General features: G+C 43.5%; 1 protein-coding gene across 2 annotated transcripts; it reads right to left on the reverse strand.

Annotated features, from left to right (window-relative positions):
• Positions 1-3582: 3582 nt before the first annotated feature.
• PASD1 (PAS domain containing repressor 1) lies at positions 3583-105300 on the reverse strand. Of its 2 annotated transcripts, none has more exons than XM_078147804.1 (21): positions 105018-105300; positions 80004-80124; positions 76022-76076; positions 75302-75456; positions 72759-72850; positions 68572-68661; positions 62893-63013; positions 61062-61172; positions 48272-48390; positions 46472-46554; positions 38306-38412; positions 32424-32571; positions 30156-30240; positions 26914-27037; positions 23957-24108; positions 19932-20027; positions 18085-18333; positions 12042-12239; positions 11468-11664; positions 6076-6229; positions 3583-3818 (listed from the first exon to the last, which is right to left on the reverse strand). In XM_078147804.1, exons 2-21 carry the CDS (start codon positions 80098-80100, stop codon positions 3687-3689), a joined length of 2565 nt encoding a protein of 854 aa, XP_078003930.1. In that variant the 5' UTR covers positions 80101-80124; positions 105018-105300; the 3' UTR covers positions 3583-3686. The 2 variants fall into 2 exon arrangements, with proteins under 2 accessions (XP_078003930.1, XP_020830746.1); XM_020975087.2 differs by lacking the exon at positions 105018-105300 and adding an exon at positions 86171-86373.
• Positions 105301-144179: the final 38879 nt, after the last annotated feature.

The following is a 144179-nucleotide window of genomic DNA, read 5'->3' on the forward strand; positions in this document are numbered from 1 at the left end:
GCATAATACAAGCAAGTCTGCATACTGTGAGCCCAGCACTTAGCTTCCGGGCAAGCCCAATAATTGACATGGCTGTCTACTACGGCCACAACAGGGAAGCCAATACATGTACATGGACCATTTGCATATAATAGGATTTTTTTGGAAATCTCCATTTCTATTCTCTTCTAGGAGACTTTACAAAAAAAGAATGCCACCTAGCTAAGTTTCCCAAACGTCTTCAGTGCCTTAGAACTTACATTATTTCGACCCAGCTTCTTTTATTCCCTGTAAGCTAGCTGCATTTTAGTCATAGGGAGCTTAGGGTTGAGCTAGGCCCAAGCCTCACATGTTGCAAAGGAAGCAACAGACTCAGGAAGGTTGACTTCCCCAAGGTGACATGGGTGGTAAGAGGGACCTGGATTTGAACCCAAGTCACCATGAGCCACGTCACCATCTGCACTACATGTATAATGGATGCTACTTCCTGTCAAGCATACTCATCACTCCCCTGTCCCCCAACAGGGAACATGTTGGAGGCTGTATCATTCCTGGGAACGACCAATGGTTATGACAAAGCACATCAGTGCTTAGTAGCTGTTTCTTGCTCTGATCACTTTTCTTTTCTTATATGATATAATGTAGCACAGTGGCCAAGATCTCACGATTCGAAGGCAGAGGACTTGGATTCAAGTCCCAACCTATGTGACCTTGGGCAAGTCTCTTAACATTTTTGGGCCTCGGTTTCCTCATTTGTAAAATGAGGTTGTACTAGATGATCTCTAAGGTCTTCCATTTCCAGATCTGTGCTCCTAGGAATGAAGGCTGACAACAGAGCCTCTTAGAGCAAAGTGGGCTTGGGCCCAGTTGGGGTAGGAGAAATGTTCCTGTCTGTCATTGCGCTGGGGCAGTGTCAGCTAAGAAAGCAGCCAGCAGCATGATACCAACAATGGTCACATGGAGCAGTCAGAGACTGATGTTGCCAAACTCTCCAGGCTCCCATGGCCCAACCACATGGGATTGGAGGAGGTACCTTCTGTCAAGGCTGAGTTTAACCTTGAAATCAGCACATGGAGACCATTCTGAAATATGCCCCCTGCTCCTTCCCCCTTGGGATAAGCTTGATTCAATGGGAAGGGACGGAGGGAGGGCCTCCCCATCATGGAAGGCAGCCCTATGACTTCCACGATTTCTCTCTTGTGTTGATTTTCTCAAGTACTACACTGGGTTTTATCTCCTTTGTGACATAGGACCACTATGCCCTGTGGCAGTAGGTGGAGCTGAGGAGGCTGTGTATACAAATTTCTTCAGTTTGTGCTCTTCAGGGCAGGAAGGGCAGGAAGGGGGATTGCTTTGGGCCTCTTGAACCTTTTCTCAGGTTAGAGATTTCAAAGGGAGTAAGATGCCAGCAAGTGAAGCAAAGCCAACTGGGCATGATGGGTATTTCCTGAAGCACAGACTCCGCCCCCTTTTGCCCATTCCACAGGTACACGGGTGCAGCCTTTGTTGACCATGTCTGAGGTTGGCCCTCTCTGAGCTGCGCACTCCTGACCAATGCTCACAGGACAAGCCCACTCTACTACTGCATCTCATCTGATCCTACAACACCTCTGGCAAGGAGGTGCTATTATTATCCCCACTTTCCAGATTAGGAAACTGAGGCTGACTAGGCTGTACAGCTACTAAAGTGACTGAGGCAGAATTTAAATTCAGGACTTCTAGACTTCAGGGCCAGCCCTGTCCACTACATTACCCAACTGCCTCAGAACTAGATCTAGCAAAGTTCTCCAAGCACAAGGCCTGGCTGCTGACCCTGACTCTTGTCACTAACTGGCCATGCTAGAAAACTCACCACTTTCCTGAGCCTCAATTTTCTTATCTGTAAAAGGGAGCTAATTGTCCCCAGCCTGCTTACTTTGGAGCTGGAGTAAAGATCAAGGAAGACAATGACTATCCCAGGGCTCTGAAGACCACAGACCACCCTCCAGATGTCAGGTGAAAAGCGCACCGGACTTGGGAGAGAAGGAGAGATCTGGCCTCGAACTCTATGCCTCGAGGCCTTACTGGTCACATGACCCTGGGCAAGTCACCCAAGCTCTCTGAGGCTAAAAAACAAAGATGATGCATTCATTATCTGCCTCTCAGGGCTGGGATGAAAGCTACAGAAATGGGTGCTTCTCCCCTGTTCACAATCAAGGAGCAGGCCTGCTTCAGGAACCCCAGCCTTTGGCCCTTATTCCCAAAATCAGTTTCCCATTGGCCCAGTCTCTCCACTGATGCCACCACAACATTTTAGCCAAGCAGTTAAGCATCCTTTCTCTACCTCCGGCAATGGTACTGCCTTATGAATTTGGCATCAAATATAAACAATTACTTCTTTACGCAGATTTACAAACACCAGAAATATTCTTTAATAACGTGGGTTGTTTGAATAGGTTGCACACTATGCAATCACTTCAGAAAGAGAAACCCATTTCTTTTGCAAATACACTAACATTGGGAACACTGGACAAAAATACCCACCAAAGAGCAACTATTTCAATTCAAAACAATGAACATTTACAGGAAAATGTAAAACCGACTACAGTACAACTCCTGAATTGCTAAAGTCGTAGCTGGCAGGTCTTGGTGGCCTAAAGTTGCTGCCAGCTGCAGAGGTGACCGGCACCTGGCCACCAGGTGGACTTGCACATCAAAATCCAAATGCAACAGTTTTGTTGACAAGAATAAGGATTTCAGGCATGAGTGGTGTTAAATTAGCAGCGTTATCCAATGATTTGGAAAAACAATATGGGACTGAGGTATGAGAAATAAAGCAACATATATGAAGCAAGCTATAACTTACCACTCCCTGAAGAAAAAGAGTTCTCTACATAACATTTAAGTACAATCCTGTTGCTTTGTTACAGTTTGTGTTCCAGAAGCTGGTCTAAAATTCACAGTGAATTGTTATGAATCTCCAAAGCCCTAAATTCTTGCTCGCTGAACTGGCAGGTGGTTGAGCATTTCAATGCCCGGTAGGCTCCAGCAGGATCTTCCCAAAGTGATGGGTGCTTGGCTTAGGAATGAATCCAAGCCCAGGTCCCAGGAGCTTTGGTGAATGAGATGGCAGCACACCTATGGGAATCACCTTGGCCTCTGGGTCATTAAGGACTTTGAAAGATTGACTTTGAAGGGAAAGGGATTCCCAGAAGGGCTATAGCAACTCTAGCTAGTGTTGCAAAACTGCAACATGCCTAAACCCGTGTGTGTGTGGTGTGTGTGTGTGTGTGCGCGCGCGCGTGTGTGCACGCATGAGTGTGTATGTGTGCACACGTGTGTGTGTGTGTGTGTGTGTGTGTGTTTGTGTTGGGAGAGATGGATGGTAGCTACTCACAGTTTCAAGTTCTAGGTCACATCACTGAGTAGATGCCTTTTTTTATATCATTACTTAAAGAAATGTACTCTCTAGTTTTAAATACTAAGGAAATGTTACACCAGGAAAAGAAAGCAAGTCCTGGTACTGCATCCCCCAGAGCACCCCTGGCACTTTTACCCTGTGCCAGTCTTTCACCCCTGCCCCATCCCCACCCCGACCCCACCCCCTCCCATCCCAGAGTCCCCTTCTTTCTGGGCTGGTTCTTCTGCTCCAGGAGCTTCTGTTCCCCTTGACTCGCTTTTCCATGGGCTCTAGCCTCTTGTCACCACAGCCCTGGCTCTCATGGAGCCTATATGTCGGACAGCTCTGTGTTGGGCTGCTGAGGATTCAGGAAACAGCCCATGGAGGGTGACTGTAATACTTGGGGTGCCTGGCAAATCCCTGGAGACTGACTTCCCTGGACTGCCTCAGGAGTATGAATCTGCAGAAAGAAAAATGGGGCAGGATGAAGTCTTTGGCCCAATACCTTTGGCTCCTTTGGCTGATATCTGAAGAAGCACCATCTTGGATGGGGAACCCTTGACGTACTGGGGCCATTTTAGATAAGCTAGGCCTGGAGATCATCGGAGGAGAAGAGGCAGGTTCTGCTGTCACATGCTTTACTTCTCATTCTTTGGGGCTTAAAGGTCCACCTCCCCCCCCTCACTCCCACAGCCCTTCACCTGGTCACTGCCTTCTCCAAGCTCATGGAGCATGTAGCATTCCTTGGAATTGCATTCTGGCCCTGTCACTTCCTACCTGTGAGATCCTGGGCAAGTCCCTTCACCCCCTGAGCCTCCTCTGTCAAATGGGTACAATAACACCTGGGCCATCTACGTTACAGAGTTCTTCTGATGAAAGTGCTTTGCAAACCATCAAAGCATTAGATGAACAGGTATTAACAGAAGCTATAGCACATTCACTATTGAGGGAGGCCCTTTAGCTACTGTTATCCCCTTTTGAAGATGAGGAGACTGAGGCTTAACAAGATTAAGAGACTTGCCTGGGGTAACCCAGCTAGGATGCTCTGTTGTATTCTTTGCCATGTGTTCATCCTGCCTCACTAATGAGGCTGTAAGTTACATGAGAGCAGGGCTGAGCGCACAGTAGGCACTGGCAGGCCATGATGGTGGCTTATGACCATGTTGACTGGGAAGCTGAAAGTCCACAGGGACAGAATGAAATTTCCTAGTTTGCTATCAAGGACAGTGGGATTTGGCAAGCAAAGTAAGCTTGCAGGTAGACTATTAGGAGAATAAACAGCTTTCAAACAGTCCTGTGGCAATATACTCACCAACAAACAAGAATGCTAGATGAAGAATCCCTGGTTTCTCTCATTATTAAAACTGATCTGTGGAACCTGACTTGGTCCAGCCCTTTCTGTACTGCCCTTTGCTAACCAAGTTGGTGTTAGTGGGAGAGCTGTCATGCTTTAGCATGCTCTAATTCAGACATCATTAAGGCAGACTGCCCTTTTCCACCCTGTCCCCGTCCCCACCCTGGCCCGTCAATCTTGTTTAGACTTCAGTCTGACAGGGTTGGCATGTCCAGGGACAGCAAGAAACACTATTTCTAAGAGTAGACTTCAATTAGTTAAGTGTATAAAGGCTGTTAAGTGTATAAATGTTCAGTGAGAATCTGTTGTACCCATGACAGAATCTTTCTTCAGCAGGGTCTTTTTTTGGGGGGAGGAGACCTCACTCAGGCTGAAGCCACCAGTCCCTCATGGTAGCCCCTCAGGTGTAACCTGCTCAGCCAAAGCAAATGCTCTCTTGGCAAACAGTTCTGTCTCCCCCAGAATCACTGAGAGCTGCCCCTGAAGCTCACTTGCCACAGTCAGCCTGATTTCCAAGGCAAGGTCAAACCATCAAGCTTGAGGATGGAGGAAAGAAAATTGGGAGGAAATGAGACGCCACGTTTGAAGGATTGGTTGGGGGAACTGGGGATGATGAACTGGGAGAAGATCTTCCCCATGGAATAGGAACGTTTAGGCTCGGTCTTCTTGGTCCCAGAGAACAGAACCGGAGACATTGGGCAGATGATACCGAGAGGACAAATCCCTACTCAACATAAGGGAAAACTTCCTGGCCATGTGTGTCCAAAGAGGAGATGAACTGGCTTGGTAAGTCATGAGCTCCCCATTACTAGAGACCAGTGGACCACTTCTCAGAGATGGGTTGGGGGGGGCAGACTTCTGTACAGGTACGGGCTGGACTTAATGACCTCAGAGGCCTATTCTAAAGCTACAATGCTCCAAAAACACAAGGCTGATTCCTTTTGTGCCTGGGTGTTTCTGCAAAGGTTGGAGAGCTGCATCTTATTTGAAATGTAATAGCAGGGGCTCATTAGTTAAAAAAGCCCTGGGATGAAACCTTTGGTAAAGTCATAGATGTTTAGATTTCCATTCAAGGGGCATTTGCCACTTGACAACTGTGAATTATTGGCCTTTAAAAAAAGTAAGGTCCAGATTATGAAATCTGAGTAGGTGTCTTTAAAGCAGGGAGGGCCTACCTCTATGGGAACACAAAGCTACCTTGGGGACAGCAGATTTACAGCTGCACTGAGTCCTAGAGCCACATCCACTTAGCCACTGAGGGGTCCCTTCTTCACCCTAGCCTCTCCTGCCCAGACCTCACTGCTGATCAGAAAGGAGTGGGTTGAAAAGCAGAAGGCCAGTTCGCTCCTTCTGAAGATATTACCTGAAGGCAGACCTCACTCTGGGGGACCTGGGGTGGCTGCCACTGATGGACAGGGAGCTGCTGTGTGTCGAGGATGGCTAAGTCAGTGGTGGGAATGAACATGGCGGGAGTAAATGCTGAAGGAGAAGGCAGAAGCCGATCATCCTGGAGAAACCTGTAGGAGCGGAAAGGAGTATAAGTGATATGCAGGTATTAACTCAGAAATTAAACCCCGTGCTGTTATTAAAAATGTTTCCACAAACCATCTCAGATCCCTGCCAACAGATGCTATTAAAAATAGGTTTTATCAACAACCTCAGACCATCAACCATAAATGCTATTAAAAATATGTTTTATCAACAACCTCAGACCATCACCATTGAATGCTATTAAAAAGGTTTTATCAGCGGTCTCAGACCATCACCATTAAATGCTATTAAAAATATATTTTATCAACATTCTCAGACTATTGCCAATACATGCTTGAGGCACATGTAAATTTCTCTATCTCAATGAAGGCTTGCCAGTCATGTTTAAGTGAGTCTACAAGATCAAGCTGTCCTGGGACACAAGATGTCACTAATCTCCAAGCTGTGGGTCACGGTGATGATTTGGTTCTTGGGAAAGGAGGAGATGGAACAGATGTGCCCACTGACAAGTAGCAGAGTCTCGTCCTTGAGGCAGTGGGAGAAATTCACATGGACTATGATGTCAGGCTTGCCTCCCCCGTGAGCTCCCAGTGTACTCTGGGGTAGTTACTCTGACTCCCAAGGATACTGGTTCCTTTCTCTGCAAAAAAAGGATACTAATAGCTACTCTACCCACCCCATATAGGTTGGTTAGGAGAAAATGTAGAATCAGGCACTGGGAGCCACAGGGGAACTTCGAGATCATCTGAGCCAACCCTTTCTTTTCACAGATTAGATAGGAAAATTGAGGCCTGGGAGGGTCAGTAACTTAACTCCCTATGTGACTACAGTAAAGTGATAAAGTAGAAACTCATTGAATCCAGTGTTTTTTCTCCCACACCACAGTGTCTCAGACTTTTTTGTCTTTCTTTTCAAAAATTTCTGAATTCTCATACTCCACACAAAGCCTTAGAGTCTTGACTTCAAAATAGACTCTTCCATTCTCCTAAATGCACATGAGCCTTGCCCATGAATGTTTAAATCACCCGGGCAAGCCTCTACCCCAGGCCTGCGCAATGTACAACCTGTGGGCCATAAACTCTGCAGGCCTGCTCTACACCACGGACTGGAGAATCACAGGTATATTTAAATGGCCTTAACCAAACTTGTTTCTAAGTGCTTTCACAGGAAATTCAATCACTCATTCAATGAGTTCAATTAAGCACAAGGGGAGGTGCTGGGGATTCACAGACAAAAATGAAAACAGTTCCTGCCCTCAAGGAGCTTACGTGCATCTCACTGGGAGAATACAAGGCATCCACCAACAAATGGGCAGAAGCTACATGATAACAATATATGCTCATACCTAGTACTAAGGGAATGTGGGCAGGGCTTATTGTTTCCTAATGAGGGGGAAATGATCATGGGAACCAATGGAAAGAACACTGGACTGGGAGGTTGAAGGCCTGGGTTCAGGTCCTACTCTAGTACTTACTATATGAATTCACACAAGTTACTTTGCCTTTTGAAGTCTCAGTTTCCATTTGTAAAATGGGGGTATTGATACTTGCCCTTCTTATCTCGCACTGCCCTTTGGAGGAAAGCTCTTCATGTGGGCCATGTGGGCCTGGACTTGTAATTGGACTGGGGAAGCTGGGGCTGGTGGACTGCCTGAAGTCAAGAGTTTTGAGGTCCAGTAGGGCTAAGTCTGGTATCAGTGTGAGCCCCTGGGAACGGTGGTCACCAGGCCACCCCCCACCAGGAGGGACAAACCAGTCCAGGGCAGAAACAGCAGGTCAAAGCTCTCTTGCCAATCAGTAGGGAGATGAGGCCCAGGCAACTATACTTCCAGCCTGGGTAAGATAGGGAGAGCCAGAATGAAAAGAAAAAAACCCGTTTAGCAAGCTCGCAAGCACCATATGGATGTGAGTGCTAATTAGGTATCCTCCAAGGGAAGGAGCAGAAGTTATCCAGTTACTTAGGGGAAGAGCTGGGAGCCCAAACTCTGGGCACTCCTGACTTTGGCTTCCAGCCATGTTCTTTTCAGTAGACAGTACAAAGTGTCATTATCCTCAGATTTTAAGATAGGCTGAGGAAAAAGTCTAAAAGCCTTCTGGAATTGAGCCCCAGAAAGCAGGGTAAGGAGTTGACATCGCCCCATCTCTAATGCGTAACTTCGACATGGTGAAAGAAGGTGGTAGACTCCTATTCAAACTAATGGACCAATACTCCAAAGGCCCACTGGACTTCTACTGTCTGGTAGGGGGCAGAGAACCTGGCCACATTCATTGTGTCACTCTCTAGGACTCCACTCATTAGCCTGGCTGGGTCTGTTTAAGCACAGATGGCTATTCTGCTAGTGGTTTAAACCCACTCCCTCTGGCTAACTGGCAGGGGTGGGTAGAAACCATCACTTGATCTATCCTGGTCACCAGAAGTGCATCCAAGTTTGCCTGGAGAAATGGAAGACTTTGCTCCACATACTCTGTACCTTCAGCCTGGGCTGCTATGAGCCCCAGCAGAGCAGTTTGGTTGCTATATGAAGGGCCCAACTCTGTCCTTATTTGGGGACATCAACTGGATCTCTGATAATTTTTCAAAACTTCATTGACTTGGTTAATTCTACATCTTAAAAGGATACCAATTTTTGTCTAGTTACTAATCCGCCAGATATTTTCATCCTCACTTCTTCCCATTTCTTACAGGGAGATAACTTTCAATAATTTCCAAAAGATCAGAACAAAATGGGCCTTATGTTTTGATCCAACCACCAGAAAAAGGCCACGACTAAGATGCACTTGGTCAGTTGGAAGCCTGCTAGGGCTGTTCTGGGGAGACTGCCCGATCCTGGGGGCTAGGTGTACCAATCAGAGGGGAGAAGGGGCAGCTGGACATAGCTCATACTTGGAGGATGCCTCTCCAGCTCAGCCTTGTGAATGTCACATATCAGTGATCTCACTTGGCCTTTAGAGACAAAGCCTAAGAGGGTAGAAATAAGTCACACCATTTGATTTCCCTAATAGGCAGCAATATAAGGAAAGAAACCAATTAACTTCAGGGAGCCAAATTACACAAGAAATAAGATTTTTTTTAAAAGAATGATCAAATAATAACCAAATTGTAGCTATTTCTCTTCTAAAACTTTCCAAACTCAGAGCAAACATCTTTTAGGACTGCCAGAAACAAACTAACTGTGAATCTCAAAGCTGACATGCAGTGTAATCCAAATCAACATGAATTTGGGCTGAGCTGAAGTCGTTTTGTGCATCAGTTACCACTAACATGAGTGAAGGTTTCCTTCACGAAAAGCTCTTTATCCCTGCTGGGATAAGATGAGAAAGGATTTCACTCAGCTTCCCCACTATATATGGGGCAAGCACCAGAGAGGGCCTCCATGGACCACTGGCCTGGAGGGCATAGCAAAGTTTCATGATCAGTGCCTTAGGGTAAAGACAAGGCCATCCTCTTTTTTTTTTTTTTTATTAATTTATTTTGAATTATCACCAATCACTTCCATAAGCTTTTGAGTTTTAAATTTTTCTCCCCTTCCTCCTCACCACCCTCCCCAAGATGGTGTGCAATCTGATATAGGCTATACGTATACATTCCTATTAAACATATTTTCACATTAGTGATGGTGTAAGTAAGAATTAGAACTAATAGGAGGAACCAACAGAAAAAGGAAACAAAACACAACAGAAGAAAAAAATAGCAAATAGTATGCTTCAATCTAAGCCATCCTCTTTCTAGGGTGGTCAGATACCATCCTGCTACCTTTTTTCTACCTCACTTTATGCCCCACATGTGACCCTCTAGGTCCTCGGATGTGGCCTTTTAACTGAGTCCAAGTTTCCCAGAACAAATCCTTTTATTAAGGGGATTTGTTCTGTGAAGTTGGGATTCAGTCAAAGGGCCGCACTTGAGGACTAGAGGGTTACATGTGGCCTTGAGGCCGAAGGTTCCCCACCCCTGGTCTAAACAATCAAACATCATAGAACTAGCAATTCTCAGAGCTAGAAAGGACTTCGAAAAATTATTTAGTCCCAGAGCTCATCAGAAAGGTAAAAGAACTGAGGCTCAGAACAATTAAAAAAAATCAATTGACAAGTATTTACTAAGCGCCTACTATGTGCCAGGTACTGTGCTACTATCTGGGGATACAAATAAACCAGTTCCTACTTGTAATAAGGAAGGCAACCTGAACAATAGTTGCCTAAGAATATACGAAATACATAAAAAGAAAATAAATGCAAAATAGTTAAATACAATAGGGAGGGCAGAGAGCAGGAAAGACTTCACGTAGAAGGTGGTGTTTCAGCTGAGTCTTAGAGGAAAATGATTCCGGGATGTAAACAGGAAGTACATTCCAGGCACGGAGGTAGGAAAGGCAGTATAGTGAGTGAGGAACAGAGAGGAGGCCAGCTTGGCTGGGCTGCCAAGTGCAACAGGAGGAGGAATGTGCAGTGAGGCTGGAAAGAGAGGTGGGGGCAAAGTTCTGAAGGGCTTCACAAGCTAAGCAAAGGAATTTATCTTTGATTCTAGAGGCAATATATTGAGTTACATGGTCAGATCTATACTTCAGGAAAATCACTTTGGCAGCAGTATGTAGGAAGGACTGGAGTGGGGAGAGACTTGAGGCAGGGACAGCAATTAGGAGGCCATTCCAATAATTTAAAAGAGAGTTGAGGGCTGTGTGAGTAGAGAGAAGGGGCTGGCTGAGAGGGGTGGATGTAGAAATGGCAAAATTCAGCCAGCTTCTTGGCTATGTGGGGCGAGATACTGAGGTTAATGCTGATGGCACAAAGCTGGGGGTTGGAAGAATGGTGATGCCCTAGACAGAAATAGGGAAGGCTGGTAGACAGGAGCACTTGGGACAAAAAGAATGAGTTGTGTTTTAGACATGTTGAGTATGAAATCTCAAAGAGAGACATTCAGTCGGCCATGTGGATGCCATCACCTGATGATCAGGGATGAGACTAGGGGCTGGATATGCAGGACTGGGAGTCATCTGCTTAGAGATGAGAATGAAATCCATGGGATCTGATGAGGTTGCCAAGAAGGAGAGGGTAGCCAGAAAACAGTAGGGGGTCTTGAACAAGGCATGGTTGTGGGGGGAGTGATCTGGATGACTGGATGAGAGGACAGTAGAAGCAAAGGAGACTGAGAAGATGAGGTCAGAGAGACAGGAGAGTATCCCAGCAGAACTGAAGGTAAGGGAAGAGACAGAGAAATAACCCCCTGGCTTCCCACCCAGTAACACTGCCACCAGCCCACAAACGTCTTACCCAAGGGTGATGTCTTGTTCATACTCAATCGGCTGTTGAATGAAATCAATGGGCAGTTCGGCTGAAACTGTGATGGAGTATGTCTCAGAAAACAACATGGGGTCACCATAGAGAGGCATGGAGATGCTAGTGTTCTCTTGCACACATATTTCTTGTATCTCATTTTCATTTATCACATGATGCTGCTGCTGCTGTTGCTTCAGAGACAAAAGAGATTTCTAATTATTGATGAAACAGTAGGCAAAATCACATGACGAAAGCTGACATGTCATCACGGCTTCATAACGAAATGTCCCTCTCACCTTTCTATCTATGGGTGTTGGTGCCCAGCTCAGAGACTGCATGGACCCCTACACACCTGGGTAGGCTGGTCTGGCTCCCTGTCCAAGAGCCAAATGCATACGCAAGTAAGTGTGCAATCCACGGACTCCCAAAATCCGAGCTGGAAACTACTAGTAGACCAAAGGTAGAATCGTATGCCCTGAGGCCACATCCCCACAAATACAAGGTTCACAGAACTCCTGGAAAACTGGGCTCCCCCAGCTCCCAAGCTATGTGAGTGGCTTTACCTTACCTGGCTGGGAGAAATGCAAGGCTCCCCAAGGTACTGGACTGAAGGTATAGTTGAGCTTCTGTAAGGTTTGGGCTCCACGAAATTAGGCTGGGATTTTGTTGCTGTCTTGGGTACTTTAGTTCGCCGCTGGGATGCCTTTTTTGGTTTCAGGGGCTTGGGAAGCTTGAAGTTCAATGGTGCAGGTGGCTGTAACGGCATCTGGGTGGGGAGGAGAAAGGTGGGGAAAAGCCCAAGGCTGCACTTCCAAATAGCACTAACCTTGATGTGACCTGTTACCAACCAACACTGGTCCAACTTCTCAGGGAATACATTCTGGTTATCAAAATGGGTGATGACATGGGAAATGGAATGCAATGGCTGAGAAACAGAGAAAAGGCCAATCTGGCTAGACTAGAGAGTAGGGGAAAGGTGAGTGATGAATGTAATGAGCCTGAAGAGAAAGAGAGGGCGGGCTCAGGCTGTGAAGGGCTCTAAAAGCCAAACACAGGAGTTTACACCTTATCTTAGAGGCAACGGGAGCCAGTGGAGTTCATCGAGGGTATGGTAGGACTTGGTGAAGATTTTAATGGTGGGGAGTGGGGTGGGGTGCATGAATTAGGACAGACAGTTATTAAGTGCCTACTGTGACACTTGGGTAATTTCAAGCAGAAGAGAAAGAACTAGTAGAAAAGAAGTGCTTTTAGACTGGAGGATGGAGGGAGGTGATGAAAGAGGCAATCTGCTGGAGAAGATGGGGGAGGTGATGAAAGCAATCTGCTAGAGAAGATGGGGGAGGTGATGAAAGAGGCAATCTGCTGGAGAAGATGAAGGAGGTGATGAAAGCAATCTGCTGGAGAAGATGGAGGAGGTGATGAAAGAGGCAATCTGCTGGAGAAGATGGGGGAGGTGATGAAAGAGGCAATCTGCTGGAGAAGATGGGGGAGATAAGATCAAGACCACGCGTAGAAAGGGTGGCCATGGTAAAGAGAAAGGCCAAATCACTGTCAGAAAGCGGAAGAAGGGAAGAGAGAGTATGGGGAGATGTCAAGGGGACTTGAAACAAAGAGAAGGAAAGAAAAGGAAGCTCAATTTTCTCAGGAAAGAAAGGGATAAAGTCCTCAGCTAAGAGAGTGGGAGGCTTGGGGAGGAAAGAGAAGATTGGGAAAAGCTTTTGTGGGCAGTGAGATCAGAAACCGATTAGGGAGGAATAAAAGGATTGCCTCGCTGCAGTGAGAGCCCAACTGAGATTAGACAACATATTTATAGGAGACCCCATCAGCACAGTCCTGTGACTTCTTTACTGGGTTACTGGATCATTCACCATCCAAAACAAGGAACAGAAGGGAAGTTAGGTGTCGCAGTGGATAGAGCACCGGCCCTGGAGTCAGGAGGACATGAGTTCAAATCCAGCCTCAGACACATAACACTCACTAGTGTGTGACTCTGGACACGTCACTTAACCCCAATTGCCTTGCAAAAAACCAAAACAAAACAAAAAAACAAAGAATAGGAAAACTGGTTACACTTTGCATCAGTGTAACATCAAGCAATCAGCGAGTATTTATTAGGCACTGACTATGTGCCAGGCACTGTATGGAGACACAAAGAAAAGCAAAAAACAATCCCTGCTCTCAAGGAGTTCACATTCCAATTATACATGTGTGTATATATTCTACATGTGTGTAATTTTTATACACACACACACAGAGGAAATATAAAAAAACTCTAGAGGGGAAGACACTAACAGGTGGGGGTGGGGCAGGAATGACTAAGTCTTAAAGGAAATCATACATGCCAAGAAGTGGCAGTGAGGAGCAAGAGCATTCCAGGCACAGAGAGCAACCAGGACAAAGACGTAGACATGTGGAGTAATGGAGTGCCATGTGCAAGAAGCAGAAAGGAAGTCAGTGTAGCTGGGTCAGTGTGTGGAAAGGAGTATGGTGCAAGAAGACTGGAAAGGTAGGAAGGAACCAGGTTGTGAAGAGCTTTCAAATCCAAGATTTTATATTTAATCCTGAAGGTAATAAGAATTTGAGTATATCTGCTGGAGGCAGGGGAGGGTGTGCACCATAACTGGACCTGCACTTTAGGAAGATTACTTTGGTGGCTGCATGGGGGATGCATTGGAGTAGGGAGGGACTTGGGGCAGGCAGACCCACCAGCAGCTATTTCAATAAGCAAGGCATGAGGTGATGAGGAATTGCACCAGAGTAGGAGCAGTGTCAGAGGAGAGAGAGATTTGACAGATGTTATGAAGGTAGAAACTACAAGACTTGGAACAGATTGGATATATAGGGTGAGCACAAGTGAGGAGTCGGGGACGAAACCTAGGTTTGGAGCCTGGGTGACTGGAAGGATGATGAGAGGACAAGAGAGGCACAGGGAATAAACAACTCTTTCAAGGAGCTTATCAGAGAAGAGAGATCTAGCATGATAACTTGACAGAATGGGAGGTCCAAGTGAAGGTTTTCTGAACAGTGGAGATTCGAGAGTGCTTGTCAGCAACGGGAAGGAACCAGTAAATGGGGAGAGATTAGAGATTATTAGATAGAGTGGGGATGCTGGTGGGGCAATCAGCTGGAAAAGATGGGAGGATGGAGCGTACATATGAAGGGAGCATAGCTTTGGCAAGAAGAAAGGGAGGGAGTCCATTGGCAAAGAGATGTGAGGTAAAGAAGAGGGGAGGAGAAGCTTGCTGAGAATAGGGAGCAAGGGGAGGGGGCATCATAAGAGACAGGAAGAGAGAGAACCTTCAGTGAGGTGAGGGGGCCAGAAAAACAATTTGAGAGCAGTAGAAGGATTGCCTTGCTGCCCAAGGGCCAGACAGAGACTAGATACCATAAATTTGTAGCCAATTCAATAGGCAAGGTTTCCTGACTTCCTCCAGCTCCTTTCAGTAACATGTGAGTAGGAGCAAAGGAGTCAGATAATAAGAATGATCTGGGGTTCAGGTTTGGTAAGGCACGATCAGTGATAGGACATGCCTCTTTGCTTGTCTAAAACTAAGGCAGCTAGGTGGCACAGTGGACCTTTGCTGGCCTAGGAGTCAGGGAGACCGGAGTTTGAATCCTTTCTCAGATACTTATTTAGCTGTGTGACCCTGGGCAAGTCACTTAGCCTCTCAGCCTCAACTTCCTTATCTGTAAAATGGGAATAATGACAGAGTTGTTGTGACAATCAAATGAGATAATACTATTTGTAAAGAGCTTTGCAAACCTTAACACAGACATTTAATCTCTTTGAAACGTAAGCTTCAAAGACTTAATGGGAAAAAAAAACCCAACAACATCCACCCAACAAAAGCAGGCCTCCATACCTTCCCTATACTCCTGGTGACCAGCATCACCTCCACCCTTCCCCCTACTTCATCTTAAGTGGTTTCCAAATGTTAGACCAATTCCTTTGGAGTTCATCCCCAAACACCAAATGTGAAGTTGCCAAGACACAAGAAAGAAGGGCCACCTGCAGCTTGCTTGCTGGCCTCCCTACTGGGGGAAGGCAAGTGCTTGGTAAGCCTTAGGGCACTAGGGACCTGAGAGTGGAGGTGATTGTTACTGACAGGAATATTTGCATATGTGGTAGAGTCTCGTTTGGTGCTGGAAGAGATAAAGAGTTTAGAAAAGACCCCATCCCTGCCCTCATGGAGCTTGTGGTCTAGTAAAGGGATGAGGCAGAGAGAGAGAAAGAGAGAGAGATATTCCTATCAACAACTTCTATCACATGAACTCTGAGATGACCCTGGATTTTGAGCTAATAGGAAACCCAACTGGTCCAAACTCAGTCTGGTGGCTGGGTGCTGCTCACTCACTGCTCATGTCTGCTGCTTTATCATCCATCAATTGGGGGAAAAGTCCAATTGCTTGGGTTTTCTCTCCCCCAGAAGGTTTCTGGTGGACTCAGGCCCCATCTTCAGCAGACAGAGTGCCTTCAGTGCCCACCCACTCTCCTTTCTTAGGGTTCCCCATACCTAGTGTCAGCCTGAAGCTCCCGTATTGAGGCCTCCTCCTCAGGCCTCCCCAGCCTTGGCCTTTTTCCTTACTCATTTAGCCGTCCTCATCTCCCATTCCCTGCTACATGACAGCTAACTTGTTTGAGAAAATAATCCAGCATAGTTTGTGAATGTTTACATCCTAGGACACATATATGTACATCTTTAGCCAGGACTTCAGTGAGGAGACACTGAAAGCTGAGGCACTGACCCCAGTGGTGGGAATTTCAGGCACTTCCAGGACAACAGGGGAGACTTTTAGGGGCAAGTGGGACCTCACAGTCTAGAACTACTCTCCAGTGATCTTAGAGCTTTGCTGGATGCTTTGTGGTCTTGACCTGGCTTCCTGTTTGCCATAGCTACTATTCTTTGCATTTGCATAGGAGGAATGTGGCAAAGTGGAGACAGGTTGGCCATGGGAGTCAGGAAAACTTGGGTTCCAATCCTACCTCCAAAACTTTCTAGCTGTGTGCCCCTGAGCAAGTGACTTCTCTCTGGGCTGCCACTGTAGCATGAGGGAGATGGGTTCAAAGAGCTCTCAGGTCCCTGCTGGCTCTAGGGTCTAGGATCCTATGACCTTACGAACCCTGACCTGGATTCCTGGATGTTCCCTTGCCTAGTGGTCTGGTATGCCTAACCCTGGCCCACATTGGGACTTGAGGGCCAAAGGAGATAACGAACCCACCCCAGCAGCTCAGCCGAAGAGGCTCAAGAGCACACTGCCGATAATCTAGCTGGGAGGAACCCGAGTCCCCACCAGATTTGGGAGAATGGGTTCATTTTGATCAACACGGATAATCCCACAGTGTCTTTGTGCATTATGCTGGACTATTCTCTACAAGGTAGCTGGCCTGCATTACCTTGAAACTGTGTGTCAATTTGCCCCCACATGTGGAGACTGACCTCCCTCAAAATGCAGCATTTCTGAAAAACCAACACGATTTCTTTCCTCCTCATTTCTCCAAAGCCTGTTACAGCTAGAAAGGAATTTGTCTTTGGTCACTTCCTGACCCCTCCCCGATCAGAAAGCCCAGAATGCAATCAAAGAAAGTAAAAAGAAGATAATGAGGTGTTAAACTAACTAACAGATGCCCAGCCATGCCCAGCGGCTGCCTTTACCAGTGGTAAATGAGTTCCTTGATTGAATTGGAAAGGGAACTATGCCTTCAGGGGACCCTTAAAAGTCAAACAGTTTGAAAATGACTTAGTTCAGGAGAGTCCAAGCTAGGAAGAGCTTTCTGAGATGTAACCTGTGTGCCTGGACCGCAGGGCAGCAAACCAGACTGCTCTCTCCCACAAATAAGCCCTGAACTCCCTGCCTCCATGCCTTTGATCTTGGCACTCACTGGGTCCTTAGGGGACCCATTCTTTCAAGTCTAACTCAGTTGCTCCCTCCCCTCCCATATGGAATTTTTCCTCACGCCTTCCTCAGTCCTGTTGACTTGCTCTCTCCCACCTTCTGAAGCACTGGATCTGTACTTCTAATGTACTTATCATACATAAAAGCGCTCTCTCTCTCTCTCTTCTCTCTCTCTCTCTCTCCTCTCTCTCTTCTCTCTCTCTCTCTCTTTCTCTCTGCCTCATCCCTCTACTAGACCACAAGCTCCATGAGGGCAGGGATGGGGTCTTTCATAAACTCTTTATCTCTTTCAGCACCAAACAGGACTCTACCACATATGCGACCATTCCTATGATTTGTTTTGGCCAGTCCTGACTGAAAAAGCAACACAGACAGGTTTGAAGTCTAACAAATCCCTAGCAAAGTTGCTTCCCTTTCAAGGCCTCATGCTTCGTTTTGGAAGCCCACTCTATGTGCTGCTTCCAATTTGTCAACAAACCTCTCAGAATCAGCTACACCACTAAGTAGGGAGCTTCCATGTGGCAAAGAAAGGCCAGGTGGGGGCTCTGACTTTTTTTCTCCCATGTACAGACAACCCTCCTGCCACTCCAAAGAAGAATGCGTAGTGGGAGCTAAAGCAGAGAAAGGGCTTATTTCCCAATTCTTTGACCTGGGGCTAGAAATGAGAATGCACAGAACACAAGTGAATCACTGGAGGAAAATGGAACTATACACACAGGCAGTGCCAAGGAAAGAGATGTGCTCTCTTCGGGGTGCAGGCCAGATGTTGTCTTTGCTGGAAAGGAGCCGAGCGTCCCTTGACGTGTTTGGAAGTCAGGATCTTGCACAGTCTGCAGACAGTCCTTGATTGCATGGAGCTCCTGCTTCTGGGTTTCGATGTCAGCCTGTAATGCCCGAGTTTGTCCTTTCAGGTCTTCCTTGAGCTGCTGCACCACCCCAAGCTCCTCTGGAGAGGGGAGTAGAGGCTGCAAAGAGAAGCCACTGGTTGGAAAAAGCTGGGCCCAATGCTTTCCAGATGCAGGCCAGGGAAATGGGGGGTCTTTTAGGTGCTAAGAGACAGTATGATATGGTGAAAGGGCACCCATGGAGAGGCAGAGGACATAGGTTCAAATCCTGACTGTGACACTAGGCCAATCCCAATCCCTCCAGGTCTCTATTTCCTGAAGTCTGGTAAAATGAGTGTGCTGGACTAGATGACTTCTAAAGGGGCCTTTTGGCTCTAAGAACTCTAAAATGTTGGGGCTGAGAAGGACCCTACATGTCATCTGACAGATGTCATCCAATTTCTCCATTTTACAGAGGAGGAAACTGAGGCTCAGAGGAGAACACACTTGTGAGTTGATAGCAGAGCCAGCACTGAAATGGAAGTGTCCTGCCTTGCCAGGCCAGAGGTCTTTCCATTATACAATACAGCATCCAAAGAGGCAGGAAAGAAACCCACAAAGTTTTGTTCTCGGGTGGGGTCACAAACACCACTGAGGCAAATTCAGAATCTAATCTGGCTCTCTTGTTGGTAATATAAATTATAGTGTTTCAGTTAATACCTCTCCTTTTTACTCTGAAAAATCTAACGTTCATCTTGGAAAATTGCCTCTTTGCTGAGCATTTAGATGAATCATCATGAAAGTGGCATTTTGATGGCTTGGGATGGGGGGGAAGTCTCTGCTTGCCATGTGAAGGGGCAAGAATTCTATTCTCTCTGATTGCCCCCTCTCAGCAGCAGCCTTCAGAAGCGGAGGAGGCCATGGCTCACCCCTGATTCGAGCCTGCTAATCCAGCAGGTGTCTGTTGGAACATGGCTTTTTATTCTATGCATCCTTCCAAACTGTATGTCACCCCCCCCCAAGAGGGGAGGAGAGAAGCTGCAAAAAACATTTCTAAAGCACTGAAAGGTTTATGAAATGCCAGGTAGGGCAAGTATGATTATCTGGCTTTTATGGCCCCAGATCCAAAGGTTGGGAGAATTAAGGTAATTTGCCTAAGGTCACACAGCCCCTAATGTCAGATCCAGGCCTTAAACTTAGATCTCCAGATTCCAAGAATGAAGTTCGTCCTCACTCTGACTCTAGGCCTACAAGGCAGATACCATGCTAACCCTGCAGCCTAAGCTCAGCGCCACTAGAGACTCTGATGCAGCATGGTTGTTCAAAGCCTTCTTTTCCTTCTCTCCCTCCCTATCTTCTCCTCTTGGTTCATTGGCTTACATGGTGTGAACTTGGGCAAGTTACTTAATACCAGGCTGTCAACAACATTCCCTTACTCCATCCCCTTCCCCACTTCCAAACTGGGATAACACAGTCAACTCATGTCACAATTTAAAGGAGACTGTTTAAAAACAGTTTGAGTAAGAAGAATTAAAATGGGGTGTAGAGGCTAGAAACAACTGGTGTCATTAGACCGGTTCACCTGAAGTGGAAAAGCATAAAAGGCTAAGAGGCAAAAAGAAAAAAAAATGAAAAAAAGCCCCTTCTCCAAGTGTGTTATTTCACTCTGTCTTGTGCTATATCTCATGCTATGACGTGTCTCTTCATCTGGAAGGAAAATAAGGTTGAAAGAAAAATACCATAGCTTCTGGTTGAGAGGATACCATGGGCATTTTCCTTGAGGCCACAAGGTGTCTGGCAAGATGCTCAGTGAAGGTCTGAGGAAACTGCAGGCCCTGGGGAGGGACAGAGAGCAGAGACAGGAATGAATGAGAAGCTTCATACTGCTTGCCTTTACCATTGGGGTAGCCATTTCAGAGCATTCACAATGAGGGGAGGGGGTCTGATATGTGAAGAAATAGCTTTCTGATATCAAGTCAATAGGGCAAATCAACGTGGCCTGCCTGAGCTCATACAGTATACTCAGGTTCCAGGCACACCAAAGGAAAGAAGTGGAAGCCACAGCACAATACCTGCTGGGGTGGGGGGGGGGAGGTGACGTTGTTATTAGTGGTGGTAGTTGCAGTGGTGATGGTGATGTTGTTAGTGGTGGTGGTAGTTGCAGTGGTGATGGTGATGTTGTTAGTGGTGGTGGTGATGTTGTTAGTGGTGGTGGTGATGTTGTTAGTGGTGGTGGTGATGTTGTTAGTGGTGGTGGTAGTTGCGGTGGTGGTGGTAGTTGCGGTGGTGGTGGTAGTTGCGGTGGTGGTGGTAGTTGCGTGTGGTGGTAGTTGCGGTGGTGGTGGTAGTTGCGGTGGTGGTGGTAGTTGCGGTGGTGGTGGTAGTTGCGGTGGTGGTGGTGATGTCAGTGGTGGTGGTAGTTGCGGTGGTGGTGGTAGATGCGGTGGTGGTGGTAGTTGCGGTGGTGTGGTGATGTTGTTAGTGGTGGGTAGTTGCGGTGGTGGTGGTAGTTGCGGTGGTGGTGGTAGTTGCGGTGGTGGTGGTAGTTGCGGTGGTGGTGGTGATGTTGTTAGTGGTGGTGGTGATGTTGTCAGTGGTGGTGGTGATGTTGTCAGTGGTGGTGGTAGTTGCGGTGGTGGTAGTTGCGGTGTGGTGGTAGTTGCGGTGGTGGTGTAGTTGCGGTGGTGGTGATTTGCAGTGGTGGTGATGTTGGCAGTGGTGGTGGTAGTTGCGGTGGTGGTGTAGTTGCGGTGGTGGTGGTAGTTGCGGTGGTGGTGGTAGTTGCGGTGGTGTGTAGTTGCGGTGGGTTGGTGGTGATTGTCAGTGGTGGTGGTAGTTGCGGTGGTGGTGGTAGTTGCGGTGGTGGTGGTATTGCGGTGGTGGTGGTAGTTGCGGTGTGGTGATGTTGTCAGTGGGTGGCAGTTGCGGTGGTGGTGGCAGTTGCGGTGGTGGTGGTAGTTGCGGTGGTGGTGGTAGTTGCGGTGGTGGTGGTAGTTGCGGTGGTGGTGGTAGTTGCGGTGGTGGTGGTTGCGGTGGTGGTGGTGATGTTGTCAGTGGTGGTGGTAGTTGCGGTGGTGGTGGTAGTTGCGGTGGTGGTAGTTGCGGTGGTGGTAGTTGCGGTGGTGGTGGTAGCTGCGGTGGTGGTAGCTGCGGTGGTGGTGGTAGTTGCGGTGGTGGTGGTGATGTCAGTGGTGGTGGTAGTTGCGTGGTGTGGTAGTTGCGGTGGTGGTGTGATGTTGTCAGTGGTGGTGGTAGTTGCGGTGGTGGTGGTAGTTGCGGTGGTGGTGGTTGATGTTGTCAGTGGTGGTAGTTGCGGTGGTGGTGGTAGTTGCGGTGGTGGTGGTGATGTTGTCAGTGGTGGTGTAGTTGCGGTGGTGGTGGTAGTTGCGGTGGTGGTGGTAGTTGCGGTGGTGGTGGTAGTTGCGGTGGTGGTGATGTTGGCAGTGGTGGTGATGTTGGCAGTGGTGGTGGTAGTTGCGGTGGTGGTGGTAGTTGCGGTGGTGGTGGTAGTTCCGGTGGTGGTGGTAGTTGCGGTGGTGGTGGTAGTTGCGGTGGTGGTGGTGATGTTGTCAGTGGTGGTGGTAGTTGCGGTGGTGGTGGTAGTTGCGGTGGTGGTGGTAGTTGCGGTGGTGGTGGTAGTTGCGGTGGTGTGGTGATGTTGTCAGTGTGGTGGCAGTTGCGGTGGTGTGGCAGTTGCGGGTGGTGGTAGTTGCGTGGTGGTGGTAGTTGCGGTGGTGGTGGTGATGTTGTCAGTGGTGGTGGCAGTTGCGGTGGTGGTGCAGTTGCGGTGGTGTTGGCAGTTGCGGTGGTGGTGGTAGTTGCGGTGGTGGTGGTGATGATGTCAGTGGTGGTGGTAGTTGCGGTGGTGGTGGTAGTTGCGGTGGTGGTGGTGATGTTGTCAGTGGTGGTGGTAGTTGCGGTGGTGGTAGTTGCGGTGGTGGTGGTAGTTGCAGTGGTGGTGGTAGTTGCAGTGGTGGGGAGGTCAGTAATACAGATGGAAAACAGCATTAAGTTCTTGCCAAGCTCTGCATTGAGGCATTTCTACTTCACTGGGTATATATCTAATATTGTGGAAATTCACAATCTTTGAACTTCAGTAATGAAGGTGGTCTGGGAATACCTGCCAAGCTTCCCCATCTTGCCACCAACCTTCTTTCATACCTACCCCAATCCCCCATTTCTCTTTCCCACTTTCTCCCTGGGGATGGGCAGAATGAACCTCTAAGACTGATGGAAAACACTGGCCTACAACATGATAAAACAGGAAAATCATAAATGTTGGAGAAGATGTGGAAAAACTGGAACACTAATGCATTGTTGGTGGAGTTGTGAACTGATCCAACCATTTTGGAGAACAATTTGGAACTATGCCCAAAGGGCTATAAAAATGTGCATACCCTTGACCTGGCAATAGCATTTCTAGGGCTGTATCCCAAAGAGATCATAAAAATGAGAAAAGGACCCACATGTACAAAAATATTTTTATAGCAGCTCTCTTTGTGGTGGCCAAGAATTGGAAATTGAGGAGATGCCCATCAAGTGGGGAATGGCTGAACAAGCTGTGGTATATGAATGTAATGGAATACTATTGTGCTATAAGAAATGAGGAGCAGGCTGACTTCAGAAAAACCTGGAAAGACTTGTATGGTCTGATGCTGAATGAAGTAAGCAGAACTAGGAGAATGTTGTACACAGTAACAGCCACGTTGTGCAATGACTAATATTGACAGCCTTAACCCTTCTCAGCAATACAAGGATCTAAGACATTTCCAAAAGTCACACGATGGAAAATGCCATCCACATCCAAAGAAAGAACTATGGAGTTTGAATGCAGTATCAAAGCATACTATTTGCTATTTTTGCTTCTGTTTTGTTTTGTTTTCTCTTTCTTGTGGTTCTTCCAATTGGTTCTAATTCTTCCTTACAACATGACTAATATGAAAATGTTTAATAGCAATGTTATGTATAGCCTATATCAGATTGCACGCTATCTTGGGGAGGGAGATGCGAAGGGAGGGGGAGAAAAATTTAAAATTCACAAGCTTATGGAAGTGTTGTTGATAACTCAAAATAAATTAATAAAAAAAAGTGAGAAAGAAAAGAAAATAAAAAGAGAAGGATTTAAAAAACAAAACAAAACAAAACGCTATTCTAAGCAAAACTTGTTCCCTCGCTTCCCTGGGAGCAAGAGGTATCCTTAAATGTTCTGGTTTAAAAGGTCCTTCTCCTCCACCTCCTGCTTGGTTTCAGAAACCAAGTGAACAGAAATAAGGATGATATCCAAATATCCAATGGAAAGTCTCCCCAGCCTCCTAGGCCCTGCTCTGGTGCCACTGGCCCCATGAAGCCTTCACTGGTCTGCCCTGCACTCCTCCACCCAGTCAGAAGGGTCTTCTCCCTCCTCTGACCTCCCAGACTATACAAGCTCTTACATACTTAGCACATTTTATTAGGTATCCAAGTTATTTCAGACAAGCAAGGACTCTGTATTCCCCTGCCTTCTCCCTCTCCCCAACACCTAGCACAGGTAATTAATCATAGAGAAGGGACCTGAATACATTTCTGTTGAATCAAGGAATGAACACGTACATGACTTGAGCAGGGGTGATGCCAATGCCCCCAAAGGTTGTTAGTAGGGGTGGTTTGCTAGAGGATTTCAGGTCCAACAAGACGAGTTTGTTCTCCCATAATACAGAGACTGTTCCACTACTGTGGAAGGGGAATGGAGGCTCCCCCCCATCCTAAGTAGCCTGGAGGGAGGTACCTGGCTGCTGCTGCTGCTGCTGCTGCTGCTGTTGCTGCTGCTGGCTACCTCCCTGGAGAATGCCTTATCAAATGTCTTAGCTGGTTGGTCCATGGGCAGAGCCCACCTCACCGGCGCCTTGCTGGCTCTTCTGGGCGGCAGTGACAGTTTGGCTGAGATGGAGAGATTCAACAGGTAACAAACAAAATCAGAAGATCAGTATTAGAAAAGAGAACAGGGCGATTTTTTTTTCTAATCTCATGACTAAGTCCCATCCTATTTTCTTTTCCTTAGAAGGTAGGAGAGATGGGCTGATGATGCCTCTAAGCACCTGGACTCCCTCTGCACAGCATGCAAACATCTGCTAAGAACTCATTTCTAAAAAAGGCAGCCGTGGACTGGATTCCATCCACGGAGGCACGAGCGGGGCCTTGCACCTGTCTGCTTGTACCTGGAACACAAATATCTCTAGACTCATCGCCAGCTACTTTCTGTTTGCCAGTGTTGTAAAAATGATCAACTCTCCCTTCCTACAACTCTACGGTGGCCGAATCACTGAGCTGGGGGCATGAGGCAGAGAAAAGGGTTGTTTTGAGACTTTCTGCTCTTGGAAAAAAAAAGATATCATATGATCCTCAAAAAGAGAACACTAAATCCACTTACAATCCACCTCCAGATGGCAAAGTTGCACTGTATTACCTATAATTTTAAATAAAAAGGACTCTGCCAAGTGGTTCAGGGAAGTAGGCCATAGTAGAAAAGCACGTTGGCCTCAGAATCTAAAGACCTAGGGTCCAGTCCTAGTTCTGCTGCTAAATTGCTATGGGACGCTGGGGAAATCAGTTGGCTTTTCTGGGCCTCAGTTTCTTCATCTGTAAAATGAGGGCCCTGCCCCCCTCACAAAGTTGTGAAGTTCAGATGATCTAATGCATGTGAACTCAAAGGTCCTGCAGACATGGAAGGGCAATATTACACCTTTTCATTAGCCCTCTGAAACCTAACTGTCCATGCTATTCTGCTAATACCATTCTTGGCACTTTAAATCACAGGGAAAGGGAAATCTCAGCCCTTAACAATTTAACCTGAACTGAAAACCTTAGCAGACTTGCCAACCCCTTCACCTGGAACTTGGTCCATTTCTAACTCAGCTACCTTCAGAATATTCTATTCAGTTATTATGGAGGCCCACCACCACTTTTAGAAAGCTCCACAGTTAAAGAGATCACTTCAAGGGGCTGAGTTTCTCTCTCTGCCTCCCACCAGAGCGCTTCTACTCTTACATTCATTTGGGTTTGTGAAATGTATAGCTCCTGGTCCTTTTTCCACCTTTAAAAATAACAGCACTGCAAATGTTGTAGCCCACCCACCCCTTTTTACCTCAAGCATCCTATTATGTTATCTTCAAGGACATCCTGCATGCCCCCCCCCCATTCTTTGTGCCCTGCATTGGTAAGATATAATGAAAACCTACCACAATAGTGTTGGAAAAGCCCGGGGTTCAAGTCCTGACTCTGACATGTACTAGTTGAGTGATCTTCATCTCTCTAAAACTCAGTTTCGACATCCACAAAAAGGAGACATAAATTTACCCTCCCTACCCCAAGAGGTCATAGGATTTAAAGCTGAAAGGGCCTATAAAAGCCAGACTGTATTATGTAAAGCACTTTGCAAACTTGTAAAGCAGTTCAGGAATGGGATCCCTTTGCTAGGACAGAGGTGGAGACCTGTGGCCTTTTAGGTCCTCAGGTGTGGCCTTTGGACTGAGTCCCAGTTTTACAGAACAAATCTTTTTAAGGGGATTTGTTCTGTGAAGTTTGGTTCAGTCAGAGAGCCACACTTGAGGGCCTAGAGGGCCACATGTGGCCTTGAGGCCAAAGGTTCCCCACCCCTGATCTAGGCTATCCCTTGCACCTGGGCCATGGTCTCTCCTTCCCACCACTGCCAAAAAGCCCCTGGTGGAAGGCCCAACTTCACATCTTCCTCTCCTTTTTCCCCAGTCTCAAACCTACCTGGCTCTCTTACTGACATGTATCAAAGCTCCATGTGACAAAAGAATCTCCATATTAGTCTTGTCCCATTTGGAACCAGTCCACCCTGCTTTTCTACTGCTGTCACTTCCTGGCACCTACTCACTAGGGCTCCATGACAGCAGAGTCAAGGTCCCCTGGTAGCCACGTCTGGCCTCACTGTCCCAGTAGCTGAGCCTGGCTGCCCTCTAAACATGTAGCCACTAGAGATGGAACAGTCCCAGGAGCAGAGGCATATGTGATTACCATTTCTTTTCTCATTCCTCCCTAAAAGAGGTCACATACTCCTTCTCCTACACAACTATATTTAAGACTAGTAAATTCTGAGAGTTCATTGGTTATAGAACCCCAGAAGAAAAAACAGAACCAACTTGTTCAAAGGCATCAGTGCCCAGGAAGTTACACCTGCCCAGAAGAACCTTGTGATGCCCCACTGGAATTGCACAGGATTAGGCACAATGATTTCCCCTACATTTCTACTATTTCTGAAGCAGATGAATAAACGCCCCCAGGTTCCCCAATGCTCCTCAAATGCCATTTCTTGAAAAACAAATAAAAAACAAAGAAACAAAGAAAGCAACATGCCATCAACAATTAATAACAAAACCTACAACTGGACTATGTCAACGTGTGCAACTGAGAAAACTGAAGAAACTCACACTATTCCTCCAGAGAAGTGTGAGAAATACTATAAATCCTTATCAGACACAAGTGAAAGGGGCAGCTGATAAAATATTACATTTGCTAACATTTTAACCACTGATAAAACAATTTTCGGTGTGGCTCTGGCTCCCCAGCAACAACTCTCGAAACCCAAAGATTAGGGAAATTCATAAGAGCTTTGATGGTCAAATAGAGGAGCGTTTACAGGAGCATTTTCCTTGTGACGGCTCTTACTTTGTAAATTCTGATTTCTTGGGCAACACTGTGTCAACCTTGCAGAATACATACAGGCTGAATTGGACAGGACCGAGAGGGATGGCCTACAGGAACCATGGGATGACCCAGATGCTCTCTCTCTACTCACGTCCAGGCTGTTTCCACACTGAGAGATATCCGTGAAATTGTCAGAGCTCTATTTTTTCATTTGTTTAGGAGAAAAAGAAAACAATATAAAACAACATTTCACTTCAAAGGAAAAAAATAACCTCCAAACTCAACAGACCAGTCTACCCAAAGCGGAGCTCTTTCACACATATCACATTTACCCAATCTTGGAAATTGCTGTTAACAATTTAGTGCCTACCATGGAACCACTCCTTCTTGTGTGGCACCCAAAAATGATTGAATGGGACAAAGGGCAGAGATCATGGGAATTATAAGCTATGCATTCTCAAAACAAGCTCAAACAAGGATAGCAACACAGAGCCTTTGACAACATCACAATAAACAAATTGGTTAAAGTCCAAAGGCCGAACAAAGCAAATTCTTTGCAACGGGATCTGAGTGGGATAAGCCAGCAGTAGCAAAGAATGGCAATGAGTTCTCTTTATACTGGTAGCTACATCCTAAATCCCACAGGTTTAGGGGAGAGGATGAGAAAGAGGTCTACCAAAGGGCTCCCTTTACTAGGATCACTCACATATGCTCACGCTCCCTGGCCAGAGTAAGAAGGTGGGAATTAGCACTTGGTGGTTTTAGACATACTAGCATGGTATTCTGCGCAGAGTAGGTGCTTAAGAAATGTTTGTTAAATTGAATAAATGCATATGTAATGCAGAATCATAGTGCAAGGCTTTTCCAAATTCATCTAGTCCAGGAGTTCTTAACCTGGAGTCTTGTAATGCAGTTGGTTTTTTATTTGTTCATAATACTTTGATAACAGTATGGCAACATAACTGGTTTCCTTTGAAATCATCTATATTTTATATATCTAAAAACATGTTCCCGAGGAGGTGGACATAGGCTTTTCCAGACTGTCCAAGGGGTCTACGATGCAAATGAGGTGAAGGAGCTCTAACTAAGGGAAATTGTAGCCAGGGAAGCAATCACATGCTCTTTCAACATTTCTCTCTTAATAGATCAAACCCAGCTAAGAAGGGAGCCACTAATCCCTACAGAAAGATCCCCGCAGGCCAGGCACATATTGACTTGGTTTTAAAATGTAAAGTTATCTATGGTTTACTGGATTTTTATTTATTTTGTTAAATATTTCCCAATTACATTGTAATCTAGTTCAGGCCTCACTGGGTTGTGGATGCCTGTTTGACACCTCTGTTTTAGCTCACCCTGACTTTGTAAAAGTCATCTGGAACAGGGCAAAAATGAAGTTTGCACAGAATGTCTAAAATTAGGGTTGAGTTTTCTCATCCTAAAGGCATTTGGATGGGCGTGGCCTAAGGCAAGGAGGCCTCCGTGGGGCCCCAGATTAAATGGAAGGTCTATGGACCTCAAGAGGCAGAGAGAGGCCTACGCAAATATGTAGAACTGTCACCAAGCCCCTCTCCTCAAGAGATTCTGTATAAGCTCCCTGAGGCCTGGAACCTCATCTTATTCAAATATTCTACTTCCAAAGGTAATGAATGTATATTTCCCCCATATAGAAGATTCTTAATAAATGTTTGTTGTCTTTCAGTCCCAAAGAATTTATGACAAAAAATGCTATCCGCCTCCTGAGAAAGAACTACCGGAGCCTGAATGCAGATTGAAGCAGACTTTTTTTACTTTCTTTATTATTCTTGGGTTGGTTTTTTTTTTGTCTATGTTTTGTTTTGCAACATATTTTGCAATATGGTTTTCATGACTACACATGTTAGTCTATATCAAATTGTCTGCCTTCTCAAGTATAGAGGAGAAGAGGGATGCAAATAATTTGGAATTCAAAATTTTTTAAAACGTTAACATTTTTTTGTTCATATGTAATTGAGAAAAACAAAAATAAATAAATTGAGGGAAAATAGCTGTCCTTACTAGGAGACCCAAGGCATCTGGCCCTAGTCACCTCGTAGCCAGACCAGACCTGCCCTGAGGGCAGGTAAAGATTCTATATTTTCTCAAAAGGAGAATATTAGCCAACAAATTCCATCCTGTAGCACTTTACATTTGAAATAAAGGACCTAGTTCTACTGATTTTTACTATATAGCTCAAGAAATTTCATGAACCCATATGGACCAAAGCAGCAAGTAAAAGAAATTAATATATGAGGAAGAAAGCCTTAAACAGAAATGCTTGGACATATTCTGGCTTAATGAAGTATTAAACTGCTTAAGGTTCTATTCTGAAATAATTGGGAGTGTCTGTGCATGGACCCACTTCCCATAATGCCTGGAGTTGAGAAAGCCTTCCTAATTGGAGGAAATTCTCTTTGGATGCTACCTCTTAGAAGCCACTGTGGACACTGCAGCATGGTGATATTACCCACCCAAGGACTCTGAGTGGGTAAGCATGCTTTAAGCAAAGGGAGGCTGGAGATGTGAAGACATAAAATAGACAGAAGGAAAAAACACTCACTTTATCCAGGCTGGGCCAAAGATGTGCAGCAAAAGAGACTGCAGCACCAACAGAGGTCAGTATATTCCAACCAACAAGCATTTATTAAGCACCTGCAGTGTACTAGGCACTGTCCTGAGCGCTGGGGACACAGCTACACAAGTGAGACAGTGCCTGCCCTCAGGGAGCTTCCATCCTACTAGGGATCAACAACATGTTCACAGATAAGTAAATACAAGATAGAAACAAAATATTTTGGAGGAAGACATTAATAACTGGGGGAATGAGGAAAAATCATGGGCTTCAGTGCAGAAAGGGGTCAGTGCATATGAGACTGCTACTCTTATTGTACCAAGTAAGGCCAAAAGTGATCTCCACATTGCTCCCTAGTTGTTGTGCCTAAGAGCCATGCAACTATCTGTGGATGAACTGATATGTCCTTCTCTTGCTGTGTTGGGGACAGAGAAGGATTCAATGAGATGCCGCTAGTATTTCCAGGAGACATGCTGAAGGTGGCAGCCATTTGGGAATGGGTGCCAAGAGTGCTCGATACCCAATTCGATTCCTTGTTATTTCATGAAATGTCTTTGGTTTGGATTTCTATGTCAGCAGGCTTGGTCAGGTACAAAGAAACACACAGGTGGGGGTTTGGAGCTGGGAAATGGAATGGACAATTACCCCCAACAGTACCATGAACAGTACCACAAGAAAGGGTGTGAAACTTTAACCCAGGAAAAGTCTTTGTGGCTTTCCATCTACACACCTTGAAGGGTACAGTGGCCATTTCTGTTGCCGATGGCTCTTCAAGGCCAAGTTCTTTTCTTCTTTCAGCCTGAATCTGGGCATAACTAGACAAAAGAAGAGAGAGTAAACTTTCTTCAGTGGTACTTCAGAGCTTAATCTTATTCCCAGATACAGTCACAATGATCTGACGCTAAGACATAAGATTTATGTTATGGATTTCCATTCTCCTTTGTGCCTCATAACAACCATGGGAGAGGTACTATAGGTGTCACCTTTCCTAGTTTCCAGAGAAGGAAACCGAGGTGACTTGGTCATGGTCACCCAGCTGGTGAGCAAGCATCAAAGGCAGTGTCTGAATATGGAAAGGCACAGAAGATATTGCTAAGAACACAGCCATGTGGCAAAGAGTCACCACTGCCCAGAGCTCTTCCATTCTATGTGGTTTGGGTTATTGCACAACCCACGGCATGGCACTCCCAAGGAACACACAGGGAAAATTACTGGGGGAACTAGACTCCTCATAGCCTCGCTGCTCTACCAAGGCTGGGCCTCATCTGCCTCTCTTATAACATCATCTACTATATAGTTTAGAGACTGGCTTAGGGAACAGCAGCTCCCAGGCGCAGCCAATCTCTGCTTTTCTAAGCCACCAACAGCCAGCCTTGGACTGGGGCAGAGGCTGGTACCCTCATTAGGGCTAATGACAGCAGCTGCTGCTGTCTGCCTGCTCTCACAGCTCAGCTGTCCTGCCTCCCTGATTATGCTAACGGATGGCATGTGGGTGAACTCTCCATTACTCAGTCTTTAAAAGCCCAACTACTTCAGCCCAAATTTTATTTGGTTTTACTGTAATTCTAAAAAGTCCACCTTCTTTGGTGCATTTGCAATTCATTTTCATTGCCTGAGAAATGAGAATCCCCATGGCTGTAGTAAGACTCTAGCCTCATCTTCATGGAAGACAGTTTATTTCCACTAGTCCCAGGCTCATTCAAGCAATATTTATTGGTTTAAAGTTGTTTGGAGGGGAGTGTTGCAAGCAGAAACACAAGTTTACCAACAGAGAAGGAATCATTGCAGCAATGCATTTCCATTCTAGAGGAGTTTCTGGTGAATATCAGAGAGCAAAAATCCCCGTGGTTTCCAAGGATGAGAATCTATACTTCAGAGACTGATAGGACATACATGAAAAATAAGGTCATAAATGAGCAAGCTAGCAGTGCAATGACATATGTGAGTCCCCTGATGGAGACAGAAGCCAAGAAATGAAAAGGGCCAGGGACCTAATCATTCAAAAAGGGAAGGACAACCGAAATTTTCCATTCGATATTTTCAAGATCTCTAATCTTAATTCTATTTGGCTGAATTCATACATTTATGATTTCAGAAACGTGAAGACAGTTTGATTATACATATAGATGTACATATATTTGGGCCTTTTAAAAATAGATTATATTTTAGAAGTGATTATTTACATGGCATCAAAACATCTAGTGAATTTAATTGGGTTTTCTGGATACTCTGTTTACAAATGTCAACCAAATCAATTAGACACATTTCTTACTGACCTGAAGATCTGATTTCACATTTCAGCATCATGTAAACATGACTTTAGATGGAATTAATCCCTAATAGACCCTCTTATGTAAACCATAAGTCATGGAAATCTTAATATAGCTTGTACATAGATATCTGCACATGCAAACAGCTGTTTTTAAAAGTGAAACTGATCAGTTCTTTCACAGATTCGACCTTTTTGATTCAATCAGAAAGCTTGCACCAAATGGATCGACATAGATATATCCTCAGCCTAAAGGCTGCCTATAAATTGAAATTAATTGCCCTCTGTAAAAAAAAGAAGAAGAAGAAGAAGAAGAAGAAGAAGAAGAAGAAGAAGAAGAAGAAGAAGAAGAAGAAGAAGAAGAAGAAGAAGAAGGAGAAGAAGAAGGAGAAGAAGAAGAAGAAGGAAAATCTCCAGATCTCTCTTCAGGTAATAGAGTAGCCCTGTACCCAATATCAAAATTATTTGAGAGAAAGACACAATGGATATGATGAATGTCTACATGTGACACTGTTGTTCACACCAACGGAGCATTAACAGCTGCAGCTATGGCTGATTTGCATTCCAATGACCTGGACATTAAGAAGTGAAAGCCAAGTCTGACATGCCAGTTTTCCAAGTTCTTCCATGAATTAGTTTTACAGTTAAGACCATACAGATGGTAAAATATTTACCTTCTAACCAAAAGGGAAAAGTGAATAGACAAACACATTAAGTAAAATTTCCTACCTAACTACAGTGTGTGTGCAAACAATGAATTCAGGCTTGGAATTCCACTGGTGATAAGTGATGTAGTAGTGAGTTTGCAGCCAAATCCACTGCTGGCCTTTTGTCAGGAAGCGATAGTAACAGGACTTTCCTTTTCCAAACTGCATCACTTGATTTTAAAAAAGAAAGAGAGAGAGAGAGAGATCACAAGGTGGTACATTTGAAACAAGCCATTGAAGTCCTTAAATACTTTATACACTTCTCATCTTAGACCGGAATTTTATACATCTCCAATCCTAGCTTTTGAGCTGGAAGGAAACTTGGAGATGACCTAATGAAAACCAGTCATTCTACAAAGTAAGAAACTGAGGCCCGGAGAGGGGCTGTGACTTCCCACAAGGTTAACACATGGAGGAGATGACTAGAGGGATTCAGACCCAAGTTCTTTGAGGACTCTAAACCTACCACTTTTTTTGCCACATCATACTGTATCTTGTGCTGAGGTTTAAAATTTACTTTACTATTCATTGGCGGACTCCTCAAGAGTGTTAAATTACTTTAATGTAAGGTTGTTTTGGACTCACAAAAAACCCATTTACTTCTACTTGCTATATACAAGGAACTGTAAATATCAAAAGATGTCAATCGAGCACTGTCCTTTCCTACGTTAATAGAATACAAATTCCAGGGTGTTTCGAGCATTTACTTGTGGCAGACACTGAAGGCAGCAGAAATATAAACCAAAAAGCCTTTCCTTGCTTAACCTATAGCTGAGATGCTTACCTGGAGCAAAGACAGGTAAGAATGCTCAGTCTAGTCATGATAGTGAGTTATGGCAAAAGTCAAAGGAGAATGGCCCCAGAGAGCCCCACCTTCGACTACCCCCCTGCAAGAATGCCCAAAGTCACCTTGGATTGGGAAATTCAACTGGATTCATCAAGCTGCAGGCAGGGCCTTGCCAAATCATCTCTCCTTCCATAGATGACTGCATCTCAAAGACTTCTATAATGGCAAATCTTGGAAGGAGCTTAGAGATGGATTTCAAACTATTCATTTTACAGAGAGGCAAACTGAAACTCAAAAGGGCAAATGGCTTTCCCAAAGGCACACAATAAGTTAGCAGTCCAGTTGGTATCAGAAGCAAAGTTTCTTCTCTGCCAGCTTAGGTGCTAGGACTTTGGGAGTCATTTTCTCCAAGGGTCACCAAATCTAATTAATCAGCTTAGCAGAACTGTGTTTTCCATGAAATTCTGATCTGAAATGTCCCTTTGAATTTCTTACCCTCAAACTATGTCCTTTTTTCCTTCTAAATCCATTTCAAGCACCCCAAAAGTCTTCCTTTATTGACCTCATCTAATTTTAGTCACTCTTCTTTTTCCCACACACACACACACACACACACACACACACACACACACACATGCACACACTCACAGTTCTCACTTGACCTAAGTGGACCATTCCACAGACCTCTACTTCAAGTGATTTTCATGTAATATGAATTTGCCTGCAGACATAGGAAGGGAGGGAGGGAGGCAAGAAAGCCCCTCACCCCAGGCTGGTGCTGGCCTGAACAAGAGGAAGAAGAGGTTGGAGGCAGCCAGAGAGAGACACAGATGGGAGAGGATGGGCAACAGGCAAGGCTGGGAAAAGATATGGGGTACAGGAGCACACCAATGGAAGACAGATACTCAGGATGCTTTCCAGTGGATGGATCAGAGCAAAAGTCTCTCTCCCAGCTCAGGAGGTCTTAAGCCAAGCCTATCATCAGTCAGTGGGGCAGTCTTTCCCAGCTTCCCTTCTGCTTTCACTTGGAGATGTTTTTTTAAAAGCTGTTTTGGGGAGGGGGGAAGAGGAGGGAGAGTGGGAGGAGGAATGGAAGAGGCCCAGAATGCCAAGCCAAGCGGCAGGAGCAGAGACAGCACAGTTGGGTCAAGTTCACATAAGTGGTTTTTTTTTTTTTTGGAATGTGGATTTCTTTCAGAATTCTTTATTTAAAATAGAATTTGCATAACATGAATTTGCATAAAGCAAAAACTATCTGTATGTGTATATATATATATGCACATATATGTGAAACTATACTATTACACAGTTATTTTCCATCCCTCTCCACTGCTACCACCTTATACCAGTCTCTATTCATCACCTGCTTAGATCATAGAAGTTGCCTTCAAACAGGTTGTCCTTGCTCTTCTCTCTATCCCCACCAATCCAGAGTTTAAACTGATGGAAGACTAATCTTTTTTATACATAGATCTTCTCATGCCATTACCTCACTCAAAAGTCTTCACTAGCTCCCTACTGTCAATCACATAAAATACAAACTCTTCATCCTGGCATTCAAGGACTGCCACCCAATCTTCCAGTCCTTCCAACAGATTCTGAGCTTTCTGGCCTCTGTCCCTTGGCTCACACCATTCCCCTTGCCAGAAATACTCTTCTGCCTCCCACCACGTCCTTCAAAGTCCAATTCAAGGGCCAACTCCTCCAAAAAGCCTCCTCTGAGCTCCCAACTGGTAATGACCTTCCCTCTCAAACCTCATGTGCCATCTGGTTTCCATCTTTCTAATGTCTTATCATTATTATGATATGCATACTATAGCTTTATTCTTATCTCATCCCCTACCGTATTGTAAGTACTGGGCAATGGGGGCTCATCTAAAATTTTTTATCTCAAATAATAAGTGCTCAGTAAATATTCACTGTGCTCTGGTTAATTCCAGTAGCCATGTTGTGAAGCCATGTTTTTTTTTTTCCTTTAAGCACTTCCCCCAAAGGTAGCCAAGCGATGGGGGAGGGGGGAGAGGACATGTTAACAGAGATGCTAAATAATTATCTTTCACTGCTTCAGGATACTTTCAGACATCAAAGACCTACCTGATAAGGTCAAGGCTTCCAAACCAATCTCTGGACCAACTACCCCTGACACTTTTGCAATACAGAACATGGGAAACATGCCCTCCTTGAAGCTGGCTTAGCTAGTGCCAAGACTTTTCTAAGCCATTTAAGAGAAGTAGGAACTTTGGGACTTTCAATTTATTCAAATCCAGCTGGGCACTTCTAGATTATCCTGGTCAGACTCATATAATATGCTCTCATGTGTTTTTAACATGATAACATGTAGGGTTATGGTTCCTTTTGGAAACATATGTATAAACATGAATCTCATGGTTTTCCAGTTACCCCTTACATATCTAGAATGCCCCAAATCTCTACAGAACCAGAAGCAAAGGGAAGGCAGTTTTACCCATCATACTTGGCCATTAAAGTTCTAGTGACTGGTGAGTATCCTTCTTTGACAAGGCTACCCCAAGGTTTTTGGTACAGCCCTTTCTGGGTGAGTTACAACAGAATGGCAGCCTCCTCAATGGAGGCCGGGGAGCCTAGAACTTCAGACCAATCAGCTTGTGCCAGATGCTCCTTCCCCATCCCAAGTCCCCAGGTGACCTTTGACTGGGAAATCCTGCTGTCAGGACAATAGAATCACTAAATTGCAAAGTTGGAAAGACCCTGAGAGTCATCTGGGCCAACCTAATGGCCCTGCTTTGACAAGTCATCTTGAGGCTTTCTTGGTAAAATTTTCTGGGAAGCTTCTCATCTCATGGTGGGAAAAGGAGAAGAACAGGACTTGGGATTTCACTGTCACGAGAAATTGCTCGATGAGGAAAATTCCCTCTATTAGTCCAGATCAGCATCTTCTTAGAGAAAGGCCCAAGGCATTGAAAGGTTAAGGGACTTGCCCAGGGTCACACAGCCAGGATACATCAGGGGTGGAACATGAGTCCAGGCCTTCCTCGCTCCTCAAACATAATGCCATGCTGCTTCTCCTCTCTGTGGTGGCAACTTCTAAAATGAATTCATCTGCCTAAACCAATAAAACCCAAACACAAAACTGCAAAGCTCATAGTGTAAATAGCACAAGCAGGAAAAAATTCAAGGTTAATTTTTCCTTCATGAGCACTGAAGCCTACTGTACCTCCAGGGATCCAGTCAAGATTCACATTAAAGAAGCCTGGCCCATTTTAACTTGGCAAGATTCTGATTGAACAGAATTCTTTCAAGTCTACATTTTCCACAAACAGATGCACAAGAAATCCTGTTTGTTCCAATCTCATCATTCACAGAACAGACCTTTCCTTTGGCCTTCTAGAAAATTCCAGCTTCCCTAAATTTCCTTTTGGCCTCAACAATAAATTTTACTATTGGAAAGTCTGTGTATGCAAAATATATCATTTGATTCAGACATTTTGAGTTATGGGAATGTGACAATGGCCAGTCCCTTGCTTCTGTGGAGCCAGTGCTTTCTTGGTTTTGCTATCCAATAGTTGATACAGGCATGATTACAGGAAAGTCCTAGCAATATGGTGGGCATATTTGCCTTTGAGGACCTACCACCTCTGTAGAAATGGCCACAGGCAGAGCTGGAAGTCGAATGCTTTGGGTTAAGAATTGTCCCTTCTCCCAGTACCCTCTGAAGCACCATCATGTCTAGCCCTGCCACCATGGCCCGAAGAGGGAGGTGTGAGTCTAGGATGCTTGGGGGCTGCTAAAATGGTGGGATACATTTTTCAAGCCACCAGAACCAGTGGTAGGGAGGACAATCTATTCCTCTCCTGCCCCCCCCCATCACACCTCCAGCTGTGAGGATACATTCTGATTGCTTTTAAAACCTATCTTCCAGGAGCCCTGGCTGATATTTGTGTAACTGAATCTGCAATACAAAGAGCAGTGCAAAGGATGTTACATATTATACTGTAAACATTGACAAAAGAGAAAATGTCGAGTTTAAATGATTTTGATTCTGCGGTCCCTTTTCTCATTATCTGACAGGCAAGTGAATCTTATCACATGGCTGATAAAGAAAGCTCCATTCCCATCTGGGCTCCACGGTAACAGACTGTCATCGGCTGAAGTAGGAGAGATACTCTGATCCTTTAGTGACCCCATCTGCAGCAATGCAGCACACCCTTCAGCAATGGGGATCACGCCACCTCTTCCAAGAAAAAAAAAAAGCAAATGCAAAGAAATCCTCCAATCCCCCAAAGCGAGAATTGTGAACAAACACCAAAAAACCAACCGACCCACAAGCTGAAGAAGATGGTGCACAAAGTGAATCAATCAACAGGCATTTATTGGCACTCACTATATTTCAGGCACTGCACTAAGGCTGGGGAATAACAAGAAAAACCAAAACCGGTCCCTGCCCACAAAGAGCTTGCTTTCTAATGGTGGAGATATGTACAAACATTGGTATATGCAAGATAAATACAGAAGAGACAGAAGGCAGCTTTAGAAGGGAAAACATGCAGCTGGGAGTGGGGGGGAGCCTGGAAAGAAATGGAAAATTAGAAATGAATCATTTTGTTTCCATTTCATTAAAATTCCCTTCTCACACAGCTTCTTCCTCAAGGTACAGAGGTAGCAGACTACAAAAGGGTACAGACTGTTGCATATGTCACCAGATGTGGTCATGGTGTTGGTTTGTTTCATGTCACTTTTTTTCTTTGTTATGAGATAAGGCTACATGGAGGGTGTATATGTGTGTGTGTGTGTGTGTGTGTGTGTGTGTGTGTGTGTGTGTGTATTGGCAATTAGGACACGAACATGCTATAAACATAAAGTATCAGAAAACAGAAAACCATGACTCAATCGATCAATCAGTCAATTAAAAAATTGGGAGAAAAACAAACTAGTCCCTCCCTAAAGTACCATCTCACTCACTAAATATACCAACAAATAATGTTTAATAGTCATTCTTAACAAAGAACGATTCAACAAAGACATTCAGTGCTTTCATTTTTAGCACTATTAAGAGTTTCGCAAAAACATCACACAAGGAAAAAAGAACCTAAGGGCCCTAATTAGTACTTCATTTAAAGGCTTGGAAGATGGAAACTTACATTGTTCGTGGCACCTGGCGAGAGGCTCCAAGTCATCGGCGTGGTAATAGTCATAGCCTGACGTTCCCAGCACCTCAAAGGGTAGGTAACCTATGATGGGTGGGGCTCTAATGCCAAAGAGAAAGAAAATGAGTCAATAGAATGTAGGTTGCTATGAAATTTCAGTCTCTTCTTGGCTGATCCAAGATAAATATTTTAAGCTTCCACCTTCCCTCAAAGCCCATCATGGGCACTGGCCTCTTCCAAAGAGTTCCTTCGAATAAGGTTAGTGTTGCATGCTTTGCTCCTGAATCCAGTTGGAAGGTGAGTCCCTAATTGAGCATGTCTGGCCCACTGCCTGAGGAAGCTGCTAACACTAAAGACGTTCATTAGGCAAAATGAATTTCCAGCATGTATTTGTGTCGAATCTCTGTCACCCAGGGAGAAACTCATTCATTAGAAGCAAGAAGACACTGAAGTCAACACTGCGTGTCAAAACACACCTGGGGAGAAAAAAAAAAGTTCTGATCTGAGTCTGGCTTGTAACCATCAAAACGGGAATCTGTAACCCCATTTCATTACCAGGTCTTCTTCGGTCGGGTGTAGGGTGTAGATGATGGTTTCCTGACATCAAGAAACAGCCAGTATTTGGGGTTCCCTTTAGCCTAAACCTCCTTGGGACATCTGGGCCTTTCTGTTGTCCCTGCAGCTGAACTTTTCTTTTATGTATCTCCTTCAATTAGACTGTGAGCTTCCTGAGGGCAGAGACTGCCTCAAGCTTTCTACTTGTATAGTTCTGGGTTAGTAAGCACTTAAGAAATGCTTTCTCATTCATTTAAGATCCAGCTCTGAAAATGACTCAGGAGAGATTTTTTAAAAGCATCCAGTATCATATAAAATCTTTTACTATCAGTTTTTCTTCCAGCATTGGACGACCTATAACCTAAGTTTGTGACCTGAACTCCATCAGTCAGAGTTTTATCAAAATTGTTGCCTCCACACTTAAAACTTAAAAACACACTCTTGAAGTAAGAAAAAAACACAGGAAAATGCATATATTTCTAAATAGGGTGAACTCAAATCCTTCTGGAGGACACAATTGGGCCAAGTGGGCCAGGTTTCACTTGCCACTTCATCCTTATGCTTTGTTGATTCAAGTCAGTGCTGGTTGACCCTTTTAAAAGAAGCCTCTCTAGAAGTACCTGCAGCCTGCCCTCCAGGAGCTTACATTCTAGCAGGAGAAGACAGCATATATTAAAGGAACAGGCCAGCTGAGTCACTGTATATGTGAAAAAAGGGGAAAAAAATCTGTTCACATTCTCAAGCTAATCTTTGCCTGAGCAAACTCAAAGAATGACTGGGAAATAATGAGACTGACTCCAATGTGTTACTTCCGACTTCATAATCCTGAGAGTTTACAGAGCCAGCCATGTGACTGCATTTGGAAGAACTGGGAGAGGACCACAGTGTAATCGAATGGAGAGAGAGCCGGATGGGGAGAAAGAGGACTCCGATTTAAAGCCCTTCAGTTTCCTCATCTGTCAAATCAGGGGTGGGACCAAGATGACCTTCTGGGTCAAACATGTCAGAAGCCTCAGTGTGAGCTGAAGTCCTTTCTGTACACACATTTAGTTGTAGAGAAGAACATTAACATGTATGAGGCAGACAGATGGGGCAGTGCACAGAATGCCTGACCTGAAGTCTGAAGACCCAAGTTCAAATCTGGCCTCGGACACTTATTAGCTGTTAGACCCTGCGCAAGCCACTTCACCTCTCTTTGCCTCAGCTTCCTCATCTGTAAAATGAAGATATTAATAACACCTATTGTGTTATTGTGAGGAACAAATGCACTTAGCATTTGTTAAAAAAAATCCTAGCTGTTATTACTATTATCATTGTTGGGAACATTTTACTGCCTAGTGTACGCATATATAGGTAATATATTTGGCTATATAGATTTCTAGGAATCAAGATATACTCCCTTATACCACTGCTGTTGTTCAGTCCTTTAGCTGGTGTGTGACTCTTCATGATCCCCTCTGGGGTTTTCTGGACAAAGGCACTGGAGTGGTTTCCCATTTCCTTCTCCGGTGGATCAAGGCAAACAGAGGTCAAGTGACTTGCTCAGGGTCACACAGCTAATTTGAACTCAGGTCTTCCTGACTCCAGGCCAGACAATTCTATACACTGTGCCATCTTGCTGCCTCATACATGTTAATGTTCTTCTCCCTTATCTGATTCAAATCTCCTGCCTCCCACATAGGTCCATTCATGATGCAATTTTTGACCTTGAGAAAAAAAAAACACTTCCCCCTCTTGGTGTCTGTAAACTTGAACCTGGGGTAACTGCCATCATTTGGAGCACCTCAGATGAGGAGGCATCATGGGACTCAAGGTAGGCTGTGTGCTTATCACGTGTGATATCCCACCTGGGCAAGTTGGGAGTATTTTAAAGGTTGCTCAGAAAAAGTAAATCAAAAGATCCAATCAAGCAAATGATATTGGCTACCCTAACGCTGCTGAAAACCAGTCACACTTCAAAATCTTACAGGGCTATGCAGGGCACATAGTAGGTATTCCAGAAATGCTGACCAAGCAAGTGACTTTTACTGGGGCAAGAACATACAAACGGGAGTCAGCATGAGGCCTAGAATGTTATTTCTGGGTCCAAAGCACTTTCCACAAAAAAAGGAGGCTCTGGGGGCTAACAAAGACTGTGAGCACACAGATGCCAGCTGGTACAACTTCTCACTTTACAAATGAGGAGACAGAGGCACCATGAGTGCAAGAGACTTGTCTGAAGTCACCCAGGCAGTAAGTAGCAGAGCTGGGCCCTTTGGTTCCAAAGCCAGGGTGCTTTCCACTAGAATGAAATCTCCCAAATGCTGCTCCTTACTTGACTTGACTGTATTAGTGATACCAACAAATCTTTGCCACTTGCTTCTCCCTTTTTTCCCTTAATAGTATTTTTCCCAATTACATGTAAAGATAGTTTTCAGCATTCATTTTTGTATAATTTTGAGTTCCAAATTTTTCTCCCTCCCTCCCTTCCCTTCCCCCTCCCCAAGACAGCAAGCAATCACCATTAGCTTCTTCCAAAGCTGTGAGTATTAGCTGGGCAACATTCATAAAGCATCTTAGGATGAAAAGGGATTCTAGAAAAAGAATAAAAAACGATTTTCTCAAAGACAGCTGAAGCGTGCACTAGCTTCTGGAAACAACATGTATGTGGCCAGGCATCCTTATTGTAGGATAAAAACTGAAGGACAATACTAATAAGAATAGCTAACATTTATATAATAGCACCTACTACGTGCCAGGCACTGTGCTAAGGGCTTTACTATTATTATCTCATTTCAGCCTCACAGCAAACCTGGGAGGGAGGTGCTTTTATTATCATCTCCATTTCACAGTTGAGGAAACTGAGGCAGATCATGGTGAAGTGACTTGCCCAGGGTCACACAGCTAGCAAGTAATTGAGGCTGGATTTCAACTGTGATCTTCCTGACTGCAGGCCTGGAGCTCTGTCCACTCTGCCACTTGGCTGCCCCCATAAGATGAGATAAAAATGTTAAACTTCTAGGCAGTGAAACCAGTTGCAAAACAAGTTTACCTTCATTGGTATGGAACTAGCTTCTCTGCTATCCCCAGAACACCGATATGCCATCCCCCACTTCCATGCCTTGTGCCTCATGTGTGAAATGCTCTCCCTCCTTCCCTTGGTTTCCTTGATGGCACTTCTACCAGGAAGCCTTTCCTGACTGCCTACCCCCATCCCCATATTGTTTTAGTGGTCGCTCCTTTCTGAAATGAAATTGCTGTCTATACCCCCCCCCCAAGAGAAAGTAAGCTCCTTGAAGGCAGGGCCTGTTTTGGCCTTTCTTTGCATTCTCCCTGGCCCCAGCTTAGCACAATGCCTGCTCCACAGCCTGCTTGCTGACCACAGGGCCGAAGAGGGTGCCCCATATACAACAGATGCCTCGTGAGTGCCTGTCGAATTGACTCGTTTTCCTTCCGGCCCAGATTTCTGGGAACCAGGACAATTATTAGATTCTCTTTCATTATCTCCTAATACTCAGTCTCAGTCACTTCAATATTCATTTTCAGGGGGTCTTAGTGCAAACCTTTGAACACAGCCTCTTGGAGATAATTTTTCACCTGGCTGTTGGTTTTTTAAACAAGTAATATTTTCTGATCAAATTTCACATTTCATAGAAACACTCACTGATCTGATGCATTTTCATTTAATCAAAGTGTTTGCAGTGTAACTAAAGATGGCCCGGAGTGCTGGCTAGCTGGCTGCCAGTCCTGTGAGCACACAGCAAGCATGAAAGAGAGATTAGCCCAAGTCTGGCTGCACAAACCAAGGAGCGAAGGATTCCTTGGTCAGACTTGGCTGACCTTAGGGTCTATAGGAAGGGTGGGTGTCAGCAGCAAAGGCCAAACCAAGCTAAAGGCAAACATTAGCCTTGAAAAGGACTGTCACTGATGCATAGCAGGGACTTCATTTGGAATTTGCTTTTCTGATATCTCCATATTATTTTATAGGCAAAACCAAGTACACGAGCTTAGGAAAATCGATGAACTTCTCTTCATGTGCCCAGAGGACAAAAGCTAAAAGTGATGGGCCAAGAGAAGTAGGGCTTTAGATTGGGAATCCGAGGACGTGTGTTCCAATACCAGCTCTGCTCTCTCCTCCTTGTGTGATCTCAGACAAATTGCTTCTACCCTTTGGGCCCCAGTTTCCTCTGCTCTAAGAGGTGGGGGTTGGACTAGATGACCGCAAAAATCCCCCCACCCCTTCCAGCTCTGAATCTATAATCCTAAAATAGAGAGAGGCAGGTTTCAGCTTCAATACGAGGAGGAATTTTCTAACACTTAGAGCAATACAAACATGGAATTATATCCTAGGCTGGGTAGTGAGTTTCCCAGCAGTGGCTGGACCTATAAAGGAATAGGGTAGAAGGGATTTCAGTTGAAATATACTAAATAAGTCCCTTCTGGCTCTGAGATCCTTGAATCTTTCAAAGAGGACATCTGGGGCCTTTAGGAACTCTTTGGATGAATATGGGCCATCAGAGGAAATGACTGAAATATGAGTATGATACGATCACACTGTCTTTCTTCCTCGAAGTTATTACTGTTAATGTCATGCTCTCCCAAGAAAAGCTATATGACAGAGATAGCATCTCCTTCAGCAGCATCCTAGCTCACAAACTTACAGTTTTGTCATCTGCAATGCACTTTCCTCACAACCATCTTGTGGGAGGGGATGGTGAAGGAGTGAGGGTCTCAGTTTTACAGATGGGGAAACCAAGGACCAGAGAGAGATCAAGTGATACTCCCAAGCCCATCTCTCTCTCCAACATACCACACTGCCTCAAATGTTTTTCATAAAACAAAACATCATTCAAATACTATTACTAGAAGCAATTCCTTATGCTAGGAATGGATAATTCTACCAAAATTTTTCCAATGAAAGCTGACAAGGGGAATGTAATTTAATACAGAACAAGTCATTATTGGTGAAGTTTCAAAATGGAGAATAAAATGCAGGAACTGCTGGAAAAGTCTATGTAAACAGAAAGAAAGAAAGAAAGGAAGAAAGAAAAACCAACCCAAAGCCACACTCGGTATAGGAGTAAAAGGGAAGGAAGAAAAGACCATGCATAACAGTGGGGTGGGTGGTAACAAGCCTTGAGCACAGGTTAAGTCTGACAGAAGTGATCATATGGGAAATCCAGAGAGCAGGTAAGAGTGCGAGGAACTGGTGGAGGGAGCCATCACTTTGGGCTGGGAAAATCTCCCAAGTTGGGCCTTAAGGGCTGGGGAGACATGGGGGGGGGCGGGATTCTTGCACAAAGGCAGCGGGGCTGGAGAGGGGCATAATGAGATAAGAGAATGACAACTGAGCTCTGTTTGGTGAGAATGTAGACTATGAATATGGCAGTGTTATAGGAAGTTAAGGCTGGCAAGGTAGGTGTGGACCCTGATAGCGTAGGGCCTTGAATGCCAGGTGAATGAATATGCATTTGATCCTATGGGCAAGGGGGAGCCCTGAAGGTTTCTGAACAGGGAAGTGACCCAACCAAACCTGTGCCTTATTTGTGTAGCTTGCTTAAAGATGGCCTGGAGCAAAGAGGCTCTTAACCCAGGGTCCATAGGCAGTCTGTGGTTAAATTTCAGGGGAGCCATGAACTTGGACGGAAAAAATATTTTGATAAACACAATCTTCTGTGTCTTATGTCATGCATTTAAAAACATAACTCTGAGATAGGGTCCATAAGCTTTCTCCCCAAAGAGCCAGATTTGAGTGAATCTGCCCTCCATGCCAGCACTCAGGGCCATCTTCAGAAAAGAGGCCCTGGGCTGGAAAGGGGAGAACATGGAGACAGAGTAAGCAGTTACAAATCTACTGTTGCAAAGCTATTGCAATGGTCCAAGTGAGGGGGTAGGACCTGAACCAGGCTGGTGGCTATGTGAGTGAAGAGGTGACTGAGCTACTACTAAGAGATGACTTCTCTCCAAAGCAAGTGCCGCCATCTTAGGTGGCCTGGGCACCAGGTGCCAAAGCCCTGTTACACCTGTATAGGGTGGCTTTACATATATGAGCTCACCTGAACCTATTAACAGCCCTGGGAGGAATATAACAGTAATAATTATAATCATGATGGCTAGTATGTGCCAGGTGCTGTTCAAAGTCAAGTGCTTTACAAATATTATCTCATGTGATCCTCATAACAACCCTGGGAGGCAGGAGCTATTATCCCCATTTTACAGCTGAGCAAACTCAGGCAAACCGAGGGTCAGGTGACTTGCCCAGCACTCTATCCACTGCTCCACGTAACTGCATTTACCCTATTTTACAGATGAGGAAACTGAGGCTCAGAGCAAGTAAGTGACCTGCCCAGGATCACACAGCTAGTACATAACTGAGGTGGCATTTGAACTCAGGTCTTCTTGACGCCAAGTTCAGTACTCTTTCCATTATTCCAAACTGTAATGGTGGAAGACTCTGAAAGATTCAACGTGGAATTATAAGACAATGAGGTAATATTTGCAATAGTCTACTAAACCCTCTGGTAGTATCTTAGTAATCTCAGTGTTTACTGTGTGACCAGGAAGTCAATTATATGCTAGGAGGATCTGCTTGGCTAAATGGGTTAACTTAGTATAAATAGTATTTTCCCTGAGCTTGATTGATTCATATTAAACAACCTTAATGCTTGGTGTCTGTTTTTAATGAACATTAGCAATTCATTATGAAATCATTAACTATTCTACACAAGTGCTAGAGAGAAGAGCGATTTCTTAGAGAGGTCCTCAGAGAAGAAAAAGCAATTTTACAACGACCTTAGTTAAGAAACCTTTCTTCCTCCTAATGAATAACATTTGATTTTGGAGAATTTAAATGGGATGATTTCTGACCACTGAGTTCATTTTCCTCCTGTTAAACTCAATTTATTAAAATTGAAATATCATTTAAAAGTACCCACAAAATGTTCGGAGTGTTTACTTGTCCTTTCAACTTTCTCTTTCTTTTTAATATTGCCTCAACTTTATCTTTATCAAGATCAAATAAAGAGTAAGCCAGCCCTTGCTGGGTGAAATATGTATTATTCCCTTATCTCGAATTTCATTCAATTCAGACACTTGTATTTACTTTCTTTTTTTCCTTCAGGAAAATCTAAGTCTCCCTTCTTTATTTGGTTAGAAAATGATAAATCTCATTTGCCAAAAGAGGGTCAGCCAATTCTTAACTAGTGACTTTGGACAAGTCTCTTCCCCTCTAGAGGCCTTCATTTGGGCCTTGAGGTTGGATCAAATAGGCTTTAAAATTCCTTCCGAGTTAACTCCAATGACTCTGGTTAGGATGTGGCTGGGACATGACATGTTTTTCACTGTCTTTGGTTTTTAAATAATGTCTTTTAAAAATTGATATTTTGGAGCAGCTAGATGGAACAGTGGATACAGCTCAAGCCTTGGAGTCAGGAGGACCTGAGTTCAAATCTGGCCTCAGACACTTGACACTTACTAGCTGTGTGACCTTGGGCAAGTCACTTAACCCCAACTGCCTAGTCAAAAAAAACCCAAAACACCAAATTGACATTTTTTTCTAAAAAAGAGAAGAGTCTATTTGCTTCCTAAAATGTACTCATGACAAAAAAAAAAAAACCAGCTACTCACCTATGGTCCAAGAAGAGAAACTTCCACTCCAAACTATGTCTTGAGGTAAATTCTTCACCAGGTTCTTCTACAGTGCAAACTTCCTGTAGAAAAGTCGGTATATATTGATATGCATATTATAGCAATGATTGTAATCATAATCATAAGAATATTTTACATCTATATGGTGCTTTGAAGTTTAAAAAGCACTTCACCTTCCCTTCACAGCTAGGCCTCAAGAGAGGAAGGTATAACATGGACCTGAAGGGAGAAAACCTGGGTTCAGATCCCAGCTCTGCCACTTGCTAGTTGTATGACCTTGGGAAAGTCACTTCACTTTTGTGCCTTAGAAACTGTAAAATGAGGGGATTGGATGCTCTGGCCTTCAAGGCTCTTTCTTAGGCTACTATTCTAATATGAGGGGACTGTGGCCCAGGGAAGGCCCCAAGTCACACAGCAAGTAAGTCAGTCAGCAAGTAAGGATTTTCAGCTGGGCATGACCTTTGTGTTAACTAGTCTAAGCCTGCCATTTTACAAATAAGGAAACTGAGGTCCAGAGAAAGTAAGTCAAGTGAAAACAAGGAGGAGCAGACAAGGCTCTTGATGTCAGGCTAGTCAGCGGAAAGGCACTGGGCAAGTCACCTGCCCTTTGAGAACTCACTTTCCTCTTCTGTGAAATGAGAAAGTTGAACTAGACAACTTCCCCTTCCCCTCTGAATCCTAATCTATTCATACAGACTTTGAAAAATCTCCAAACGTGGATGTTTCTCACCCAAGCATGGCCATCCACTCAACTGAATAGCGGGGAACCCAAATCAAATCTGACTTCTCGTTAGGCGTCATGCCTTTTGCCATATTCTGCTGTTAATGAGGAAAGTTCCCTTCTAGCCAATTTTGGTTTCTAATCTAGACCTCTCTGAGCCTCAGTTTCCCCACCTGTAACATGAGGGTTATGCTCCCTGCCATAGCTCATCTCACAGATCATATGGGATACCTGCAAAAGTGTCTTGAAGACTATAACAACAAAATGATCTTTTGGGGCAGCTAGGTGGCGCAGTGGATAGAGTACCTACCCTGAAATCAGGAGGACCTGAGTTCAAATCTGGCCTCAAACCAAACACTTGACACTTACTAGCTATGTGACCCTGGGCAAGTCACTTAACCCCAACTGCCTAAAAAACAACGATATGTTAATTTTTTTTCTAAAATAATGGGAGGCAACATGGTACACTGGACAGAGTCAGACTTGAAGCTGGGAAGACCTGGGTTTAGGTCCTGCCTCTGACACATCCTGGCTTCGTGACCCTGGGCAAGTCACTGAACCTCTCAATGCTTTAGGTGACTTGCTAAGATTAGAAGTTATTTAGCAGGTGCCAACCCACATTAAGGGAAGGGAATAAGTATTTATATAGTACCTACTGTGTGCCAGGCACTGGGCTAAATGCTTCACAGATTTATTTAACTGGTTAAACATTACTGCCAAGTGGCCAAACTTCTCTGTAACCATTCAACTACCTTTAAACTTTGGGGAAACCTTGCCAATGCATGCCCAGCCCAAGAGCACAGTTCAGGCAATGCTTAATCTTCCCTTCCTGTACCAGAAGCATTCCATGAGCTTCTCTCCACAGGTGTTTCACTAGATCCTTCTTCTCTACCCCCAACAGACTGTAAAGTGCTCAGGACCAGGCCTCAAAGCCTCCTACTGCTCTCCCACCTGCCTGAAATACTTGCAAAAGAGAAAGAGGTAAAGGGCTGCATGGGCTGGTCCTCACCAAAGCCTTTGAGCCTTCAGGCCAGGCTGGCCAAGGAGGGATTGCTCACCTTTAAAAGCTGGGGTGAGTTGAGGCGAACCGTTGCTACCAGACAAAGTGGATCATCCGCGGCAGACTTGAATGCCTTGGCAACCACAGACTCAAAGTCGCTGCAGGATGGTACAGGCACTAAAGGAAACAAGAGTAAGGCCCACTTGTCTAATGCAAAAGCAGATCTATCTGCCCTAACACCAAGGGCTACTTCTCATCTTTAATCTGCACAGTAGCTCAGAACCCCGGGCTCACTTTCTTCCCCTGATACCCAGTTTGGGTTTATCAGCCTTCTTTGGAAGACTTTGTGTTACTGCCTGTGTTCTTGACCTGTTGATGGATGGCAGGCAGGCCCCAGGATCAACTGTTTTCCAGGCCCTGTAAATGACATATGTCTTCCCCAGAGGCAAATGCAGCCATGTAAATGTCTAGATATCTAGGAGTGTCACGCTATGATTTTTAGAACCAAGAAAATAAGGCATTGAGTGAGATTACATTTTAATTTCCAAACCAGCACGTCAGCCAACCCCCTCTGCGGTTTTTACAATCTTTGCAGCTTTTGAGAGCCCCCCTGTAATTGTTCTCATCCCTTTCAGTTATTCTTTTTTTTCATTCTTGTAATGAAAAGTGTCTAGGCAGGCTCGGGCTCACGATGCCTGGAGGTGTACTGCACTAGAGAGTTTATTTTATTTGTACATTTTTATGCTGACCTTCAGTGGTGAAAATCTTTCCAGTCAGGTGACTGATTGCAGTACTAATGAGAGAAATGAATTTAGAAACCTGCTTCATTGTTGGGTGCTCAACATAGACTGCAAAAAATAATGTTTTTTTAAAGTGCAAGCCACTAGATTTTATTCTTCATTAATACAACCCTCAGTTTCTAAAGTCTGGCGTTCCAGATAAGACAGCCTTGTCCTGAAAGAGATACTGAAGGCACCTGGGTATGGGGGGTTGGGGGGGCCGGGCAAAAATCTGAAATTCAATTCCAGAAATACTTAGAAAGTGGCTACGGTGTGCAGACAGGCACTGTGCTTGGTGCCGAGGCTAAGCAGGTGAAAAAGAGCATGACCCCAGCACTCTAGATACACACAAAAGAAGGGGAAGCCATGTCAGGTCTGAGGATCCAAGGAGAATCCAAGGTAAAAGTGAGGAGTGTAGACAAAGTGCTCTAGGAAAACATTTCATGAGAGAATCAGAGAGAAAGAAACAGAGACAAAGAAAGATGAGGGAGACAGGAGGAGAGAGAGACAGACAGAGAGAGAAAAAAGAGTGAGCTAATTTGCAGTTGAGGGGAATAATCAGGGAAGGTTTCATGGAGGAGATGTCACCAGAGCATGGTCCTGAAAGGAAGAGAAGACCAAAAGGCTGAAGGGGTGTGGATGTTCCAGGAATAGGGGACAACCTACTCAGATCCACAAGTAGGAGAATGGAACCCACCTGAGGGAGTAGGAACTAGACTGTGGAGTGCCTTGAGTGCTGGGTTAAGGAGTTTGCATTTTGTCTTCCAAGCGATAGGAAACTGCAAGGCTTGGGGGATTTGGAGTTGGGGAATTGTCCTGTCTCTCTACTACATGTTTGACCTTGGGTCAGTTACTTAACAATTCTGGCCCTCAGTTTCTTTGCCTGTAAAATGAGGGGGCTGGAATAAGCGAGTGGAATGGGACCCTCCAGCTCTAAAATGACATTCTGTGAGTTGCTGAAAAACTCCTTAAAAGAGGGAGACATATATTAAGAAGATTACTTTAGCAGCTAGAGGAAGGCTGGATTGGAGAAGGGGAGAGACTAGAGTCTGGGTAGCCAGTTAGAAGAAAACTGTTACAAAAGTGTAGGTGAGAAGCAACAAGGGCCGTGGCCATGTGGGTGAAGGATCTGAAAGGAGTATGCCAGTGTAAGTGAAGAGGAGGGGATGGGCTGGAGCCTGGAGGTAGAAGATTTCACAACTAGGGATGTGGGGACAAGGGTAAAGAAAACTAATAGACATATTCCCAGGTTTTGAGGGTGATGGTACCATCAAGAGAAACAGAAAAGTTGGGAAGAGGGTCAGGTATTGGGGGAAAGACACTAAGTCCAATTGGGGAGGTGTTGAGTATGAGAGGCCGGTGGGATGTCTAGGTAGAGATGTCTAACAGGAAGTTGGAAATGGGGGACTGGAGCTGAGAGGAGACAGTGGGGACGGGGACACATATAGAATGTGCTTACATATATAAATACACATAAGAGATTAAGGAATTATCAGCTTAGGAGTGGCAACAAGGCATGAGAATGAAGGAAATCGGCAAGAAAAGGAGCGTATACAGAAAAGAAGAGGGCTGACGCTTTGGAGCACACTCCCATTTACGGAATCAGAAAAGGAATTATTATCCAGTAAAGGAGACTGAGGAGGAGTCGGATAGGCAGTGATATGCTGAAGAAGGTTACCATTGACTCATGAGAGCCAATTGTTAAATTGCTCAGAAGAACAGACTATTCAATTTTGAAGGTGAACATCAACACTTCAGAGTGTATGTATTGTTTGGTTGATTATTTGTTTTGTTTTGTTTTTTGGCTAGGCAATGGGGTTAAGTGACTTGCCCAGGGCCACACAGCTGGTAAGTGTCAAGCATCTGAGGCCAAATTTGAACTCAGGTCCTCCTGACTCCAAGGCCACTGCTCTAACCACTGTGCCACCTAACTGCCCCTTGGTTGATTGTTTGGACTTGAGAAAGTGATGAAGAAAATGGTGACCATGCAGATTAAACATAAAGGTGTGCTGCACCTATGTTTTTTTCAGGGAGGTAGTTGATGAACGTCTGCCAGCCTGCCCCTTGCAGGAAGAGAAACTGGAGAGCAGCTGGCAGAAGAAGAATGATGGGAGTGGTGAAAAGACCTTAAGAATCAGATTTGAGGCCTATACTGAATCTCAGGATCCAACGTTCTAATTGTGTAGAAAAAGTCAGCCCAAGAGGGGACAGGATGTTCTCAAGAATGAACTCCTAAAAGCATAAGCAGAAATGATTCATTGAAGGTCACAGGCCAGCTGGTCACTTATTGAGTACAATGGAGATGGGAACCTCGTGCGTGCACAGAGCCTGCTCGTCAGCCTTGGGGAAGGGCCCTTCCAACTTGGAATTTTTTTTATTTTTATGATACTCCTGTCCTGCTTTGGTTGTGTCTTCACAATGAGCTCAAATGAAATAATGTATGCAAGTTAGATATTCATCTTCAAAAGTTCAAATCTGGCCTCAGACACTTACTAGTTGTGCGACCCTAGACAAGTCACTTCACCCTGTTTGCCTCATCTGTAAAATGGGCTGGAGAAGGAGATGGCAAACCACTCTAGCATTTTTGCCAAGAAAACCCCAAATGGGGTCACCAAGAGTCAAACATGACTGAAACAACTGAACAAAAAATCTCAAGGTGCAACATACATGTAAGTTGTCACTCTTGCTCTTGTTATTAGGAGAAGAGGAAATGGCCAGGTAGCATCTGAGTGTCCTCAATGAGCTCAAATTCTTGGACCTTCAAGCAAAGGCTGAGTTATAGCTTGTGAAGATTCTGTGACCTTTGGCTCTACCCCTTAGTAACTGTGTGAGCTTGGACAAGTCACTTTACCTCTCTCTGTGGATTTTAGTTTCCTCCTACACCAAATGAGGAAATTGGTCTAGATCTGGGGTTCTTAGCCTGGGATCCATGAACTTGGTTTTTAAAAAACATGTACTTTGATAACCTGTATTTCAATATAATTGGTTTCCTTTCCAATCCTATGTATTATGTTGTATGCATTTAAAAACACGATTTGGAGAAGGAGGCTTTTCTAGGATGCTCTAGACTGCAAAAGGGGGCCAGGACCCAAGGAAAGTGAAAGACCCCTTGGTTTAGAGGAACACTAAGGTCCTTTCCAGCTCCAGTATTCCTAATTCAGTATTTGAGGTGCTAAGAGAGATGGGATCATTGAGAAGGATAAGGCAGCTAAAGATGTTACAGAAAGGTGAAAGCAAATTAGAACCGAGGAATGGGAATTGAATCCAACAATTAAGTCAAATTACATAGATGCTAAAAAGCCATTTCAAGAGAATTTGGGGCAGCAAAGGCAATTGCAGGAGGCTGAACAGGAAATAAGGAAGCAGAACCAGCAAGTGTAGAGAAAAGGCCAGAAAAGAGGCAAGTTTATGCAGCTTCCTCCCCTGCTAGGAGTCCCCTCTCACATCCTCTTCATTAAATCCTGTCCCTCAATTTCCCACAGGAATTAATTCAGAATTGACCTCTCTTGAGAAGGCTTTCTGTTCTGATCCTGCTTATCATCATTCCCTTTGGCACTTGGTTTCTCATATCATAATAAGAATGCTCCTGTCCTGCCTCCTCCTGTCAAAGAGGAGAGACCCTGGGTTCTAAAAAGCTATGTCATTACAGTAAACATCTTGAGGAGGAACTCCCCAAGTGAAAAGGCCTTAAGTATGGGCCTAGTGATGTCATCAATGACTGGGACCAACCTGGCTGAGGTCAGAGAGACTTGGTACCAGGTTGGCCACAGAGTGTGGCCTTTTCTAGCCACAGCAACTCAGTGTAAAATATCTATGAAGGTATGGAAGGGCTGTGACCTTTGTCAGTGGAGGGACCACCCACACTTTGAAGTAATAATAAAAACTAGCATTGATACAGTGACTTGAGGTTTCCTAAGCATTTTCTCCACAACAATCCTATAAATTCAATGGCGCAAGCATCACTGGCGCCATTTTCCAGACGAAGAAACCACAGCACAAAGAGATGAAGTGATTTGCTCAGGGTCATACAACTCATAAGCAGCTTAACAATGGACTGCTGCAACTGCTTTAGAAAACAGTATGGAACTCTACAATGAAAGTTACAAAGGCACTCATATACTTTGACCCAGACATGCCATTTCTGGGTTTATATCCTAAGGAACTTAACAACAGGAAGAACGAAACCATCCTTCTATACAAAAATATTCATCATAACACTATCCATCATAGAACAAAACTGGAAACAAATTATGGGCCATAAGGAATGGAAAACATGAAGACTACAGGGAAATACTGGAAGACTTCTATAATGTGATACACAGTGAAAACTGGAGAACCAAAAGAACAATAGAAACACAGACTATGTACAGGAAAGTAACAACACAGAGCAGCAAAACTCCTGGTTAGTCCACTGATCAATGCAGGCTCTTTCTTGTAGAAGTGAGTACTCATGGGAGTTGTGTGTATATATCCGATTTTACATATGTATGTGTATATATAATATGTATATTACATAAATATGTGTATAGTATAAATATAGCTTTCTCCCATATATACGTATTTTAAGTGTATCACCTGAGGTTTGATCCCAGATCTTCTGACTTCCAGACCAGAGTTCTTTTTACTACATTATCCACTATTTCTAGTTTGCTACCATACCCTAGTTTAGCAACTGCCTTGTAATTTTCTCTAGTTGTTTAATTATTGTATATATTTTGCCAGCTAGTTTGGGAGACAGCTCCTAGGACTTTGGGGTTTTTTTTATTTCTTTGATGTCCTCTATGCCTATATGAACAAATTTGAGAACAATCAAATGCTACACTGGGTTTTCTTGGATATAAGAAGAGTGAGAGTTAAGAAAAGGGGGAAATGAACATGGATTACCAGAGAAGGCTCTTTGTGGATGAGGCGAGATGTGAGCATGGCTCAGAAGACTGGGGTAAAAATGTAAGGGAACAGCATGAGGAAAGGTTTCAGAAGAACTCTTAAGAGTCATTGTCATCATCCTGTGTGGGGGGGGGGGGAATGCCCAAGCTGGAAACTACAAAAAGAGCCACGCACTCAAATGGTCAAGTAAATGGCGTTTTTCCTGCCTGACCTGACCCCCCAGTAGGAGCAAATCAAAGAGACGAGAGGAGCTCTGTGATGGGTGCTAGGAGAGAACTGAGTTGGAAAATGAATCAAAGAGAGACTAAAAGTACAGTCAGTTGAATTACGCTTGGGGGTGTTTTTTTAAAAGGACTCTGCTTTGAGAATGATGCCATTTCCTCAGCAGTGTCCAAGCTAAGTGCTTGCTGACACTTGGTATCCCACCGAAGACTGTGCAAGTATGTTAGGGCAAGGCAAGTATATTACTCCCAATCAGAAGAAAAAACTTCCAAAGTGGGAGAATTCTCTTCCGTTTGTCCTGAGGGTCAGTGGGGCTGATCCATGTTTACCTCGTGGGGCTTGCTGGGATGGAAGCTCTATGTAAACCGAAACGTCCTATAGAAATTAGAGCTGCTATTATCGTCATTATTACTGCTATTGCTAATAATAAGTATGAATAGAGGAAGATGAGTCATCTTTTTAAAATACCCGTATGAGATGGGACAGGGAGACAGGTGGTGTTATCCTATTATCTATGAATGAGCAACTTACAGGACCCAGTCTGTGATTTTGCAAAGATCAGAGGCAGAGGTGGAAATGGAATTGCAGGCCCACGGAGCACAACTAGCTGGATCAACCATCTTCTCCCATCTACAGTTAAGTGGCACATATGAAATCCTGGCACCACAATTTGTTTGGCATCTGAGAGACGTGATTCATAAGCTTCTATATGCCCACATATTTAACTTTTCATGAGTAGATGTTTTTATCATTCCAACCAGATTGGAAATTGCTTGAGGGGAAAAATCCTCCATTTTCCTTCTCTTTGCTTTTCAGTAATTATGTTTTTTAAATTAGTCTTTTTTTACTTTATAGTTATATCTGGAAGAGGAGGCAGCAGACATGGGTTTTCGTGGCTCCATCACTTGCCAGTCATGTAACAGCAGGCGATTCACTTCACCTCAGTTTCCTCTTCTGTAAAATGGGGGGGGACATCAGGAAAGGCCTCAAGTGGCACTTTGAACCTGGCTTTTGAAGTAGGGTAAGAGGTGGTAGTAACGAAGGGGTGAATTCCAGGTATGGAGGTGGGTGGTTTGTACAAAGGCGGGGAGATGAGAGGTGATAGAGGATAAGACAGTATCCCTATTCTCTACCCTTATCAGACCATACCAGGACATCACATTTTTGGAAGGATATTGACAAGCTGGAGTCCCTCCTGATGTGGGCAACCAGGAAAGTCAAAGGTCGTGAAACCATGCCATCTGAGGATAGCTTGATGAAATAGGGGGAAGAATGGGGGACTTAGGTCTTCATGAATTTAAAGGAGTGTCACTTGAAAGAGACAAGTCTGCTCTGTTTGTCCTCAGAAGGCAAAACTAAGAGTAGTGGGTTAGAGAGGCAGATTTGGGCTCACAGAAAATATTCCTAACAATTAGAGCTGTCCAAACGTAGCCAAGGAGTCCAAATGTACTCAGGAGGTAGTGAGTTCCCCCCATCACAGGAGATGTCCAAGTAGGAGCTGGATGCCTACTTATTGAGAACCTTGTAGAAGCAATTCTAGTCCAGGTAAGAGGAGCTAGATGATGTCTGTGCTCCCTTCTGAGTCTAAAACTTTGTGATTTGAATGAATTCCTACTATTTCCTTGTTCCTAGGGTTTGTTTTAGAATATCAGCTCCTAGAAGGACTAAGTTTCTGGAAGGACATGACTTGTACAAGAATCTATTTATTAACTAATGTTTTATGGATTAGTGGGCCCTATGGAATAGATCTAAGGAAAGAGCTTGGTGGTAACAAAGGGATAGCTGCAAGTTCCCTAGGTACTGTGGTGTACCCTTGACATTCAGAACGGTAACCCAATGCCAACTACTACATATACTGAGTAAGAGATGACCTTTCCATGATATGATGAGAAATCATGAGAGAAGAAGAAGGAGGAGGAGAAAGAGAAGAAGAAGGATGAGGAGGAGGAGAGAGAAAACAAGGGGAGAGGGGGGAGGGAGAGAGAGAAAAAGAAGGAAAAAGGGAAGGAAAGAATGAAGAAATGAACAAAGGAAGAAGAAAAAGCATTTCAGTGCTTACTATGTATAGGCACTGTTCTAAGCAATGGAGATTCAAATAAGAGCACGCATATACCACAAAAAAATTCAAAATGGATACATAATGTGAAAATTAAAGATCATACCATTAAAAAATAGTAAGAGGTAAATCATATACCTTTCACAGCTCTGGGTAGAAGATGTATTCTTAACCAAACAAAGGATAGAGGCAATTACAGAAGACAGCCCTAGAGTCAGGAGGACTTGAGTTCAAATCCGGCCTCAGACACTTGACACTAGCTGTGTGACCCTAGACAAGTCACTTAATTCCAATTGCCTCACCAAAAAACAAACCAAAAAACCAATTAAGTGGTCAAAGAACATGAACAGAAGAAGAATCCAAATTATTAACTATTTAATACATTTCTCCGAATACCTATAAAAAATGGCTCTAAACAAATCACTAATAATAATAGAAAAAAACAATCAAAATAACCCTGAAGTTTCCCCTCATATGCTACAAACTGGCAAGACGGCCAGAGATGAGAACAGTCAATGTGTTGATAACTTCTGAATATGTTGAAGGCTTTGGTCCTTCCTAAAATGATTGCCTCCAGGGAGGAATCACCAATGGGGGGAGGGGGCCCCCAGGACAGAGATGTCTATGGTTGGTCAGTTGGTAGTCAAGGAGAAGGAGGAAGAATCCTGAGACCACTAGATAAAGTCAAGTTGTAAATGAGGAAAACCATGGCCAGGATTTTTTCTAAAATGGTGGTCTCAGGGAAGGAGTTACCAGGGAAGGAAAGGAGAACTCCAAGGTAGAGGTTTCTCAGGGTGCCATTTGGCACTGGAGGATAAGGAGGATGATTCTGGAGATAGCAGAGTTGTTAGTGAGGTAAAAGCAAAGCTTGGGTGCTGCCTAAAAGACGAGTCATCAATGAAGAGAAGAGGACCCCAGGTGGATGTTTCTTAGGATGGCAATGAAGCAGCTGAAGAAAATAAGAAGGATTCCACAGAGTCGGAGTGAGTGAGGGGAAGCGTGCCTGGGGTCATTTCCAAAATGGGGGTCCCAGTGAAAGAGACATTAATAAAGAGAGGAGACACCCAGGGAGGAAGTTTGTCCAGTTCTCAATGGGCCAGTTGAGAAAGAAGGAAGATTCTAGAGAAGGTCTAGGTAAAAGGTGAGTGACACTTGATTTGATGGAGAAACACTAAAAATATTTCCATTAAAGTCAGGTGTTAATAGGGATCTGCTATGGTCACTCCTGCTTAACATAGTTTTAGATATTTCAGCAATAAGGCACCAAAAAAAGGAATATGCATCAGGAATGAGAGTAAAAGATCTCGATTTAGAGTTGACATGATTGTATACCTAGAAAACCCAACATGGTCAACCTCCTCCAAATTAATGGACTTCAGGATACAAGATAAATCCATAAAACCATCTTCATTTCGATATACCTCAACCGAGAATCAGGAGGTGTTGATGTAAATAGAAATACCCTTTTCAATAATGACAAAATACAGAAAATGTTTGCATGCTGACATTTCAAGACATACAAGAGACGATGACAGCTTCAAAATGATTGGAACAGCAACAGAGGAAGAAGTGCTTCAACACAAACTTAGGAAAAGCTTTGGTTTTTAAAGTCCTTCCTAAGCTGCCCCCTTCCTATCTTCCCAGTCTTCTTACAGCTTCCTCCCGTCCACATATTCTGTGACCCAGTGACCCTGGCCTCCAACTCCTGAGTAAGCACTGGCTTTCCCTATGTCTGCAATGTTCTCCCTCCTTGCCTCCCCTTTCAATCCCTTTTAATCTTAGTCCCTTCTCTCCTGGATTACCCTCAAGTGAGCCTGTGTGTGCGTGGGTGTGTTGTTTGTACATAGGTTTTTGCATGTTGTCTCTCCCATTAGACTATTCGGTCCTTGAGAGAAAGGATTGGGGTTTTTGGTGTTTGGGTTTTTTTTGTTGTTTTATGTGTGTTTGTTGTTGTCATTTTGCCTTTCTTTGTATCACTCCAGGTCTTAGCATAGTGCCCGGCACATAATAGGAGTTTAATAAATGTTAACTGACTAACTAAAGACATCACTTTACACTCACTAGAAGGGGAAAATTTTTTTTCAGAAAGTGATAGTCCAGTGCTGGTGGGGCTATGGGGAAATAGCCATTTGAATACATTGTTGGTGAGTAGAAATTTTTCACCATGGCAATCAAAATGGAATCAGTAACAAAACTTATCACACATTTTGACCCAATGATTCCATTGCTAACACTCTATCCCCCAAAACATCATGACAGAGGGGGGAGGGTCTAGCTGTAGAAAAATATACATAGCTACTTTTTCTAAGATCAAAAAATCTCTGTCCAACAATTGGAGAATAGCAGAATAGTTTGGGGTATATATAAGTCTATCAATAGAACAAGGCTTCTTCACCTTTGTTGTTCTGGGGAAACCGAGGGCCTCCTGCTCAGAATCACATATTTAAATGGCTAAAATAAAATACATAGGATTATAAAGGAAGCTAATTATATTCAAATACAATTGTCAAAATATTTTTCTCATCTAAGTTTAAATCCAGGGGTCAGCTAGGTGGCACAGCGAATAGAGCTTTGGCCTTGGAGTCAGGAGGACCTGAGTTCAAATCCAGCAGCAGACTTAACACTTAAGAGCTGTGTGACCCTGCGCAAGCCACTTAACCCTGATCACCTTACCAAAAAACAAACAAACAAATAAATAAATAGGTTTAAATCCATATCCTCTGATTTTAGATCCAGTATTCTTTATACAGGGTAGCTAGGTGACACAGTGCATAAAGCCCCAGGCCTGGAGTCTGAAAGATTTGGCCTCAGACACTTACTAGCTGTGTGAACCTGGGCAAGTCACTTAACTCTGTTTTCCTCAGTTTCCTCATCTGTAAAATGAGCTGGAGAAGGAAACGGCAAACCACTCTAGTACCTCTACCAAGAAAAACTCCTAATGGAGTCACAGAAAGCTGGACATGACTGAAACAAAAGTACAACAAGACTCGGTAGGGGGCCCTTTGAATGGAACGTTGCAAACAGGTCCTGCTCCACTTTTGCCTGGAACATCAGTGCTCAGTAAAGGCTTGGTAAGTGACTGATCGAACATTAGGGTGCTGTACAAAATGTAAACATGAAAAATATAAGGAAATACAGAAAGATTCACAAGAGGGGATACAGAATAAGATAATATCAGCAAAAGCAGACTGCTAAATTGCTATATGCTAAAACATTTTTTAAGGAGAAGAAGAAAAGAAAGAATAGTTGGGGAAAAGGTGGCAGCATTTTGGAGCTGCCTGTCGGGTATTCTGAACAAGGGTCTCTTGTTTCCTTCCCAACTGATTCTTTCAGTTTTTCCTCACCAAAGGCTAGGGGGCTGCAGCAGGATTTCTCCCCTTTGCTTTATGTACGTCTGGTAGTGTGCTCTGGGTAGTGCCTAGTTATGTTTATCGCAAAAAAGCAATAGGCCAATCTGATACACCTTTTTCATACACCATCTAATTCTAAGTTTCTATACAAATTCTAACCTTTAGCTTAAGGCCTTTATCCCCTTTGGAATCCAGATCCCACTGCGAAGGGTCACACTTTAAAATGTGGCAGTCAATCACTACATTTCAGCATGAATGAGGAATGTGAAAGCAGGTTGGGCTAGCTGAGAGAAGGGGAGGCCCAGAAGGGCCCTGACTGGGAAGGAAGAGAGGGGATTCAGTGGGGATGGCACTCGTCTATATCCCACTTTGGTCCTGGGCATGTGTCTAAAAGTCTGCAGATCCAGAGTGAAAGCAAATATGATATCGACGGAAATGTGAATAGATGAGGACATGACTAAGAGTTAATCTGACTAGGCTTGGATTTAAGATTGTTTGGCTGTTACATTACCATTAGGTTGGGCCAATAACTCATGAATGGTTGTGGCTCATGCAAGATGCCTCGGCAAGCACGAATGATCCCCAACGGCACCAGTGGGCTGGCCTCTACAGCCACTGGTGACAAATGCCATGATTAACACAAGAGTCCTCTATCCTGATCCAGAAGGATGGAGTTTAAACTCAGAACCCAGTGATTTGTAGTCACTGTTATTTCCCAAGTACTAAGTCAGCCGCAGGACACTTGACAGGTAATTTGCAAGAGGTCTGAACTGGTTAATCCATCTTCCAGAGGGTGGGCCGAAAACTCCTGAGAGGAACTCAGACAAGAAAAGACTGGCTGATGAGAAAAATCCATATTTCAAAACAATTTGCCACTAAAAGCCCTGTAATAAGCAGAGGTAGAATCAGAGCTAAAACAAAAAACTGGCTCGTTTGGTACACTGCCAGTAGAAGGAGACAGAAGTTCCTTTCTCTTTGTGGCCAAGAAAAGTATTTACTGTTTTTACAGGACACCAGTGGCGGCAAGCTAACTGTCATTGATGGCTTGCCCAGTGCTCTGAAACCAGACTGCGGCGTAAACACCGCCACCAGGGCAGTGGACCAAGGCCCGGCTGCTGCTTAACAAGGTTGGGGAGGGCACACCCGAGCCTGCCCAGGGAATGGAAGAACTCTAGCAGTGGGGCAGTGGGATACCATGAGGGAACATTCAGACCATTCCCTAGACAGTGCACTATTGGCTCCAATTCATTTCTTCCCAATGCCAGCCTTTTAAGACAGGACAAGCCTCACTGTAACACTGGTATGGAGGGGGTGATTTGGGTGACCATGGGAGATCAGGTATGTACTGGTTGCGAGCTGGGGGTGTGATCTGACCTATTTCCTGCTGAGCCATGTAATAACCACACTCTAAGAAGCTTGTGTCGAATCTGAGAGGGTCTCTGAGAGCAGGGGGTGGGGAGAGGCCCGAGGGGAAACAAAACTGTGTCTGCACAGGAGCCATGAGGGCCAGGTCTCAGTGAAGGGATGAATTGTCTTTAGAAAAAGGAAACTTACCATGAGAAAGGTATTTAAAATCCACAAAAATTTTCACAGATTCATAAATCACAGGATCATTAGGGTTCACCCTTCCTCTTGCTAAATGGCAGGAAAACTCAATTTGTTTTTCTGTTGAAAAGGAAACAAACACATAAAATAAGTTTATTTTTCGATCTTGACAAGTCCTGTCTGCTTGTTTCCAAAATATGTAAATATTCTCCGAGCTAGCTTGGGTCGTTGTTGTTGTTTGTTTGAGTGTCCTCTCAGTCTCCTCATCTATGAAATGGGAGCAATGTCTGTTCCCCTGACCTCACTGGGCTGTTGGGAAAGGGCTTTGGAAACTGGAAAGCACCATATATAGATGGGAGAGATTATTCATCGTTATCATTCACCGACATCATCATCAAGAGATTTATGTGGCATTAATTACTTAAATCGCTGAAAAGGTGAGTGGGGCGGGGGTAAGAACAGGAAAATCAACAGATAATAGAATCACTGAGTCTTAGTGCTGGAAAAGTCTGGAGATCATCTTGTTCATGCCCATTCATTTTACAGATGGGGAAACTAGGCCCCAACAAGAGGAAATAACTTTCCTAAGATCACACGGTAAGTGGCAGAATGGGGAGCGAAGATTTCCAAACCAGCGTTCTTTCTACTGCATCACCTCTTTTACATGAAAAAATGTAATATCTAAGATGAATGACGTGAGTCACACATTACCTGTAGAGGCTCTGTGGCATACAGCAGAGTCTGGGCTTGGAGTCAGGAAGACATCAGTTTAAATTCTACCTCTGACACTTACTAGTGGTAAGACCCTGGGCACGTCATTTTCCCCGTGTGTACCTCAGGCAACTTCTTAGGGCTTCCCTACTAAGTTACAGACAGGGCAGAGTGGAGGAGGCTTCCACACTGGGAGTTCCCTACATTAATTCTAGATCCCAGAAATCCCAGCTCCTTTTATCTACCCATAGATTAATGACAGTGCATTTCCAGTTAGTGACCACAAAACCTTATAATGGCTTGAAGTATCTAGTGCTTTAGAGTCCTATGAGAGAGGAGGGCCAAAGAACCATCCCCAAAGCTCACCAAAGCTTGCCATTTCTCCCTTCCAACCTCTTCTCTCTTTGTACCAGTCTCCCCAGCACCTAGAAACAGTGCCTGGAATGCAGTAGGCACTTAAGAAATCCTTGCTGATTGATTAACTGATTGAACAGCTGGTGCTCCCCTGGCAGCAGTACTTGCAACCACCTACGAGTGACCTTCACGCTCTAAGATGAGCCTGGCACTGAGCCTCCGTGGCCAGTAAGCAAATGCCCCTGAGCAGAAAAGGCCCTCCCAAGGAGTGCAAATGGGAGCAGAGGATCTGGAACAAGTGAGAGCCTTTAGTGTTCCTCTTCATCCCTTCTTTTCCTTCTCTCTCCCTCTCTATCCTTTCTCCTACTTCCCTGCTTACATTTCAGGCGAGCCAGAGGGCCTCTGGTCATTACTTATTTCCCATAGTGGCACAGTCAGGACTCCAAAGGTTGTTGCCTCTTCTTTTAAGTGAAGTTTTTACCCTTTCCATCTTAGATTTCTTATTTGTCTTTTTATCACCTCTCATAAGACCACAAAGAACTCTACTAATCCCTTATAAACTTTCACAATGTTCCTGTACGCTATAAAGCCCGATGTAATTCACAGGAGCAGTTCTGACCATCACCCATTAGAACTGAGATAATGGCGTTAGGAGCTGATTCCCTAATGTCAGTATTTTGACCAATGTTTGTGCCATCAGCTCATTATGGGTATTGGCTCTCACTGCTTCTTCTATTTCTCTCTGCTACTTTCCCCTTCACACCAAAACACTTACCATTTAGAAAATCAGCAGTGACAGGGGCTGGCAGGATTGTCTGTGGAGAGAGTATCTTGAAGACTTCCTTGTGCTCTTGCTCAGGGAGAAGGGTTAATATATTCTGGCATACCAGCTCTGACTGATATAAAAGAAAAGTCTGTCATCTACATATTTTATTACAACACAGTTAGGATATGGCAGCACTTTGGTAAATGAACTAGGATGCAACTCTTGGTAATGGTTTGTTTTTTTTTTAAACACAGAAGAAAGTAAGATATAAAGTGTCTTTTGGAACTAAATAATTTGTTTTAATGAGTCCAAAACTGAGATGGATTTGTCATTTGAATAAAGTAGCATTAATTATTTATAGTTACTCCAACATCCCAATGGATCTGTGGATATGCCCTCCAATGAAGCAACTCATACATATGTGCCTGTCCACCCTGTGTGCCTCTTGTCTATGTCCCCCTTAAAAAGTTCCCCACAGGGGGCCCACCCAATGCACTGGAGGCCTTCCACCATCAACAGGATACCAGTGGAATACTACAGCTTCAATCCCTTAATCAGCTATGGACTAGCTCATCCGCAGTTTAGCCGCTGAGACCTGCCCAAGTGAAAAGCTTGTTGGGAAGTGAGGTGAGGGGAAGGCAATCAAACCTGAATTAGTAGATAAGTTTAAAAAATTATAATCTTACTGAGCTATAAAAATATAGCTTTTTGTTAGCATTTCTGGCCTCAATGAAAATATTTCTGTTTGGTTTAGTTTTGTTCTTCAAAATGATTTAGTTTTTCTTTTTCTTTTATTTTATTGGGGCAGCACTGCCCTTCCAGTTTGCAAATGGGCTGGACCACACAAATGGGCAGTTTCTGCATGTGGGCCATTCTACATCAAACAGTGTGCCCATCCATTCATTATTTCATTTTTTGAAAGTAGAATGGGAAGTAACATTTTCATTTAAGAGAAATCAGAGTAACTCTGTCCTCATGACATTGATTCTCAAGGGGGTACGGACTATGACAATTGTTTCTAAATTAATTTCCTGATTTCACTCATATGTTAGTGTCTAACCAAAGCACCAGACTCACTTCTCAGCAAGTAAATTGGCAGACATGTTAACAATCATTCAATCAATCAACAAGGCCTTAGTAAGCACTTACCATGTACCAGGTACCCGACAAAATGTTGGAGTTACAAAGAAAAAGCCTCAACAGCCCCTACCCTCAAGGATCTTATATTCTGATAGGTGAGTCAACATGTACCCAGGATACATACAAAGTAGCTGGAAGGTAGCCAGAAGATATAGGACAGTGTTAGACTCAGAGTCAAGAAGCCTGAGTTCGAATTCCACTTCAGACACTTTCTAGCCATGTGACCCTGGCCAAGTCACCGAACCACTCACTGTCTGCTTCGGGTTCTTCATCTATGAAATGAGGATAATAATAGCTCCTATCTCCCCAGGGTCGTTGTGAGGATAAATTGAGAAAATACACACGAGGTGGTTGCAAACCTTAGGGCATTCTATAAATGTTGTTGTTAGTATTATTGAAGGTCACTTTAGATGGTAAGGCTCCAACAGCTGGAGGAGTCTGGGAAAGGCCTCCTGTAGGAGGCGGCATATGAACTAAATCTTAAGAGAAAGCCTGGGCTTCCAAGAGGCCAACAGCCAGTGCAAATGTTAATTCCTTGCTCCCCTTTTCTATCAGCATCCTGTTTCTCTTGTTAGAGCAGTAGTAATGGGCAGAATGAGACCAGTCCAGCAAGCTTTGTGAAACATCAAAAAAAAGGGGGCAGCATTCCAAAAACAAGTACACTAATGTTAGCTGGCTGTTGGTAGCTCCGGTCACATCAAAGAGAGAATGTGATCCACGTCGAAGGAGCATACCCTAGTTGATGAACTGCATAGCTAGACTGAGAATCTAAGAAAGAGGCACATCTTTAGGGGGTTCCTTCCTACTCGGGGCATGGGAACTTCATTAGGAAAGGTACTAATCTGGCCTGTGCTGAAACAGAGCATCAGCAAATCACGAGCAGATTGGAGGCTCCTGGAGAGGACAGGAGATTCCCAACATCAGTCCTCATCAAAGCACTCAAAAACCCATTAGGTACTGTTTCATATTCTGCCCTGCACCCCTGATCTCTCTAATCTTTTCTTCCCACTAGATTATAAGCACCAGAAAGGTCTTCATCAGACTCATTCCATGGGTGACGGTGCCTGGTTTCATTCATGCTTTGGATCACACACTATTCCATCCATGCCTCTATTCCAGTCTCTCCCTGTTGAAATGCCTTCCTTGCTTCAAGGGTCTGGAGTTGGAAGAGACCTAGTCCAACCTTCTCATTTTCAGAGGAGGAAACTGAGGCCCAGAGACATAAAGTAACTCACCAAGTGTTCAATCAACACTTTTGAGCTGAAGTGAAAGCAATTCTAAGGAATTCTCTAGCTAAAATAGCCAGAGTCAAACCTAGGACCTACCCCTACACAGCTCTTAGAGCCACCAGCACAGCCCCAATCATATTAAAACACAATTGGGAAATATTTAACCAAATAAACAAAAATATACGAAAACATAGATCATACTCATAAGTGATTTTCTAAATCAATACGTGGCCTGCAGGGATCCTTTTATACCCCTTAATGGTTCTGTTTCTTTTTGAGTGTGATACCACTGGCCAAGGCAGTTTGCAAATTTCACAGGTAAAGGGAGCTTACTGCATATGTCTTTATGCTATAGCCAGTTAAAAATCAACAACCTTACTTCCTTGGGCCTTTCTTTCCCAAAAGTAGGCAGTCAGGGAAACTTGTGATGGGGGAAAGTCTGCTACAGAGGAAATGAGCTGCACAAGGTAAACTAATAACTCTAACTTAACAATGTCATTTTGGTCCTTTTCAACAACAAAGGACAACACTCGACCAATGCAATAGTCTCCTTGTCTCCAATCTCTCCCTACTCCAACATATCTTCCACTCAGCTGCCCAAGTGATTTCACTAAGTTATAGGTCTAACCACATCAACCCTCTGCTCCCAACCTCCAATGGCTCCCTATTACCTCTAGACTCTAGTACAAAGTTAGGCAGTTAAGGCTCTTCACACCCAGGCCAGTCTTCTCCTCTTCCACACACTCCACGATCCAGCTGTACAGGCCTGCTTGCTGCTCCATACACACGCCATGCCACTTCCTATCTCTCAGCCTTTGCCCTGGCTAGACCTCATGCCAAGAGTGTTCTCTCTCCTCCTCACCTCCACCTCTTGCCATGCTGGGCATCTTTCAAGATTCAGCTCAAGCACTGCCTTCTGCAGGTCCCTCAGCCACTAGACCTTTCCCCTCAAAAGCGACCTTTCTTCTGTGACCCTGCCACCCTGCATTTAGCTTATATGTACCTATGTAAACCTTGTCTTCCCCATTCAAATATAAGCTCCTTGAGGGCAGGAACCGTTTTTCTGTGTTTTTGCCTTTATTTGTATGATAGGCCTCTATGACCACAAGCATTTAATACATGTTTGTTGATTAACTGAAGTCTGCCCTTTGAGTAATCTGAAAACATTCAATTAGATCTCTTAGTAGCGAAAGAAAAAAAAAATGAGCTATGCATGCCTTGGAAGAACTGGAATGCCTATGAATATAAACAGGGTAAATGATAAAAGAATATCCCAATCAAAGTCTGTGAATAAGATTAAGGATAAATTGATAACAAGGCTTCATGGAAACGGTACTAAATTATAGTTAGGGGGTCATTTCTTTAAAAGCTTGCATGGTCCAATGACTTTCAACTTCAATGTTTAAATTCAGTCATTTTAATAAGGAGCTATATTTTTACTTTCAAAACAGGGTGTGCCAAAACTATGCTAATTTCTCAATTGAGGGTGCTTGTGGTTTAAGCCTAGTAGTTTGCACCATATTAGCAAGGGTCTCACTGCCACCTGGTGGCAGTGTACCCCAAGTGCAGGATCAAGCTTGGAGGGGGGGGAGGGGTAAGTCTTTTGAAAGTTGAGTCTGTGTGACCCTAAACATATAAAGGGACAACAAACGCCATTACAATGAAGACAGATTTTCGAGGGTTAGTCAATTACAGAATCACTAACCCACTTAAACCTGATCAATAATGGAAGAATTCAGTCAACGCACCCAAACTGGCCCTACAAAGGACTATGGGTATTCCTTTGGGATTGGGTTGTTATGGAATCTGGGCTACTGTGGCTCATGTGTTCCGTATGAAATAGATCCAGGAGGATCTACTTCATTGTACCTGATCAACATGATAAAAAAAAATTAGCTCTTTCAAGTGTTCTTAGGATCCTATGGGTGTAAATGGATTCAAATAATGGAAACTACTTCTTCAAAAAGGAAACTTAAGAGAGGAAATTCCAGAATTTCTTAGGAAAGCAAAAAATGCAGGAAAGCACTGAGGGTGTCCAAGGGGGCTGTTCTCACAGGCCTTAAAGAGTGCAGGCAGCTCCCGATTTGTCTTTGCCTCCAATCCCTCGTGATGTGATGTGCCATTGGAGACTCCAAGCATTCCTCTCAAGTCTGGAGTTAGCAGTTGCCAAATGTCAGGAAGAAACCCGAGGCAAGAGTAGGGAATAGGCAGCAACAGGACTCGAGCCAGTTAGGGCTAAAATCACCATCCCAATTAGCTGGGCTGCAGAGGGAATGTGCTTTTCTATACATGAATGTGCTATGTTTATATTTTGCAATTTTTATGAGGATGTGTCTGCTCTCCCTTTCCTGGGTTGCTATGGCTAAAGGTGCTGGTGGCCAAGCTGCTAGAATGCAGAGAGGCCGGCAGTGTCTAGCAAAGGCACCAGGCTGGAAGCCCTTCCAGCCAACCAGACGCTGCCAGGGCTGGCAACTAAAGGAATAGTGATCACGTGCCCTTTCACAGACACTTGTTGAAGAGACCGTCTACCCCTTTCCAGCTGCTGTTGCCCGTGCGCCAGTATTTGTGCTCAGCCATGTAATTGCTTCTCTAAGCTTCTAAATGAGCACATAATTTGCCCTTCAATAGAAAAAGACAAGTAGCTAATTACACCTGGAAATGGCTGCCATGACCTGGCAATAAACAAATCCAGTCTTTTATTGTTTAATTAAGTGTCCCTTCACATGGGAGGTGTGGCTCAAAAGCAGGGATTCTTAGCCTTTCTTGGGCCATGGACCTCTCCGGCAGCCAGGGGAAGTCTATGACTCTCTCCCCTCCTCCAGGCTCATGTTCTTAAATACATAAAAATCAAATATATAGGGTCACAAAGGAAATCAATTACATTGCAATAGATAATCGAAATATTTTTCAAAATACAAATTCACGGACACTGGGCAAAGAATCCCTGTTCTAAAGTAATGTGACTAGTATTCTGCTGTAGTTGTTTTAACCAAGTGAACATTGTCCCTTTCAAAAGCGTTTCCTTGGGATGATCCATCCAGTCCAACAACACTGATGTTGTGTCATATGTGTTATGGGACACTCTGCAGAAATTGCCATCACAGACCACTCATGAGCCTGCCCAGCCTCATTACTTCCTAGTCCCAGCTCAGTTATATAGATTGCTATACACAATAATTGCTATATAAATAAACCCATCAAAAATGGAGATCACCTGTCAGAAGAGGGGCACACACCTATATTAAATGCCTTCTCTTCTCAATCACCTGCTTCATCCAGCTAAAAGGCTGAGAAAGTCTCAGATAGTGGTGAAACTTACCGGTAGATGGCCCAGCAGAGAAGAGACATTATCAGATACATAAATAATTATTCCCTCGGTGGTCAGGGCAATCAGAAACTCATCCAATGCCTATTGAAGAGAAAACAGTACCACCCAAATGTATTTCTAGATGCAGTTACAGAATAGGATGACAATACCGTGTTAAGCTTTATTTCTTTATTTCACCTTGGCCCTTCCCCTCCCAGAGTTTCTAGTACTTTCATGAGACCTCTCTGAGACTTCGGGTAATGTGCAAGGCCCAATTCTAGGTGGTAGCAAGGGGAGGGGGAAGGTGAAAGGAAGATAACAGGAATTGGAAAGATGATTGGAAACAGTGTAAACGGAACTCATTTTAGTCTTTGTACTTGTATCCCTAGTACCTAGAACTATGGCATATAGTAGGTGCTTAATAAATGCTTGGTGATTGCTTGATTGATTGGAAAAGTAAATGAAAAAGGATACAAGTTGTTGGATTTTTCCCCTAGTCCTAACCACACAGAAAGTGGGTTGGGGACCCATCAGGAATGAATCAGAAGGCCTTCATGGATGCATGAAGGCCCCATTTACGTGTAAGCCAGGCAAAGCTTCAGGCCTGACTAGAATCCAAGAGCTGGAGTTAAGGGGATTAGCTCAGTGGCAGGTTGACTGGCTATCCCACTAAAATCTCTAGCTCCCTCCTGAGGGGTGAGCACAGTAGCTCTTGGAGTCAGTTGCAGCAGCATGGTAAGTGCTAGACACCTCCAAGCTTTGGCAGGAGTGAGAGGCCAGGGCAATGCTGTAGAGAGGTGGGTGCAATGACGGAGCGCTGAAGTGAGAAGACATATGGGTATGGCAGGGAACTGGAGGACTGGAGGTGGAGACGGGACGAAGCAGCAACAGAAAGCAGAGCCACAAGGCCCAAACCTGGGCCTTGGCCTATAATAGGTGGAGTGACTATATGGATACCTAGGGGGCAGGGAGCCCACCAGAAGAGAAAGTGTCCTGAATGTCTATGGGCTCTGCTATGCTGTCTTTGTGCCATTTTAATAAGACCTGTCCTATGCTCCAGGCCTCGTTAGCCTGGAGTATTTGCAAGAAAACCAACTGTCCAGGGAACTAAAAAGAAGCCAAATCTTGCCAAGGGTCTAAACGTTGGGTGGGAACAAACATGAACCACCCAGATCATTTTCAGGAATCTGCCCCCTCCCTCCCCAGGTTGAAGCCAGTCTGTTAGAGGAGAGGAGTATAAGAACACCAGATGCCACAGAGGTAGCACCTGAAGATATAAAGCATTAGAATGTTCTTAAGCTAGGCCTCTGATGTCATTGGTGTAGGCGGGGAACTACCATTGAGGACATTCCTTTGGAGGCAAAGCAGTGCCCATTCCTCAACTTCCAAGTCTTAGAGAGCTGCCTAGGGCCCCAAGAGCTTAAGAGAGCTGCCTTGGAGTCCACAGCCAGGAGGGCAGGGACTGGACTTGAACCCAGGGCTTCCTTACTCGCCCAGTTTTAAGTACCAATTATACAGCAGCAGGAAGCTAAGTTATATTCCTTATCTCCTAGCACGTACTAAACTTCACGTTAAGCAAGAGATTTGTAATAAATCTTGTGTCACCGCGCCCAACTACTCCCAAATAACATACTTTGCACCATCAACTCTGCAGTGCAAACTGAACAACTTTACCCTTGTGTTTAATTTCAGTTTTACCTTAACCTCCTTTAAAAAAAAAAACTGCTGGAAGGATTTCTGGATTTCTGAGGATATTTTTATTTAGAATTATTAAAAATCTTTAAGGCAAAAATTCCTAACCGCTACTAGTCAAAGGTGATTCTCTTAACTAGGAAGGTCCCTGAGAGGTAGTGAGGCAATACTGGACAGAAGGTTGTCTAACCTTTCACTACCAGTTAGGTACTAAAAGCAGCTGGGTGGTGCAGTGGATATAGCCCTAGTCCTAGATTCAGGAAGACATTAGTTCAAATCCAGCCTCAGACACTTGCTAGCTGTGTGACCCTGGACAAGTCATTTAACTTCTGCCTTAGTTTTCCCCATCTGTAAAATTGGCATCATAACAGCACCTACCTCATGGGGTCATTGTGAGGATCGAAAGAGCTAAAATATGTAAAAGCACTTAGCACAGTCCCAGCGCATAGGGAGTGCTTAATAAATCTATGTTCGTTCTTTCCTTCCTTCCAAAGGCAACAAGGTAAGTTGCTAATTAGCATCAGTGGAGAGAGTTTCCACACTGGAAATTCCCTACCCTGGGGAAATGCCAGGTTCACCTCCACAAAGGAACACACAGACAAACGAATAAAGGTCCTCACGGAGCATGTGCAGTCATGGGGAGGGTCACTGTCCCTCCCTCCGTTCACAGCCTTATGGCAATCTTCCGACTGTGCTATTCCCATCTTCCCTATCTATGCATTTTTTCCCTTCCCAGCAATGTAGGCAAAAATTGAAACCCCTAGAGCCAATGCTTATGTTGCTGGGGAATGGAGTCAACAAGGATCATCAAGGAACCAGGCAGCTGGCAGCCTCTCCTTGCATCCCCCAGTCGCAACAGCCGTCCCTCATTACAGGCTCTGCTCTGCCTCAAGCAGATGGTGCAATCGGGAACGTGACATGAGGCCAAAGTTCCCTCAGAACAGATTCAAACGGGTCACTGCTGAGGCATGAGACCTCCGCCCCTTCACCCCAGGCCCAGATTCCACCCCAACTCCATCCTCCAGCTAGAAGCAGTTCTGAGGAGGGGAACACTGAATGTTCCCAAGAGATCTTGAAAGGTACGAGCTGGGGCAGTAAATTGACCTGAGCTCTTCTGTCTTCTTCCTGCCCAGGCCCTCCCAGGAATCCTCCAAAAGGGGTTCATCCAACATGCTGGAGAGCCCTCATCTAGACCTCTCACCAGCCTGTGACCACCAGTGAAGCATCAGGTATCCCCCGTGCTTTCTTACCCCACACCCAGCCATCTAGCTCTCTGATGGCATCCCTTCTGTTGCTCTCCCAATATAACTCTTGGGTGGTGATATAAAAAGAATCACTCACAGAATCATAGAATTTCAACTGAAAGTGTCCTCAGTGGCCAACAGATCCGTCCCACTGGGTGCAGACCCATAGGTCGCAAGCTCCTCACTACCACCATGTGCCGCTTCACTTCCACAGTAAACAGAAGCGCACCAAAATGGAAAGGGCCATTTGAGTTGTTGGGAGAATACACCGAGGGGTGTTTTAACAACCAGCTCTCTGGGCAGGGGAGCGCAATTAACATTTTCTCCATTACTTTCTTAAATCGAGGCAAGAGGACAACAGAATCAACAACTCCTAATTTGGAATATTTACAAATGCTCACAGTGAAATTTTCAGTTAGCTCTCCCAAGCCAGCTCAAGCTGGCTTGAGCACAGTCCTGGATCCACAGAAATAAAGGCCTATAACCAAAGCAGGGCATTTACAGGCCACCCAAATGTCCATAAATTAGTCCAAGTGGAAAAGCCACTGAATGCCACACTCATCCTAGGTGCTTCATAAATGCTAGCTGAACTGGGCTGGATTTAGCACATGTGGTAGAGGCAAGGCCTGCTTCTTGGGTTAGAGTAGACAAATGAGGCTGGTATCACACATGGACCTTATAGCTACATCATTCCAAACCGTTCTTGCAGTAGTGGAGCCATACTGTCTTAGTCTGTAGCCATATCATCTTAGTTTGGTTACTTACAACTTACAACTACTGACCCATAGCCCAGAACTCTGATACTTATGGCAGTGAAGCATAGTGGAAAGAACACTGGCTCTTGAGTCAAAGGGCATGGATTCAGATCCTGCCTTTGATACTTACTAGCTGTATGACCTTGGGCAAGTCACTTAATCTCCATAGGCCTCACTTTCCTCACCTGTAAAATGAGGAGATTGCACTGGCTGGCCTCTGAGGTCTCTTCTAGCTCTGGTATCTCTGATCTGATGGCTGAACAAGGTTAGGAGTACACTCTGTGACACTCTCCTCTACACAGCTGGCCTGATGCAAAACTCCACTTTGGAGCCCGAGGAGGATTTGCGAGCTTACGTGATCAAGGCTGGCTCTGTACACTGATTGAATCCCCTAGGTAATCACTAAACTCCTCACAATTTGGCCGAAACTTCCCGTTCCTATCCCAGTGACAAGGTCTATTGTATATCTTCCATGTACAATGCATACACATTTTAGAAGGTTTCTTACCTCAAACATCAACTGTGTAAATTCCTCATTGCTAAGAATTGATGGTTTCCAGGCCCCTCTGGCACCAGCAGCTTGTGCCTGGGTTTCCTTTTCTTAAAAGGAGAAAGAAGCAAGGAAGGAGAAGAGATTGAAATGACTGTAGGGAATATCTCCCCTTTTTCCAAAGTTACAATCCATTCTGGAGCAGAGGCTCCTCTGAAATCATGCTGAGGTTTTACTGGTGGCTAATTGCTTGGCACTTGAATCGACCCTGTGTTTATCTTTGACCAAAGGAAGCATTTTAGTCTATTGTCACTCTTACTGAAGACAAAGGTTCCCCCCCCCCAATATGCCTCTCTGAAGTTGGGTTCACACCAAGCTTGGCTTGGTTCATACCAAGAGTTTGCCCACCAACTAAACCACCTCTTTGGGATATAGCAGCTCCAGAAGAGAGTAGAAGGTGTCTGCACACCAACCAAATCATGGATTCTGGAAGTACCAGAGTAAGTATGGCATCCAAGAAAGTCACCGTGGACCCCTCCCATCTGTGTGGCATGTGGCCTTAGCCTACATAAGATATTGGTAGGTTACTTACTTAATAGGCTGGGAGCCAGATGTCCCTTAGTAACAATTAGCAACTGCCTTGAAAAAAGACCATCTCAGATGCAAAATTTTCCTGGCTTATAGCAGCATGGAATAGTGAGCCAGCCTCAGAGACAGGAGGATTTGGGTTCAAGTCCTGCCTCTGCCATATACTGTCTTTGTGATCCCGGGCAGGTCACTTAACCTTTTGGTGCCTCTCTAATAAAATTCTTACATTGCAGAGAGGTGCCAATGTGTAATAGGAGAGGGAGTTTCCTCACTGGGAGTATACCTCCCTCATGAAATCCTAGGGCCAGATTAAAAACAACAACAAAAAAATTCCTTATAGCAGCTTAGCAAATTGAACCAAAACCAAAGTGGCATTGCATTTAAACACTCTGGACATATTAAAAAACAGCCCCCTTTGGGGGCAGCTAGGTGGCACTGTGGATAAGCTCCGGCCTTGGAATCAGGAGGACCTGAGTTCAAATCCAGTCACATGACACTTACTACCTGTGTGACCCTAGGCAAGTCACTTAACCCCAATTACCTCACCAAAAAACAAAACAAAACAGCCCCTCTGCCTATAGCTCTACTTTAAGGAAAAGAGGGGATCATAGATAAAGATCATTTGGTCCAACCTCCTCATTTTACAGATAAAGAAACCAAGGCCCAAGAAGTTTAAGGAGCAGAGCCAGGAGTCAAACCACCAAGCTTGGGGCTTTACTACATTATAGCAAAGAATCAGTGCTTAAAGCCACAGTGTACTAAGTGGGTACATCTGGCCTAAAAAGGGCACTTTCTGAAGTAAGCACAGGCCAACTCTGCCAGAATCGTATAATGTTTAATGGCTAGAATGTATACTGACCACTTCCTCATCCCCAAATCCTGTAGTTAGGTGGTCAAATGTGGGGCTGACCTCTTTGTCTCTGCTTGACCCACTAGTGTGTATCCATGTATGAACTTGAAAAACTGCAGGCTACCCTTCTCAAGCTTCACTGATCCTGAGGGATAGCTCCAATGTTGCCATCAGTGAACCTCAATATATATTCCTTATGTGGCTACTTCCACACTCCCTTGGCTCAGAAAATACCCAATCAAAACGGCAGCCCAATAGCTACTATCTGGCTATAAAAGTTGTCTAGATAAATGGGAAAATTGGGAACAAGTTGTAGGTTTTCATGGCCCTGGACTTCTCACCCAGGAAAAGTCTCTCATGCATGCATTGCCAATTTCATAATATCATGGAATGGTAAAAGCTAGAAGGCTCTATAGGAACCATCTAGTTCAACCTTTTCATCTTATAGCAGAGGAAACACAGGCTCACAGGAGTGAAGTGACTTGCCCAGGGTCACAGGATGAGTTAGCAGCAGGGGCAGGACTAGAACCCAGGCCTCCAGACCTAGCTCAATTTTCTTTCGCCCAACTTTCCAATTCACTGCATTTCCTTGTCTTTAGAAGCAAAGAATAATGTATTCCCCCCAACAACACTTGTTAAATGTCTCACTGGAAAAAGATTCTGTGACCTTTTCAGTGTTCAATTCTGCTTACCTCTAAATGTGCCACTAAGTTAATAGTTCTCCCATGCTGCCCTTTTAACAAAGGATTAAAATCCCCAAACCGCTTGTAGTCTAACCTAATTATTCCATTACTACCTCTTAGATAAATACAATTGGAAGGTTGTAGCAGCAGCAGAGATGAGATTTTGCCCAGTTATGCTTCTAATTATTTCCACTTTATTTTTCTTCTTTTGCATTGATTACAACGACATTTAAGCACCTGTCACAAACACGCTGCTCCCATGGAGAATACTAGATTCTAAGAGCTGGACAAGACCATTAGAGGCCTCCCAAGCCTGACTGCTTCCCACCCCCGGAGTATACTCCTGGGAGAATGACCAGCACAACTAGACTGTCTAGAATGTATTTTCATATTGGAAATGGAAAACCACAGGCCTGGCACCAGGCCCCCCCCAAAGGTACCTTTCTGCTTGTGTAAAAAGTCAATGGTCTTCTGTAATATGGTAGCCTTATCCATCTTGATGGGCTGGCCTTGCCCCTGAAGCATGCTGCAAAGCTCTTGAATGAGAACATTGAACTGATCTCTCCTTTTCTTTTCTGACTTGTTCCGGGATGCCCTGGTTAAAGAAAATACAAAGGCGTCACCAGTAAATGTGGTGCTAGGGATTCAGAGGGAAGGCACTGGCTGGGAAAGCAAAGGGACAGGAATAAGGTGGTGACTCACTCTGGGGTGGGGGGGAAGGTTAACATTTGAGCAACTGCCATCCATCTTATCCATTCATTCTCTGACATACCATAGCTGACATTCCAAATTTCCTGGAAGCCATTTCATGGCCTCTGTTCCATCATGTTGTCTTAGCAGCCACCTAAAGATCATATCACAACACACTCTATCTAGCCATCACTATACCCTAGAAATGATTAAAAAGAGGGTTGTATCAAAGCCAACACTAAAGGAATTTAGAAAGAAGGCTGAACTGGAAACACACACACACACACACACATACACACACACACACACACACACACACAACCCTACATCTAAGCAGTATTTACTTGTTGATCCATGAACTTGAATCTGTCTGAGCTCTTTGGACTGGCTAAATAGGCCTCCAGGCCCAAGCAGTAATCTCATGAATGAAAAGGCTAATGAAGCTTATTTTAGAATTGTGCTTTTCATACCTCTTTAACCTGTCCTTCTCTTCTTCATCCATCACTTCCTTTAAGCAACCAGGTTCTGAAATCAAAACAGAGCAATATTTTATTGAGTTCTTCAGTTTTTATTTTCTTGGTAGTGACTAAGAGTTAAGTGATATGACTAATTGTACCTTTTACTTACCAAGCATTTTTTCCTGCAAGGAATTCTAAGTGCTTTTCCGAGTGTGATGACATCAAACTCCATTAAACCACTAATGTGGTGTGTGGATGGGCAACTAATCTTAGGTGCTTTTATTGTGAAAGCCTCACTCAATATCTATAATAATCCATTACAAATGTATGTATTTGCAAGGCTTTTAAAAGGCCATTTGCAGTGCAGGTACACAACTTCTCTTAACTTAAGAAATAAACTCATTGTCAGCCTGGTCTCTTAAATGAGTTTAATTCCTACTCTCTTCTACAGAAGTTAAGTAAGCAGAGGGAGTTGGGAAATGACCAGTTTGTTCCAAGCGATTGACCCTCCACAAGAAAGAAGGTGAGCAACGCCTTAAAGATGGGAATGGAACCAGTTAACTGAAGGGGAGGGGTGAGTTGGAAGCTAGTTTCTCTGACAAAGGTCCAAGATAAAGAAGGAATGGATTCAAACTTTTAAGTATAAGAGCCATTCCCTAATTGATAAATGGTCAAAGGATAGTTAACTTTCAAAGAATGAAATCCAAGCCATCAAGAATCATGAAAAAAACACTCCAAATCACAAATTGTTAGAGAACTGTAAATTAAAGCATATCTGAGTTCTACCCCAGACCTACCAGATGGGCAAAGATGACCAAAAAAAGGAAAAGAAAAAATGATGGAGGGATTGAAGGAAAACAGGTATAGGGATGCATTGTTGGTGGAGCTGGGAACTGCTCCTGCCATTCTGGAAAGCAATTGGGAACTATGCCCCCAAAGTCACTTACCAGCAAGACCACTATTGAGTCCTTACCCCAATGAGATCAAAGAAATATGAAAAGGATCTAGACATACACAAATATTTATAGCAGCTCTTTTTGTGGTAGCAAAAAACTGGAAACTAAGAGGGTGCCCATCAACTGGGGAACGGCTAAACAATTACTACATATGAATGTAATGGAATACTATTATACTGTAAGAAATAATGAAAGGAATGGTTTCAGAGAAACCTGGGAACTGATGCAAAGTAAAGTGAACAGAAACAGGACAGCAATTTATATAATATTGACATCATAAAAACAAACAATTGTGAAAGATTTAAGGACAGTGCTCAATGCAGCCACAACCATAATTCCAGAGGACCAGTGAGCAAACAGGTGACCTGCTTCCTGACCTAACTGTGCTGGACCCAGAGTACCTAATAAGACATGCATTTTTGGACACAGCCAATGTGGGGATTTGTTTTGCTTGACTATGCATATCTGTTACACGGGTTTAGTTTTTTTTTTGTTTTTTCCCCAGTGGAGGGGAGGGAAGGGAGGTGGCAGCAGGAGGGAGAAAATAAATGGCTCCAATTGCCTACAAAAAGGGGGGGGGCAGCTAGGTGGTATAGTTGCTAGAGCATTGGGCTTGGAGTCAGGAGGACCTGAGTTCAAATCTGGCCTCAGGCACTTACTAGCTTTGTGACCCTGGGCAAGTCACTTAACCCCAATTGCCTTCTAAGGAAAAAAAAGAAAAGAAAAGAAATGCCTGTTAATTGAAAAAAATTAATAAAAAATAAGTGAGCTCAAGGTTTATTAATGCTTTTCCAGGTATCTGAAGGAACCTGAGACTTAAGAAACAAAGGTTCTTTTTCTACTCAGCTTCTAACCTACTTTCACTTAGACCCTACTAATATCCATCAAAGCCTAAAAGTCAAAATAAATGTTAAGGACAACTAAGAGAATTCCTGTGTGCAGAGACAAAGCTTGCACGCATGTCTAAGCCCTCCATACAAACATGTAAGCTCCTCGGGGGTTAGGATGAGACCCGATTCATCATCCTAGATTGGAAGCTCCTTGAGGGCAGGGACTGGCTTTTGCCTCTTTTTGTATCCCCAACGCTTAGCACCGTGTCTGGCACACAGCAGGTGCTTAATAAGTGTTTTGTGAATGAATGAAGAGACTACCTACCACAGGGTCTTGTTCGTACACAGTAGGTGCTACTCAATACATGTCACTAAATAGGAAAAAAAATAGCTTACAGAACACTAACGAGTGACGATGCTAGGTACAGATCTTGATCTTCCTAAGCAAAGCTCTGTTAGGCAGGTAAAGAAGACACGGGATTAATCTAAAATAATGTAGCAGATCTGGAAAGTCATGGAGTCTGACATCCCCCCTCCACCATTTTACACACAGAGACAACCAAGATGAGGAAGTGAGCGGCAGGATGAGGATTAGAACTCAGTTCTCCTGATCCCACTGCACTATGGCAAAGACGCTACCATGATTATGAATCCAGAAAAAAAGGAGGAGAAATGTAGCACCCAACATTGCAGGTGAGGTAGCAGGCAGCTCACCTCCTCTCTCCTGCAGGGCTCATTAAGTGCTGAGGTCTCTCATGCAAAGTAATTGATCCCAGACAGGAAGGCGGTGCTCCAACTCCTGTCCCTCCCGCCCTCGACCTCCAATTGGGGAATCACTGAGGAAGGAAATGTACACCCTTTCTCTTCCCCCTCCAGGCTACCAGGGTACCCTCCACTTCTCCAGTGCTGATCTCTATTAGCTGACAATGCTCTCACCCTTGGGATGATGGGAAGCCATCTGCTGGACCTGGAAAATCCCAGTGCTGCCAACATAAGTAAAGAAACACTCCCGGAAGGAGGCTCTGGGCTGGCTGCCCACTGGGGGGATAGGAACCACTAGACTGACCTTTTTCAGCAAACTGGATGAGAACACAAGGCTCGCTGCTAAGGACTGGGACACCAAGGTGGGTGGGGTAGTAGAAGCCATTGGGCCACGTCTCAGCCGTGGGCAGAGCAGACCTGTTTGGAATCAGTGTCCTAGCAGACCAAGCTCCCCAGCTGAAGCCCAAAGCTGCCTGCCTACCATGCTTCCTTCCAACTTAATGCCTGACAAACTGGAAAATGGCACACTGAGAACAAGAGTTTGAAATTATTCTGCAGAAAAATTAAAAACAGAACCACAACAAAATTTATATTAAAAAGGCAATCTTTTCTCCCCACTTAATTCATGGGGAGAAGGCAATGCAGACCATGATCTGGGAATGGGCACCCAGAGGTGCAAAGCACTACTGAGCTGCCTGCCTGCAAAGCTCCCTGACCTTTCCTTCCCAGAGTAACTGGAGACGGCCACTGGCCATCACAAGGCTCTCCACCAAGAAGGCTGAACAATAAAGAGCTGATTTCTCAACCAACTTTCTCTAACCTGGACAGCTGATTCTTTTTGTACTTCACACGGAAAGCTCTGGAAGGAATTTCCCATGGACAATCTGCCTTCTGTTTCTTAAAATCTGCCTTTTTATTTGCAAGCTATCGTCCTCATTATGTTCAGCTTGGCTGGGAGTGCCTGAGGTGCCCGGGCCCCTTACCCTGGGAGATGCAGCGTTTACATTTAATTAACCAGGACAGACAGACAGAGATAAAGACAGACAGACAGAAAGACAGAGACAGACAGAATGAGATATAAGGGGAGACAGAGAGACAGACAGAGACAGAAAGAGAGAGACACACACACAGATAGAGACACAGATAGAGAGGGAGAGAGAGGGAGGGAGGGAAAGAGAGACCGAAACAGAGACAGAGAAAACAAGAGAGAGAAACAGAGAGACAGAAACACAGAGAGAAAGAGAGAGAGCATGACACAAGAGATAGAGAGAGAGGAGGAGTGATAGAGACATAGAGGCAGAGACACAAAAGAGACAGAGAGACAGAGGCACCAGAGGGACACAGAGGGTGACAGACAGTCAGACAGAGACACAAGAAAGACAGAGAGAGAGTGACAGCAAGAAAACCAGCGAGCCAGAGATGGCCTGCTGTCCCTGCAAAGTCTACCTGGTGGCTTGGCCTCTTTGGATGTGGACTGGCCTGCTTCCAGGACAGCGTCCAACCCAGCCTGCTCCTCACTTTCTCTTGTGTTAGTCAGTGGCATGGTTTGTACTCCTCCTTCTTGTACCTATTAAGAAAAGAAAACAGAGTTATGTAAATGGTAGTAGCAGTAGCTATATCTGGGAGAGTGATTTGCACATTGTATGTTGTTAATAAATACCTGTCAAGTCACTGAATGGACAATACACAGACAAAAACATTGCTCTTTAAAGATGCTGGCATATGATAATAGTAGTAGTAGTAGTAGTAGTAGTAGTAGTAGTAGTAGTAGTAGTAGTAGTAGTAGTAGTAGTAGTAGCAGCAGCAGCAGCAGCAGCAGCAGCAGCAGTAGTAGCACACATTTATTTAGCATCTGCCATATGCCAGCCACTGTGCTAAGCTCTTAACAAATATCTCAGTTAATCCTCAAAACAAACCTGGGAGGTAGGTGTTATTATCCCCATTTTACAGATGAGGAAACTGAGACAAACAGGGGTTAAGTGTTAAGAAAAATTCTTTCTGCATGTGCTCATTTGGCCTGGTTGTTTTACAAACAAGACCCTCCATCTCTCAGTTCTGGGCAGTCTCTCCGGCTGTCCCCCCCATGCCTGGATTGCTCTCTCTCCTCCTCTTCAACTACTGATCTCCCTGGCTTCCTTTGTTTTATTTAGTCATTTCAGTCATGTCTGACTCTTTGTGACCCTATTTGGGGTTTTCTTGGCATAGATACTGGAGTGGTTTGCCATGTCCTTCTCTGGCTCATTTTACAGATGAGGAAATTGAGGCAAACAGGGTTAAGTCACTTGCCCAGGGTCACACGGCTAGTAACCATCTGAGGCCAGATTTGAACTCAGGTTCAAAGATGAGTCTTCCTGACTCCAGGACCAGTGCTCTATCCCCTGCACCACCTGGCTTCCTTTAAGTGCCCAGCTAAAATCCCACCTCCTACACAAAGCCTTCCTCAAGCCCTCTTAATTCCAATGCCTTCCCTCTGTTAATTATTTCCTATTGATCCTGTATATGGCTTGTTTGTATATATCTGTTTGTACGTTGTCTCCCCCATAAGATTGTAAGCTCCTTGATGGCAGGGACTGTCTTTAGCTCCTTTTTGTATCCTCATTGCTTAGCACCATGCCTGGCACACAGCAGGCATTTAATAAATGTTTATTGATTGATCCATGCTTATGAATAATATTTTCCATACAAAACTGTCAGATTTATGGCATAAGTTTCTAATCACAGCATGATCAACTCAGCTGGCAGGGACCTTAGAGGTATTTTAGGCCAAATCCCTTAGTTTACAGATGAGGAAACTGAGACCCTGAGGGTTAAGTCACTACTCTAAGATCACACAGGTGGTAAGTGGCAGAGGCAATCACTTTGGTGATCAAAATATTTGTGTGTCTCTAAAATCACAAATCTATCATTTTGGGCAGGGGTCCTTAACCTTTTTGTTTGTCATGGACAAGTTTGGTGAAGCCTATGGGCCTCTGCCCAGAATAATATTTTAAATGCATAAAATAAAAATATGTAAGAACACACAAAAAAAACCCAGATTACACTGAATACAGATATCAATTTTTAAAAGCAAACAAACTCAGGTTCATGGACCCCCTAAGTCCTTGATTTAGGGATGTTAGCCCTTCTTCTGACAGTATGCTTTAGGGAATTTTGGGGTGACTAGACTTAACTAGATTATAAGTAATTCACAGGTAAGAAAGAGCCATATCTTCTATTTTGAAGCACCTTAGCTCTTGCCCATAGTAAACACTCAAAGACTGATAACTCCTTGAACCATTTTTTCTCCCATTGGAAAAAAAGGATTCCCAAAACTAAACTCACTCCAGCCGCCCTCCATGTGCTCATCTCTTCTGAGAGAAAACAATCAGAGAGAAACTACTCATAGAAAAGGCATTAAAAACATAAAAGAGGTTGTGGGTCAATACTATCAGATATTCCTAAGTGCTCAGCACTGCTAGGTGCAAACTAACATTTAATTAGAGCAGTATAATTTTAAATCGAACAATGAGAAAGCTTAAAAAGCCTTGGCTCCCACAATGTGGTTATTATTAAAATGCAGTAGAGGAATCCTCCCCACAAGCCCCCCTGTCTGATACCTCTTTGTGTTTGTAGGGCTGATCCTGGGTATCACGTTCAGGCCTGGGGATGGCCTCTGTCATTAGCAACAAGCATGGCTAAGTTCAACAAGAAGCTTCATGCCAGAAGGTTGGGGTCGGGGTAACTCTTTATAAAGCCAATTTACCTGCACTGCCTACCTCATAAGGCTGGTGTGGGTGATGTGCTTTGGAAACTCTCACACCCTGTAGATCAAAGCCCTGCTGTATCAATGGGTGGAGTGCCCACATTCACAAAAATCATACATCTTTTAACATACTGAAAAAGTATGGGAAGGCTCAAAATCACCTTTTAAAGTGACTCATTTGGGTTTTTCATTTTGTTTTTATTTTTATGCCTTTTTGTTTTGGTCTTTCAATTTTCTGGAACGTTTTCCCTTCATAAGTCAAGACCAAATATAGAGAGGAAAAAAAACGGGCTACGGGAATGGAAGATGAGATCATTTCATAATTAACAACTGGATTTCTTTATTTCAGATTTAATCACTCAGACATGGCTAACTTGGTCAATTGTGATGAGATGTATAATCAAAATGTAATTGAGATAAGGTGTATAATCAAAGAAGTCTCCACTCTTAATCCCTCTGTTTCAGTACTGCCAGGACATAAGCCTAACAAGCCAGGCCTCAGACTGAGCAGGATCGGCTCTGGACACTTGCTGAGCAAATCCCTGGGAGTTCTCCTGAGGCTCCTACAGCATCCTATCTTAGGTTGCACCAAAGGGCCAAAGCAGTCAAACAATCTATATAAGATATATCCAGTCACATCTAGTCAGACAGACAAAATTCTCAACACTTAAAGATGTCAAAGGCTCAGTGCTGAATTAAGCTAATTCAAATAACAAGCATTTATGAAGGACATACTGTGTGCCAGGCACTGTGCTAAACATCTTTATAAATATTATCTCATTTGATCCTCACAGCAACCCTGAGAGGTAGGTACTATTATTATCCCCATTTTACAGACAAGGAAACTGAGGCAAACAGCATTTCATTGACTTGCCCAGGGTCACATAGCTAGTAAGTATCTAAGCTCACATTTGAACTCAGGCCTTCCTGACTCCAGACCCAGTGTTCTATTCACCATGTCAGTAAGCCCACTAGACTGATGTTCTAGGCCTCACTGGTTGGGCAACTACCTAGAACTATTGTGCGCATGCCCTGTGGCTAGTCAGCAGGCTGATTAACTGCCAGGCCTGGGGTCAGGAATAGTGCCTTGAACATAGTAGGTGCTCATTCGTTATTTACTATTATTATACTTATAACTATTGTCTGGGATGGGGGGAAACCAGAATGATTCATGAGAGAACATCAAGGCTCCGGTTCGCCCTGGAGCTAACTTTACTGGAGTAGCTAATCTTGATGATTGTACTAGATAGATTCTCTCTCCTTCTCAACCCCAATTGAAGAGAAAAAAAAAAGAATACATTTCAATTAGCTGTTCGGGAACTATTGTAATAACAATTTTAATATTAAAACACATTAAATATATAAAAAGAAACGTATTAATGATTCACAAATTCAAATGAACATTTGGAATTGTTAACTCATTCACTTTTTCTGCAGAAAGTTGAATTTCAGTAAGGTTTTACGCGCTCCACATCTCTCTCTGCAGCACCCTACATTAAACAATGGAATAATGAGTGGACAGGTGATGGTTGGCAAAGACAATTAAAGATAACAGAAGTGGGAAGAGTTATTTGAGAGAAAACAGAAGGCCCCAAAGTGATGGGATCACTGCTCAGGATACATGGGACAAGAATAAAGTAAGACAGACAGATGAACCAACTGTTTCATTTTTCTTCCGGTTTCTCTGACAATGGTCTTTGGACCAGAAAGGACAGGAAGAAAAGGTTGCTATGAAGCTGATGGCTAAGATAGGGAGAGAGACAGCAAGAGAGCCCCATGCTTCTTGAGACGAGCTCAGAAAAGCAGGCCCAGAGGATATTCATCCCACAGTATTGAAAGGACACCTGGATATGATTACTGAACACTGTCAGTGATCTTTGAAGAAATATGGTGACAGGTGAAGCAATACAGGACTAGAGAAGGGCTTGGCTCTCATTAGTTTAAAAAAAAAAAGGTGGTGGGAGTAGGGAGAGTGATAGTTTGCAAACCACAGGCTACTCAGCATATCCTTGTTTCCTGGCAAATTATGTAAGTGGGGATCTCAAAGCACCAACTTAAATTCGAGAAACTAAGTCCCCACTTTTTTTAAGTCTACCTTTGTGAGGTGTGAGCAATACCATTCAAGTGCATTTAAGAATAACCAGGCTATCATGTCTAAAATATATAGAGAAGGGGCAGTTAGGTACACAGTGGATAGAGCACCAGCCCTGAAGTCAGGAGGACCTGAGTTCAAATCCGGCCTCAGACCAAACACTTGACACTTAACTAGCTGTGTGACCCTGAGCAAGTCACTTAACCCCAATTGCCTAAAAAAAAAAAAACCCAAAACAATAAAATATATAGAGAATTAAAACAAATTTATAAGAACACAAGCCATTCCCCAATTGATAAATGGTCAAAGGATATGAACAGACGGTTCTCAGATGAAGAAATAAAGCCATCCATAGTCATATGAAAAAATGCTCTAAATCGTTATTGATTAGAGAAATGCAAATCAAAACAACTCTGAGGTACCACATCACACCTATCAGATTGGCCAACATGACAAAACAGGAAAATGATAAATGCTGGAGAAGATGTGGGAAAATTGGAACATTAATACATAGCTGGTGGAGTTGTGAAATGATCAATTTGGAACTATGCCCAAAGGGCTACAAAAATGTGCATACCCTTTGATCCAGCAATAGCACTTCTAGGGCTATATCCCAAAGAGATCAAACAAATGGGAAAAGGACCCATATGTACAAAAATATACATAGCAGCTCTTTTTGTGGTGGCAAAGAAGTGGAAATTGAGAGGATGCCCATCCACTGGGGAATGGCTGAGCAAGTTGTGGTATATGAATGTAATGGAATACTATTGTGCTGTAAGAAATGATGAACAGGCTGACTTCAGAAAAACCTGGAAAGACTTATGTGGTCTGATGCTGAGTGAAGTGAGCAGAACCAAGAGGCCTTTGTACACAATAACAGCCACATTATGCGATAACTAATATAGTTAACTGAACCCTTCTCAGCATTACAGAGGCCTCAGGATGGAAAATGCTATCCACACCCAAAGAAAGAACTATGGAAGTCAAATCACTATCACTTATTTTTACCTTCTGTTGAGTTTTGTTTCCTCCTATTGGTTTTAATTTTTACTTACAACTTCACTAATGTGAAAATATGTTTAACAGGAATGTAAATGTAAAGCCTATACCAGACTGTGCGCACTCTTGGGGAGGGGGGGAGGAAAGGGGGAGAAAAATTTTCAACTCAAAAGCATATGGAAGTGATTGTTGATAAATCAAAATAAATTAATAAAATTTTTAAAAAAAGAATAACCAGGCTAACCCTTTATTCCTCTGTACTACTAGCTCATTGCATTAATTTCCTCTAGGATAAAGACAGGTATAGCCTGAAACAATCTCAGTAATTACCCAAATTCTCAAAATTCTCTAATTGGTTTGGCCTTCAACCTGGAACAAAATTAGGAAAATTTCTTCTCCCATAATATTGTTTCACCTAACTCTCAAATTACAAACTTATATACTTGGTCAAAAATTTAATGGCTATTCAATTTACTAGCGGTATCAACAGCATTAAAAAACAAATAAATATTCAAGCAAGTTACAGAGGCCTACAATGAGGCTTGTAGCCAGGGTCACCCCTTTCTCTGCTCCTCCAAAGTACATAGGGGTAGGGGGAAAGGCGAGGCTCCATTGCTAAAGAATGGGAATAAGACTGAAGCTCTAAATGAACTTTTCCCAATACCATACTTTGGGGAAAGCAAGGAGAATAATGGAAGTGAAATAGATATCACTCCCACGAAGTGTCCCAACTACAAAATAGGCCCAAGTTTAGTTGCAGTCCCCAAAGTCCCACCATACCTGTGGTTCTTCCTTCTGCTCTCCTGTGGCACTCATCACCTCAAATTGCCTCAGCCTCTTCCGTCTGGTGTCTCAAAACTCAGGCAGGTGTCCTTTCCACAAGGACACTGAAACCCCAAAATGAGCTGAGTTCTCCCAAACGCCTCTCTACAATCTAGCCCAAGGCTTCTGTGCAGGCCAAGGGAGGCTTTTTAAAGTCTGTGACCCTGGGGAGGTGTTTCAAAGATTTTATGACCCAGGCCTCAGCAACGAGGCTTCAACAAGTTACAAGACTGGTGGGTAAGTGGTATGCTATAGATACAATTTACCTAGATTCTAGCAAAACATCAGCTTTGCAAAAAAAAATCTTGCAATTCTTAAGGGAAAAGTAGAGTCAGACCTGGTTGCATGGTCATTAATGATTCAATGTCAGTTTGGAAATAGAGTGTCCTAGGGATTTGTGCTGCTTACTGCTTTTAATGATAACTTGGAGAAAGGTATACAATTGCATAATTATCAGATTTGCAGATGGTATCAAGCTGAGAGGTACAGCTAACACACTGGATGATAATACATTTGGATCAAAACAAGGGTCCAAAAATGTATCAACAGGCTAGGCTGTTAGGCCAAATCTAATAAGATTAAATGGAATAGTTATTAGATTTAAGTTTGGTTTTTTAAAAAAATCAACTTTGCAAGTACAAGGGTGTGTCTAATTTGTGCACACTGTCTTCCCCATTAGAATGGGAGCTCCTTGAGGCCTGGGATTATATTTTTCCCTTTCTTTCTATATCCAGTGCTTAGCACAGTGTCTGGCACGTAGTAAACACAATAAATAAATGCTTGTTTACTGACTAACCTCCTACCAGTCAGCCAGCTTCTCAGCCTCGATAACCTTAACTCCTCAGCATCACTCAGCTCCTGTATCCAGTTACTGCCAAATCTTGTCATTTCCACCTTCACCATATTTCACATATATGGCCCCTTCTGCCCCCTCACTCAGCCACCACCCAAGTTGAGGCTCTTATCACCTCTCACCTAGACTACTGCAATAGCCTTCTAACTGGGCTCTACACTTCAAGGCTCTCCCATTCCAATTTATCCTCCACTCAGCTGCCAAATTGATTTTTTCCAATCCACTCCCCAGGGGGCAGCTAGGTAGCACAGAGGATAGAGCACCTGCCTTGGAGTCAGGAGGACCTGAGTTTTGTGTCAGACCAGACACTTGACACTTACTAGCTGTGTGAACCTGGGCAAGTCACTTAACCCCAACTGCCTTGCAAAAAAAAAAAATCCCCTCCCCACTGCCCTGTTCTCTCCCTCTCCCCAACCCCCGCCCAACTCCAATGGTTGCTTATTACCTCCAGGATCAAATATAAACTCATATGATCTACATTAAAAGTTCTTTATAACCTGACCCCTTTCTACCTGTCTAGTCTGCTTAGACTTGACTTCCCTTTACTACTCTACAACACAGCAAACACAACATTCTAGCTCTCATTTCCTGGACTTTCCTGCCCCCCCCACACACACCTGGAATGTTCCTAAACACCTGGGTAACTAGGAGGATGAAATAAGGAAATTATGAAGAAGAGCAAGTTGAAGGGACAAGAGGAGTTCCATGTTCAGTTGCTGAGTTTAGTGGGGTGGTAGGAGGATATCCAGATAGAGATGTCAAAGTAGGCAGTTGGAGAAATGGGTCTTGAGCTCAGGGGAGAGATTGGAACTGGTTAAATAGATCTGGAGTCATCTGTGAAGAAGTATAACTGAATCCATGGTGGTAGATGAAACTACCAAGGAAGAGGGAGTAGAGAAAGAAGAAAAGTAGGCCCATTACAGAGCCCTCTGGAACACCCTCACTCAGGGTGAATGAATGATGGCAAATCAGTGATAGAAATGAAGGACTGAGCAGTCAAGGAAGAAGATAACTAGAAGACAGTTGGGTTGAAGAAGCCAAGGAAAGAGTGGGGGTCAGTTAGTGCTGAATGCTACAGAAAGGTCAAGAAGGATGAGGCCTCAGGAAGGACTCATCAGTGTTAGCATTGAAAAGATAGCTCATTGTTGACCTTTGAGAAAGCAGTTTCAGTAGTAGGTAGGAAACCATATTGGCAATGATTTGAAGGTGGCACCAGGAAGAAGAGACACAGAGATGGTTAGGCCTCATCACTGAAGAGGAGAAGAGCTTTCAATTACATATATTCCAAACCTTATCCATATTGCACAGCCACGTAATGAAAATGTGAGTCCAGAATAAGGTGTGGAAATGTATGGCTTAGTCTTCAGAAAATGATGGGAATCCAGACCTTCTTTTATTGATTAAAAATAGAAGTGTCTTCTCACAAAACAGGGGGGTGGAAAGGTCCAGCTACAAAATGTAAGGGCAGCTGGGTGGTGCAGTGGATAGAGTACCAGGCGTGGAGTCAGGAAGACTCCTCTTCCTGAGTTCAAATCTGACCTCAGACACTTTCTAGCTGTGTGACCCTGGGCAAGTCACTTCACCCTGTTTGCCTCAGTTTCTTCATCTGTAAAATAAGCTGGAGAAGGAAACGACAAGCCACTGCAGTATCTTTACTAAGAAAATTCCAAAAGGGATCATAAAGAGTTGGACATGCCTGAAAAATGACTCAACAACACCAAACTGTGATGGAATATTAGCTTGCCTGCTAGTATGGACCTCAACATTTCGTAGGAGGCCACAGAAATTCCATGCCCCCAAAATGTGTACCAATTTCCCAATTATGTAAAAAGCAGGGCAAAAGGGGTACTCAACTCATACAAATGAAAAGCTTTTGGAAGAGAAGGTAGATCTCAGTTTGCACTCAAGTCAGACAGGACAAGGAACTTGATTTTTTTTTTAATTTTTAGGCAATTGGAGTTAAGTGACTTGCCCAGGGTCACACAGCTAGTAAGTATTAAGTGTTTGGTCTGAGGCCGAATTTGAACTCAGGTCTTCCTGACTTCAGGGCCGGTCCTCTATCCATTGCGCCACCTAGCTGCCCCAAGGAACTAGATTTTGCCTAAAATAAAGGAGATGGTCATGGAAAAAATGAACCAAATGAAAGATGGCTTTAAAAAAATAAAGATTCAGTAATCCCAGTCATAGTTTTGTAGGGGAATGCAGCAAATGAAACATAGCAAACATGAACCAAAAAACCTTCTATGGTACTGAACTACCCTGAAATGTCTAAGAGGTTTTGTATGTCCAATAGGAGGATAAACATTTATTAGGGCAGTAAGTGCCTTAATTCTGAAACTAGTTTCCCTCAACAAATTCGTCAATAAAACGTTTCAGCTAATTCAGCACATTCTGCATAATTAAGGCAAGATTTCTTTGCTATCATGTAAAGGCTTGGGCATGGTATCTGACCTTCTAGGTCAAGCCCAAACTGGGTGGGAGGTGGAGGTGAAATATAACTATGTTGTGAGTTCAGCCTGGGAATATCGGCTACTGTAGGTAGCTTGCTACATTCTGCTCAAAAACTAGTTTTAAAAGAACACAGAGAAATAGCAAAAAGACAAACCTGTTTTAGCACAAAAGGCACAAGTTAAAGACGTTGGGAAAAAACAGCCCCCTAAGAGGAGAGGTCAGAAAAATCTGGGAGCGACCTTAAGGGGACACAGTGTTTGCTGATGTGATATTCCCAATCCTATCTTGAGGCAAATTGAAAAGACAAATGGTAAAGGTGGAAGGGTATTGTTTGTACCCTGAGGGAGGGAAGAGGTGCATAAAATTCAGTTGCCCTACATTGAAAGGTCTGCACAGCCACCCAAAGGACCCCTGTGTACCTAACAAAAGAGCCAAAATCAAAGAGGGGAACAGAAGCAACAGACTGAGGAGGGAACCGACTGTGGGTAGGGGCAGCAGGGGCAAAGTAAAGGTGTAGGTAGGGCTTCTTAAACCTGGAGGTGCAGCAGGCAGAACTTAGAAACGATGGATCACAGAGCTATAAAAAGAGGGGAGGAGGTGATGAGGGGGACTACCGTGTATAGTAGAAAGAACACTGGGTCAAAGGGCCTACCACATCTGTGACCTTGAGCAAGTCACTTTCCCTGTCAGGGCCTGGACTATAAGTTCTCTGAGAGCCCTTCCAACTCAAAATCTGTGATTCTAGTGGACTTGGAAGCTTATGAGCTGGGAGTCCTGACTTCTATTGTGTCATAGAACCCTTAGGCAGTCTAATGAGGCCTGGGGACTTCTTGTCAGAATCATGTTTTTAAATGCATGAAATAAAAATATATAGGATTACAGAGGAAACTAATCATATTTGAAATAGTTACCAAAATATTAAGAAAAAGCATTCGTAGACCCCAGATGAAGAACTCCTGGTCTAATGGAAGAAGCCAATTCTTTAAGTGACCAGTTTCATACCTCATTTATGAGGACCTGAACACCAAGGTGATATTATTAGATTGTAAAGACTGTATAGGTCCCTGGGGGAAGGGAAAGATTTCGTGAGTGCCTATGAGTTTCCATATGAGGCTCTTCCTGCATTCTCTGTTACATGTACTAAATTTGTCCAGTGTCCTATGCCTTGTCAGCTTGGTGCTTGTAAGTAAAATGTGGACGCCTGTTCTTGTTCCGTCATGTCTGACTCTTCATGACCCCAGTGGGGTTTTCTTGGCAGAGATACTGGAGTGGTTTGCCATTTCCTTCTCCAGCTCATTTTACAGATGAGGAAACTGAGGCTCACAGGGTGCGGTGACTTGCCCACAGTCACACAGCTAGGAAGTGGCTGAGGCCAGATTTGAACTCATAAGGATGAGCCTTCCTGATTCCAAAACTAGCATTCTGTCCATCGTGCCACCTAGCTGCCCTATGGACACCCAGATGAGAACTAGAAATGAATGAAATTCTGGTATTTCTCTTGGTTTGTATGAGCCAAATACAGTGATTATACAAATATATAAAACAAAAACAAATACAATACAAAGAAGTCCCTAAATCTTCACTTGGGTGGATGTGAAACCAAGGCTTTCAATTATGGGCTACAGGTTATATCTGGGGATCATACTTCCAAGCTCCTGCCTGCCCTAGTGTTTGCAAGAGTGTGTATGTAAGGGATCACTAGTACCCCTCTAATGAAGGCATCCTATCCTAGACCTCTAAAATATCAATGCAGCCTACACTTTAGAACAACAACAACAATATTTCTTTAAAACAGGCCAGGCAGATTCCCAGGACATAACTGAATTTGCTACGAGCTCTTCTCTACCATGGGGGCAGCTAGGTGGTGCAGTAGATAGAGTACCAGGCCTGGAATCAGGAAGACTCATCTTCTTGAATATAAATCTGGCCTCAGACACTTGCTGTGTGACCTTGAGCAAGTCACTTCACCCTCTTTGCCTCTGTTTCCCCATCTGTAAAATAAGCTGGAGAAGGAAATGGCAAACCACTCCAGTATATTTGCCAAGAAAACCCCAAATGGGGTCACGAAGAGCCAGACAGAACTGAAACAAAAACAACAACTTCTCTACCATGACAGGCCATATACAAACCATGGGGATTCTCAATGTTAAATCACCTTTATGTTTCATTTTGCCCCAACCTAGATACCTCAGGTTAACTTCTACAGTTAATTCACATTTAAGGCATTCCATTCCATGCCTACTAGCAAACCAATTAAGTTAAGAAACATAAGCCATTTATGCAGGACAGAAATTAATTGTAAAACAATAGAAAATCACCACAGCTCACATTCTGGTGAGTATAGACTCATTCTGTTTCCCCAGGAGTAACTGAAGTCTTGAACCTATACGAAAACTCACAACTCCAATATGGGAAGGCTTGGCTCTGTTTGGGAAAGGAGGGCTGTGTCAAGGGTCTATAAACATAAGTGATGGCTATGTTTGAATCCCTGCTCTGATCTCCAGCCAGTCTCTGCAGCTTACCACAGCCACGTAGCTAGGATGTCTCATCCAGGGGAAGTATATATTTGGAAATGAAAGTAATAGAAAAACAAAATGTGCCAAGAAAACACTTTTTAATAAATATATTTTAAAATTGTGACACTACCAGCATTGATGGCTGCTGGTTTTTTTCTCTCTTCTTTGATGTCATTTCTATCTCTTCAGCTAGCATATCAGATATGGAAGTGTTAGGAGTCCAAATGGAATGGCTATACAGTCAGTGATTTTTAGAAGAGTTTGTTACAAAAAATGCTGATGGCTTATTGCATTTTTTTATCTGTTGCTTCTGCTCCTAGGTTCATCGTAAATGCTCTTGGGGCAATCTGACTTAGTTGGATTTCAGATCAACTTTTCTGCACATTCTTTTTCTCGTCCATCACTCTTTCCTCACTCATTCTCCTCTGTGACATTTGGCAAATAAATTTTATTTTCTAAATTTTTTTTTTCTCCTACACTGCCACATGTCTCCATTAAAGTAGCTTCTAAGCTCTTGTAATTTCATCGTGATGATTACTTTACAATGATTGAACTTCTGTAGGAAACAGTACATGTTGATTTCTTTTCCTTTACTTATTTCCCATTTTTGAGCATCAGTTGTTTCTTTGGATATGTGAGGGTGAAGACCGTAATTGCATACAGTGTCTTCTTATCTTTATCTTTTCACCCAATTTGGTGTTCATATTGACCTCTACTCTAATGAGCTGATAGTCTGACTACACCCGGACATTTGATTTGGAAATAATTTCCATATTGGTAACGAGTTGTTTGCTTGTCTACTAAGATAAAATCAATTTAATTGTCCATGATGTTTGGTGTTTGTCATGTCCAATATCTTCTGACCATATTCTTAAAGAAAGTATTCATGATATATAGTTATGAGGCTTCTGAGTAGTTTATAAACCTCCGGTCTTTTTCATTCCTTAATCCTAAGCCATTATTTTCCAACACATTTGTCATGGCTTTCCACTATGTTTACCTTCACATTGAAGGTGCTGAACAGCAATGGATATGTCGACTTGGTTTGGAGGACCTTAGCAAATTCATGATGGCATCTTTCTACATCATCATCCTCTGAAATTGATATTGGTACCTAAGTTGCAACCTGCAAATCTACATCTGAAGAGACTTAAGTTGTCTGGTCCACATTCAGGACAAGGCACCAAAGTGGTTCTGCACCTGAATTTGTAGGTATAGTCAATAGGAAGAATGTGATGACATTTTTAGCAGATTTAATCCTATCTGAGTGGCCAGTGTCCTAGCATTCCAGAATGCGATTGTACTATTTGGTCCAAAATATGTCCCATTTGTTAGTTAAGTATATTAGCTATTTGGAGACAGGAGGAAAGCTTTTGGAAATAATAGTAACAACTGGAAAGTGGTTGACTGTTAATATTCTATTTTGTATTTACTTACATGTGCACATATTGTGTCCCCCAACAGAATGCAAGCTCCTTGGTAGCAGGGCCTATTTCATTTTTGTCTTTGTATTTCTAGTGCAGAGTACAGTGCCTGGTACACAGTGGGCCTTTGATAAATGCTTATTGATTGACTGAACAAATTTTCAAAATTTCAAAGCATTTTGAAAAATTCATGATATATGAAATTAAGCAATCTTCACTTTAAAAACCAGATCATGCCTGATGAAAAGCAGGCTACAGAGAAGTGATATACCCTTGATCACATCATGACAGTGCTTCAAATCTTGCTCTGATGCCTCTTCATGATGACCTGGAGGTAACTCTGGATTGTCCAAGGTTATGCCAATGGACCTCAAGCATCAGCAGGTCCTACCAGGTTGGAAACATTTGGATTCTCTCTCTGTCATCTGAAGGCCAGCCTGGCTGAATGTGGAATGGATCATGGCAAGAAGGGCGATCAGTCAGGTGACTAGCTTTATTTAGCCACAGAAACTCCTGAACTTGGATAACAAAAGCACTGGGAGGGAAGCCATACTTGTCAATGGAGGAAACACTCACATGGATAAAACCATGCATCTTTTGAACTATGAAATACCAAAATCATATTGTATTTTCAACACTCCATACTGAGGTAAATGGATTTCGAGCGCAAAGACTTGGGTTTGAAACCTGGGGCTGCCACTTGCTCTCTAGATAAGCTCAGGAATACTACTTGCCCTCTTTGGGCTTTCATTTCCTCAACCATAAAGTAAGAGAATTGGACCAAACTATAATTACGTGGCACATTAGCAGGTCTGGGGAAAAAATTGCTGTAGGTTGTCATAAGGGACCAAGTTTTTTTAAAAATAGTTTTCCTTTTTAATGCAATTTTTCATAAATAAAGGAAATTGGTCTTTGCAGTCTAAATATGATTGCTGCATATTTTAGAAAGTTTGTGGGGAGAGTAATCCATTAATGTTGTGCTTCATCAATTTGAATAAAGTGATTTCTTATCTTCCTTTACTCATATAAAGTTTATTAAAGGCTTTTAATCAGTGAGAGACTGAAAAATTTATAATACCCGCATAGACAGTAATGATGTTAAATGTGTATGGCTTAAATATATCAACCAACTCATATAATTTCCAATTTATTTTTAATCAAAACTTTATTCAAGAAACCATGGTTCTTCTAAGATTATACTTCATTTTTCATCCATTTTAGTGTCCTAGGGAAATTTTCATTCCTGTATCAGAAATGCAACTTAGCCTAGACTATGACCATCTAATGTCCATGACATGCTCTCTATATGATGAGTTGGTAACTTGCCTTTGATCGACCCATGTTTCAGCTGGAAACCAGAAAATGCTGACATCATTGTGATGTCAGCACTTCCTTGTCCCCCTTCCTTGGTTATCATCAGGTAAGCAGATTTTTTTCATTTCCTAGACTTTCATTCATTCAACAAACATGTACTGAACACCTACTGTATGTATAGCCCTAGGCAAGGACCTGGGAGGGATAAGGAGAAACTAGATGGTGCAGAGGTTAGATATCTGGGCCTCGCATCAGGAAGACTTTAGTTCAAAGCTGGCCTCAGATACTAGCTGTGTGATCCTGGGCAAGTCACTTAACCTTTATCTGCCTCAGTTTCCTCATCTACAAAATGGGGATAACAACAGCATCTACCTCCCAGGGTTGTTGTATCGAATGAGATACCATTTGTGCCTGGCCCATAATAGGCACTATATAAATGTTGGCTATTATTATTATACAGAATCACAAAATATCAGTATTGGAAGGGACCTCAGAAACAATTTAGTACAACCGCTGTCTGAAGAAGAGCTTCCTCCTACAACATCCATCACCCCTGACAACTCGTCATCCAGCATTTGCTTGAAGGTTTCTTCTAGTAAAGGGTAGCCCATCACCTCACAAGGCAGTCTATTCCACTGTTGACTAGTTCTAATGATTAAGATATTTTTTCTTGCCATCAAACCAAATAAAATTTGCCTCTCTTCGGCATCTACCCTTTGCTACTCTTTGGAAGAAGAACAAATTGGATTCTTCTTTTACATGAAAACCCTTAAAATACTTGAAGACAGTGGTCACCTCTCTCCTGAGTCTTCTCTTCCCCAGATAAGCATCTCCACTTACTTCAATTGGTTCTCATGGGGCATGATCTCAAAGCCCTTTATAATCCGGGTTTCACACACACACACACACACACACACACACACACACACACACACACACACCCTGAATGTTCTCTAGCTTATCAATCTCCTGCCTAAAATATGGCGTCCAGAATGAAAGAAACACTATACTGTCAGCCTACGGAAGAGTATTATGGGCCCAACACCTCTTTCGCTCTGAACTTTTCATCTCTCTTACCATAGTCTTAAGGCTGCACGGGTTTGGCGACTGTCACATTACACTGTTGATCTATGTTGACTTTGCAGGCTGCTGAAATCCTCAGCTTTTTTCAAATGAACTACTATATACAAAGACTTTGAAGACATGGTCCTTCTGCCCTAACCGGGCTTGCCCTGCAATTGGGGAAGCAGGATCAATACATATGACATAACTTACAAGGCTCCCCCTGACCCAGGTGGCCATTGGCCCCCCTCAACATGAATCTTTAATCCAATTTCTGAGACTCGTTTCCAGCTGGGGCAGTGAAGATGCCATGTTGCCCACCAAAGCTGGCAACCAACATACTACTATTTGTGAGAGCTGACCTCAATTTCTGTTGCCCCATAAGGAACATTAGAGAGGTCCTAAAACAAGCTAAGCAAATATTCTCAAAGAGGAGCTCCAATCTACTGACAACTTTTTAGTATTGGGTTTCCATGGGGATTTGTTTGGAGGGAATTTTGTATATCAGGTGTTCACCTAGTCTGGTCCTATGGGGGGAGCAGTAGGTGGTAAAATACTGAAAAATGAGAAAGGCAGTGGGAAATGCCAGAAGAGAAATGCGCATTTTTATCAGCTGATGATACTTTTGAAAGTCCTGAGACTTCTTGAATTAATCAGTCAAATTCCTCTATGTAGTTTTATTTCCATGGGCTCCCAGCAGCTCTCACAAATGCCTGAATTATTCATTCAGCTGTAATAAGAATAATTTGGGACAGCTAGGTGGAGCAGTGGATAGATAGTGCCAGGCCTGAGGTCAGGAAGACTCATCTTCCTGAGTTCAAGTCTGCCTCAGACACTTCCTAGCTGTGTGACCCTGGGCAAGTCACTTTATCCTATTTGCCTCAGTTTCTCATCCATAAAATGAGCTGGAGAAGGAAATGGCAAACCACTCCAGTATCTCCGCCAAGAAAACTCCCGATGGGGTCACAAAGAGTTGGCCATGACTGAAAAATGACTGAACAAGAATAATTCATGTTTACATCATGCCTTATAGTTGGTTCACAAAGATCTTTACTCCCCTAGAAAATAAGTAATATAGTATGATCCCATTTTACAGATGTGGAAACTAAGGTTTTGAGAAGCTCCAAGACAGAGCTACTAAGTTGATCACCTAGGACTTGAAATAAGGTTTTCTGACTGCTAGTCAGTCCATTATGCCGATTCTCATCATGTGGCTGTCATTCCAGGCAACCACAGAAATAGCATGAGAACAACCCTATGGCCAGGATTTTCTGTTTCTGTGCCTTTGTTTCATCATCCCCTCTGGACCTCATTGATTTTTTTCCCTACTACCTTGTTACACCACACAATTTCTCCCTCTGCCGTAAAACTCGCTGATATTACTTATGGCAGCTCTCTAAATCATTTTGGAATATACTTGCTAGGAAAGAATATGAAAAAAAATGAAAGTCTCTTGAATACATTTTTAACCTTTTGATCAAATACAGACTTTAGTTACATCAGCTAAGGAGCCCTCACCTTTCACTATGTCTCAGTGCATACCCTGCGTTAGGGCCTGGACATCCTTCAGTATGGGGATATGTGACTCAATTCAATTTAACAAACATTTAGTATCTATTGTGTTAGGACCTGGGGATGCAAATGTAGAAGACACAGTCCCTAGCCTCAAGTGGCTCTAATACCAGAAGCAGGGGACTCAGAGAGATACACAAATAACTCTAATCCAAATTATTCTATATGCACATAGACATCCAGGCAGAGTGCATGAAGGGAAGTAGAAAACAAATAGGCTGGAAAGTCAGGCTAGAGACAAATTACAGAGAGCTCGGACCACCAAGCTTTAAGATGCCCATATATCAGCCTGTAGGCAATGGGGAGGTATGTGGTCAAAGCTATACATTAGGAATATTATTCTGGCAATGGTGGGAAAGATGGGCCAGATAAGGAAGACATGGGGGGGGGTCAATAGGGGTCTGTGTTAAAACAGAACAATACAAACAACTAACTAACTCAATCAGTCACTTTGTGGGTAAAACATTCTTATCTAAGACTTTTCAGTCCTGGAACACATTGAGCACTATGTTATCTGCGTTTTACTGAGTTTGTTGTTCAGAATCTCAGAGACAAATCTGCCAGGATTTTTGGATGGTAAATGTATTTAGTTTTGTTCAGGGAAATAGTCCATCGTGTTCCCTAGAATAGAAATTACTCAAAGGGAGGAAATTAAATATTCACTCTTTGACTACAATTTATTTAGTAAGTTACTGCTTCGGTACACAGTAAAACCTCACTATACATGGCTGCCGTGGGTGCGTTATCATCTCCTTGTAAGCAAATGAGGGTTGTCTAAAGTGATTAAAGAGCCTTGAAATGTTTGTTATCAGAAATAGATTTGCTACAAGGCCCAACTCATGAACTGCCTCCTCCACACAGCCTTCCTTCCTGCGCCCAGCCAGACCAACCGAATGGGATCTCTCCCTCACCCAGTTTCTTCTAAGGCCCCTGTCTGCACTGATGCCATTCTGCCTTGCCCTGACTATAGTGCCTTGTATTATAAGTATGTGTATAATGTGTTATGCCATCCCACTATTAGGCTGCAGCCTCCACCAAAGGCAAGATTTGCATTTTGGATTGTCTTTGTAGCCCTAGCACATTGCCTTGTACATAGTAGGTGCTTAATAACTGCTTATAATTTTGCTTATTCAGTTAATCAGCACAGCAAACAATGTTTTCATAAAGAGTGCAAGGGTATTAACACCTCAGACATGTCCCCTTTCTCCACAAAGTTCAGGGTGACATTTCTAAAATTGTGATGACTTAACTCCTCATTTGCCTATTAGAAGAAAGGAAATGAAAAAAGCAGAGGCCTCCAACCAAAGGCCTGATGGCTCCTGGGAGTCCCAGGTACTATGGCATAAGCGCTGCCAGACAAGCCTGCCTCATTCTACTTGCAAAGAGGGTTGCATTTGGAGCCTGCCAACCCCTCTCAGTGTTTAAGGTTGTTTCAGGGGGGTCATAGGAAGGGTAATGGCATTTAGAAGCTTTTTATGAGATAAATGGACATACGGTTTCTTGCATCTAATAGGTAAAGTGTTATATCATACCATCTATAACTTTATTATACTCCCCTCCCAGTGACAAGGGGGAAAAAAGCTGCAGAGTAAATTTGGATTCCCACTAAGTTGTACAGTGAGAAGCTGAGTGCTTAGGGTGGTGAGCACCTGTACCCACCGGGAGTCGGGAGATCCGGCTTGGAGTCCTGGTTCTAACACTAGCTGTGTGGCCCTAAGCTAGTCCTTTCCCCTTCTGCAGCTCCATATCCCCCTCTCTAAATTGAGGAGGATAATGTTTACACCACCTACCGCCCAGGTTGTTTGGGGAAAGTGCTTTAGAAACCTTCAAAAGCTAGAGAAATGGGAGCTATTACTCTAAGTGCACAGGTATACCTTTCAGAAGAAATGGATTTGGCCTAAAAGCAAGGAGCATCATAGAGACTTTTTGGGTGCATATATTGCCATGACAGCAGAGCTTAAGGTGAAATAATCTTCTGGGTGAGTTTGGGGTGGGGTAGGGGAACAGTCATTTTATTTTACTTCAGGACAGGTGAAAAACCTTCTGGAAAATATATGTGTATGTATATATACACATAGAAGTATATGCATATGTGTATATACATACATGTGTACATACATATATGTATGTGGGAAGAGAGAGAGAAAATTAGGGGATGCAGTGGATAGAGCACCACGCCTGCAGTCAGAAAGACCTGAGTTCAAATCTGGCCTGAGACTAGCTGTATGATCCTGGGCAAGTCACTTCACCCTGTTTGCCTCAGTTTCCTCATCTGTCAAATGAGCAGCAAACCACCCCAGCATGTTTGCCAAGAAAACCCCAAATGGGGTCAGGAAGAGTTGGATGTGACTGAAATGCCTAAACAATAACAAAACATATGTACATACATATGGATGTATATGCATATATCCACCTGTATACATATATAAAAACAAATATAGACATACGTTAATACACACATACGGTTTTTTAATGCCAGAGTTTTGAGTTCCTCAGGAGGCCTTTATAAACCGTCCCTTGGTAGTCATGTCAGAGAACAACCACTACTCTAGACATGCCATGGGTCTGACTGAGTGTGGCCATCCTCCCAAGAGAACCAGGGATTCTGGATGTGGTTCTCGTGTCCCTGACAAGATGCTCATGTTCTTATAACGACGGTAACTCTAGCATCAAAGGGGGTCCAGCACTTACTCTTTCTTGGGCCCAAAGCCACAGGAAGCTTTCTCTGAGATAAATCATGTCTCCTACCCCCTTGCATTTTATAAGTGAGACCTATTTCATGGATCCCATTGTTAGAAGGCAAAATGGGTGCTGTCTTTGCCTTTTCACTCCCAGCTTGCTGTTCTCTCCTTCCCTCTTTCATCATTAACTCTCCAAAATGCCCAACTACTGGGTTTTGTTCACAGAAGGAACTCTAAAAAATAAAGATGAGTCAAAGAGAAAAGGGGAAAAGCCAGTGAAACAAATGCATTGGTGGCCTCCTGGTGGTTTCTCCTAAGGAAATGCTCGTACACATGCAGATGTGCCCCCTTCTATGTAGAAGGTAGAGAGGAACAAGGCCCTGGAGCAGGAGGATCGATGTGGAGGGCAACCCCCCTATGCCTTAGTAGATGATCTTTGGGAGTTCCTCTGACTGAAAAAGTCATTACCTTAAGCCCCCTTAGTGAGGAGCCTTTCTGTACTAAGCCAAGCTAGTCATTAGATAGAGAATCCATCACTGGGCTCAGACTTCCCAGCCCTGTGGAACCTGTCAGAGCTTGGCCTCCAGCGGCCCGGCTTGTTGAGAGCCCAGTATCACCTCTGTACCTCAATCAGGCCTAAAAATTGTGGGGGCTTATTTTTTTTCCAGTGGAAGCTTGCCAAACACTTCCATTTCATAATCCTTTCCCAAAATTCTAGAGGAAATGACCTGATCTCACTTACACAGTGCTTAGATGGAGGTGGAGTTGGCTAAACAATCATTTGTTTTTTACCTCCACGTATGACAGACCCAGGTGAGATTGGTTGAACCCGAGAGACCTAAAGTACAGTGGAAGGAGAGCTTCCTTTGGAGGTAGAAGATTTAGGTTTGAATCCTGGCTCTTCAACTGTGTGATCTTGGGCAAGTCACTTGACCTTTTTGAGCCTCTGCTTCCCTGTCTGTCAAATAAGGTGGCCAAACTAAATTTTCTCACCTGGCTCTGATGAGCTGTGATTTAAAGAAGGAGCATCTGATACTAAGAGTAGTTGAAGCTGGACTGGGTGACTGCAGAATCTTCTTTTTGGTAGATGCTTAATAAAAGAGAAACTTATATTTTGTGGTCAGTTGATTTTATTTTCAAGATAAGAATAAGGAGATTGACTATATGACTTAAAAATCCCTTCCAACCCTTGAACTGAAGTCAGAAGACCCTATCTCTAAGATCTCTATAATGTAACATACTATTCTTAATAGATCATTCCAACCGATAACAAGCTGGAAGAAGGAAGATCAGCTCCTCATTTCTTCTAGAAAGATCTATTTGAAAATAACCTTAAAGACCACATGGACTGGGGAGTCAGAGAGCCTTGTTCCAATCTCCATTTCTCAAGTTTGTGTGATATAGGGCAAGTCAGTAATTTCCCCATGGCTCAGTATTCTCATCCTCAGAGCATGAGTGATAGCTCCCACTGGTCATTTGTCAACATGCAGAGACCCCAAGACCAAATCCATGTAAATATCAGGAGGAAAAAACAACCCTACATAGAAGTTTGTAAGAAAGTTACATCATTGTGAGTGACCAAAATAAAAACCATAATCATATATGGCCTTTCACTTGGGTTTGACATACTTGAATGTTACTTTAAAGGGAAAAAAATCTTTCCTAGCATGATTAATATTTGATTTTTGCTTTAAACCTCAGCGGGGTTTAGACTTGGTCCATAAATAATGCTTTCTAAATTGTCCCCTTGAGAATTTGGCTGTTGAGAATTTACAAAAATTAAGGGTCATTCTCTTGCCAAGCCACTCACCTAATGCACACATTTTATAATAATGACTGAGAAATGCCAGATTTAAACGGACCAACTGATTTATGGCCTATCCTTAAGTTTTCATTAATGCAAGATTTTCAAAATCTTACCCTTTGGCATGAAATTTTCCATTCACCTATTTACCACATATACAATTTGGGAGGGAACAGTTTCAAAAAATGCTGACTTTCTTCATTATCAATTTATTAAATGGAATTACAGAAATATGGACTGAATAGAAAACTGATTCCCAAAAAGACTTCAAATATTTTAGGGGATGTGAAAATGACATCTAACTCTTTCCTTAAAACTAACGTTCAACCAACTTTAGTCCAGGGATTCTTACCCTTCCTTGTGGCATGGACCCTGTTGGCAGTTTGGTGAAGCCTATGTATGTAGCTCTCCATTTAATGTTTTTAAATGCACAAAATAAAATACATAAGATTGCAAAAGAAACCACTTCTATTGAAACACTTTTATCAAAATGATTTTAAAAAAAAGTTCCAGGTCCCCTTGAAAACTACGCATAGACCCCTATGGACCCTTGGTGAAGGCCCCATGCCTTAGACATAATAATTCTTTTTACAATGAAATGAATGGTAGTTCCTTGTTAAGAATAGGCCCTTTTGGCCTATAACTCCAATGACTCCAAAGAGGAATATTTAGAAAAGAGAATTTTTTAAAAAGGCACATGTGTTGTTTTCATTAGGATCCTCCCTCAATGACCTTTTTTATTTTTTTTTAAAGAAATGGCCCTTCAAGATTTTGTAGGAGTGTCTCCTCATTTCCCCTGTTCCAAGTGTGCTACCTTTTCCACTTCTGTCTGCCTAAAGGTACTCTATCCTTTGAGCTCGTCCTCTCAAAGCCTGCCACTCAATAGAGTAGGATGCAGTTAGGAATCTCTGGGGAATCCCTGGACAATGTTAAAGGGAAGAAGGAACTCCGCTGACAAATCTCCCACTCTGTTTGGAGTGGCTGTCTCTGTTCTCTCTAAAGCCTAGAAAGCAATTGTGCCAAGAAGGACAGTTTCTCAACACACTGGAGTTACAGAAGTTTTCACTGGCTTCAGATGCAGTTGGCATGGAACCACTTAAGCAAAGCTGTCCTGCAGCTTTGGGGCATGGGATTGGCTACTGTTATTCTTGCCTCCAAAGGATTTGGAGAATGCTACTCTTAGCATCTTGAAGAAGAGCTAGTGAGAGAGGGACAGGGAGAGGGTGGAAGGGAGAGAGACAGAGAGAGAGACAGAGAGACAAACAGAGAGACACAGAGACAGAGAGAGAGAGAGAGAGAGAGAGAGAGAGAGAGAGAGAGAGAGAGAGAGAGAGAGACAGAGACAGAGACAGAGAAACAGAGAGACAGAGAGACTGAGACAGACCCAGACCTGGGCCAGTCATCTTCCCCAGCACACATACAATGCTTAGTTCTAAGTCAACAGACCTTTTCTAAAATATCATTTTAAAGAAACTCAGTCTAGGCGATGAGCCTCTACTTGGATTTTGGCTTATTTACCATGTACTTAGTTTCTTGTTTTTATGGTTCTCCACCATGTCCTGCTCTGATGCCTCACCCTAGTTAGGAAGGTGACCTTGAGTTCTTCCATAGAGCTAGAAAAGCCTTAAGCATCAGCCCAATGATAGCTCAAGTTCAAATAAGCTCATCATGAGGTTGGCCATAGACTGATGAATGTTCTCTCAACAGAAACTGGCCAAAGGTCATAAACTAAAAATTGTAAAGGTAAAGTTGTAACCAAAGATAGGTGAAAGGATCTCTGTCTGACCCAAGGCACTAATGTGAGGGCAGTCTAATGGGTGGGAATTGCTTCCTTCCCACACTTCTCTGGGCACCCCCTTCCTGTGCTTGCCTTCTCCTTCAATCTCCTTCGAATGGTCCTCTGAATCCAGCCCAACCCACCTCGTAAAGGAACCTGCCCCAAGCACAGTTTTATCTGGTTGTGCCCCTGTAGTAAGAGGCTGTGGGTCACATCAATGAAATTGCTTGACTTTTAAGTCATATTTCATTTGACATGTGTTCACTCTGCACTGACTTCTGTCTCCAAATCCTTTTGGGGAGTAGGGAAGGGCTAACACCAATGGCCACTGTCATTGACACCCACAGTACATTAGAGTGGAAAGAGCACAGGGTTTGCAGCCAGAAGATGTGGACTTGAGTCCCAGCCCAGCCACATACTGGCCATTTGACCTTGAATGATGGAATCTTTCTGAACCTCAGGTTTCTCATGTATAAAATGGAAATAATGACCACACTACTCAGTGGATAGGGCTGTTGTGAAGAAAGTACTTTGTAAACTATGTAAACGGAGGTTTTAGTTAAAAGATGTTCTCGCCCCTCAACTCCATGTTCAAACCCTTCAGTGGTCACCTGCTGTCCAGTTAGGCAGCTTTTGGTGGCAGGGTAGACAGAGGGCTGGTCCTGGAGTCAGGAGGGCCTGAGCTCAAATCCAGCCTCAGATACTTATGAGCTGTGTGGTCCTGGGTAAGACACTCAATCTCTCTGTGCCTCAATTTCTTCAACTGTAAAATAGGGATAATAATGGCACCTGCCTCCCAGGGTCCTTGTGAGGATCAAATGAGATAGTATTTGTAAAAAGTCCTTAACACAGTGCCTATGTGGCACACTCACAGTGACTGACACCCAGTAAACTCTTAATAAATGCTTGTGGACTAAATGACTGCTTCAGTAAGGATCAGCTTGACAGGACACCCTCAAATACATTTTTTACCAACAGGTATATTCTGTTTTTACTCCACAGCCCCACATCCGTGTACACACACACACACACACACACACACACACACACACACACACACACACACAGAGTGAATGACACAATCACACACTACCTTCTAGGGGTTTCTATTTTTCTCCCTAACAGAATTTGAGGCTCACTAAAGGCAAAGGGTGTGTTTTTGAATTTTCTATCCTTCGAGGCACCTAAAACAAGCTAGGTCCACAGAAGACCCTCACTAAATACTTGCTGAAAGACCCTAATTATAATCTGGACAAAGTGGCCTTTTCATCAGCCAATGTCCAAGTGGCCTTGAATGCTGCCACCAGATGGAACTGAGTCAGTCCCTACAAACTGCCATCCCTCCACCTACCTCTGAGCCGTTGCTTCTAGTCTCCTCTGCGGGCTGTCTGTTGGCTGCACTTGGTCTCCTCGCAGAGGGTGAGGAAGGGGAAAGGCCACTCAGATGCCCCCAGCACACTGGGAACCCTGCCCAAGTCAGAGAGGGGCCCAGAGAGAAGAGAAAAGGAATCACAGCTCCCAGCACTTGGAATGATAACAAGGAATGGGAAAAGTTCGAGTGGCCGCGCAACAGGTCACACACATTCCCGGCTGAATCCCTCCCTCTGCCAGGTAGACTTTAATGAGGGCCCTGGCTCCGCATCCCGCCCAGCGCTTGACGCACAGTAGGCGCTTCAATGTAGCCAGGGCAGCCAGCCTGCGGGGGGCGCGGCCTCCCTCCCCAGCGGGGAGGGCCGGAGCAGAGGCCAGGGCGCCCCCACCCGGACGCTCCTGGGGGAGGGGGCGCGGGCGGGGAGTACTTAAAGGGGGAGGGGGAGGGCGGAGGAGGAGACGGCTCGAGGACCGGGAGTTGGAGTTCGAACAATCCGTACTGGCCCAAGCATGAAGCGCAAGCGAGAGCAAGGTCCTGAGGTTCAGTGGCTGCCCGAGGGCTCCTGCGAGGGCGAAGCCAACGGCCCCCGGGCCGCGGCCCCGACCCGCAGCCGGAGCCGAAGCCGGAGCCGCAGCCGCAGCCGCAGCCGCAGCTCCAGCCCCTACCCGGGCGCCAGCCCCAGCCCCTCGGGGCTGTCCGACCAGCCCCAGATGCCCCCGAGCTCGCTGTTCAACCTGTCTCTCCTCAAGCTCCACTATGGCCTCCAGCAGGTCGAGCCCAACCTCCGGCACATCGTGCTGGTGGTGAACACCCTGCGGCGCGTCCAGTCGTCCATGCAGCTGGAGGCGGGCCCCCCGGAACCCCCCGAGCCGGCCCCTCCGCAGCCGCCGGCCCCTGCCGCGCAGGCCACCCCGCCGGGCAGCCCGCGCTCCCGCCGCCGGGCCACCGTGAGTCAGTCCCCGGGCACCAGCGACCCCCGCAGGGCAGCCACAGAAAAGCGCCCCTCCGCCTGAGGCTCCTGCCGGCCGGCTGGCCCCCCATGGCCTCCACGGGCCGGCCTGCCTCTGGACGTGGACGTCGCTCCCCAACCAAGCCGTCCCGTCCCGTCCCGTCCCGTCCCGTCCCGTCCCATCCCGCCCCATCCTGCCCCGTCCTGGCCGGTCCGACCCATCCCGGCCTGGCCGGGCCCGGCCAATCCTGCCCTGCCCCTCCCCGGCCCGTCCAGTCCAGTCCCGTCCCGCCAGCTCCAAACCTACCCTGGCTGGTCCATGAGCGGGACGACGAACGAGGTCGAGACCAGCCCCGGGGGCCCCGGGGAGGGGGGGCGGTCCTGCGGGCCAGACCAGACCCAGCTGGCAGCTGGCTTCTGGGACCCGACGGGGAGGTCTACCCCGGCCGAGCGGTGGGATGGAGGGGAGGCCGAGAGGCAGGTTGCCTGGCCGCCCCCCTACTGTCCCGGGCCCACACGCTGGCACAGGACGTGGGCCAGGCCCCGACGGGCATCTCTGGGAAAGGAGCTGGAACGGAGGACACCCAAACGCAGCGAAAGAAGACGACCTGAGAAGTGTGAGCTGGTCTGTGACACCCCGCCCGACCTACCCCCGCCTACCCCCAACACCGACCCGGACACTGACATCCCCATAGACGGCCTCCAGGCTTGGAGGCAATGGCCTGACTGAGGAATCGAGGCTTTGGTGGCGGCTGCCACCATCATGACCCACAGAGGATTGGTCACCCCCCCGCCCCGTTCCAGTGTTCTGACACACCGCAGCAATCGAGGTCACCAACTGTCCCAGCCCAAGTGGCAATGGATTGCGATCTGCGTTGGTAAAGGGATTATCTAAACCAACGATATCACAGATCTTTTCCCCATTGACTTAGAAGTAGAAAAACACAAATAGATAGAGATACCTTTAAGTGTCTAAAGCTTGCAAAAATGTTTCAGGGATATAAATGGTTAAATGCTGCTGTAGATTTTTCGTCCAAATTTGCTATTTATTTTATAGGAACCGATAAGATTTAAAACTTTTTCTTTTTGCTACTCTTCTTCAAATAGATGTAATGATAAAATATTGGTTGAAATTTTGTTTTATTGTTAAAGGCTGTATAATAGATAAGGATATCTAATGTTCTCAAATTAAGAAAACAAAAATCTTGGGATCAGGAAAAATTGAAACTTACAAATAATGTGTCAAAAAGGCTGAATTCGATATCTCTCTGGGTCCCTCTACTTACTATACCTGGTTTCAGCTTAATGGAATACCAAATGATTATAGACACTGCCCACCCAAACTCTAATGATAAAGTATTCTTTTGCTCCCCCTTTCCTTTGAAGAACAGCTGTAATAATTAGCATCCATGAGAAATGTGGCTCTCTAGATTATTTCTCCCCTATGCCAACAGTGGGACCATACTTTACTACGCCCACAATCCCTAAAGTCTGAGTAATTTTTGAAACCAGCAACAGATTAAAATCTGTTCACCATGTGCACCACCAGTGTGGAATTCCCATACTCAAAATTATTCTGAGAATTGCAGCAGAAAGAAAATTTGTGTTTGTGGTTAAGATAGCTTGGAAATGAGCAACTGGGTTTGGGAGGGATGGTAGCTCTATGTATTTTTTTTATTAACAGCAGTAGGAACTGCACACCTGTGAAAATCCCCCCCTTATTATTTTTAAGACAGGGGAGAATTATAAATAGTTATGCTAGTTACATTTTAAGAATTGTGACCATAAGCTATAGATCTTTCTTTTTGTTGTTTAAATATCAAAGTGTTCACAGCATCTGAGCTAACTCCAAATTATATATTTTATAAATCCAATAAATAAATAAGTATTGTATTTGATTTTATGCATTATAGTTCAAAAGATATGCGTTGTTATATGGCTTTGATTTTCCATTTGAGAGAGAGAATGTGCTTCTAAGTATTAAATTAAAAAAAAAAATTCAGTCTATTTGCATCTGTTCGCCAGCTGAGTTCACATACATGCCCCATTGGCCTAACATCTTCAATTTGTCAAAATGTGGCTTAGGGGAAGGAGCCCAGGACTTGGGGTCAGGAGATCTAGGTTCTTGCCTTAGCTCTGCTCTGTGCTAGCTGTGTGACTGTGGGTAAGGCTCTTCACTTCTCCACTTCCATTTCCTTATCTGTCTAATAGTGGGGTTCAGACTAGATAGTCTCTAATGACTCTTCTTGCTCTGATATTCTGGGGGGGAGGGGTGGAGATGGGGGGGGGGGACATGCTTTGTCTGTCTTCTGCCCTCATTCTGTATGTGCTGTAATCTGCTTGAGGAAAAAGACAAGAATCAATTTCTAGAGCAACCAATACAGTCTCTCCAGGTGGAGTTGGAGAAGATTTCAAATAATGAAAAATATCATATCACAGGATCACAGCTCTGGAAGGGACCTCAGAGGCTACTGAGTCCAGCCCATCCCTGACTCAGAATTCCTTCTAAAGCAAAGGTTCTTTGCCCTTTTCTGTGTCCTGGACCCCTTTGGCAGTCTGGCAAAGTCAGAATTATGTTTATGATTAACTGAAGGAATTATTTGGTCAGTTAGAAGTTAGTGAAATAAAGATATAATTTTTTTTTCCATCCCAGTTCACAGACTCCCCCCTGAAACCTACCCAAAGGACCCTTAGTAGACTCAGGGTTAAGAACCTATGTTCTATATTATACTAGACAAGAAGACAATTTGGCCTTTACTTGAACCCCCCCATCCCCCTAGTGAGGGCAAACCCCAAACCTCCCAGACTGGTAAGCCATTCCATTTTTGGATAGCTTTAAATATTAGATCATTTGTTCTTACAAGGAGGCCAGATATGCCTCTAGAACACTCCCCCCACCTCTGCCCCACAATTGCTCCTAGGTCTTTTCTTTGGGGCCAAAAAGAACAAGTCCAATTCTTCTTTCAAATGCTTGAAGAAATGCTGCTATCTCTACCCAGCACCCTGCCCCGCCACCCATCAAGTGGCCTCTTCACCCACCCTAATATGGCATGGTCTCAAAGGTGAACACCAAGGGAATTTGCTAAGACAAAATGTTTTAGTGATTTGGAAGTTTCTTTGCTGTACAATTTCACATTTTTCCACTTACCTACTGGTAAGCTCAATCTATTTCAATCAAGTCATTCCTTGGCCTATACTTTAAAACCCAACAAGCACTTTTTTTCAGAAAATAATCTGAACCTACTTGTCTAAGTGTATGATTCATTGACAGACTCCAACATTATTGTTAGAAAACGCATTTAGTTACTCGGAATTTCCACAATCGTCGGCAATTCCTGTGACCAGAAAATGGCCTTCTTCCATCTCAAGCCACATAAGAGTCCTACATCCACTAGATTCTAAATGTATAGTACAGAGATACTACATGATGTCCCAAGGATGGAAGGACTCTCCCCACCGTGAAGGGGAAAATCAGCAAACCAATCAGAACTTTTTAAGGAGAGAAGATAACAGATCATTACTTGTCTTCCCCTGTACAGATCTATGGTAAATTAATATAAATTATGCTAAGTTTCACTTTAACTACTTTCATTATAATCCAAGGAGTTGTGACCATATTCATCTAAATGTAAGCTCTACTCTAAAAATTAAATCTCTCTGAGAGGAAAAAAAGATATATAGGCACAAGCTAAAAAACTTAGCAATCATGGGCCATACTCAAATTTTATATGAGCCAGATTTGGGGGAGGGGGGGATGCAGCTTATTTTAGGACAAAATTGAGCACTGAAAGAGCAAACCAGTGCATTGGAAAGTCAGAGGATGAGATGTGGGTGGGAATATTGGCTCTGCTATTTCTTATTACCTGTATGACTTTCAGCAAATCACTTCTCTGTTTAGACCTCAGTGCTTCCTCTGTAAAATAAGGACAAGCTCAGAGGTTCCTTCAAGCTTTAAATCCATGATCTTATGATTCTTTACAGCATGTAGGAGGTGTGTGTTCCCATTTGTATATTTAAAATATTGTAAAACTTTTTAAAACTTCTGTATCAAGCTGTTCTGTTTTCAAAATGATATTACAAATAAAAACATGCAGTTATAACTTTACTATATGATAAAATTTGTTGCTGATATCCCAAAGAAAGCAATAAGCAGATATTATGAGCATATTTTCCAAAACAAAAACCAGGAGATAGGATCTGACAAAGGATATTACATTTCAAAAACCTTATTAAGAGTATACTTTACTTTCCTGAAATGGGGACCAGTCCAGAAAATTCAGGACTGATGGTAGCTGAATATATATGCTGTTCCTGCATAAAGCTTTCTCACTAAACATTTGCTTTAGCAAATAAACATTTGATTTCTTTCACTGGTAGTGTTTGCCAAATGTAACAGGTTTTTGGGTTTTTTTTCAGCTGTTGCAGCCAAAACAAACGTTTTTTTTTTTTTTATAGCACCAAAAATATCTATAAAAATTTCCCAAACATTACTTCCAATGAAAAAGTTCTGTTTGGCGGAAATGTTTGCAAAAAATATTTTGGTTATTAGGATGTTGCAAACACTTTCATTATAAAAAAAAAATTACACATTCTCACTAAACCTTTGGGAAAACACTAGGTCTTTCCAAACAACACTTATTTATCTACTATATATGTGGTCCAAATGTGCTATATAGCAATACCTTGATTAATAAATATATTGGGAACAGAGCTCCTTATAAAAATGAAGAACTAGGCAGTTGGGGATGTGGGGTACAATAAGATATATAAATGTTTTATAAACATAAAGGACCAATACATAAATATTAAATGTATATATTATGTATATATACATATTTATATACACATTATGTGTATATGTATATATACAAATACATATATATGCAAATGACTTGTATTGTCAAAGAATTCATGACCTAGCAACCAAACTCAGGGTTATGAGCTTTTCTGCTGTCAGCTGGGGTGGTCCTTGGGCGGCAGATAAAGTCTGTTACTGAGACCACCCTCAAAGCCAGTCTCAATTAGGTAACCTTTCCAGAGTGTGCATTCTGTTGGCATAGCCGTAGAGAAACCCAAGAGCAGCCACGTTCCATGATGAGGCATCAGAGGATCTGCTCCTGACACAAAACCAGGAATTACCTGAGGAGATGGAATCATGACTCTGGTAACATGCAACGGGTGTACATGGACTACAGCATATTATGGCAATGGCATGGGGGGGAGGGGCGTTATACTTTGCTCTGCGTGGTAGAAGGAATATCTACATCACTCATATCAGAAACCATCAAAGTATTGAAGAACTCCCAATCCACTGACTTCTGACAATACCTAGCTACATGGCCAGTTTACCTCCCTGCATCTCTAGTTCACCTTGTTTATTATTCATTTTCTGGCCACCTCAGGCTATGAGTTATTACTGCCTCTCCTTTTTTTTTTTTTTTGGTTAGGCAATGGGGTTAAGTGACTTGCCCAGGGTCACCCAGCTAGTAAGTGTTGTTATGTGTCTGAGGCCGGATTTGAACTCATGTCCTCCTGAATCCAGGGCCGGTGCTCTATCCACTGTGCCACCTAGCTGTCCCTACTGCCTCTCTTTTTGACCACTGTCTTTTGTGAGGCAGCTGGGTAGTGCAGCACAAGGCCTGAAGTCAGGAAGAACTGAGGTCAGATCGAACCTCAGACACTAGTAGTGTGACCCTGGGCAAGTCACTTAACCTGTCTGCCTTAATTTCCCCATTTGTAAAATGGGGATAATAATAACACCTACATCCCAGAGTTGTTGTTGCCTCAGTTTCCTCATCCTTAAAATGAAGATAATAATAGCGCCTACCTCACAGAGGAGTTGTGAGGATCAAATGAGATATTTGTGAAGCACTTTGCAAACTTTAAATCGCTATATAAATGCTAGCTAATATTATTATTAATCATTGGTCCTCTCCACTGATACCTTTTTTTTCATGTAGTGTACCTGTGGTATCTAGCTTGGTGGCCATATATGTGGAAATTTTGCTTTTATATTCCCCTCTTCCATTTTCAATTTAAATCTTTCTTGATTATATTCACACAAGCTTTTGTTTAAAAAAAAAAGCAACAAGAAAAAGGGTAGGATGGAATAGTGGCTAGAGAGCCCACGTCAAAGCCAGGAAGACCTGGGTTCATGTCTTGCCTCTGATACATACTGGCTGTGTGAGTCTGAGCAACTAAGACCATATAATGCAGAGAAGATGCCACCTTTCACTAGGAGAGGAAGTTTCCTTACCTGAAAATCCCCCAAACCAATGAAATAACAAGCATATAATTCATATCCAGGTCAGATTCATCAACCCAGGCAAATGTATGCTTACCCATTTTTGTATTTAAATGTACTCCATCCCTGTCCAAGAGCCTGTCTTGCCTACATCCCTACCTATGGTCCCCAAATCTGAATTCAGTTCTCAGACACCATCGTCTTTGGCAGATTTGAGAAGAATTCTCCCTTGAATATATCAGGACCAAGAGGTTGTTGTTTTTTTTTAAATTTGGTAGTTCATTTACAGCCAATTCTATTTAATTTTCTGATATTTGACTATTTAAGATCTCTATTTAGTGTTGTTAGCTTGGGCAGCTTATATTTTTGAATATAATTTTTCTTTTCTGTTCCCAGTTTTCTTAGTATATAACTTAGCATAGTAGATTCTGATAATTCTTTTCAGTTCTTCATTTTTTGTTGTGATTTCACCATGTTCATTTGTAATTTTGCTAGTTTGATTTTCTGCCTCCCTCTTTTTTTTTTTTTTTACTCAGGATGGCTATAACTGTCAATTTTTTCAATGAACTAGCTTTTAGTTTTATAATTTTTACATTCTTTTTTGGTTTCCAATTTATCAAATTCTCCTTTCATTTTCAATATCCCCTCTTCTGTGCTTATTTTGAGTTTATTTGTCGGTTTTCCAACTTTTAAAAAATGCATATTCAATTCATTAATCTTCTCTTTTTCTAGTTTGTTCATATATTTTTAGGGATATAATTTTCCCCTGAGGATCTCTTTAGCTATATCCCAGAAATTTTATCACATTTTTAAATTATGTCTATGATTTGTTCTTTGACCTACTTATTTAAGATTTCATTAATATCTCTCCATTTTGGTATGTGTGTTTGGTTTGTGCTACCTAAATCAATTAATATTTTTATTGTATTATGATATTTAAAAGGGTTTTTTTTTTACTATTTCTGCTTTTTAAATTTTATTTTCAATATCTCTGTGCCCTAATACATGGTCAATTTTTTGTAAAGTTTCCATGTATTTCTGAGAAATATGTACAGTCTGTAGTGGTCCTGATATCACGATGATATCATAAATCCTTTCCCCTGTCACAATTTCCTCTGTTAGATTTTTTTTTGCCTCCTAAAGAGGTACACTAAAGTCTCCTACTATTACTGTATCAATCACTATACATCTTTTGCAATTTAATCAATCTTTCCTTTAGGAATTCAGGTGCTATGTCACTGTGTCAAATATGTTTAATATCAATATTGTTTTGTTGTCTGTGGCTCCTTTCAATATAATGTAATTTCCTTCTTTATCTTTACTTATGTTGTGATTTTTTTTTTGCTTTGTCTGATAACATGACTGAAATTTCTGCCTAATTGGATTTATCTGCCGCATAGTCAATTTTGCTCCGCCATTTCATTTTTGTTGAATGTATGTCTTTGGTTTGTACATGTGTTTCTTGTAAGCAGCAAACTGTGGAATTTTGTTTTCTTATTCAATTGATCACTCTGTTTTATTTTATTAGATTGTTTACTCCATTCACATTTGAAGTTATGAGATTAGGCCTATATTTAATTTAAATTGCAAGAAGACAGAGATAATGATACTTTTCTAAATTATTTTTTCCCTTCCTTTTCTTCTTTTAAGACAGTAGGTTTTTTTTTCCACGTAATTCATTTTAAGACAATCCTATTCCCACAGGCTCTCTTCCTCTCATTCTTAAATCCCTCCCCTCCTCCCCATTTAAGAACCTTTCCCCTAGTTTAAACGTATTGTTAACTTATTATTAAGTTTATTAATATTAAGTATTAATTTTTATTTCTTGATCTTTATTAAGATTATTAATAACTTATTTACTTAACCTATTGATTATCTTTTCTTTCTTCCTTTTATTTAGTTATCTAATTCTCTCCCTCTTTTCTCTCTTAGTTAAATGGTTAATTCAAAATACCCCCTCCTCCTCTCCCACTTCTTTTATCTGTTAGGTTTTTTTTGGCTTGTTTCCTGTGCCTTTTTCTAAAAATGATTTCTTTGCCTTGTTCTCTTCCCTATCTATCTACTATCAACTTAAATCTTTGGTTTTTGATCTTTATACTTATTTATTTCTCCTTTTCTAAGCAATCTCTGTTATTCTCTTATAAATCATGTCCTCTTCCCCTTTTTTCTGTTGTGCTTTTTTTTCCTACTAGGCAACGGGGTTAAGTGACTTGCCTAGGGTCACACAGCTCGTGAGTATTTTGTGTCTGAGGCCGGATTTGAACTCACGTCCTCCTGAGTCTAGGGCCACTGCTCTATCCACTGCGCTGCCTAGGTGCCCCATGTGCCTCATTCTTAGAAGTCTCAGTTCCTAAGAGAGGTGAAGAGGATAGAAGAATTGCCCCGCGGTAGAAATTTCCCTGTGTCCCAAATAATTCAGTCCAATTCTACCCCTTGCCCTACGCATGATCGTTTTCCTCTCATTTCACATGTTGTTTCCTCTCTTGAGTATATTAAAGACACCAGTGGCACCCAGGAGCATTTCCTCTCTCCTGAGTCAGGTTGTTGTCCATGGAGGCACAAGACTCTCACAATATCACAAGCGCACCAGAGCCCTGCAGATTAAATCCACTGGAAGGTTTCATCCCTCGCTAAAGAATATATCTCCTTCTCCATGGGATGGCTGTTTAGTAGGACCCCTGCCCCTCTCAGCTCTCCCTTTTTCCCCTGTTAAACTCTCTCTTTTGTCCCCTTAATCACTGTCCTGTAGTCCTTCTTCTTGCTAAGAGACTACAGAAGTTATTTTTTTCCTTCTTTTTTACCATGGACTTAATTAGGATACATCACACTGTCTTCTCTATCCTACACCTCCCCTCTCCCATTTTATGCATCCTCCCATTATGCAATTTTGTCCCACAAAATACAATGACTCACCTGCAGGGGGCATTGCAGGGTTTTGTGTATGGTATCTCAGGCCAACCTGCTCCTCCACCATCACTTCTATTTTTAACATTCTGCTTTCATCTTTATCCCCTTATCTACTTTGGGGGAAAAAAATTCTTAATGGCCCCTTTAAAAATATTTCTTTTTTTTTTTAATCCCATAAATGTCTGTTTAGTTTTCTTCCCCTTCAGTAGCCTCTAGAGAGGGGCAGCTAGGTGGCATTGCAGTGGAAAGAATTCCAGGGCTGGAGTCTGGAAGACCTGAGTTCAAATCTTAATAGCTGTGTGACCCTGGGCAAGTCACTTCATCATGTTTGCCTCAGTTTCTTCATCTGTAAAATGAGCTGGAGAAGGGAGTGGTGAACCACTTTGCCAAGAAAACGCCAAATGGGGTCACCAAGAGTCAAAAACGATTAAACAACAATCTAATTCCATCATTTGGGGGGGGGGCTGCTAGGTGGTGCTGCAGTGGCTAGAGTGCTGGGTATGGAGTCAGGAAGACTCATCTTCCTGAGTTCAAATCCGGCCTCAGACACTTAGTAGCTGTGTGACCCTGGACAAGTCACTTTACCCTCTTTGCCTCAGTTTCCTCATCTGTAAAATGAGCTGGAGAAGGAAATTGCAAACCACTCCAGTATCTTTGCCAAGAAACACCCCAAATTGGGTCATCAAGAGTCAGACATGACTGAAAAGGAGTGAACAACAGTTTCTAGAGATAGAGGAATTTATTTCATTTTTTTGTTTTCCTTGGTAGTGTGTTTATTTACCTTTCTTGTATTTCTGTTGTTCACGTCTGCCTGGTGGTAGTGGTGGTTTGCTGCCAGTGCTTCTCTTATATGGAATGTCCCTCTTTTTTCATTACTGATTAGGTTCAGGCTTACAGGGTATGTCATTTTGGGTCGCATGCTGAACTCCTTTGCTTTTTGAAATTTATTATCCCATTCTCCTCTGTAGTTTTTAGTTGAAGGCACTTGGTTTTTGGTTTCTTATCTTTTATTATCTGTATCAGTTAAGATTAGGTGTGTCATTTAATGTCATGCACTGATGGACAGAAGAGAAAGAATAGGGGAAAAGGGGATAAAGGAAGGGAAATAGGAACACTTGTGAAAGTCTGTAATAAAAATGATCTTTTCTTAATTTAAAGGTAAGTTTTGGCATTCTATATCCAACTCCCTTTCCCACCCCTCCCTCACCAAAGTTCCATCCAGAGTGAGAGAAGGTCACTATGGTAACTTAGATGTTATGGCCTGATGCTCAGAGCTCCCTCACTGGCTGCTGTTACATGCAGCATGTAGATTTTACTTTTGTATATGTGTATGTTTTAAAATTTTTCATGTTTCCTTAAATAATTTCTTATTGATTCTTAGATGTTCCAATTCACTGTAAAGAGGGCTGGACCTGGAGTTAGGAAGATGAATTCAAATCCAGCCTTTAGACACTTACTGTGTGACCCTGGGTAAGACATTTAACTGCTATCTGCCTCAGTTTCCTGATCTGTAAAGTGGAGAGAATAAAGCACCTACCTGTCAGGGTTGTTGCAAGGATAAAATCAAATAATATTTGTAAAGTGCTTTGCAAAAACCTTAAAGAACTATATAAACACTAGCTATAGCTAGCTATTCCTTGTAGTCGTTCAGTTGTGTCTAACTTTTCATGATCCCATTTGGGGTTTTCTTGGCAGAGATATTGGAGTGGTTTGCCATTTCCTTCCCCAGATCCTTTTCCAGACGAGAAAACTGAGGCAAATAGGGTGAAGTGACTTGCCCAGGGTCACACAGTTAGTAAATGTATGAGGCAAGATTTGAACTCAGGTCTTCTTGACTCTAGATCCAGAGCTCTATCCACTGTGCCTCTGGTGGTTGTCAAGTAATCCTATCTTATTTGATTTCTCTTCCTTTATATTTGAATGTCTTTCTCTTGGTCACTTGCAGTGTTAGAGTTTGAAGATTACAGAATTCTTCTGGAAGCAATGTGTAGATTCTTTCCATTGGGCTTTGTTTTCTGTATTTAGAAGTTCTGGACAATTTTCATGTATCATTTCTTGTTGTTTGTCATTGGGATTGTGAAATTTAACCATTATGTTTCTTGGAGTTTGAAGAATGGTGTTTTGTTTTGTTTTTTTTCTATAGGCAACCTGCATTATTTCCATTGGTGTTTTGGTTTTTTGTGTTCTGAAGTTCTGAGAAGCGTCCCTGTATTATTTCTTGCATTATGAGGCTCAGGAGTTTTTACTTATAATGTTCTTCTGCGAGGCCTATGATTTTTAAGCTGTCTCCATGCATCCTGTCTTGGAGCTCAATCAATGTGCCTTGATTGTATAGAGATCATGTATTCTTTAATATGATTGCTTTTTGCTTCTCTTCCGTATTGTCCTTTGCTTAAGTCTATTTGAATTCACAATCTGTTGTTTTCTCGCTTCTTTGGAGAAACTTATTACTATGGATCAAAGGTTTTTCTCTATTAATTATTATTTCTCTGTGCAAGCCAGAAATGTTGCCATTTCTTCTCGCTCACAGCCTTCTGTTTACCCCTGGGACTAGACCTTTAAGATATCTCAGCCTTTTCTCATGTTGGAGAATTCACTTTTCACTGACCTCAGTCTCAGTCCCAGGTAAATTCTGGGGGGATAGGAGTGGCCTTTGCTGGGTGCCAGTCTCCTTTCCTTCAGGCCCATTGCAGCCCCAGTTTCCTCCCTGGCTGAACCAAATCCGTATTTGCTGCTATTTGTAGGCTTGGAGGGGAGTGGGTATTCTGAACAGTCACTACTGCATTGGGGTTCCCTAACCTAGTGGCCACTCCAGGCAGAGATGGGTTCTACCCTCTGCAGAAAGTGGTCCACTCTGCCTATACCTTTACCTTCTTCACACATGGCTGGAAAGAGTTGAGGTCAGCTGCTTGTTGCAACAGAAGTCTGGGTAAGAGCAGGGGTGGCATGTGCCAACAGAGACTAAAGCAGCAGGGAAATTGCTGAGTGGTTCCCAGAGCACAATCTTGTGGGGAGGTTTCTGTGCCATGCTGGGTGACCATGTGAGTGCATTAGGGATTAGCATTCTCAGCTGTTAATTCATAAAGCTGTTAGAGGTATAATTGCTATACCTCAGGCACATAACTCCTCTTTTGGGGGTTTTTTGAAAGTTAGTGGGACCTGGAGAAAATGTCTAGTCCTCCATCTTGTTCCAGATTTGGGAAGAGAACATCTGGTTTTCACTTCTGAAGCCTCTACCTTTAATTAACAGCAGTAATGAAAACACCAGCTGTGCCCCTAAGGTTTCTGGTTTCTTGCCCTGGACTGACTTACAATACAGTATATTAAAGATTATCCAGGAATGAAGAGTGGGAGGGTGGGGGGGGGAGGAAAGGAGCTTTTTCCATAACTCAAAAATTTGTCATCAGTGATAGAAATAGAAATGATTTGTGGTGAAAGCCCAGACTATGTTGTTACTATGGAACCCTGGCCTAAAGAAAGATGACTATATTTTCTAGTATTGAGGAGGTTTTGATGAGCACACATCCCACTTATCCTAAGGGTCACTCAGTCTAGCCTTGATCCCAGCCAAACTGCACTGGTCAATATTAGATTTAGAAAATAAATCGAGAAAAGTTCATTTACATAAAAACAATGGAACTGGAGTTAAGTCTTTGAAAGTTCAAGAGAGATGTGGCCATCCCAAAGAACAGAAGCACTAATACACGGTTAGGCCTGTGTTCCATCCAACCCAGGATTTTGTCAGAAAGTGCTGTCAGGGTTGGGAGGGAATGCTATTCAGACATTCCTAAGTGCCTCGCCAGATCGAGCAATCATCTACGAATTTAACTAAAGCCTTCTTTACCATTCAGACTTTTAAAAAATATCTGTAAGCCTCCTACCCACCATGTAAAGCTGTCATTTCACTTTGTTTGTCCAACATCCTGCAAGGTGAGTGCCCTCAGCCCTAGAAGGTTGGGATTTGTTGAATACGTCCATGTCCAACCTCTCCGTGCCCTTCATACAAAATCAAGCCAGCAGGTATTCCTAGCAGGTAAATGTACTATGGTATAGAGGCTGAAAGCTATATTACAGCTGGTAGATTATAATTTGCATGGGAAAAAAGAGGATGTACAGATCAAAAGTGGAAATGAAAAATCTTTACTTCAATTTTCGAGTATGATGGGAGAGGAAGATACAAAATACATTTTTGGTCTCAAGCAGGCAGCCCAATTAACAGCATCATAGCCACAGCAGTAGGCTCAAGGCCGAAACTTCCCTCTCTCTCATAAAGTAATCTCTGCTGAAAAGGCTTCAATTATGTGGGTGGGATCACACATGTGGCTGAAGATAATTTACTGCTGTTTGCACTACTCAACCAACTTTAAATCACCACATTGTCAGCCAACTAGGATCTCAGAATATACAGACTGATCAGGACCAGACATGATCCGGAAATTTAAAAAAAAAATTCACAGAATATAAAGAGTTGTCTTAAGAGCTAGCTCATTGATAGAGGGACTGACTTGGGGTCTTGTTCAGGAGATATCCAACTAAAGGAAATGCCTCTTCTAACCCTGGGCCTTCCTCTTCTCTATCAAATAAGATTAGATTTGTAAAGTGCTCAGCATGGTGCCTGACACACAGTAGATGCTTAATAAACATTTATTCCTTCCTTCTTTGCTCCCTTCCTTCCCTGTCTCCCTCCTTTCCTTCCTCCCTTCCCTGTCTCCTTCCTTCCTTCCTTCCTTCCTTCCTTCCTTCCTTCCTTCCTTCCTTCCTTCCTTCCTTCCTTCCTTCCTTCCTTCCTTCCTTCCTTCCTTCCTTCCTTCCTTCCTTCCTTTTCTTTCCTTCCTCCCTGCACATGGACATTTCAAAAGGCATAGTCTCTCTGCCCCCATCAACAGAGTAGCAAGTTTTTGTGTCAGTAAACTCACACAGAAAAACAATGCAGACAAATAGGACTTCCAGTAGGTGGGCTGATGAATGATGTAATGACATCAAGGTCATTGCATGATCTCATAGCACTTTGTACTTCTCTTAGTCAAATCTCTATTATATTCAGCTGTGTGTAATCTTATTATCCCGACAAGACCATAGGTTCCTTGAGGGCAGGAAGTATTTTTTTTCATTTGCACACAGAAGAGAAGAGAGCCTTCCACATAATAAGCACTCAATAAACATTTATCAAATGACTAAATTGTGTCTCTGTTTACACAGATAAACCTCTAAACAATATATAATCATCCCCAAGTTTAGCTGTATCAAATTGATCATCTCAGTCTGGTGTTCCCCCTGCTGCCCAGCTAACTCTCAGTGCTCAGGGATCGGAAATTAGCTTAATATTTAAGCAGAGAAATCTGCTGGTGCAAAAAAAAAAAAAAGGAGGTGGGGTGTTATAATGCACTTTGAAGCTGAAATAGAAATCTGCTGCATTGGGTTAAGGACTTTTTCCATATTGTTAACATGGATAATCCAGAATTGGTAATCTGTGTGGTTAAAGTGGTTCCTTCCTAAGATTAGCATATTGAGAAGAGAAAAAAATAACATAGTAGTGGAACCCTGATTGAAAAAGGAATCCTCGGCTCAGATTCTTATAATCTAGCCAATAGCTCACTAACATTCAGACTCCTTAAGAGTCTGCCCAATATGACAGATGTTCTAATAAACCTTATCTTTGACTGAAAAAAACAGAAAAGAAAAAGGAATCTTGAACTACAAATGGATATATGCATAGACAAATTTGTATTTGCCACAAAACCCTCTGAGAATGAAACTTATCTTCATTTTGCTGGAAGCCCCAAATGGACTTCTTTATAAATAACAGAGGAAATCAAATAGATTATCTCTCGAAACTTCCTGATTAGCAATATTTCATAACACAGAACATCATTTCTAAAAATAGTCTAAGATTACACCAATTTATATCAAGTTCTGACGTGAAGTAATTGTTTGTAGTGTGAATTCCAACTTATATCACTGCATTCCAGACCTATTTTCACATTAACAGAATCAGAATTGATCCAGTTATTCAGTGTCTTTATCCCTACAGCCTGATGAATACAAACAAAAAACCCCTTGTACTTTTTTTAAACAGAATGAACAATTTTTTTTATAGCCTACAAATGGGTGTCTTCTACTGATTCCTTTGAATCCAAATGATGGTGTTTTCTATTTCCAAACTACCAGATGATGTCCCATTACAATTTGAAGGGAGATGTTTCAGGAATACTGCAAAAAATCTGATCTGATATCAGAAAGTAAACAAGATAAGCAGGAAGTTATCTGGGACTTCCTAGCAATGTTCAGTGTCTGCCCAAATGGGCTACTTTGCAACCATCTGCTTTACCTCTCAGACAAATAGTCTTGTTGCCTCAGCAAACCTATTAAATCATTTTAAATGATTTCCATGACTGCTAATTCTCATTTTGACAGTACTTTCAGGTCTACAAAGAGTTTTTCTAAAAACAACCTGGTGAGTTAGGACAACTCTGATTAGCCCACTAGAGGCTCAGAGAGGTCAAGTAATGACAGTAATAGGAGTTGATGTTTATATAGCACTTTAAGGTTGACAATGCACTTCATATACATTCTGTAATTTGGGCTTCATAATTACCTGGTGAAATTGGCAGGTATAGTAACTGTTCTTATCCCCACTTTGCAGAGGACAAGTCTGTAACTCAGAAGTTCACATAGCTGGCTGGTTTCAGAGGTGGGATTTGAATCCAGGTTCCCTGACTCCAAACCCAAAGTTGCAAGACAGAAGTCCTAAGATCATTGATGGCTTGATGGCTCAGATCTGTTGTTCCATAGGAAGAGATGTGAAAGCAAAATAAAATTATTTGCCTTCTAATGAAGTCAGACTGGGCACCTGTAAGGACAGATTTGACTCAAATCTGGATAAGAAGAAACCCTTTGAGACCCTTCAGCTTTTGTGCTGGGGTTCTTATCTTCTTCTGGGCCCAGAACACCTGCAGCAATCATCCTACGGAAGCCTAGGGACCCTTCTCAGAATCCTGCTTTTAGATGCCTAAAATATGCAGAATTACAAAGGAAACCAATTCTATGGAAATAGTTGTCAAATAATTAAAAAAAAGTTCACGGAGTCAAGAATCTCTTACATATATATGATATATATATGTGTGTGTGTATATATATGTATGTATGTATGTGTATATATATATATATATATATATATATATATATCTACCTATGAATGACAGTTGCTATGCCAAGGTCAAAGAATCAAGGAAGAGCGAAGTATTCTTGGCAATAGATGCCCTTGTTTCTGAAGTGCTTCCTGTGAGCGTGTACCAGTGTGTCAGCAGCTTGCTGAATCTGCTGAAATTCTTGTTTATGGCATGATAGTGTCCCCCTATAGATACTAAAGGAGAAAATTTTGCCCAAATCTCTGCTTCCAACATGTCTATCACCTCTGTGCCTTACCTGCAATCCAACCTGGAACCTTCCTTACAGATGTGTCATGGAATTTCTGCAGTAAGCAACCTGTGCATATTATACAGGCAAACACATACCCTGAAACTAGGGAAAATCAAGATGAATGCAGCCTGACCAAAGTTTTCTGCCCCAGGACAAAGGTCCAAGTTTGGGGAAAGTTTCCACATCTGAGGTGTCATGTTATCAAATCCATTGTCTAGCTGTTTTCTTTTGGCTAACAGGCCCCACACAGCGACAAAGAATGCTCCCATTGTGGTCCTCCACATGACATAGACGACGTTCCCCTCTTTAAGCAATATGCCATCTCATTTCACTACCTGAGTAATATCAGTGCAGAAATAGAATGGAATGATCCCCACACAAAATTTCATTTCTAATGTTTACAAAGATTCAGTTCAACCCAGCAAACATTTAGTAAGTGCCTGCTGTTTTCAAGGCAGAAAAAAGGGCAGAGGGTACGAAGAATGACAGTTTTTAGACATAGTGCTGGAGAACTGAATCATGACAATCTTGGCATTCTCACTATAAATGAAACCACAAGATGAAAGCAAGTTGTAGGTAAAAGAAAGACTGGCTCACAGGTTTGCTTTGGAGAACCAAATATTGGAGGTTGCAGAATTGGTATTATTTTATGTCCAAAGGCAAAAATAACCATCCTTCCATGGGACCCTTAGTCATCTCATACTGCAGGGCTCATGATGAGCATTTGCAAAAGGCCCTCGCAATTTATATTGCAGAAGATGAGAAGGAAGAGAAATTATACCAAGAACTCGGTACAAATATCCAACTTAAGTCAATATATACTTGGTGACTTCAGTGCAAAGGGGCATAGTGAAGGATGGTAAAAATAGGGTAGAAAATATGATCCAGGACTAAGAAACAAGAGGTCAAAGACTTGTAGACTCTGCAGATACCTCACGTCTCTATCTCATGAAGACGTTCTTAAAAGCAGTTGAGAGCTGCTTGGGGAGAGTGAGCACTGAACGATGTCACCAAACATAAAGCTGTATCTTACTGAGACCAAAAAAGACCAGTTAATGATGTGAGTTGCTGTTGTTGTCGAGTCATTTTTCAGTTGTGTCTGATTTTTCTTGACCCCATTGGGGGTTTTCTTGGCAAAGATACTGGAATGGTTTACCATTTCCTTCCCCAGCCCATTTTACAGATGAGGAAACTGATGTGATGTGACTTGCCCAGGGTCACACAGCTAGGAAGTGTCTGAGGCTGGATTTGAACTCGGGAAGATGAGTCTTTCTAACTCTATTCACTTTGCCATCTAGCTGAGAGTCATTTCCAAATCACCTGACTACACAGTCCGATTGCCAAGCAAAGATTGGAATCAATAGCAAATTAGAAGAAAAACTAGAGGAGAAGGAATAGTATGATTTGTCTCAGTTGTGGAGAGGGAATCATTTTTTATCAGTCAAATAAATAGAAATCATTAGCGGTAAGACTGATGGGTTTGATTACAGAAAGATAAAAGGATTGCACACAATAAAAAAAGCAATATCTTTAAAATGCTGCCTTGAAAGCTCTCCTGCAACATGGTATGTCCCATGAAGTCCACATTGGGCAAATTCTTTGAAAGCTCCAATGGCAAAGATGACTTTTTAATGACATTCAATGCCAAAGGTGACATCAAAGGGGGAGATGAATGCTCACCAAAGCTTCCACATGAGTATTCCCTTCAAGGGTGCAGATTGCAGCACTTTTATGCCTTCTCATCCTGTATGACTCTTAGCCATGCTGTCCAATCAGTCTTCCACCTGGCTTCATGAATAATGTCTAGTTAATGATCTACATAGAAGAGGGATTCCCTGTAGGTGAGCTCTTACACATGTTCTGGTTTACAGGTGAGATTGTGCCAATTTCAACACATCCTGGGACTTTGTAGGACCTGCTAAATGAGTTCCAACATTGCTCAGCAGAGTTCAGCCTAGGAATCCTCAAAGGAAACACCACAGTCATGAAGGGTGCCTCATTTCCAGACTCCAAGACGTGCAGGCTCTAGAGCTGGTCCATCAGCACATCTCTCCTGGATCCAGATCTCCCAACGGCCACTGGAGAGGCACGTGGTAGATGCCGAGAGGCTGAAGCAAATGACCCCTGATGAACTGTGCACAAGAGCAGCAACAAGGAGGGTGCCAGTCATGTAGTGAGAGTGAAGAATAACTGACGAGAGCAAGCTCACATGCTCCACTCATACACAGGCAACGACCAGAGGTTTAGAGGAAGGGCTTCCACGTGTTGGGTGGAAGCCAGGTGGAAGACGGATTGGACAGCAAGGCTGAGAGTCCTATAGGATGAGAAGTCACAAAAGTGCTGCAATCTGTACTCTTGCAGGGAATACTCATGTAGAAGAGAACATAGCTTCATGGAAGTACCGAGTCAATTGACCAACAAGCTTTTATTAAGTGCCTAATGTGCATCACATAGTGTGCTAGGTTCTGAAGATAGAAGGACAACAGCAGCCAGTCAACAAAAACAGTGAAGTGCTTACCGTTTGCCAGGCACTGGATTACATTGTGCTATGGATACGCCCGAAGGCAAAAACAGTCCCTGCCCTCAAGGAGCTGACTGTTAGATCAGGGGATACCATATTTAGCTCACAAAAGGGATCAGGGCCCAGACGCATGGCATTTACACATTCAAAGCTTCAAATGTGACTTTATTCTATAACTGCATCAACTGAGGTCAGGAGAACCTCCTCTCTGAAAATATATGAACAGATACAAAAGAAAGCCCAAGTAGCCTTAGAGAGGAAGGCTGTAGGAGCTGGGGGGACCAGTTAAGGCTGGGTTTCATGATCTGTTTTGTGTCATAGACCCCCATCCCTTTGGCAATCTGGTAGAGACCTTTGCAGAATCACATTTTAAAATTCATAAAATAAAATACATAGGATTACAAAGGAAATCAATTATATTGAAATCTTTTTAAAAACAGATTCACAACTCCCAGGTTTAAGAGCCCCTGAGTTAAATTCTCCTGCAGAAGGTGGCAAATGAACTGCATCCTAAGTGAAAACAGGGATTCTCTGAGGCGGAGAGAAACAAGGAGGGAGGGCATTTCAGGCATGGGGGACAGCCAGTGCAAAGGCATGGAGAGACGGAATGAAGTGTCATATGAGAAACAGCAAGAAAAAAACCAAACCAAAAAGCCAGTTTAGCTAGACCTTGGAGGGGAGTAAGTGTTATTGTTGTTTGTCCTTTGTTTTCAAAAGGATGATGTCTTGACTTGCCAGTGAATTGGATTTAAGTGAGGCAGAGGTGCACAAAGTCCTCAGCCTCACTTTCTCTTCCAGAGTCATCAAAGTCCAATGGCAAGACAAAAAGAAAGACGTGGAGCAGCTAGGTGGCACAGTGGATAGAGCACTGGCCCTGAAGTCAGGAGGACCTGAGTTCAAATCTGCCTTCAGACCAAACACTTCACACTTACTAGCTGTGTGACCCTGGGCAAGTCACTTAACCCCAACTGCCAAAAAAAAAAAAGTCGAGACGACTGGTAATGGCTCAGGATGCAGTAGATGACTTTGGTGTCTTCCATGTCTGACTGAGCTGTAAGCATTCTACAGTGCCTGCTTCAACTGCCTTCATGGCCATCAGAACAAATTGTTCTCATGCGCCCATTCCACTGGGGAAGTCTTCACATGCTTGGGATAGACACCCCACTAACTCACCGATGGGTTTAGCCCATCTGCTGAGACGGTTTTACCGGAGTGTGGCTGTTGTGCATGCTACGGCTTCTTGGAGTCACAGGTGAGACTTGGGGGGCAGGTGGACACCAAAGGTGGATGAGCAGCCCTGAAAAGGGCTCAGCAAGCCCTCACACCAGAGATACTAGTCTTCATGAATACCCCATTCACTCTGGGAGTAAGTGTAATAAGAATAAAGGCAGGGTCAAGGCTAGTTATAAAGAGCTTCACCTGAAAATAATGGAGTTCATATCTAATCCTAGAGGTAATAGGGAGCCACTGGAGTTTACTGACTAAGTGAATGAAATGGCCAGACTTACACCATATGAAAATCATTGGTGGCTATGTATAAAGGATGGACTAGAATAGAGGGAGACTTGAGGCAGAGAGACCAGTTAGGAAGTTATTGGCTATTGTAATCATCTGGGCGAGAGGTATGAGGAAGCCTGAACTAGGGCAGTGGCTACGTGGGTGGAGGAAAGGAAATGAATGGGAGACATGCAACGGCCACAGAAATGATGAGATGAGGTAACTGACTGAATGTGTGGGGAGAGCAAGAGTGAGGCATCAAGGATGGCATGAGGTTGGGTGACTGGGAAGATGGTTATTAAGTTGCCCAGTTAGTAAGTGTCTCAGGCAGGACTGGAACTCAGTTCTTCCCAACTCCAAGTCCACCATTCTATTCCACGAGCCAACTTTTGGAGGTAGCAAAGACTCAGACAGTGTCTTCAGTAGAAACAGGGAAGTTTGGAATGGGGTACCAAGGATACAAAGACAAAACTTACATTCTGCTGGAGAGAGACAATCTGTACATGGATAAGTAAATAGAAGATAACTCGAGGCTACAGAAAATCCTACCAATTGGGAGAGGGAATTGGGAAAGTCTTTCCCATCAATAAGCGTTTCTTCAAATACCTACATGTGGATCCAAGACAAAGTGAAATGGTCCCTGCCCTCAAGGAACTTACATTCTAATGGAGGAGACAATCACTAAACACATACAAAATGGATATAAGGTCATTTTCAGAGGGAAGCATTAGCAATGGGGAGGTTCAGGAAAGACTTTGTATAGGAGGTGGCATTTGGGCTGAGCCCTGGAGAAAAGGAAGGATTCTAAGGGACAGAAGTGAAGAAGGTATGCATTCCAGGCATGGGAGAGATACTTAGGTTGGCAGTGGAGCTCTGCTTTCTAGAGATTCTACACAGTGAAGGTAAAAAGGGAGGACATTCTAGGTATGGGGATAGTCCGTGCAAAGACTTGGAGATGGGAGATGAAATGTCAAATTTGACAAACAAATTTAGTTGGGAGATTGGAGTTCAGGATAGAAATTAGGGCTAGATATATCAACTCTAGAGTCATTTGCATAGAGATGATCATTGAACCTATTGGAACTGATGAGTTCACCAAGGCAGAAAAGTGAAGAAGGCCCACAAGAGAGCCCTAGGGGGAAGCCCATGCCAAAGGAGGATAGAGTACCATGGAGGAATGGATAGTCATCATTGTCAAACACTGCAGAGAGGTCAAGAAGGGTGAGGAAAGAGGAAAGATCGTCAGATTTAGCAGTTAAGCAATTATTGGCAACTTTGGAGAGTCACTTTAATCAAGGCCATACTACAAGGGGTTGAAGGGTGAGTGGCTGACCAAAATCATGGCCAACCGTGATTCCAGAGGACTGATGATGAAGCATGCTACCCAAAAGGGCAAAGAGCGAGACAGAAACTTTCAGGCCCAGCAACACGGACGTTTATTTTGCATGATTAAGTATATTTGTTATGTGGCTTTTTTTTTCTTTTATTTTAAATTGGAAGCGGTGGGTGGGGGAGAGAAAATGAATGCTTGTTAATTAAAATATGAAATCAAATGATAGATAAAAAGGAAGTGTGTGGGAGGTAAGAAAGTGAAGGCAATGAGATTAGAAATGAAGGTGATGAGAGTAGGCAATGTTTTCAAGTTTGTCTGTGGAAGAGAGGAGAGATTCTAGGATGATAGCTTGTTGGGATGGAAGGGTTTTCTAAGGCTAGGGAAGGCCTGGGCATGTTTGGAGACAATATCTGGGGAGAGATTGAAGATGAGAGAGAGAAAGAAAGATCAAAGGAACAAACACCTGGAGGAGATGAGATGTCCTATTTTGCTGAGCACTTCCCCAATTGTGGCAGCTATTTATTGTTATTAGCAGCAATAATAACACTAATAATTGCTAGCATTTCTATAGTGTTTTAAGGTTTGCAAAGCACTTAACATTATCTCTCTTGATCCTCCCAATAACCCTGTGAGGTAGATGATATTATCCCCATTTCATAGATTACAAAACCAAGGCTGAGAGAGCCCAACTGAATTGTCCAGTTAGTAAGTGTCTCAGGCAGGATTTGAATTCAGTTCTTCCTGACTCCAAGTCTACCATTCTATCCAATGAGCCACTTTCCATTTGGAGGTGGCAAAGACTCAGACAGAGTCTTTGAGCTAGAACATTTGTTCATGGTCTCTAGCTTGAGCTGAATGGGATTCACCTCAGTCAGACTGAGACCTGGGAAAGACCTTAGCTTAAAAAGGCCAAGGCTTCCCATTGCATCTTGGGCCATCTCCAGTCATCCTGATCTATATCTTGCCACTGGGCCCAGATGGTTGAGGAGGAGAGAGTGAAGCTGGTGACTTTGCACAGACCTGCCTCACTTAAATCCAATTCACTTGCAAGTCATGACATTACCTTCTTGATGTCATGGTGCTCCTCAAGAATGAAGGACAAACGACAATATAGGAACATAGGCCTGGCCTGTAGCAGTGGTACGATCCCTGAGGGCCACTCCCCATATGTTAGGGCCCCCATCTCTGCTTCCTTTCCCATTAGCCTCTTCCCATTTTCCTTCACTCTTCATTACAATCTGTCCAAAGCACTTAGGGAAAGCCAAAGGCATTACTTGGCTTCACTAGGAGGGCTGAAGAATAAGGGTATTACAGATCCTGGGCCTAGAGGAAGAATCTGTACAAGATACTCTCCTGAAAGCCACCTCAAGGAAATGAACCAAGATCATCCATACTTGAAGGAAATTGGGGGTAGAGGGTTGGCTTTGTTGGCAAAGGTAATCTAAGAGATTCAAGCAGTGGATCTCTGATTTAATTCTGATGTTCCATGCTAGTTGAACAGCACAACATCTACTAGTCTTGTGGCTGCAGCTTTTAAATATGAATGTATTTCATCAGCTAAACAAATTGGTGAGTAAGGAGAGGAGAATTTGAAGACCTCCGATCCCTGCTGCGAATGGTATAGGTATGTTAGCTTTGAAGTGCTGGTTTTGCATCTGTATATATATATATATATATATATATATATATACCACACACACACATACATACACACACACACACATATACACACATATATATATATATATATATATATATATATATATATATATATATATCAGGTGACAGGCCAAATGTGGGCTGTGGGCTGCTGGATCTATAGGCACTCAAGCTAACTGCCCAGATTCAACGAAGGACCGGGTCATCTACACCAATGATTGGCTGCCCCTAGGCTGGACGCCCCAACATCTCATTGCTCTGTGTGTCGAAGTGGAACTTTTCATGGGCCTTGCCTAGTCCTCCCATGAAAGGGTGATGAGGCTAAGAATAATGAGAACAATGACAACAACAGCAGTACCTCACATTCGTATAGTGCTTTAGGCTTTACAAAGGAAATGAAATCAGTTTCCAGGTCAGGAAGTCTGCCCTGTCAGGTAAACTTAGGAGTAAACCATAAACTTAGTTTCCCTAGAAAGCAGGCCATCTCTAGGTGATCTCAAAATGCACTGATCGATCTGGGGCAACTTTACAAAAACTCACCAGCACAACCAGGGAATCTCAAGTTCTGTGTCCTGGGAGCAGGCAGGTCTCCGATTCTTGGCTTCCTTCCTGTGCACCCCTAGAATCCTGCAGGAAGGGAAGGAAGGAGGAAGTCAAAGAGCATCCAAGAACATATGATCTGGCTCCCTTCCATCAGTCCTGAGAAGTTCATGGTACCCTGCCTTTGGCCAATTTCCAATCCCCACTTCCAGGGCTGGGTGTACCAGCTATGGCAGAAGTAGGTAAGCAACTTGGAAAATTTTCCTGCCTGGAGAATCTGCCTCTTCTAAGACTGGCTCATTTATTCTGCCCAGTTAAGTATAGAAGTACAGGGTCAGTTCTTCACTTTATGCAACAACAATAATAATGACAATAATTGACATTTATATTTTGTCGTTCAGTTGTTTTTCAGTCATGTTCAACTGTTTGCGACCCCATTTGGGATTTTCTTGGCAAAGATACTGGAGTGGTTTGCCATTTCCTTCTCCAGCTCATTTTACACATGAGGAAACTGAGGCAAATAGGGTAAAGTGACTTGCCTAGGATCACGCAGCTAGGAAGTGTCTGAGGCTGGATTTGAACATTTGACATTTATATAGTGCTTTACAAACATCTTCACACAGGAGCTTCCCTAAATCTCTATGAGACTAATGAGATACTAGAGGTATTATTTACCTCTCACTTTACAGATGAAGAAACCAAAGATCTGAGAAGTTTGGTGAGCCACCCATGGCCACACACCAAGGAAAAGGAAAAGGCACGATTGGCCCATTTGAACCAGGGTCTTCATGAGCCTGACTTCGGCCGTCTAGTCCTTACGCCATAGTTCCGCTAGGGGGATTGACTGGAAGAGGGGATGGATTAGATGGGCTTTTGGGGGGCTAGCTGCTTCTACATTCTAACAGCACCTCTATGCTGGGCAGTATGAAATGGGGCATAGCCTCTTACAAGAAAGCTGTAAATTAACCTGCATCAATAGGTGAAGAGCAGGAAGTAGTTCCCCAAAGTCACCTGAGAGATTTAGGGTCCAGAACTCCTGTCTAGGTACCAATTTCTCTCCAGGTGAATAACGCTCAGCTCTCTCGCTCTGGTTTGGGCACTCTCCCTTTCTTTTCATCTTTCCAGGATAACACTGAGCATAAAGTCAGGTATATAACCCCACTCACCATAGAAACTTTGGGTGGGGTTTACATAATAATAAGCCAGCTCTCTACTTTATTTGTGTTGCTACCTGTCTGTACAGGGTATTATCCTGGGCATGCCCAGTAATGACAGCAGTTAAGCCAGATTCGATCCCTGGCCTCTAAAAGCAGAGCTTAGGTTGTTTTGTCCCCGAACACTTTGAACCCCCTACCTTTGTCATGAAAATGTCACAGAATTCATGTCCTCTTCTTTCTTAGCAATTCGCAAAAGTACTTAGGAGTGTGACCATTACCACATTACCACTCAGGAAATATGAACTCACTAAAAGTAGAATGAAAATGGACTATTTTGCAAAGTGTTTTAAGAAATAATTAGGGAGAGGGGTGGTAAATAAAATGCCAGTAACACACAGATGCTTCCTGTGGACCATGATAATTACACAAAGTGGTTATCCAGATTTCTTGGAAGAGAAAGAAATGAATTTTAATAGTGATTCTCATATATTGCATCTTAAATAAAAGCTGTCTCCAAATGTGATCTGCAATATTCTCAAGTACTCAAATCAATTAAATTTGCAATGCACATGCTTAGAAAATATCACATCGCAAAAGCCTGAAACACTGCTGTGAGATTTTCCAATATGATTCTATCTAGTTTGTTTACCTGATAAGCTGATGGTGAGGGAAGCTAATAATGAAACTGAAGGCAGAGCAAATCTAGCTACTATACTCTTAATTCAGTGAAGCCCCTTAAAAGGTTCACTTGAACATATTAGGCACTTTGGGGAATTGATATGGTTTCCATGACACTAAGTCCAAATCCTGGTCTTATGTCACCCTGGGTGTCTCCAATCATTACTATTACCATTGCTTCAATGGGGAGAGAAGTTAGAAAATTATTCAAAAATTTAAGTCATTCAAATTAAAAATATATATGTTACATTCTTTGTTATAAAGAGGTGACTCTCTGGGAGAGGAAGAACATGGAGGGGGGGAGAATCTAAGTGACAGAAATAGAAAACCTATCAAGAACAAATATGCATTATTCTGATCTGTCTTTTTGGGGTAAACGGACAGAGGAAGGAGATAGGATGGTAGAGAAAGTGAAACAAAACCAAAAAGACTTGGAAAACACAAAGAGCCAAATCTACAATAAGCCCATAAAGGAGAAGATGACAAAGAAAATAGATTTAAAAAAAGAGTGACCAGAGCCAAGTATAATCAGTCAGAAAAGGCTTGGGAGGAGTGTTTGAAAGGTGTCAAAAATGAATCCATGGCTCTCTGGGGGAACATGAAGGACGGTTGTGCCACTAACAGATGGGAAATGAGGATAGGATGAGGTTCTGACAAGGAAGATAATGAATTTTGGTTTTGATGGGCTTAGTTTTAGTTGTCAATAGGATACTCCAGAATGGATGGCCCCTACTCAAGGGAGGAATAGTAGAATGAAGAGATGGTAAGGGGTCAAGGCTGAACATGCAGACATGAGAGGCATCTGCATACAGGTGGTAGCTGAATTCACAGAAGCCAATAGACTCCCCAAAGGAGTGACAATAGAAAGAGAAGATAAAACCTTGGGGAGAGGGGGGAAAAGGGGGATAAACATCCAGTTAATAGATGGAGAGAGCAAGTTATTATCAGCAAAGCCCAAATTAGAGGTTAGAGAAATACAGGGAGAGCCAGGAGGAGAGGTTGTCCTGAAGCCAAAGTTAGCAATGGAGAGGGTAGGCCAATATGGTCAAAAGTCGCAAAGATGGCAAGAATTATAGCAAGAACCTGTTAGCTTTGGCCAGCTTTAAGTTATCAATGGCCTTAGCAAGACAAGTCTGAATAGCGTTAGAACTAGGGAGGAAATGAATTAAGAAGAAATGACAAGAGAGAAGAAGGACATTTCTTTTGGATAATTTCTGAGGGGGATGACTGGGTCCTCCATAGCCAGTCACCCCATGACACGGGCAACAAGGGTTCACCACATTCCATCTAGAGCCATACACCTCAAGCTGTCCCATTCGATGGGGCTATTTGATTTCTAAAGAAAACCTGAAGAGTTCCAGACGTGTCTAAAGAAAGTATTTCTTTGTCATTGTTTCACTTTTGAAGAATGGATCTTACAAAGTCATTTTGAGAAGTTTCCATGACACCCCCCCCCCAAACTACCTTTACCTGGAAAATTTCCAGCACAAGATAGAAAGCTGTCTGCCTGGAATGGCTTAGCCCCCAAACAAGATGGCTTCTAGTCACTCCTTCCAAGCCTAGGGTCCTACAAAGAAGTGGAATTTGCATAAAGGTGGTCCACTTATCCCAGTCCCTATTTAAGGCAAGAAAGATTTTCAAAGCCCAGTCTCCATAAGCAAGGCTTCTGTCTGGTGTTGTTCTTTATTCAACTGACAATCCAAGTCAAAAGAATGCCTAAATAGGCCCTGCTTAGTAAAGCAAAGGCAGCTGGGAGCAAATCAGACTGGCAGCTTAAAGAGCAAGAGGCCAGATAATTGCCAGCCTCCAGAACTGCCACCAAAAAGGTACCCGTCCAGACCCTGCGTGGCAGGCTCCTTCCTGCCCCAAAGCTGGGCACTTTGCCATCACAGGGGCAATGGTAATGTCGCAGAGGATTGCCGAATTGAAATTTGGGGCTCAATGTCGACCTGAGAAATGTGATTTTCGAGTCGTGATAAATCATCTCCCTAAGACTTTCCTACTGGATAAGAAAGCCTTTCATTATTACTTAGTACCTTTTCTCCTAAGGAGTTTAAAGAATTTTGCAATTATTCCCCATAAGGAAGCTCACTGGGGGAAGTTATTAATCCTTATTTTTTAGCTAAGGAAACCAAGTCATTTAGAAGTAAAGTGACCTGTCTACATGCACAGTGACTGTAAAATGTCATTAAAGCCCAAATCCCTTTCTCTGGAATCCTGTCTGGACTGTCCCTATATTACACTATGCTGCCTCAATCCAAGTACAAAAGGAAAATTACCACAGGATCAATTTGCTAAATCAAATCAAGCAAAGATTCAAGTCAGCTTTGAAAATCTATGTTAAAAGCATGGTGATGGAATAACATGCAGTCAAGACTGTCAAGTCCAAGGAATATGAAGAAATCAGGAAAGACCTCTAAGAAATTATGAAAAGAAAAAAAAAGCCAAACCAGAAGAACCTAGTACCCTCAAGTATAACCATATAAGAGGAAAAGTGAATGAGAATGAATGGGCTGGAGATCTAGAGGGAGTAATGGGAAAAGTAAGCTGTTTTATATGTTGAAATGAATTTATTTACATGTAAATAGTTACTTAAAGAGACAGCTAGTGAAGGGTAGTGTCCCATTCTGGGGCAGAAGGTGCCTCAGTCAGCAGAACTAGTTCCACTTCTTAATTTCTCAGAGCCTAAAGCAGCCCCCCTAAGTCTCTAAGTAGCAGAAGAGTCCCTGAACTGTGTTGATAGGGGGAGTTCCCTCTGTAGGAAGTTCCCTCCACCAATAAAATCACAGATTTGGTCCCCCTATCCTCTCCTCTCCTCCAAAGTACCAAGAAACGCTAATTACTTATAGTGACAAGAAATAGTAAGTTTATAATAAATCACTAAAAATAGATTGGTTTCTGACCCAAATACCAAGGTCACATAAGCAGATTTTTAAAAGAAATTATTTTAGCAAAGTTTTTTAAAGAATTAGTCATGGTGTGCCAGAATGAGAAAGATGGGCCAAAGAAACCCTCGATTTCCTGAATGAAAGGGTGTGGATCTTGTCATTTAAAATGTTCTCCTTAATTGTTATTTATTCTGCTAATTCAGTACAGAGCCAATGACCAAACTCTGTTCTCCATTCCTTTATGGACATCTACTAACGATTATGATGCTTCTGGATTAAATCTATCTCCAAGTCCCCCCTAGTTCACACCTAAGAACACCCGTCCGTCATAATCACCTTCAAATAGCTTTTATGGCCCACATGGGTCACACTTCGCATGAAAGGTTTCAACTTTGTTCTCCGAGAACGTGCAAGAAATCCAAACCGCTGAGCATTTCCAGATTCCCTCCCCTACACTGTCTGAAGTTGTTGGCAAACTCCACTTCAGTGAGACACAATGTAGGGCGAGGGCTTCTAGCTTGTTCCGATCGAAACTGTTGTGCCTCTCACTTGAATTCGACTTTATTTAAAAGCTTTGCATAGTTCTTGTCCTAATGGAGTGACCTAGACTTCAAGATGAGGAGGAAATCAGATCGCTCATAGACCAAGTAGAAAGCAAACAAATCTTATTAAGTGTGAGTGGGTATCTGGGAGGATTTTAAAACTGGTGCTGATGGACTGAGAGAAGAGAGACTAAGACTGTGACCAGAAATCGACTGAGGATTATCTTGCCAGCCTTCTACTTGTAAATAGTAGGACAGGTTAAATAGCAAGTTGAAGATGCCACTTGGAGATGGAGGGCTCGAGCTGACTCAGTCTACTTGCCTGGCTCCTTTCCTAGAGCTACGCAGTCTCCTGCTATGTCTTGCTCTCTGCTGCCTTTCATTTTATTTCTTACCACTTGTAAAAGAGGTTGACATCGGGTCTTTGTACAATAACTACTGGGGGGGGGTAGATCATGTGTAGCTGCACACAATTTGTGGGGAGTAATGAACCTTTGGTTTTAAATCAAATGACAGGCAAAATATAGAGCAAGGGGACTGAACACAGGGCAGACAGGAGGGCAGATTGTGTGTGTGTGTGTGTGTGTGTGTGTGTGTGTGTGTGTGTGTGTGTGTGTGTAGGAGGGGTTTGAGTGCTACTTCAATGCTTCATTCTCTTCCTTCTCTTTCTCCTCCCCAAAAAGGGGAATGTTCTGAGAGAATTCTGTATGGAGCTGAAGCCAGAAGAATATTTAGTAAATTAATAAATTACCCTTCAGCTTACACTTCAATTTCAAAAGCCAAATGTTGGTTTAAGCAACACTTTCTACCATGATCACAGGTATTCTGTATGAAAATGTCAGCTGCTCCTGGCTCCTCCCTATGAAATACAGGACTTAGGCAATCCAGCCACCAGGTAAACTTATTAGTGACCACTAATGACTGCTAATCAAAGCACAACCTATTCATTAGACAAATGGTGTAATTGCTTGAAACGTAAATGGAAAAAAAACAACAACAAAAAACCCCATGAATCACTTTGCTCAATGTTCTTTTCCTGGTGGTACATGAGCTATATTTGAGTCAGAATCATACTATATAAGCCCATCTCAAATTATTGAGTACAGTATTCCTAATAAACATCTTTGAGTAAACTGACTGCTTATGAGACGACTGGAAAGGGTTGATGGCCTCAGAAAAATTAAGCTTCTGGCCAAAGAAAAGGAAGAAATTGCAAAGTGTCAAAACAAGCGTTTCTACACCGTCAACTTTCGATCAATGTGCCCAAGGTAAAAGGCTCTGCTCACTGAACTTATTTATTACTGACATAGCCCCTGAGACACAGAGCTGCCTTTCTCCACCCCAGTGAGATTATTAAATTACTCTTATTGTGCCTACAATTTCCAAAAGACTTTAAGGCACCCTCCATACATCTACCCTTAGGTCCTTGAAATACAGCTCTTAGAGTGCTGGACTTGGATTCGGGAAGATCTGGGTTCCAGTCCCATATGCAAAGGCATTAACCTCCCAAGTGTCCCTTTGGCAGCTCTAAGATGAGAAGCTACAGATGAGTTACAGATATGGATTAGTAGGAGTTTCCATACCAAGAGTTCCTCACACCAATAAAAACAGCGACTCAAATACATTACCTATTTTTTTCCAGGAAAACTCCAAAATACTGCCTTTTGCTTTCCAAGCAAGAGGAAATTTTGAATCCCTAAGAAATCATGCTTTTCCACACATCTTCAATACTATGGACATGATTCTAGGATCTCAGATTTGGAGCTGCAAGGGACTTTCAAAGCTGTCTAGTCCAACCTCTCCATTTTACAGATGAAGAAACTGAGGTCTGGAGAAGCAAAGGGATTTTGCCCAAGGTTTCACAGCAGGGGGCAGCAGGGCCAGGATTCCAATCCAGATCCCCTAACTTCAAACCCAGTGTGCTTTTTACCATGAGGGTCCTATTGGCAGAGAATTTGAACTCCTTTGGGGATGGGAATTTTGCTCTTGCCTGAGGCAGGTCACTTAACCTTTACCACTACATCCAATGGACTAACAGTCCCTCGAGTGGGAAAAGACTAAAGGAGGGCAGTTCTCACCAGTAAGACTAGATGAATGGAGGTGTTCATCCCCTAATTTTCATCTATGGAGCTTACGTGACCCATGCAACTCCATTAACTTGCCACATTCAAACCTTCCCAAAGAATGTTTAGAGATGTAGATCCTTGTAAAAGGTGCCCAGGAACACACTGATTTAACAGTCAAATAAACAGTTCCAGAATATCCAATATCATGCCCATCCTATGGAGATGATCTCAGTGTCCAAAGCTGTGAACAAAATCATCACATTTCGAGCCTGAAGCGACCCTAAAGGTTCTCTGACCCAACTCTTTCCTTTTAAGGGGTACTTATCTGCCCCAAGTCACACAGCTAGTTATAACAGCATCCCACATCCCATGTTCCTTCCACTCTGAGACCATATTCCCCTAAAGATTTGAGATACTGCATAATCCAATTCCACACATATTGAGGTGAGTACCTACACTGGTCTGAGCACTTTACTTCAATTATGGAAAGGACAAATAGTACCACTGTTAATGAGTTAAATGAGTTTACCGTTAATGAGTTAAAAGCTATGCATTTTACCTATTCATCTTGTTGGCCAAATAAAAAGCACCTAGATCTATGATGTTCATTACTTGCCATTTTATAGAACAAATTTTACACACACACACACACACACACACACACACACACACACACACACATAGAGTATTCTGAAAGTCTTGGTGTAATGTTAAGCTATTAATGCTTAAAACTGTACCAAGACTTTTGGGACACTGTGTGTGTGTGTGTGTGTGTGTGTGTGTGTGTGTGTGTGTGTGTGTGTGTGTGTGAGTGATATCTATTCAGAAGGATGGCTTTAGGTAGAGATTAGACTGAAGGGCCTCTGACATCTTTCGAATCCCATGATTCTGTGAGGGTGTGACCAGCAGAACAGCTGGGTTCGTGGTCTATCACCTTTTTTCCCTCCTGGGTAGTTTGAAAATGACCAACTTTCCTTATGGAGTGCAATAAAGAAGCGATAGCTGCCCTCAGTTTCACTTGCCATATTTCAGAGTAGAGCATTACTTACCTATGGCTTAATAATAAGTGATACACAAACTGAGCCATAGGATCCCTGGGCACAACAATAAAGCGCATGGTGGACTATATTTTATTGGACTACATTAATTGTCCCTTGCTGCTAACTGCTTGAGCTGTTGAATCCAGGGGACAACCTTTTTACCTTTAAGCTCTTTGCTTCCAGCTGTGAAAAATTTACAAGTGAAGTTGGTAATTTCATGTTTAACATGTATAGAGAAGAGAATTCTGTGAAAGGACAGCCCGACAATACCAGCTTTCACTGGTTTGCTCCCAACAGGCAAACCACATTTAAACCACACGCCACCTCTTAATCACAGCATCACCCTAGTGTGTCATCTCTGCACAGCCAAAAAGTGTATCCACTCTCATTTTTAAAAGTACTAAAAACAACACTGACCAACTGATGGCATTTAAGTAGCATCTTGTCATGAGCCGGTTGGAGTGCCCCGTTCACAATAGTGGCATGTGTTTTTATGGGACTTTCACCTCCAGACTTCTAGAGAAAGCAGCCGCTGCTGCAAAGCAGGGGCTCCTTGTATATAGAATACATTTACATAAAAGCATTTTGGAAGCTGTAAAGTGCTACGTAAATGGGAGTTAGCATTATTATTACAACCCAGCTCCATGAGGGGAGTCATTTAATAGCAATTCATTAAACTCCATTGGCTATGCAAACAGATCATCTGACCTCGTTAAATCCAAAAAGTTCTATTTCTTAAGCCCACAGACAAATCAAGCTGCCTCCAAGCCCAGAATATCTTCCACCCCTTATGTTGGCTGAGAAAGGCTGAATCTTAATGCTTCTGATTTTGATTATTCTCTGACTTCCTTCCCCCCCCTCCCCCAACACACATTTACTTTTTATTTTTCAAATGAAGAGACTCGCAGACACCACGACTTTAAAAACATTAAAACCATTTTAACATCATTTCTATCTCCCCACATACCAGAATAGAGGGCATCTCCTAAATTGGTTTACTCTTTTAAGACCTCAGCATATATGCCAGATTTGCATTATGAAGTTTGACCAGAGTAGATGTTTCTAGGTAGCTATGAACATCACAAAAGGCACATGCCCTCCAGTTCGATGCACACTCAAATCTTAGCCCAATGTTAGCAACTCATCATCTCAATGACTTCTCAGAAATCACCAGGGGAGTCTTTAAAAAGTCATTGCTATCATACAGCTCCCAGAGGCCTGATGTTTGGGGGTTCACAGGAGTTGGCCAAACATCGAATACATCATGTGGATGGCTTTCCTGACATTTCACCCCTATCCATCACACCAATCCCAAACCTGGGCTAGCTAATCCCATCCAACTCTGCCAGTATCTGTGCCCCATACTTCAATATGGTCACTTGAAAACTTACAAAAAGGTAAACTCTGCCTTTGCCAGCGCCTTCTGCTTACACCTTCAGCTTCCTCTCCTTTCTCAGGGGATTCAAGCTGAACAGATGACTATATCTAGCAGTGTCTTGGCTTGTCAAATTTCCTGGAGAGATTCAAGCTGCAGCATTGATTGGGTTCCCATGTTTCTTCTTTTTCTGCTGCTGCTGCTGTGGTTACTTAACTAAACATGCCAGTCAGGCTTCTTGAGATGGATGCCTGCTCCCTTCCAACTTTTAAGCTACCCTTGGGGAGCTGCTACCAGTCTAAGAACTGGGGAATGACTTGAGCTTGCCCAACAAGTCCTAGCTGAACCGGGTCCTTAGAAGAAGGTGGAGTTTTTTAGCGAAGCCCACACAATGGGCTTGAGTGGTCACAGAGGCACACTCAAGCTGCGTTTCAAAGAGCCTTTCATTACAAGAGGAAAGCTAGCCAACAGCATCCCGGCAGATCCCCAAGAGCCCTTTCTCCTTGAGACATTCTGGGGCTCTGGCCCCGTGGCGGGCAGACCCCTGGTGAAGCCCCCGTGTCTTCCCCCCTCCCCTCCCGGCAGCCCCCAGCCCCAAGACGGGTTCCTTTCAGTGCGTGGCTGCCCAACGTGAGCGGGGCTACTCACCCAGCGCGCTGCGGGCGGGCGGGCACCGGCAGTTCTTAGTCTCGTGCCAGGTTCCTGCCAGGGAGGGAGGGATTCTGAGACTTCAGGCAGGGCTCCCCGTGTCTTAAGGGCACATGGCAAGAGGGGGAGGGGGGCAACTGGCCCCTACTTCTCCCCTCACACCCCGGCCCCCCTGCCCCCTGCCTGCCTGTCCCACTGTCACAAAGCCCGGGCACCCCGGGGCCAAGACGAGAGGGTGCTTCTTTTTTAGAAAAATACTTAGAGAAAGAGAGGGAGAAAGAGAGGGGGGGAAGGCAAGAAATGGGCTCCCCGCTGCCCAAGTGTTTTTACTTATGAAACTCCACATTTGCGACGTAATCTGCCCGGACCGGTTGTGTAACTAACTCCCGCCCATCCTCCCTCCCTCTCTCCCTCCCTCTCTCCCCGCTGCGCGCTCTCTGGCCCTCCTGCGCGTGTGCCCTCCCCCTCCACCCCCAAGCCCGCGGGGAGCCCGCGCCGGCAGCACCCCAGGGGGGCGGGGAGGCTGCGGGAGCACGAGGCCACCGGCAGCCTCGGAGGCCGCCCGGGGCGCTGCGCCTGCCGGGGCCTGGTAACGGTAGCAGGAGGCTGCAGCTCCCCGGAGCTTGGGAGTGGGTGGGGTGGAGTGGGGGTGGGGGTAGACGGGGGCGCCTTAGCCCTGGGGCCGCAACCGTCAGTGCGCTGGGAATCCGAGGAGATGGACCCAGGCAGCAGGCTTTACCCTCCTGGGGCGCGAGGGCCGGGGCAGAGATGCCAGCCCAGAACTGGACGGCCTTTGGCCAGACACTCCCGGAGGGCAGTGGGGGAACTGAGACCCCGCTAGGAAAGAAAGTCAAGCAGTCACTCCAGTCCTGCACCTGGCGCCCGCACAGACCGACAGGCGGTTGTGGCTCAGCGGTCCAGAGCAGGCTGCTGCGGGAGGTTGCCGTCCAGGCGGCCAGCGGGTCCCTGCCGTTGAGCCTGGCCTTTAGCCGAGCGGCCGGCCGGCACACACTGAAACCTGACTAGCGCTGGGGAAGCGGGGCTGGACTCTAACACCCCACTTCTTGTTAATTGCACGGGCAAGGCAGCAGCCGCGAAGCAGCCCCTTCCAAACCTTACCATGCACTGCTTGCAAGAGTTGGGCGCTGACCATAGTTCTTAGGAGGGCGGGTGGCAGCCCTCGGTTGTAGCCTGACCTCCTTGCCGCCCCCTGCAACAACCCCACCTGTGCCACCAGGGCAGGGTGAAGGGAAGACAGGTGCATTAGGTGCCCCCAAGGCTGGCCACTGACATAGGCTGGGAGACGTGGTCCTCCATGCCAAGTACTGTCCTGCTCACTGCCTTGACAAGACTTTCGCACACATTTCCATCTTCAAAACAAGCTCGTCTTGGAGGCGATTAGTCATATAATACCATGAGTCATTGATTTAACATTTTCTATTTCCTTCCTTTTTGCTCCCCCCCCTTCTATAGGGATATCAGATTTCTTCTTCACCCACTTCTTTCCATTTTCAACAATGACTGTATTTAACCTTGGTCTCCATTTTACTTCATTTTCTTTCACTCTTAAATATTAATCAGAGAGGGCATTGCAGGGTCATAGACATGTAAGCTGTGCCAACAACAGGTCTGCTCAACTTTGAGGAATTGTGGGTAGGCCACACACTGACACCCTTATCTGCTTTTCATGCTTGATTACCATGCATTGTTTATTTTCATTGCTGTTACTGGAAGTGCAATGTCTGAAAGGTGTTGGCAGAAGTGTCATTTTCTAGGGAAATTAGACATATAACCTGTAGATTGGTCTATAGTCCTTACTTGGAGAGACTGAAATATGCATTGGGGTGGAGCCACAGAGATGTACAGACCTGATTCTTGATATACTCTGGAAATCGTTCCTTTATAAGAAAGTATTAATGTTTAGAGATTAAATACCCAATGAAGAGTCTCTTTAGGCTTCAGAGTGTGGACTGAGTAACCCTATGATAGTAAGCTATTCTTAGGAAGAGATAATGATCCCCATGACTGGAAAGGAATATGACCAGCAGAAATCACAGAATCTCAGAAGGCATCCCAAAGTCACTTTCTCCCCAAACCCACTCCTCTTTTGAATTTGCTATTTCTGTCAAGCATCCTTCTAGTCACTCAGGTTTCAAAACCTTGGTGTCTCTTCGCCTCCCCACTCTCCCTTACTTCACATATATAATAATCAGTTTCCAAATCTTTTCAATCCCCCCTCTATAACATCTCTCCTTCCTGTCCTCCCATCTTCTTTCTCCTCACATAGCTACACCTTTAGTCCAAGCCTTCATCGCTTTAGGTCTGGAGTATTGCAAAAATCACCTAATCAGTCTGTGCATCTCTCCCCACTCTAGGTCATTCTCGACACAGCTACCAAAGTGATTTTCCATAACTGTAGCGACCATGCCACTCCCCTACTCAATAACACCAGTGGCTCCCTATTGCCTGTAGGATCAAATATAAACTTCTCTAGTTGGCATTTTTGGCCAGCTTGGTGACATAGTGGATAGAGTGCCGGGCCTGGAGTCAGGAAGACTCATCTTCCCGAGTTCAAATCCAGCCTCAGACACTTACAAGTGGTGTGACCCTGGGCAAGCCACTTCACTCTCTTTGCCTCAGTTTTCTCATCTGTAAAATGAGCTGGAGAAGGAAATGGCAAACCTCTCCAGTATATCTGCCAAGAGAACTCCAAATGGGGTCATGAAGAGTCGGTCGTATATGTATGAAATGACCAAATAAAACAAAGGAAGCCAGGGAGGTCAGTAGTTGGAGAATTTGGCATTTAAAGGTCTTCATAATCTGGTTCTATTTTACCTTTCCAGTCTAATCATATCTTATTGTCTTTCCTGTATTATCTGGTTGCCAAACTGGCTTTCTTGATGTTTGTCCATCTCCCATCTCCATGTCTTTGCACTGGCCGTTCCCCATGCCTGGGGTACTCTCCGTCCTCACTTGCACCTCTTCAAATCCTTTGTTTCAGAACTCAGCCTGTGACAAATTACACACATGAATGAACCTTTCCTGTGTGTGCTTCTCTCCTCAAAATTACCCTGTATTCATTTTTTCTATATTCTTATATTTAAAAGTTGTCTCCCTTGATAAAAACCTAAGTTCCTTAAAGGCAGAGACTATTTCATTTTTGTCTTTGTATCCTCAGTGCCTGCCACGGAGCCTGGCACATAGTAGGTGCTTAACAGATGCTTATTGCTTGACTGGTGGATAAATGGATGTCAGAGGCCATCTGGTCCAACCTGTGACTGAACAAGAATCCTGTCTAGGTCATAGTGGACCAAAGGTCATCTAGCTATTATCTGAAGACTTCCCATCAGGGAAGGCAAGTCATCACTTCCCACTTTTGGATGGCTCCCTCTTTGCAACTTGTACCCATTGCTTTTATCTCTGCTCTGCTCCCTCCCCTCTCCATTCTTAGTATCTACCTTAGCTTTAGGGTCCCTTTCAGCCATAGCTTTCTATGGTTGGTGTTTAAGGATTCTTACCATGAGTTAAATGGTGAATCATCATCTATGATACTAGGGAAATTGTCTTATTAAATTAGGAAGGAAAGAGTGCATCCGTGCCCACTCAGATAGCACAGAGCTGGTGAAGGCACAGAGCTGGCTGATAATTCAGTTTTAATTGTGAATGCCCACATTCCTA

The sequence above is a fragment of the Phascolarctos cinereus genome, unplaced genomic scaffold, assembly GCF_003287225.1.
Source record: "Phascolarctos cinereus isolate Bilbo 61053 unplaced genomic scaffold, phaCin_HiC Scaffold_8;HRSCAF=390, whole genome shotgun sequence".
In the NCBI taxonomy this organism is placed as follows: Eukaryota; Metazoa; Chordata; class Mammalia; order Diprotodontia; family Phascolarctidae; genus Phascolarctos; species Phascolarctos cinereus.

Coding starts and splice junctions, on each gene's coding strand:
- PASD1 (XM_020975087.2), bottom strand. CDS start 86,206: ATGAGTGCCACAGGAGAGCAGAAGGAAGAACCACAG. Junction 76,077..80,003: donor CAAAGAGGCCAAGCCACCAG/GTAGACTTTGCA, acceptor TTTTGATTTCAG/AACCTGGTTGCTTAAAGGAA. Junction 75,457..76,021: donor GAGAAGGACAGGTTAAAGAG/GTATGAAAAGCA, acceptor TTCTTTAACCAG/GGCATCCCGGAACAAGTCAG.